General features: G+C 40.5%; 1 long non-coding RNA gene across 1 annotated transcript; it reads right to left on the minus strand.

Moving 5' to 3' along the window:
- Positions 1-135,631: 135,631 nt before the first annotated feature.
- LOC149127403 (uncharacterized) lies at positions 135,632-141,623 on the minus strand. Its single transcript, XR_016231190.1, has 3 exons — positions 141,549-141,623; positions 141,355-141,486; positions 135,632-135,776 (listed from the first exon to the last, which is right to left on the minus strand). It is a non-coding gene; the product is annotated as an uncharacterized LOC149127403 (long non-coding RNA).
- Positions 141,624-144,179: the final 2,556 nt, after the last annotated feature.

Genomic DNA, 144,179 nt, shown 5'->3' on the forward strand with positions numbered 1-144,179 from the left:
TATTTTTCAAATGGGCTTTGAAAAGTCTGGAGTCTTAGGAATGTTGTGCAGAAATGTAGGCAAACAGAAAGGCAAAGTAACATAAGGCAGTGTTTTGGGCAAATATATGGCAGCATAAGGAAAGCTTAAAAGTGAGCATTGGTGCTACCTGGCATTGCACATCCTGTGTTGCATTAAACCCCAAACATCTGAAAAACATTTTCTGGAATTCACTGCCTTTAACTCCCAGAAGAATCTGGCTTTCTCTAAGTGACAGACAACGTTATCCCTTTGCCTGTGGGATTGGCTATGAGCATTCAGCAACTAGAAAGAGGGGGATGAGATGGTGCCAGTAACGAGGAAATTTAAGCCATTTTGAAAAATAAGCAGAGATCAAGCAAGCTACTTTTACTGGCAAGAATTGAAGAATCTTTTTAAAAAATACAGTTCTGCATCGTAATAATCTTCAGGGGATCTACAATGTTTCAAAAGGAAAGAACACAAGTAAAATCTTATACAGATAACCTGTATGTACAACCATCCCTAGATATTCATTCATTTCTTCTTCTCCTCCTCCCCCTCCTTCTTTCTTGACACTAATTAACTATGGAGGCTACTTAGCACACTTTTATTGAATTGAATGGAAGCAAACACAATGGCCAGTTCTTTTCTGGGGAGGTCAGTTGTAGGAGTAACTAGACATGTGCCTTTGGTGAAGCCCAACTGTCAATGTTTAAAACAATCACCAGGAAGAATTATCTGTTGTTCTCCTAAAACTTGTGCTCTCTCGGCCGGCGCTGAGGCTCAATAGGCTAATCCTCTGCCTTGCAGCACCGGCATACCAGGTTCTAGTCCCGGTCAGGGCGCCGAATTCTGTCCTGGTCACTCCTCTTCCTGTCTAGCTGTCTGCTGTGGCCTGGGAAGGCAGTGGAGGATGGCCCAAGTCCTTGAGCCCTGCACCCCATGGGAGACCAGGAATAGCACCTGGCTCCTGCCTTCGGATCAGTGCGGTGCGCCGGCCTCAGCGGCCATTGGAGGGTGAACCAATGGAAAAGGAAGACCTTTCTCTCTGTTTCTCTCTCTCACTGTCCACTCTGCCTGTCAAAATAAATAAATAAATAAATAACCTGTGATCTCTCTGAGATTGGCAACAATCCATGGTCTAATTAACTGATATTTCTAGCTATTGCTCTTCTCAACCATTATAATCTCTCACTCAATATTCTAACACTGCTTAATGGACGACACACAAGAGCAAGAAAATAGAAAAACTCAAGTATCATGCCTCTCGTTCACATTTTTTATTAGTTGTGGTCAGGAGAACACTCTATTAGTCAGGCTCCTTCCAGGAAACAAAAGGAGGGCTCAGCCAGAACAAAGATGCCAAGTCCGGGCAGAGCTGGAGCCATGACAGAGAGACTGCTGGACAATGTGCAGGTCCTGCCAGATCCCTGGGGTGGGGAGGGCATAGGGCACCTAGATACCAGTTTCTCACCTTGCAGGTAACTCCTGTGGCAGTGCTGTGACACAGTAAATTCAATCAGCCCCCTTGAGCAGGGGCATTCAGAAAATGAATGAAAGGCAGCAAACCAAAACCAACCCGTGCAGCCATGCTCCAGGAAGGGCACATAATGACCATGCAGCAGAGAGTGTGTATGCTCATCTAAGAAAAACAACTTAGAACATATCAGATAGCTCATCCCTCCCTTCTGTATTACACCCTCAGAATGCATCTTCATTAACAATTCTGCTGAAGGGTGTTAAAACATGCAGGGTAGTCTTTTATTTATTTTATTTGCTTTACTTACACCATGTGTAAGTACAGCATGACACACATGAATATTTTTTCAGACTTCTCTTTCTTTATTTTTTGATGTAAGAACAACTCACAAGGACTGCAAGGTTGTGCATTCTGGCCTTTGCTAGATAATTAGTATGTTTTCCATAACCACAGTTAATGATGCTGTTAATATCTTGCAACAAAAACTTATTGGTCTCCTATGTTAGTATTTCAGAGTGGATCATAGTCTTGGACTTGTGTAGAAATAGGAACTAGGATTTCCTATTATTACTGGGTAGAAGAGGGCGGGTAGAAGAGGAATAAGAGATCACTAATCTGTTACACAAACATTTCTGAACCCTTACTCAATGCTGGATAGTTTTTAAGTCCAAGGAACACAAATACACAAAAGACATGGAAAGCAGACAAATCCTCCACTCACAAGGAATTGCACTTCACTGTGATGAGTGCTTTAATAGAGAAATGAATTGCACCCTGTGACCCCATGAAGTGGAGTGTCTGGGGGACCAACGGGTTCACAGAATAGAATTGGGAACAAGGGAACTGGGTCAGGAAGAGAGTAGGGCTTTGCTAAATGTAAGGCCTGGGTAAGTCATGTTCCAGGGAATTGTAGTTGTGAGTGGTTGGGGTGGGATGCTAGGAGAGAAGGTCAGACTAAACAGCTGGGACCAGTTGGAAAGGCCTTCTTTATTTGCCACATTTTGGGATTTAACATTTAATTAGTTATTTTTTAAAAATGTATTCATTTGAAAGGCAGAGTAAGATTGAGAGAGAGAGAAATCTTTCATACCCTGATTCAACCCCCACCCCCCATGCCCTGCAACAGCTAGGGTTAGACCCACTGGAATCTAGGAGCCAGGAACTCCATCCAGGTCTCCCACATGAGTGGCAGGAACCCTAGTACTTGGGCCATTGCCTGCTCCCTCCAGGTGCATGAGCTGGAAGCTGGCTCAGAAGCACCAAGTAGTTGAAACTCCAACTGTCACTCCTATATAGGATGGGGGCCTGCCAAGTGGCAACTTAACTCATGACACAATGTCTGTCCTTAACATTTTATTTAAACATGATACAATTTTGATGTTAATTTCCAGTCTCTCTTTATTCAGGAAATAAACATCTTCTTTGGTCATTCCAGTTCATCATTCTTCCCCATTCCCTTGCAGGTTTGCCCAAGAATTTAATATCATTGTGCGGAGAGTCAGTGACTGCTCAATGTTTAGACTTGGGTCTCAACTTGGATTTATTTAAGCCTCAGTGCATCAAATTTCCATTCCTCAAGCTATTGCTGTCATCAATATACTATGGCATGGATTCAGATACAGCTGGAACCTGGGCCGGTATTGTAGTGCAGTCAGTTAAGCTGTTGCCTTTGAGTCCAGCATCACATATAGGTGCAGATTCAAATCTCAGCTGCTCCACTTCTGATCCAGATCCCTGGTAATATGCCTGGAAAGCAGTGGAGGATGGCCCAAGTTCTTGGGCCCCTGCACCCACCTAGGAGACCCGGATGGAGTTCCAGGCTTCTGGCTTTGGCTTGGCCCAGCCCAGGCTGCTGTGGACATTTGAGGAGTTAACCAGCAGATGAAGTTAACTCTCTCTCTCTCACTCTCTCTCTCACTCTCTCTCTCTCTCTCTGTGTGTGTGTATGTGTGCATTTCTCTGTCTCTCCATCTTTGTATGACATTCTGCCTTCCAAATAAATGAATATACCTTTAAGGGGCCGGCGCTGTGGCACAGCGGATTGACGCCATGGCCTGAAGTGCCAGCATCCCATATGGGCGCCAGTTCTACTCCCAGCTGCTCCTCTTCCAATCCAGCTCTCTTCTATGGCCTGGGAAAGCAGTAGAGGATGACCCAAATCCTTGGGCCCCTGTACCCACATAGGAGACCTGGAGGAAGCTCCTGGCTCCTGGCTTTGGATTGGCGCAGCTCCGGCTGTTGTGGCCATCTGGAGAGTGAGCCAGCGGATGGAAGACCTCTCTTTCTCTCTCTGCCTCTCCTCTCTCTGTGTAACTCTGAGTTTCAAATAAATAAAAAATCTTTAATAAATAAATAAATACACCTTTTAAAAGTAATTTAAAGAAAATATTTTATTTAAACTGGATCCAACTTTTATGTCCTTGCAAGTACATACAAAAGGAGCTTAAATTAGCTATTTACTCATTGTCCTTAGTCCATTTTACTACAGTTCTAGGCTTGCCACTAACAGGGAGGAAAAACATTACTGGCTGTAGATGGGAAAGGTAGTCAGTCTTGTTGATCACATTTTTTCTGATGGATGGACAGGTTAAAAGCAGCCCATAAGTTATCACTAGTGGGAGTCAAGAAATGGAAATAATAGAGTATTTCAAAGCCAGAGTTAATTTTGTAAATAAAAAACAGTGTCTTTCCAGCAGAGTAAAATTGACAACTCCATTCTCTAAAGACTTTTTATTTTGATTTCAATTGAGCTAGCTTTTTAATGGAAATTTTCTGATAAAAAAACATTGTCTTATGTGGGCAGGAGTTTAGGCAACGCTCACCGTATGTTGAACATAGGCAACATGGGCAGAGCTCTTTCAACACAAGATCATTTCCAACAATGAAGTCATTGATAGGTAGCAGAAGAGCAGGATTAACCAGATCCTACAGCTTGTTCCAGTTGCCTCAGTTACTCATGTATATGAGACTGGGACAGAAACTTCCCAGAATATTACTGTTCTTTTTTCAATATATGTACAATTTTACTTTATTTAAAAATTTTTAAAGTAATCAAAGATTATTAAGACTACAGTAGTGTAACATTTTTTTTTTAACATTTATTTGTTTATTTGAAAGGCAGAGTTACAGAGAGGCATAGCCAAAGAGAGAGAGAGAGAGGGCTTTCATGTGCCAGTTCACTCCTCAAATGGCTTCAATGGCTGGAGCTGAGCCAGTCTGAACCCAAGAGCAAGGAGCTTCTTCCAGGTCTCCCACACAGGCGCGGGGGCCCAAAGACTTGGGCCATCTTCTACTTCTTTCTCTGGTCATAGCAGAGAGCTGGATCAGCAGAAGAGCAGCTAGGACATGAACCAGTGCCCATATGGGATGCTGGCACTGCAGGCAGAGACTTAGCCAACTGCACCACAGTGCTGGGCCCTATTTTTTTTTTTTTTAAAATTTAACTCTCACATGTAAGGGAGAACATGTGGTATTTGTCTTGTGGTCTGGCTTATTTCACTCAACATCATGTCGTCCAATTGTGTCCATTTTGCTGTAAATGGTACAATTGCATTATTTTTTAAGGTTGAATAATTATTCCATTCATCTGATGATGGACACCTTGAATGGTTCTGAATTTTGGCTATTGTGAAAATGCTGCTATAAACATGGTGGTGCAGAAATCTCTTTGTTTAATTGTGTTCAAGTCTTTTGGGAATATACCCAGGAGTGGGATTGCTGGATCATATAGCAAGTCTATTTCCAGTTTTTAAAGAAATCACCACGGGGGCTGGCGCTGTGGCGCAACAGGTTGAAGCCCTGGCCTAAAGTGCTGGCATCTCATGTGGTCACAGGTGCTAGTCCTGGCTATTCCTCTTCTGATCCAGCTCTCTTCTATGGCCTGGGAAGGCAGTGGAGGATGGCCCAAGTCCTTGGGCCCCTGCACCCACATGGGAGACCCGGAAGAAGCTCCTGACTCCTGGCTTTGGATCAGCGCAGCTCTGGCCATTGTGGCCATCTGGAGAGTGAGCCAGCGGATGGAAGACCTCTCTCTCTGTCTCTACCTCTCTCTGTAACTCTGTCTTTCAAATGAATAAAATAAATCTTTAAAAAAAAGGAAATCACCACACTGTTTACCACAGTGGCTGCACTAATTTACATTCCCACCAACAGTGTATAAATTCTGTCCTTTGTCCACATCCTTGCCAGCATTTGTTACTCTTTGGGTTTTGAATTTTAGCCATTCTGACAGGATGGAGATAATATCTTATTGTAGTTTTGATTTGTATTTCCCTAATGGCTAGAGATGTTGAGCATATTTTTAAAAATATATTTGTTGGCTATTTGTATTTCTTCTTTTGAGAATTGTCTATAGAAGTCCTTTGCTTATTCTCAACTGCATTGGTTAATTTTTTGTTATTGAGTTTTTTTAAGTTGCTGATATATTTAGGATATTTAATCCTTTGTCAGATAGGTGGTTTGCAAATACTTTTTCCCATTTTGTTGAATGTCTCTTACTCTATTGATAATTTCCTTTGCTATGCAAAAGCTACTGAGTTTCGTATCGTCTCATTTGTTTAGTTTTGCTTTTGTGTCTGTGCTTTGGGGGTCTTATCTCAGAAGTTATCCCCATACCAATGGTTTGGAGTATTTCCACTACATTTTTCTTCCAGCCACTTCATAGTCTCAGATCTTAACTTTAAGTCTTGATCCATCTTGAGTTGATTTTTGTATATGGTGAGAGGTATGGAGATACACACACACACACACACACACACTACTTTGCCAGCACCATTTGTTGAATATATTATTCTTTTTAAAAATTTCAATTTAATGAATGCATTTTTTCATAGATACAACTTTAGGAATACAGTTGTTCTTTCCCCCATGCCCCCTCCCCCCAGCTCCCATCCTACCTCCCATTCCCTCTCCCATGGTTCATTTGGTTCATAATAGTTCATTTTTAGTATGATTTTATACTTTATATACAGAGGACTAATTCTATGCTAATCATAGACTTCAATAATTTGCACCCACGCCCACACACAACATATAGAGTACAGTTTGGGGAAAGGATTTGCAGTTGATTCTCATATTACAATTCAGTAGGGACAGAGGTCCCACATGGGGAACAAGTGCACAGTGACTACTGTTGTTCCTTTAACAATTAAAACTCTTTTTTATGACATCAGTGATCATCTGAGGCTCTTGCCATGGGCTGCCAAGACTATGGAAGCCTTTTGTGACCACAGACTCCATTGGTATTTGGACACGGCCATAAGCAAAGTGGATGTTCTCTCTTCAGAGAAGAGTGTCTCCTTCTTTGATGACCCTTTCTTTCCTCTGAGGTCTCACAGAGATCCTCCATGTAGGATTTTTTTTTTGTCACAGAGTCTTGTCTTTCTATGCCTGAAATGCCCTCACAGGCCTTTCAGCCCGATGAAAAGATTATTCTTACTCCACTGTATTATCTGAGCACTTTTGTCAAAAATCAGTTGGCTGTATGTATGTGGATTAATTTCTAGGCTTTCTATTTTTTTCCTTTTCTTTCTTTTTTTTTTTTAGATTTAAAAGCAAGATTTATTAGAGTCAAAGACCTCCAGCCAGAGTGGCATGGAGGATGAGCTTTCTAATAGAAGAAAAAAACCAAAGTGCCTGGTGGTAGTTCCGTTTCTAAGCACAATTTTGAAAAAAAAAAAAAAAATGAACAAAAAACATGGCAATCAGATTGACATTCAGTTATAAGGTGGGGACAAAACCTATCAAAAGACCTGATTTGCAATACTTTTTCCTGTCTGGATAGCTCACAATAAAACAAGGGTGGGATACCCAATTTCACAATAAACTGGGAGCTCAGAAGGGTAGACTCACCACTTCCTTGCTTTTCTCATGATAGCTCCCAAGGAGTGGGCAGCAGGCACTTCTGACCTTGCTAAACAACCCATCGGGGGAAAGCAAGCACTCTACACCCCAAATTTCCTCTGGGATCACCTTTACTGCCTATGAACCCATCTGGCTCCTCACATTTCCCTCTCAAGAAGAATGGCCCCTAACTTCTGTTTCGGGATCTGGGCAATGATCACTCTTGCTGCTTCTTGCTGAAAAGGGACATTGTTGGTACTAGGCGTCAACACAGGGCTCCCGCAGGAGGTGGCTTCCCAGCAGGAGGTGGCTTCTCAAAGGGGACACAGTGCCAGCTTGCAGAAACTGCTTCCATCCAAGGTTTCATTGCATGACCAGCTAGAATTTTACTGTTTTAAGTCTGGAGAAAACAAGCAGTTTAAACTCACGGGATCTAAAATGAAGGATAGAGTCATTATTAGATGACCTAAGAAAGGTATTATCTAAAACATGAGCAAGTTTTCCCATTGAGAGGCAAATAGAAACTGGCAGAAGGGGCTTGATAATAATCAGATGGGCTTTGAAACCTTGCCAATTATGAGGACCTATCCGTCTCTTCACATGAGGTACATCATAAGGAAGGTGTGAATTTCCTTAGGGAAGGTACCTTATTGATGTCCATTACCTTGCTGGGGAGGAGTGCTGGCTTGAAGAGAAGGTAAGTGGCATCTCTAAAAGAAAAACACTTTCAGTTAATTTACAGTTCTGCCTGCAATGTTGCTGACCCTACTTGGCCATCCCCTCAACAGCAGTAGTTACTTTGGAAGCTGGGCCATGTGAAGGGCTTCACAGCTTAGAGACATCAAGGCTTGCGGCTCTGGCCTGGGAGCCCTTTGACTACAGAGCAGTTCCATTTTCAGTGACCCAACTCTTGGCTGGCAGAACTACCAGTTTCATAAGCTGATTTCTGCTGAAGCCCTGGCTTTCCACATTGAAAACCAATGCAGTGGACTGGACTATTGGGTCTCCTTGATGGCAAATCACTGTGTAAAGCAGCCATTAATTGGCCTGCCACCTATCTTTACATTTCTGCTGCCTAGCTCCCCCCTCCTCCTGGTTTTGTTAAAGCAGACCAAAGGAAACCTTTAAGAGGATTGGGCTCTCTATTCTGTACATTGATCTATGTATGAATTTTTATGCCAGTACCATACTGTTTTGATTACTACAATCTTGTAGTATGCTTTGAAGTCAGGTATTATGATGCCTCCAGATTGATTTTTTTCTTGTTCTTGATTGCTTTGGCTAGTCTGGGTCTTTTGTGATTCCATATGAATTACAGGATTGCTTTTTCTAATTCTTTAAAGCATGTCATTAGTATTTTCACAGAGATTGCATGGAATCTAAAGATTGCTTTAGGTAGTATAGACATTTTAATGATATTGATTCTTCCAATCCATGAGCAAGGTATGTCTTTCCCTATTTTTGTGTCCTTGATTTCTTTCATCAATGTTTGATCATTTTCATTAAGGATCGTTCACTTTTTGATTAAATTTATTCTTAAATATTGGATTTTTTTTGGCTATTGTGAGTGGGATTTCTTTCTTGATTTTTCTTTCTGTGAATTCATCATTAGCATATAAAAAGCTACCATTTTTTGTGTTTGTTTTATAACCTGTCATTTTACTGAATTGGTTGATCAATTCTAGTAGCTTTTTGGTAAAGTGTTTAGGTTTTTCCTTGTGCAACATCATGTCATCTGCAAACATGGATAATTTGATTTCCTTTTTTCCAATTTTGATATTCTTTATTTCTTTCTCCTTCCTAATTGCTCTTGCTAAAACTTCTAGTACTTTATTGAATAAGAGTAGTGAAAGTGAACATCCTTGTCTTGTTCTAGATCCGAGGGGATACACTTTCAGTTTTTCCCCATTCAATATGATATTATTGGCTGTTGGTGTGTGTTATATTGCCTTTATAATTTTTAGGATTGTTGGTTTTATACCTAATTTCTGTAGCATTCTATTCAGGAACAGTGTTGAATCTTATCAGATGCTTTCTCTGTGTCTATTGAAATGACCATTTGGTTTTTGTTCTTCATTCTGTTGATGTGATTTATGATGTTTATTGATTTGCAGATGTTGAACCACCCTTGCATTTGTGGGATAGATCCCACTTGATCATGATGTATGATTTTTTGATGTGGTTTTGGATTTGATTTGCTAGTATCTCGTTGAGAATCTTTGCAGCTGTGTTCATTGAGGATGTGTTCATGTTATGTCTTTGGTTTTGGTATGAAAGTAGTGCTGACCTCATAAAGAGTTCAACAGAATTCCAAACTGTTCAATATTTTGGAATAGTTTAAAGTGTTTTGGAGTTATTTCCTCTTTGAATGTTTTGTAGATTTCAATAGTAAAGCCATCAGATCCTGGACTTTTCCTTATTGGAAGAATTTTGATTACTACTTCAATCTCATTGCTTGTTATGGGTCTGTTTAGGTTGTCTATATCTTCTTGGTTTAATCTTGGTGGGTTATATGAATTTAGGAATTTATCTATTTCTTTTGAGTTTTTCCGATTATTAGCACATGGTTCTTCATAGTAATTTCTTATGATCCTTTGTATTCCAGTACTGTCTACTTTTTCATCTATAATTTTATTTATTTGAGTTTTTCTCTTTTTTTCTTTGTTAGTCCAGCTGATGGTTTATTTATTTTGTTTATCTTCTCAAAAAACCAACTTTTTGTTTTTATTGATTTTTTTGTATTTTTTTTTTAGTTTCTGTTTCATTTATTTCTGTTCTGATCCTTATTTCTAGCATCCTGCTGATTTGGGGTTTGGTTAGTTCTTATTTTTCTAAGTCTTCAAGATGCATCATTAGGTCTTTAATTTGACACAGTTCCCATTTTTAATTTAAGCACTTAATGCTATAAACTTTCCTCTGTATACTGCTTTTGCTGTATCCTACAAGTTTTCATATATTGTGTTTTCATTTATTTGAAGAAAGTTTTTGATTTCCTTTTTAATTTCTTAAATGATCCATTGATCATTTAGTAGCATGTTGCTTAATTTCCAAGTATTTATGAGTACTCTGTTGCTCCTCTTGTTGATTTCTCATTTTATTTATTTCTAGTTTTATTCCTTTATGGTGTGAGAAAATACATGACATGATTTCAGTCTTTTTAAATCTGCTAAGACTTGGTTTTTGACTGAAGATATTCATGTGCTGATGAGAAGAATGTGTATTCTGAATCTGTTTTGTGAAATGTTCTGTAAATGTCTGTTAGGCCCATTTGTTCCATAGCATTGCAACAATTGAAACAATTCCAATGTATCTTTATTGATTTTCTGTCTGGATGATCTGTCCATTGATGATGCATATATTATACTCCTATACTATTATTGTATAGGAGTTTATCTCTACTTTAATTCTGATTGTATTTGCTGTATATATCTGGATGGTCTTTGTTTTGTGTGTATATGTTTATGATTATTATGTATTCTTGTATTGTATTATGTATTGAACCTTTTATCAAAATATAATGTCCTTTTTTAACCTCTTTTTACAGTTTTTGATTTAAAGTCTGTTTTACCTGATATCAGGATAGCTACACCTGCTTGCTTTTTTGTTTCTATTTGCCAGGTATATTTTTTTACAACACTTCTTTGTTTGTGAAGTGAGTTTCTTGTAACATATAATGGAGTCATGGTTTTTTATCCATTCAGCAACCTGTCTTTTGTCTGGTGAATTTATTCCAATTACATTTCAGGTTAGTATCAATATATAAGAACTAAGACTTGTTATTTTGTTGATTTGATAATGATTCTACCTACTCTGTTAGTGAATTTGGTGGAGATATATGTTTCATGTTTGCTTCTAATACAGGACACCCTTAAGAATTTCTTGTAATGCTGGTCTGGTGGTGGTGAGTTCTTTCAGTTTTTGCTTTTGGAAAAATACTTCACTTCTCCTTCACTTTTTTTTTTATTAAGAGTTTATTAACAACCGTTATTTATTTATTTATTTGATAGATAGTGTTAGACAGTGAGAGAGATAGAGAGAAAGGTCTTCCTACTGTTGGTTCACCCCCTAAATGGCCGCTATGGCCAGAGCTACGCCAATCCACTAGAGTTTCTGCTTAAAAGTCTGATGTGAATCTAATTGGTTTTCCTTGTTATATAACTTGATGCTTTTCTCTTATATCTTTAGGATTCTTTCCTTTAACTTTTGAGAATTTAATGACAATATGCATTGGAGAAGACCTTTTTGTTTAATCTCCTGGGAGTTTTTTGAACTTCTTGTATCTTGATGTCCATGTTTCTTTCAAGATCTCGAAGATTTTCAGCTATTATTTCATTTAGCAAGTTCTCAACTCTTTTTCCTTCAGGAATACCTATAATACGAATATTTGGTTGTTTAATGGTATTGCATATTTTGTGAAGACTTCTTCCTTTCTTTTAAATTATTTTCTCTTTATTTCTGTCTGACTGACAAAAATTTCAAAATACTAGTCCTTGAGGTTAGAAATTCTTTCTTCCACTTGGTCTATTCTGCTGTTGAAGCTCTCTATTATATTTTTTTTATTTCACTGATTCAAGATTTAATCTATAAAATTTCTATTTTGTTCTTCTTAATGAGTTCTATCTCCTTAGTAATACTTTCATTCATGTCACTCATTGGTTTCCTCATTTCTTTAATTTGTGTATCTGTGTTCTCTTGCATCTCAGAGTTTCCTAATAACCATTATTTTTTTCTTTTCAACTTTTACTAAATAAATATAAATGTCCAAAGTACAATTTTTGAATTATAGCAGCTTTTCCTCCCATAACCTCCCTCCCACCCACAACCATCCCATTTCCCACTCCCTCTCCCATTCCATTGTTCATCATGATTCATTTTCAATTATCTTTATATAAAGAAGATCAACTTAGTATATACTAAGTAAAGATTTCAACAGACTGCACATACAAAAACACACAAGTAGTAGTAGTAGTTAGAGTAGTAGTTTTACCATTAGTTCTCATAGTACAACACATTAAGGGCAGAGGTCCTACATGGGGAGCAGGTGCACAGTGACTCCCATTGTTGATTTAGCAATTGACACTCTTATTTATGACGTCAGTAATCACCCGAGTCTCTTGTCATGAGCTGCCAAGGCTATGGAAGCCTCTTGAGTTCACCAATTCTGATCTTATTTAGACAAGGCCCTAGTCAAAGTGGAAGTTCTCTCCTCCCTTCAGAGAAAGGTACTGCCTTCTTTGATGGCCTGTTCTTTCTGCAGGGATCTCACAGAGATCTTTCGTTTAAGTCATTTTTTTTTTGCTACAGTGTCTTGGATTTCCATGCCTGTGAAACTCTCATGGGATTTTAGCCAGATCCAAATGCCTTAAGGGCTGATTATGAGGCCAGAGTGCTATTTAGGACATCTGCCATTCTATGAGGCTGCTGTGTATCCCGCTTCCCATGTAATATCATTCTCTCCCTTTTAATTCTATCAATTTTTTGCAGACACTGGTCTTATTTATGCAATCCCTTTGACACTTAATCCTATCATTATGATCAATTATGAACTTAAACTGATCACTTTGATTTGTAAGATGGCATTGGTACATGCCACCTTGATGAGATTGAATTGGAATCCCCTGATGTGTTTCTAGCTCTACCATTAGGGATAAGTCCAAATGAGCATGTGCTGAACTGTATATCTCCTCCCTCTCTTATTCCCACTCTTATATTTAACAGGGATCACCTTTCAGTTAAATTTAAACACCTAAGAATAATTGTGTGTTAATTACAGAGTTCAATATATGGTGTTAAGTAGAACAAAAAAAAAACACTAAAAGGAATAAAATAGTAAGTTGTTCTTTGAGAGTCATGACAAGGGCTGATCAAGTCATTGTTTCTCATAGTGTCCATTTCACTTCAACAGATTTCCTTTCAGGTGCTCAGTTAGTTGTCACCAATCAAGGAGAACATATGATAGTTGTCCCTTTAGGACTGACTTATTTCACTCAGCATGATGTTTTCCAGATTCCCCCATTTTGTTGCAAATGACCAGATTTCATTTTTTTTTACTGCTGTATAGTAGTCTATAGAGTACATATCCCATAATTTCTTTATCCAGTCTACTGTTGATGGGCGTTTAGGTTGATTCCAGGTCATAGCTATTGTGAATTAAGCTGTAATAAACACTAAGGTGCAGACAGCTCTTTTATTTGCCTATTTAATTTCCTTTGGGTAAATTCCAAGGAGCGGTATGGCTGGGTGGTATGATAGGGCTTTATTCAGGTTTCTGAGGAATCTCCAAGCTGTCTTCCATAGTGGCTTAACCAGTTTGCATTCCCACCAACAGTGGGTTAGTGTCCCTTTTTCCTCACATCCTCTCCAGCATCTATTGTTGGTAGATTTCTGAATGTGAGCCATTCTAACTGGGGTGAGGTGAAACCTCATTGTGGTTTTGATTTGCATTTCCCTGATGGCTAGTGATCCTGCACATTTTTTCATGTGTCTGTTGGCCATTTGGATTTCCTCTTTTGAAAAATGTCTATTGAGGTCCTTGGCCCATCTCTTAAGTGGGTTTTATAACCATTATTTTGAATTTTATAGATTTATAGATTAGTTCAGGAGCTAATTCTGGTGGATTACTGTGTTCTTTTGGAGGTGTCATGCTACCATGCTTCTTGTCTCCTGTGTCTCTACATTGACATCTGCCTATCTGGTGTACTCTTCCCTTCTTCTTTATGCAGTAGGTTTTATTGGGAAGAGTTTTTGGTTTAGCTGTAATGAAGGCTATTACTTGGCTTATTTCTTTGGCTTCAGTTCTAGGTGAACACAGGAGTGTAGTCTCTGAGTGATTTCTTCTATCTTGATCAGTGTCAGCTGTGTCTATACGTGATACAATGGTCTCATCTGCTGCAGTTTCTAGGGATAGAAGTGTGGCTTTGAGATGAATAAGGATTTCCTTGGATGTTTATCTTTGATCCACAGAGAGTTTTGGTGTCAATATCCCTGGTGAATGTAATAGCCATGGCCTGTTCTTTCTTTCTTTCTTTTTTGTAAAGATTTGTTTATTTATTTGAAAGTCAGAGTTACACAAAGAGAGAAGGAGAGGCAGAGAGAGACAGAGAGAGGTCTTCCATCTGCTGATCCACTCCCCAACTGGTCACAACAGCCAGGAGCCAGGAGCCAGGAGCTTCTTCTGGATCTCCCACACAGGCGCAGGGGTCCAAGGACTTGGGCCGTCTTCTGCTTTCTCAGGCCATAGCAGAGAGCTAGATTGGAAGTGGAGCAGCTGGGACCCGAACTGGCACCCATATGGGATGCTGGCACTGCAGGAGGCGGCTTTACCCACTACGCCACAGCACTGGCCACTGGCTTTGTTCTTGATGATGAGGTTGAAAAGAAGGGCTGCCAACTTGTCCTACTGGCAAGCCTGAGTGATGCCAGGGCTTATAGCACCAACTGCTGTGTCTCTTGGACTGCATGATACAGATGGACCTTTCCTCAGGTACTGCTAGCAGAGTCCAACTGGTGCTGTGGCTTATAACACCAACAGCCCTAGTCCTTGGTGTAGGGCATGTGAACTCAACCCTGTTCCAGTCTTACATGGTGACTACAAGGTATATGAAAGATTTTACTTTGGAATGTTTGGATGGATCCAGAAAGGTGAGATGTATGTAGGTTCTTCCCTATATCCACAGGGTATATTCCAGTGTCACCAAGAAATTTAGACTGAATTGTTACAGTTCTGGTGTTGCAGGGTACAGTGGGGTCACTACCCAGATCTCCCAGGGTGGGAGCAGATTTGTTTATGGGCTGCTTCTGGTTTTAGCTCCCAGAAGCTAAGGCAAATCCTCCAATCTCAGGTATAGTGACCGAGCATAGTTCTGGGGCTAATGTCTAAAACTCCCACAGTTTCAGGATTCAAGAGGATCAGCCCTTTGCCCCACATATTTCCCTGACACTGACTATGATACTGGTAGGAGCAGAATGGAGGGGTGATTTTCACTGCCAAATATGGTGCTCTGTGTATGTGGGTAAGGTGAGGGAAGCAATGTGGCTTCCCTGCTCCAAGCCTAGCAGTTGCTCAGTCCCTACTTATCTCTCCAGCCTGAAGTACAAGTCAATGGTTGACTGTGGAATTCCCTCGCAGCTGAAACTGAGCAGCAGAGTGTGTGGGTTTTTTTCCTACCTTGATGTAGTAAGATGGCGACTCATAGCTGATAGTTGGCTGCACTGTGTGGCTGGCTGCCGTGATGTCTGACTTCTCTCCTCTTGTCCCATAGAGTTTTCATTGTTTTTCTTTTTATTTCTTCACTGGAAGTTTGTCAGTCTGACCCCCATTTCCAGTGTTCAAAGGTGGGCAGTGTTCTTGTCATGGTATGATGGCAGCTCACAGCCTGCAACTGACAGCACCACGTGGCTGGCTGCAGTGGTGTGTCTATCTCCTCTCCTCTTGTCCAATGGAGTCTTTGTTGTTTTTTCACTTCTTGGCTAACAACTTCTATCAAGTTAGGCCCCTGGAAATATGGTCCTTCCTTTGTTCTTTTTGTATACCAGAGCAGCCATATCCTATTCCCCCATCTTGGATTGCCCAGGATATTACTGTTTCTAAGAATAAGTCTCAATAATGCATCTTTAGGGAAGTGGTGGATGTGAATATTTAATAATTTGCATTTCTTTACCATGTTAGAATTTTATTACTTATTTGTAGCCTTTAAAAATTATCAGCCATCACCAAGGTCAACCATTGACTGCATTTCTATTATAAATGGGTTTGACAAGATTTGATTATTATGACATTTAAACATTTAAGAATATACTCTATGTAATACATTGTTGTATTTCATTTTAATAATTAAATGATTACATGAATAATTCAGGACATTTACTTTAATCCACATTTTATAGATAGGAGAAATAAATCCCATAGGGCCTAGGGGCTTGGCCACGGCTGTACAAATGAGTGATACAATAGGAACTTGAACTCTGTTCTTTTGGCTCCAAAGCCCTTATGTCGGCCCCCACACCCTATATTCTTTTGAATAAAGATAACATTCTTGATCCAACAGAGAAAGGGCATGAATGCTTAGCTGTTTGTCCAGAAGACATGTGTTTGTTGGGATGCAGTCAGACATTCTTCCTGGGTGTTCTGGTGACCAGTGACTTACAATGGTAAGGGGACTAAGTCAATCCCATTGTGGTCTGTAGTAAAGAAGCAGAAAGACCAGTGCTCAAACAATGAATCATGTTGTAGGTAGTTGAGATCCAGTTTAACAATTCAACATTTCATGAGCATGTGATGTGTGCCAGCACTACTGCCAGGAGCTATTACTAGAAATGAAAGGTACAATTTCTGCTCTAGAAAATCAATTTGTAGGGGGACATAATTAGAAGACAGTGTGACAAATGAAGTATGAAAAGGGTGCCACAGTTAGAAGTCCATACCCCAGCCAGAATGAGCGAGTGAGACGGGGGGAGGCAACAAGGAAATGCCTTCCAGTCAGGGTAGATCTGGCAGAATCTTGTAGAAGTAGGAGGTAATCTAGCAAAGAAGTAAATGAAGAGAAAGGATAGTTCGTGTACAAAGATGTAGGAGTAAATGAAAGCATGGGAATTTCAAGCAATCACCAGTGCATTCCTGGAGGATTTGGGGTAGGTAAAGAGACAGTCAGAGAGTGAAAAGTGAGTATCAGATTAAGTAAAAGTTTGTGCTTTGCAGACCATGGAGAGCTACTTCAAATCTTTTTTCGATTGAGGTAAAATCCACATACCATAAAACCAACCATTTTAGAGTACATGCAATTCAGTGCCATTTAGTTCATTCACAACATTGTGCAACCTTTACCTCTATCTAGTTCCAAAACATTTCATCACCTGAAACAAACTACATTAGTCAGCTCTTCACTATTTCCCTTTCTCTCAGCTCCTGTCAACTACTAATATACTGTCCCTAAGAATTTACTCATTCTAGATATTTCATATAAATGGAGTCATATAACATATGACCTTCTAAGTCTGACTTTTTTTTCACTTAGCATGAAGTTTTTGAGGTTCATCCACCTTATAGTATTTATCAGTACTTTCTCCCTCTTCATGACTGAATAATAGCTCATTGTATGCATAGGTCACATTTTATTTATCCATTCAACAGTTCATGGACACTGGAGTTGTTTCCACCTTTTGGATGTTGTGAGTGGTATGTCCATGTGCACTGTATACAAGGTTTTGTTTGAATATCTGCTTTCAATTCTCTGAGTATATAATTAGGAACAGAATTTCTATGGTAATTCAATGCTTAACTGAGGAGCTGACAAACTATCTTCCACAATTACATACCCATTGGCAATGTGGGACAGTTCAACAGCCCCCCCCCCAATACTTTTTTCCCATTAAAATCAATAGCTATCCTATTGGGTATGAGGTATCTCATTTTTTTTAAAATATTTATTTATTTATTTGAAATGCAGAGTTACAAAGGCAGAGGGAGAGGCAGTGGCAGAGAGATATCTTCCATCTGCTGGTTCACTCCCCAAATGGCTGCAATGGCTAGAGCTGGGCCGATCTGAGGCCAGGAGCTTCTTCCAGTTTTCTCACAAGACTGCAGGGACCCAAGAACTTGGGCTATCTTCCAGTGCTTTCCCAATCCTTAGCAGAGAGCGGAAGTGGAGCAGCTGGGTCTAACTGGTGCCCACATGGGATGCTGGCACTGTGGGTGGCGGCTTTCTATGCTAGGCCACAGCTCTGTCCCCTCATTGTGGTTTTGATTTGCATTTCCCAAATGATTACTGAATGTATTTATTGGCCATTTGTATATCTTCGTTGGAGGAATGTCTACTCAAGTCCTTTACCATTAGTTGAATTATTTTTTTTTTATTGAGTTGTAGGAGTTTTATATATTCTGGATGCTAGACTCTTATTAACTATATGATATGCAAATATTTTCTTGCATTTTTTGGTTTATCTTTTTCACTCTCTTGCTATTTTCCTTTATTCTGACAAATCCAATCTATCTATTTTTTGTTGCCTGTGTTTTTGATGTCATAATAAGGTGTTGCCATATGCAATGTTTAATGCCTATGTTTTCTTCTAAGAATTTTATAGCTTTAGCTCTTTTATTTAGGTCTTTGACCCATTTTGAGTTAATTTTTGTATATGGTGTGAGGTAAGGATCCAACATCATTGTTGAATATGTGGACATTCAGTTAGTTATCCAGTTTCATTTGTTCTTTCCTCATTGAATGGTCCTGATGCCTCTGTTGGGGGTATCAGTTGACCATATAATATATAGGGGTTCATTTTTTATCTTATTTATTTGTACTTGTTTATATGTTTATACTTATGCCAAAATCATGCTTTTTTATTTACTGAACATTTGTAGCGGTTTTGAAATTGGGAAGCATGAGTTTTCCAATTTTGGTTTCCTTTTTAAATATTATTTGGGCTATTATAAATTCACATGACTTTGAGGATCAACTCTTTCATGTCTTCCCATAAAGCTGTTGAAATTTGATAGGTATTGCATTGAATATGCAGAACACTTTGGTGAGACATTCCTTTACCTGGTTTCTTTTAGTTCTTTGTCAGTGTTGTCTTTTATTTCTTTTAAATAAATCTTTTTTTAAAATTTTTTTTATTTTTGACAGGCAGAGTGGACAGTGAGAGAGACAGACAGAGAGAAAGGTCTTCCTTTGCCGTTGGTTCACCCTCCAATGGCCGCCGCGGCTGGCACACTGTGCTGATCCGAAGCCAGGAGCCAGGTGCTTCTCCTGGTCTCCCATGGGGTGCAGGGCCCAAGCACTTGGCCATCCTCCACTGCACTCCTGGGCCATAGCAGAGAGCTGGCCTGGAAGAGGGGCAATCTGGACAGAATCCGGCACCGGGACCGGGACTAGAGCCTGGTGTGCCAGCGCCGCGAGGCAGAGGATTAGCCTATTGAGCCATGGCCCGGCCTCTTTTATCTCTTTTAACACATTTACGACACTTGATTTATAGTCTTTGTCTACTAAACCCTATCAACCAACACCAATGCTTCCTCAGGGAATGTCTGTACTAATCTCTTTTTGTGTTGTTGCAATTAGGTAATATTTTCTTGTTGAAAACACACATTGTGAACATTATAGTGTGACAGCTCTGGAAATCAGATTCTTTAGGGAAAGAATTTTGTTGTTGCTGCCTGTTTTGAGTTGTTTGCTTCTTTCATGACTTTTGTGTTTTTATAAAATATGACTAGTTTTATAAAATCTGTGTTCTTTGTCATTTTTGGCTGCTGATATCTGTGTTCTGTTCTCTTAGTGGTGAGCTAGTGTTTTGACAGAGTTTCTGTAACTGCCTGGGGCAAACAAAACAAAACAAAACTCTCCCAGTTTTGTAAATTGGTTCTGTGTGGGGATACAACTTCAGTGCTTAGCTGGGCCATTTTTCAACTCTGCCTTAGCCTTCAGTTCCTGATTGTTCAGAGCCTGAAGATCAGCCAGAGGAGAAAATTAGGGTCCTCTAAAGACTTTCCTGACCATTCATCATGCTCTGGACATGTGTGTAGTCTAATGATTCCTTGGTGTACATAGCAGCTTTTGAACACCCTTATCTTTCCACATATCTCTTTCCCCTAAAGCTTCTTCTTCCTCCTTCTTAGGCTTTTTAGCCTGTCTGTTTTCCTGACTACTATCTTGCTGCAGGCTTCACTGGTTAATATTTTGTTTTTACATTTTTTTTTTTTTGTAAACACTATCCAGGTAGTTACCTCAGCCCTGAGAATGTCCTGAGTTGAGCAAAACAGGGGCAATCTCTAGAGCTTTCAAAAACTATGAAAGAAAATAGACAACTACAGTTCTTTAAGAATAATGCTCATATTACTCCCTCTAACACTAGCATCCTACATCAGCAATCTTGCTGACCACTGCTGATCTGGGGAGTAGGGGATGGTAGAAGAGCAACCCCAAATACCACAGTATTTTTACTCAAGTGCAGCACCTTCTCTCACCCAGTTTGTCCTGGATATGTCCTTGCACATATTTTTTTCTGGATTCCAGAGTTCTATGAAAGTTAATACTGACATTTTATTTTCTTGCCAGCTTATTAGTTGTTTATTTTTTTAAAAAACTATTTTATCTTTAAAAATTTTTATTCTGGGAGCAGGTGTTGTGGCACAGTGGGTTAAGCCTCCCACTGGAAAGCCCACATCCCATATCAGAGTATCACTTTGGGTCCAGACTACTCCGCTTCTGATCCAGCTTCCTGCTAATGTGCTTGGAAAGTCCACAGATGATAACCCAAGTACTTGGATCCTTGCCACCCATGTGGGAGACCCAGATAGAGTTCTGGGCTCCTAGCTTGGCTTTGCCCAGTCACAGGCATTTGGGGTATGAACAGTGGATAGAAGATCTATCTCCCTTCCTTTTCTCTATCTCTGTCTCTGTCTATCTGTCTCTGTCTCTTTCTCTCTTTTTCTGTCTTTCAAATTAACTAATATTTTAAAAAGTTTATTGTGACATAATATATACAAGATAAAATTTACCATTTTAAAGTGTACGGTTCATTGGCATTAATTATACATACATTTTTGTGTAATCACCTCTATCAGTTGCTTTTATGAAGGGATGGTAAACTGGAATTCCTTGCTCTACTGTTTCTTTTTTCCAACTGCACTTCATTTTTTAATTGTTTTTTAATTTTAATTGCTTTTAATTTGTTTAAGTTTTTGTTTAATGAATGCATTTTTTCTTGGGTACAACTTTAGGAATATAGTGGACAACTGCACTTCTATCAGTCTATCTATCTATTTATCTATATATTTGTATTTGAAACAGAGAAAAAGCAAGAGCAAGAGAGAGAGATTTTCCATACACTGGATCATTCTCCGAATCCTTGTAACAGCTAGGGTTGGGTCAAGCTGCAGCCAAGAGCTTGGAACCCAATTCATGTCTCCCAGGAGATGGCAGCGACCCAAGTACTTGACTTGAATTCAGGTACTCTGATATGGAATGCAGACATCCCAAGTGGCATCTTAGCTCCTGGGCCAAACACTTACCCCATACTCTGGCCATGTTTGGTGAAGTTACTTTTTTACTTCAGGTCTTTCAGGAGTGCATGGAAAATTCATGTCATGAAAAAATTATGCATGGATTTCAAAACAGTGTTTCAGTGATATAAATTTCTTTTAATTTTATTTTTCCAAGAAATTTTGAATTACCCTTATATTCAGATATCTGAAGGGGAAAATCCTAGAATAAATAGTATACATAGTTTTCTTTTTTTAAAAGATTTATTTTATTTATTTGAAAGACAGAGTTACAGAGAGGGGTACATCCAGAAAGAGAGAGGTCTTCCATCTGCTGGTTCACTCTCCAAATGACCACAATGGCCAGAGCTAAGTTGATCCAAAGCAAGGAGCCAGGAGCTTTTTCTTGGTCTCCCACGCAGGTTTAGAGACCCAAGTACTTGGGCCATTTTCTACTGCTTTCCCAGACCATAGCAGAGAGCTGGATCAGAAGTAGAGCAGCTGGGACTTGAACTGGCACCCATATGGGATGCAAACGCTGCAGGCTGGGGCTTTAACCTGCTGTGCAATAGTGCCAGCCCCTTCATAGTTTTCAAAGAAATTCTGGGGTCCTGTGTGCTGTGGTATAAAAGACTAGTTAGAGGATAATCATGCTGAATGCTGAATAAGTAAAACATTTGGCTTGACTAGAAGAAAAAAGGTTGAGTTGGAATGAGTGTTAAAAGAAGCTGTCACAGTACTGATTTGATTATACTTTCACTTTTCAACCAGATTTGACATCATGTAAATGAAATATACCCCAACACACACACATACATACTCACTTAGCAAGAACCAAAAAAGAAGGAGCTAGGGTTTAAAAATAAGTAAATAAGTATAGGCTAAAGGAAAGGGGTCAAAGATACTCTAGGTATTGTAGGTGAAGAAAAAAACCCATTTTTTCTCTGTCTTCTTAAGTTTGATCACTAGAACAGCGTAAATTAGACTGGAAAGAGAAAAATTAGCAAGAGAAATATATGCAAATTTGAGGAATGTGGGGAGGAGGCAAGATGGCGGAATAGGAAGGGAGCACACTGATAGTCCGGGGAGAGACAGTGTAATAACAGTGGAGATACTGCAGGTTCAAAGAAGAGTAGGGGAGGAAACAGCAGAAGAAACTCTTCCAGAACGCGTGATTCACAGTGGACCTGCGTGGAGAGAGTGGGAGCCCACAGTTAGGGACACCAGCGGCAGACTCAACACACCAGCGCTGGAACGCCATGGCCGGCATGCTGTGCCGATCTGAAGCCAGGAGCCAGGTGATTCCTCCTGGTCTCCCAGGCGGCTGCAGGGCCACAGCACTTGGGCCATCCTCTACTGCCTTCCCGGGCCACAGCAGAGAGCTGGACTGGAAGAGGAGCAAATGGGACAGAATCTGGTGCCCCAATGGGGACTAGAACCCGGGTTGCCAGCGCCATAGTCAGAGAATTAGCCATGTGAGCTGCGACACCAGCTGCTCATATACCATTTTAACATAGAGATCTAAATTTGGTGGAGCAGTGACAAGACAAAGTAAAAGTTTTAGGCTTCTGGGTTCAGTAAATTTGAGAAGGTAAATATGTGGGGGGAACTAATAGAGTATAAAGGTTACTTTAGTAAGGGTTGTTTATGCAAATTCACTGATGCTATCTCTAACAATGAGTTATTTCCTCTTCCTGAAGTGTGAGTAGAGGTGAATTTATACTTTGCTTTTAGGCAGAAAGGAGATTTTCTTGCATCTACTATTTCCAAATTGCCTTCAATTCAAAATAATTTGCATGCTGAAGTGACATTTTAGTTGGTATATTGTTCTGTGAGAAATTATTTTACCTTGCTTTATTTGAAAGGCAGAGACACAGAGAGTTACAGAAGCATAGGGATTCCCCCATCCTCTGGCTCACTCCCCAGTGCCTGCAACATCCAAGGCCGGGACAGGGTGAAGTCAGAAGTCAGGAACTCCACCTAGGTCTTCTGCGTGCGTGGCAGAGATCCAATTACTTGAGCCATCACCTCTGCCTTGCAGGGTGTTTGCATTAGCAGAAACCTGGAGCTGTGAGTGGATATAGGACTCAAACCCTGGCACTCCAATATGAAATACAGGTGTCCCAAGTGGCATTGTAACTGCTGTACCAAATACCCACTCCTAGGGTGACATATTCTAAAGAAAATTGGATTAATAAACAGAGGTAGATGCTCATAAAAACCATTGGAAAAACAGAAGAGCAGGCTCTAGCAGGAGATCAGCAATGATATCCAGAACACCAAAGATATAACCCACCAAATCACTGGAATCTCTACCACAAGATATAACAGGGGAGTTATTAAGGCCAGGCTAGGTGCCGGTGTTGTGGCATAAATGTCACTTGAGATGCTGGCGTCTCATATGGCCACCTGTTTGAGTCCTGGCTGTTCCATTTCCCATCCAGCTCACTGCTAGTGGCCTGGGAAAGCAACAGAAGATTGACCAGGTGCTTGGTCTCCTGACACCCATGTGGGAGACCCAGAAGAAGCTCTTGGTTCCTGGCTTCATCCTGGCCCAGCCCTGAACACTGGGGTCACCTGGGGAGTGAAGCAGAATATAGGAGACTCTCCTCTCCACTGCCCCCACTCCCCATTCTCTTTCTGTAACTCTGACTTTCAAATAAATAAATAAATATTTTTTAAAGCCAGGCCTAGGAAGCTACTGTTATTACAGATGCCTCTTGACAACCCCCAGTAGGATATAGCAATTGGGCCAGGAACACAAGAGTCTGGCATCTACCACCTTGATTGCTGCCTTCTGTTGTCTGAAGCTAGAGGCTGAACCCTGACATTGTTTCCCAAGAGCAACTGAAAAAATGAAAGACACTAAGGTAATTCCTGCTCCACTTCCACCTTCAGAATTTCATGCAAGTGCATCTGATTGTTGGAAGTTCACTTGTATCCAGGAACCTACTTGGAAGAAATTGAGGAATATAATTGAAACTTTTGCAACCTCTGCAGAACAGAAATGCACTTCAGCTACATTTGAGAGGTTCCCTCAGCTTTTATTTGTTCCTGTGATTGGAAGTTCATTCCACCAAGGTTAAAATGAGGGAAACAAAGGAAAAATAATCCAGAGATAATTTCCTGGTGACCCTATAATTTTACAGATGAGGTCACTGAGACTCAGAATATTCAAATGAGTTGTTCCAAATCCTGCTACTAATAGCAATTTTAACTTCTGGTCAAGGACCTTTTCTAGACATTTAATTTACTTATTTATACCCTCCTTTTTTTCAAAGAGGATTTAAAGTAGCTTACCAGTATAAATACTATATTGCAGAATAAAATAAGGAAATTAAGTATGAGGGGTGAGCATTTGGCATGGTGATTAAGATGCTGCTTAGGATGTCTGCAACCTTTATTGGAGTCCCTGGACTAGAGTCCTGGCTCTGCTTATCATTCCAGATTCATGCTAATGCACAGACTGCAAGTGATGGCTCAAGTAGATGGGTTCATGCCACCTATGTGGGAGAACCTGGCTCTCACCTTCAGTCTGGCCCAGCCCCAGCTGTTGCAGATATTTGGGAAGTGAACCAATGGCTGAGAGATCTCTCTATCTCTCTGCCTTTCAAATAAATAAAACATTAAAAATAAGTATGAAATATGACCCAAACAGGAAGTGAGGGAGCATCAATCCAGGAGGCAGGATTCTAGCCAGTATCCGTAGATAATATAGACCCTTGAAGAGTAAAGATTCAGTCCATGACACCCTAATTTTAAGGTGTTTGGTTAATGAATTTGACTTTGATTTGGGTATGTTAATAAGTTTCCTTATATTTTACCACAATAATTTAAAAGAATTCTTTAGTAAAAAAAAAGCCTTAATAGAGGGCTTTCTTTCTTTCTTTCTTTGGATTTATTTATTTATTTATTTATTTGAAAAGCAGAGTTACAGAGAGGCAGAGAGAGACAGAGGTCTTCATCCGATATTTCACTCCCCAAATGGCTGCCACTGCTGGAGCTGAGCCCATCCAAAGCCAGGAGCCAGGAGCTTCTTCCAAGTCTCCCATGCAGGTGCAGGGCCCAAGAACTTGGGCCATCTTCTACTGCTTTCCCAGGCCACAGCAGAGAGCTGGATTGGAAGTGTAGCAGCCAGGACTTGAACTAGTGCCCAGATGGGATGCTGGCACTGCAGGCAGTGGTTTTACCCACTGTACCACAGCACCGGCCCCAAGAATAGTGATTTCTTAAAAGCTATTTTTTCGAGGTTGGTACTGTAGCACAGCAGGTTAAGCTGCTCTCTGCAGTGCCAGCATCCCACATGGGTGCCTGTTCGAGTCCTGGCTGCTCCACTTCTGATCCAGCTCCCTACCAATGCCCCTGGGAAAGCAGCAGAGAATGGCCCAAATACTTGGTCCTCTGCACTCACATGGGAGACCTGGAAGAAGCTCTGGTTTTTGGCTTCAAACCGGCCCAGCTCTGGGCATTGCAGCATTTGGGGAGTGATTATTGGAAGGGACATCTCTCTCTCTGTCCCTCCTCTCCCTCTTTCTCTCTCTGTAACTTGACTTTCAAATAAATAAATAAATCTTTTTTTTAAAGCTATTTCTTCAAAGCCCAGATTTCCCAAAAGGCTTGGAGTTTGAGGTGTTGTGATTGGTTGTCCAGAAGAGCAGATGCCAATGTCTGGAATCCAGGTAGGTCAGCATTTCATAACTTAGAAGTCTGGCATATCAACTCTGTCAGCTGGAGGCTGCTAGAATGACTTGGGGAGGGAGTGGACATGCCAACCAGCAGTTTGATTTTGTGATTAATTTAAAAAGGGATAAATAATATTGACTGTCAAGAGCCAAATAGCAGAAATAGAAGGAATGCCAAATATCAATAATTAGCTTTGTGTTTCTGTAAAATGTATTTTGGAAATTAATAACTTTTTTCTTTTTACCACCTAGTTCTCTTCCTCCACATTAATTTTTATTCCTAGGATGCAATTTGATGTTCTTGCCAACCTCTTCCTCTAATTGCAATTAAACCCCAGGGAAGTTATCTTTTCAAATGCCAGAAAATAAGTTAGTGCCCAAGGGGATGGCAAAGCTGGAGACATGCTGTGAGTAATCACCAGATCAGCCTTTTCTCCTCCAGAACAAAAGAAGGGCGGGTAAGCAGGGATCTCTCACAGATCTCACACGGGAAGCCCAGGCGCTCACTTCCCCAAGGAAATAATTGCTCGGCATTCTCTATATCATCTGACTATCTGCTTTACAGTATATTGATTTGCTGTCACACTGGAAAAGTAATAAATCAATACTAGCTGTGTTTAGAAAGCCGGGAAAAGCAGTGTTAGCTTGAGGAACCACATAAGACTTTACAAAGGCTTAAGCTCTTGATAGAAAAGCGTAATGAATTTGGTAGGACCTTTAAAGTATCCTAAGTGAAGGTCACATAATAGGAAATGGAAAGAAACTTACATATGGTTGGTTAATCCCAGGTAAGTCTCATTTTGCATGGGTTGGTATTGCAGGCAAGATTCCAGGAGTCCGCACCTATGCTAGATCCTGGAATGAGCCATGGGTACCAGGGTGGGAACTTCAAATTCACAAAAACATCATGACTTAAAGGAAAAGTTGCTCTGGCGATGTTTGAAGTTTGAATCCTAGGTCTAGCACACAGTAGCTGAGCTTGCCTGAGCAAATCACTGAAACACCATGAGTCTCAGTTTTTTCATCTGTAAAAAAGCAGAATTTTTCCCCTATTGTGTTCACAAGACGGCATAATATCTCAAAAGTGACTGGTACCTCATTTATAAATAATAGATGTTATTATTATTAACCAGAAAATTTTTGAACACCAGGAAGCTGGCTTAAATTTGTTTAAATTGGTACAGCACTTTTCAAATCACAGAGAAACCCATCAATTAAGAAGAGTGCATATTAAGTTGCTAGGATGTTAGAGGGAATTTCATGCTAAGCCATTGAAGGGAAGTCAATGATTTATTTAAAGAAAACAGTGTCCAGTTTATCAGTAGAAAGCTATTTGACATTTGTGGGAAATGGAAGAAAAGTCAGGTCAAAATATAAAAATGCGGAAACCATTAACTGAATGAAATGGAATGCTTGGTGGAATGTGGGGAAGGGGATGGTGTGAAATAAGTGGTCTTGATGTAACTGGAGAATGATGGGTAACAAATGGTATAGCTAGTCAAGAGTTCAGGGACTTATGTTACTTTCTGTGAAAGAAAGTATAATTAGAAATTATATCAAAGATCTTTTTGAGCAAATATTCTTCTGAAATCTCTGCCAACACATTCCATAATTATAAAACATTAAAAATAATAAAAATAGCAGAAAGTTTCTAACCAGGATATTGACAATCAGTTTTCCAATGAAACTAGGGAAGCTGAAAAGTTAGTTTAGGTCAGGTAAGAAATTAAAAGCTTCCATTATCTATATGTCAGTTGTCAGGCTACTTAATTCAGGATGAAGTATAGAGATGAGGTTTTAGGATGGGTCAAATGACTAATTTTAACAAAGTAGAATAACCTCAAATGGCATAGAATGTTTGCATCATGAATAAGTCAAGCATTCATGAGTGGTATTTAGGGAACTACAGCACAATTAAGTTCAGCATTTTAGCAGGTAGGATAAAGTAAAAAATACTGCTCAAAATAAATTTAAACCATCATCACAAAAACTTAGCTTTAATAGATGTAAAATAAAATAACTTTTTAAAAATCTGAAGGCTGACTAAAGACATTAATGTGGCACATGAGCATTGTTTGCCAAATATAAATCAAAATGTCCGAGAATTAAAGTGAAATAGAAATTTAATGACTAAATAAATAATTTTAGGACATTGCAAAGTTTTCTGAAATCAGTAATGACCAGATTATCTTAAATGAATCAAATCAATAAGCTGTATTGATATGAAAAATGAATATGTGTGGATATAAAGAAATAATGTAAATCCACTGAACTCATTTACTTTTTTCTTCCCTAAATGGATGTAAAAAGAAAAAAAAAAACACTTACTTCAGAAAAGACAGATCTCTTTTTGCTGTCCAACTCTCTATTACCTCAAAAAAATAAAAAAAAAAAATACTGACAATTTGAATGAACCCATTGTTAAGGAGAATTACTTGAAAAAAGTTTTGTAGCCCTTTGTTAATTTAATTCAAAGGAAGATGTTGAGGACATATGTCCAGACTGAATCACATTTCCAAATTTATATTGGAAAAGCAGTGAGCTTAGTGGTTAAGATGCCTGTGCCCCACGGTGGATTACCTGGCTCCAGCTCCTGCCTCTAGCTTCATTCCAGGAGACCCTGGGAGGCAACAGGTAAATGGTTCAAGTAGTTGTATCCCTGCCACCTTACACTGGAGACCTGGATTGTATTCCTGGCTCCCAGTTTTGGCTACAGTCCAGCCCTGGCTGTTGTGGGCATTTAGGGAATGAAATAAGCAGATGGGAGCTCTCTCTTGCTTCTAAAAAAAAAAAAGTTAAATAAAAAAATAACAATGGGGACCAGTGTTGTAGCATAGAAGGTGAAGCCACTACCTGCGATGCTGGTATTCCATATCACATTTTTAATGTGATTATCGTTCTGCATAGTAGTTTATGCAACTATAATCTCCTTACCTTTTAATATATGGATTATATTCTTACATAACTTAAATAAATAAAACCAGCTTAATATTTGGTTTTCAATATGTTCTTTGTGTGTAGCAACTATGCACATTTCTGGATCATATTATTCTCTGAGAACATAACATTGTGCTCTATGCGACATCTAGCACGTGGAAGAATGATAGTATATGTTTAGCCATTCACAGGATGGGATTTTAGAGCCCTGGCACTGATATTTCACTACTAAAAACAATGCTAAGCCAAACATCCCCACTTATTTCTTAGGATAAATCTTTAGAAGTTAATTTACCAGGCCGGCGCCCCGGCTTACTAGGCTAATCCTCCGCCTTGCGGCGCCGGCACACCGGGTTCTAGTCCCGGTCGGGGCGCCGGATTCTGTCCCGGTTGCCCCTCTTCCAGGCCAGCTCTCTGCTGTGGCCCAGGAGTGCAGTGGAGGATGGCCCAAGTGCTTGGGCCCTGCACCCCATGGGAGACCAGGATAAGTACCTGGCTCCTGCCATTGGATCAGCGCGGTGTGCCAGCCGCAGCGCGCTGGCCACAGCGGCCATTGGAGGGTGAACCAACGGCAAAGGAAGACCTTTCTCTCTGTCTCTTTCTCTCACTGAGACCAGGATAAGTACCTGGCTCCTGCCATCGGATCAGCGCGGTGTGCCAGCCGCAGCGCGCCGGCCACAGCGGCCATTGGAGGGTGAACCAAAGGCAAAGGAAGACCTTTCTCTCTGTCTCTCTCACTGTCCACTCTGCCTGTCAAAAAATAAAAAAATAAAAATAAAAATAAAAAAAGAAGTTAATTTACCAGGCCAATGGAGATGCACATTTTTAAAACTTTTATTACATTCTGCCACACTGGCCTCTTGAACAGTAAAAGAGTTATGGTTGTGCTCCATTTCAGCACACACTCAACAAACTGTTTATGATTCTTTTATTTAATCTTGACAAAGCTGATAGGTGAAAAAAAGACATCTCTCTTTTTTCTTAATAAAAAAGATTTTATGTATTTGGAATTCACAAAATCAGAGTCACAAAAAGAGAGGGGGAAAGAGAGAGAGAGAGAGAGAGAGAGAGAGAGAGAGAGGGAGAGAGAATCTTCCAAGTGCTGGTTTACTTTCCAAAAGGCTGCAATGGCTGGGGCTGTGCCTGGCTCCAGAAGCCAGGAGCTTCTTCTGGGTCTCCCATGCAGTGCAGGGGCCCAAGCACTTGGGCCATCCTCCACTGCTTTCCCAAGGGCATTAACAGGGAGCTGGATCAGAGCTCTGGGACACAATGAATTGAACTGGCCCCCATGTAGGACAGTGGTGCTGCATGTGGTGGTTTTACCTGCCATGCCACAATGCCAGTACCTGCCTCCCCCCAACCCCCGCTGACATCTTATTTTTTTTTTTTAACTTTTATTTAATGAATATAAATTTCCAAAGTACAGCTTATGGATTACAATGGCTTACCACCCATAATGTCCCTCCCACCCACAACCCTCCCCTCTCCCACTCCCTCTCCCCTTCCATTCACATCAAGATTCATTTTCGATTCTCTTTATATACAGAAGATCAGTTTAGCATACATTAAGTAAAGATTTCAACAGTTTGCTCCCACACAGAAACATAAAGTGAAAAATACTGTTTGAGTACGAGTTATAGCATTAAATCACAATGTACAGCACACTAAGGACAGAGATCCTACGTGAGGAGTAAGTGCACAGTGACTGCTGTTGTAGACTTAACAAATTGACACTCTTGTTTATGGCATCAGTAGTCACCCTAGGCTCTCGTCATGAGCTGCCAAGGCTATGGAAGCCCCCTGAGTTCACTGACTCTGATCATTTTTAGACAAGGCCATGGTCAAAGTGGAAGTTCTCTCCTCCCTTCAGAGAAAGGTACCTCGTTCTTTGATGACCCGTTCTTTCCACTGGGATCTCACTCGCGGAGATCTTGCATTTAGGTGTTTTTTTTTTTTTCCCCCAGAGTGTCTTGGCTTTCCATGCCTGAAATACTCTCATGGGCATTTCAGCTGGATCCACATGCCTTAAGGGCTGATTCTGGGGCCAGAGTGCTGTTTGGGACATCTGCCATTCTATGGGTCTGCTGTATATCTCACTTCCCATGTTGGATCGTTCTCTCCCTTTTTGATTCTATCAGCTAGTATTTGCAGACACTATTCTTGTTTCTGTGATCCCTTTGGTTCTTAGTCCTATCATTATGATCAATTGTGAACAGAAATTGATCACTGTGACTAGTGAGATGGCATTGGTACATGCCACCTTGATGGGACTGAATTGGAATCCCCTGGTATGTTTCTAACTTTACCGTTTGGGGCAAGTCAGCTTGAGCATGTCCCGAATTGCACATCTCTTCCCTCTCTTATTCCCACTCATATTTAACAGCAATACTTTGGCCGGCGCCGCGGCTCACTAGGCTAATCCTCCGCCTAGCGGCGCCGGCACACCGGGTTCTAGTCCCGGTCGGGGCGCCGGATTCTGTCCCGGTTGCCCCTCTTCCAGGCCAGCCCTCTGCTGCGGCCAGGGAGTGCAGTGGAGGATGGCCCAGGTGCTTGGGCCCTGCACCCCATGGGAGACCAGGAAAAGCACCTGGCTCCTGGCTCCTGCCATCGGATCAGCGCGGTGCGCCGGCCGCAGCGCGCCGGCCGCGGCGGCCATTGGAGGGTGAACCAACGGCAAAAGGAAGACCTTTCTCTCTGTCTCTCTCTCTCACTGTCCACTCTGCCTGACAAAAAATAAAAAAAAAAAATAAAAAAAAAATAAAAAATAACAGCAATACTTTTCAGTTAAGTTTCTTATCACAATTACTTATCTATTTGGTTTCATTCCCTCATTCCCTGTCTCATTTCTTTCCTTCCTTCCATCCTCTCTCTTTCTTTCATTTCAAGGATTCATTAGTACACGGTTTTATGACATTTCTGGGGATGCCAAATGGGAGACTCAATTGACTTAGTTTGTTTTCATAATATTAAGTTTCTTAGAGGGTAGGACCTTGTCAGTGGTGAGTTGGTCTCCTGGACTTATTGCTGATGTGTGCTGAGGACTGGACCTTAACTTGCAGGGAAAGGCATGTTTGCCCTCTTATAAATACTCAGAAAAGGAAAAGGTAGTGTGTGTCTAAAAGGATAAGCTGTTGGCCCTGGAGTACAGGAATATATCTCCCGCTATGTGAACAAGACACAGTGGCAGCTAGACCTAAAATTTCTGTGATGAAATATTATAGTGTAGCTCAGAAACATTTACTTTTTTTTTCCTCAGGCAGAGTTAGTGAGAGAAAGAGAGAGAGAGAGAGAGAGAGAGAGAGAGAGAGAGAGAGAGAAAGAGAGAGAAAGGTCTTCCTTCTGTTGGATCACCCCCAAATGGCTGCTACGGCCGGCGTGTGCTGTGCTGATCCGAAGCCAAGAGCCAGGTGCTTCCTCCTGGTCTCCCATGCAGGTGCAGGGCCCAAACACTTGGGTCATCCTCCACTGCCTTCCCGGGCCACAGCAGAGAGCTGGACTGGAAGAGGTACAACCGGGACAGAACTGGCGCCCCAACCGGGACTAGAACCCAGGGTGCCAGCGCCGCAGGCAGAGGATTAGTCAAATGAGACGCTGCACTGGCCAGAAACATTTACTTTTAACAGTCAGGCTTCCAGAAAATTTTCACTCTATTTAAGATTTTAAAAATGAACTGTTCAGGCTGCCACCGCGGCTCAATAGGCTAATCCTCCACCTAGCGGCGCCGGCATACTGGGTTCTAGTCCCAGTCGGGGCACCGGATTCTGTCCCGGTTGCCCCTCTTCCAGGCCAGCTCTCTGCTGTGGCCCGGGAAGGCAGTGGAGGATGGCTCAAGTGCTTGGGCCCTGCACCCCATGGGAGACCAGGATAAGCACCTGGCTCCTGGATTCGGATCAGCACGGAGGGTTGGCCGCAGCGCGCCAGCCATGGCGGCCATTGGAGGGTGAACCAACGGCAAAGGAAGACTTTCTCTCTGTCTCTCTCTCTCTCTCTCTCACTATCCACTCTGCCTGTCCAAAAAAAAAAAAAAAAAAAGAAAATGAACTGTTCAATGTTTGTCAGATAAAGAATTTTTAAAATTGAATTAACATACAATTGATTTTGGGGGGTGTATAATTCTATATATATATTTTAAAAACAATCTAAAATCTTTCTTTTTTTTAAAGTTATTTTGATAGAGAGAAAGTGAGAGTGCAACAGGTAGAGAGAGAGGAAGAGAGAGGAGAGACTGATCTCCCATCTGCTGGTTCACTCTTCAAATACCTACAGCAACCAGCGCTAGGTCAAGCTGAAGCCAGTCTCTCATGCCAAGTACCTGGGCATCACCTGCTTCAGGAAGCTGGGATTAGGAGTAAAACTGGGACTCAATTCAGGCACTCTGACATGGGTTGTAGACATCCCAAGTGGAGTCTTTTTGTTTAAATATTTATTTCATTTATTTGAAAAACAGAGTTACAGAGAGAGGTAGAAAGAGAGAGAAGAGAGAGAGGAGAGAGAGAGGTCTTCCATTTGCTGGTTCACTCCCCAGATGGCTGCAACACCCAGAGCTGAGCTCTTCTGAAGCCAGGAGCCTCTTCCAGGTCTCCCATGGAGATGCAGGGGCCCAGGGATCTGCACCAGACCATAAGCAGGGAGCTGGATTGGAAGAGAAGCAGCAGGACTCCTACTGGCACTTATATGGGATGCCAGCACTGCAGGCCAGGGCCTCAACCTGCTGGGCCACAGCACCAGTCCCCCAAGTGGAGTCTTAACCACTGAGCTAAACACCCTCAATTCTATAAATCTTACCACATTTGTTTTTGTTTTTAAATACATCCATTTGTATTCTGCTCTCACAGCACAACAATCACGCAAGAGACTTCTATGATCCCAAGATGTGTGAGGATTTCTCCTCACCAGCAAGCCAGCAGTCAGTTCTGCAGTGGACACCAGGTGGGTGCCCTCTAACTCAGTTCACTATCTGGAGATAGCATCAGATCCTACAGGATAGAGGCTCAGTCCCTAAAATGGCCCCTTGCCTTCCAATGCCAATTGCAAACCCAAGGTAGATTTTACCTATGCTTCTGCCAGACAGGCTATAATTTGAGGTTCCAACAACCACCTCCTCAAGTTCAACTGATGTGCTTGGGCAGCTCACAGGAGTCAAGCAAATACTTCCTTGGATTTACTGGAATATTATACAGGCACTACAAAGGTGACAATGGAGTGAGGATAGGGAGAGGTATGGGGGAAGGGGTGCAGAGCTCCCATGTCCTCTCTCTTTGAGTGCTGCTCTCCAGGAACCTCCTGGTGTTTGGCTAACCAGAAGCTGTCGGAGCCCTGTCCTCTGATGATCTTTATGGAGCTTTATTACATATGTATGATTGATTAAGTCTTTGGCCATTGGTGATTAACTTAACCTTCAGTCTCTCTCATCTCTCCAGAGGTTAGTTTCAGTCCCAACCCTCTAACCTTGTCTAGTGTGACTGGCCCCCCCCAGACAACTCACTAACATACAAAAAGACACTTATTTTAGAGATTCCAAGAATTATAGGAATTGTATCTCAGAAAATGGAGTCAGAGAACAAATATATATATATGTCTATGTCTATGTCTATGTATATATATATATATTTTATGGTATCACATTTGTATAATCACTACCATAATCAAGCTGTGAAAAGTTATGTCTCCCCCAGAATTCCCTTTGTACATATACCCTCCCTCCTGGCAACCCCTTGTCTGCTTTCTGAAACTTTAGTTTTGAGGTTTGTCTTTTCAAAAGTGTTATATAATTTTATATTCCTATGAGTGATCCAATTTCTCTACAACCTCATCAGTCAGCAGTTGTGTAATGGCAATATTTTAATTTTAGCCATTGCCATAGGTATTTCATCATGGTTTTAATCTGACTTTCCCTACTAGCTAATGATATTGAACATCTTTTATTTGCCATCCACGTCTGCTCCCTGGCTAAGTATCTGTACATATCTTTTGCCCATTTTCAGACTTGGATGTTTTCTTATGTGGAGTTTTGAGAATTCTTTCCATATTCTCAGTACAAGTCCTTTATTGGTAGGTATTTGCAAATATTTTCATCCAGTCTTTTCATTCTGTTGACAGCGCATCTCATAGAGTAGTCTCAGGATCAGTCTTGAATATGCTGTAAGTCTGCCTGCCAGTTGATTACTTAATCTTCCAATCCCCTGCTCATCTCATCCACATATATTTGGTTTCCACATCCAATTCACAGGACTCTCTCTGCACCTCACCTATTCACAAAAGTCAGTTATCACTGTTAATTATACAATTAAATAAATTATTGATTTGCTTTTAAAATCATTTCAACATGTGACATGTTCATTATACCCTTCAACTCCTAGGCATCTCAGGTTCTACACCCTGGGAAAGTGAATGCTTTGTCTTTTTTTGTTCCTCTGAGCGGGCAGCTTGCTTATCAGAGGATGGTAGAGAATCACCACTGGAAGGAGTGTGGAGCCCTAGTAGTAAACCCGTGGTTTGCAGTCAGCAGTGTCAGCATTACTAGTGAGCATTCAGGAAATTCATTCTCACAGAGATACCCCAGGCCTATGAGTTAGGATTTGCATTTTAATGAAATCCCCAGGTGCACATTAAAGTCTCTGAAACAGAGCTGTACAGCCCATCTGATTCTTACTCTTATTTTTTGAGATCCAGAAAGAGCAAGAATGACCTCCAGGCTAGGAGTAGCTGGTGTTACAGACAGAACGAGAACATGGCCCTCTGAGATGACAATGACAGCATAAACTTCTCTCCATCTGGGCCAAGTGAGGAGCAGCATTTGTCTTGATGTGGTCTTTCTCCAAAAAGACTCCTCCACTCCTTATTTCCAATATCCCATAGGGATATTCAACTTCCAACGTGAAGACTTTCAAATTTTCATAATGAAATGAACTAAACCCTCTTTGGGGGAATGAAGTGACATCCCCCCTTGCATTTGTTTACTTTTCGGTAAGCTCCTGAGATGGCTAACACACTAGTTGTTAATCACACCATCTGTTCCAACAGCACTATGAAATCATTCGATTCATACTTTTCTTTTTAAGGAATTTTTTTTCTGGAACAATATGTTTGTGTCTGTGTTACTCCCATCATTTGGCAATGCAGTTGGAGCTATTTAAACTTTCCTATTTATTGTAAATGGCTTTTCAATCAGCAAATATTTTTTTAAAATGTGCATACACCACAAAAAAACTGTGTCTGCTGACTTTTCAAACATTGGAAACAGTAGAAAAATCTGTTCCAGGCTGTCTGCTGTCGAATTTTTAACCATCTGATTATATTTAAATGAAGTGTTGGGAAGATGGTTTATCTGACTGACCCTGAGAAATTTTCCCGATTGGCCCTGAAGATGGCAGTGCGGTGCAATTTTGTACAGTCTTTCACTTTTTTTTTTTTTTTTTTTCTCTCTCTCCTAAAAGGAATTTCTGGAATGGCAGAAAGTGGGGGAGGATTCACTAAAGCTGAACCTTCTAACACTTAGCATAAACCTCTTCTGAACTCTGGGACAATTTAGTTTATCTTTTGGTCCCTTTGTTTTTGTTTAAAGTTGTACCCTATGCGCTTCCTGTTTCCAGTGGAGATCAGAAATGGAAATAGTTTAAAGGTTATTCTCATATCGTGGGTAACCAGGAAGCACCTATATAGCTTACTGAGAAGCTGGTTTTCACAAGACTGCTTGGCCTTTTTCCTTTTTTTTTTCTTTTTTAATCCTAACAAAGACTGGAGCCAAGATAAGCAGGAGCCAAGAGTGCTGGAGGTTTTGAATGCCTACTGGGACTGCTTCCCTGGGTGTCCCTTCTCCTTGTTTCCTCTCTCACAGCAGAGGCCTGAAGCCTGACATTCTTTAAATTTCATTAGCAAGGCCTGGAAGAGTGAGGTTAGAGGGACAAATGCTCAGGCCTCAGGTAGCTTGAACCAGAGGGGCAGTTTCTTGGTCTTGTCATTGTTCAGGTATGGGCATGTGCCCAACTGACTTTCAGTACTGTCAAAATCTGGTGACAATTCAACTAGCCAGAAAACATTTATTGAAAATAATGATGTGAAAAGTTTGATATTAAGTGCTGTCATGAATAATATTAACCAGCAATGTTTATGTGCCATGAACGATGTCCTTTGACAAATGCTTCACCAACATCTCATTTAATCTTCACCACAACTGTAAGAGGCAGGTGCTGCACACTCATTTTTTTTGTAACATAAAGAAACTAAGGGTCAGAGGTTAGAAATATAGCTAAGTTCACACAACATATAAATAAAATTGTTGAAGTTCAAAGTCAGGACTTCTAAGTCCAAAGCCTACTCAAGCAATTGTTGCCTTATATTTTGATTCAGAGATGAAATAACTTAGACATCAAGGCTTCACATTGTAATTAGACCTACTTGGTACCTATTTAAGAAAACCAGAGAAGGGGAAATCTAGTCCCAATATTTTTCTAAGTGCTGTGCAGTTGTAAAGAAACCAGGCTCCCAGTGAAAACAAGTCATTTTTGAATGGGATGTTCCACATAGAACAACACGCCACAGTGACCTTATATATCTTTTCCAGTGTGATCTATTAAGAGACTTTTTGGGGCTATTCAACCTAGGGAGACCAAGGAGTTGAGAGTGTGGTTTTGGATAGTGAGGGATAAATCACAACCAAGTTTTCAAACTTTTTTTTCCCAGTGGATTCAGCAGTGGTTGTATCACTGGCCAAGCACAGAGTACATTTCACACTGGTTCTGCTTAGTTCAAATGTAGGGATTTTTCTCATCTGATATCACTAAAACATAGCTGTGTAGCATCCTATTTCTTCTATTTGTGCTTATGAATGTTCTAGGACATTGGTTAGAGCAGCCATTCTCAAAATATGCTTCATAGATGTGCAGCATCAACATGATTTAGGAACTTGTTACAAATGCAAATTCTCAGGCCCAGTCCACAGACCTGCTATGTCAGGAACTGTGGATACAGACTTGGCCCATCTGTGCTTAACAAGCCCTCCAGGTTATTCTGGTGTATGTTAATGTTTGGAAAAAAAAAAAAAAACCACTGGACTATGCAGAGTTTCCTAAATGTAATGTGGAAGAAAGGGATGAGGCACACATGAGTCAATGCTCAAGGTGCTGAAATCTGTGGCAGGGAAGTTCTCACTAGTTGCTGATAGGACGGAAAAGTAGCACAGTCCCTGATGTACATACTTGATGTACACAGTCCCTGATGTATGCTTAGGTGCAGGCTGTTTGTTTGTTTAAGATTTATTTATTCATTTATTTGAAAGAGAGAGAGAGAATCTCTCATCCACTTGTTTACTCCCCAGATGGCTGCAACAGACAGCTGAGCCAGGCCAAAGTCAGGAGCCAGGAGTTTCATCCAGGTCTCTCACGTGGGTGCAGGGGCCTAAACACTTGGGCCGTCAGCTGTTTAGCCCAGGTCATTAGCAGTAAGCTGGATGGGATGTGGAGCAGCCAGGACGCAAACCAGCACCCAAAATGGATGCTGGCGTCATAGGCTGCAACTTTACCTACTACACTGCAACACCACCCCCTGGGCTGGTTTTGAACTTGGTTCTGCTTTTGTTCTGAGGTTTCACTGAAACCAATGCCTTCTTTCAGGAGCTTCTTTTCACTTCCAATCCATCTATTCTCCCACCCCTTTCCCAAGTCTGGGGAACTCTTTTCTAGCTTAAAGAGGATGGAGGAGTGGGCATGGAGGTATGGATAAATATAACCTCCTAGGAGTCATCTCACTTTCTTCTAACTGTTTCCTTTAGGCTTTTTAAAGTCAAATACCAGGAAAAGACTCCTTTCTTTTGTACTTTCTGTGATCATATTCTGTCTCTCAGGGAATGAGCATAGAACAGTTGGGATGGAGGTAAAGAGCAGTAAAAGTAGGAAGAAAGATATATTGGTTAGTGTTTCAAAATTGTTATTGCAATACACTGGAAGGCAAACTACTAGGATTTCCATATTTCTCTCCACAATACCTTGAGTAGAAATCTCATACTGAAATTAGAGATAGCTCTAATTAGAGGTTGCTGAAAGTGATTCCAGCAGCTCCGCTTACATCCTCTTTGCAGGAAAATATCTCCTCTGCTACGATCTAATGTAACTTAAGTTTCTTCTTAGCAGTTTGTTCATCAGAATATAGTTTAGATCTATTTGGGTTTTTATTCATTAGAAATATTCTTCCTGGAGAGTGTACCTGAGCTTGCCAAATGATTGCTGTGACTACCCTTTACTTTCTTTCCACCTAAATTTTTCCTTCAGGCTAAACTTGAAGCCTACACTACTGTTTGAAATATTCACTGACCACTCCAGCCAACATTGCTCCCTCCACTTTCTTAGAGCCCACAGTACATACACTTTCAGTAATTTGTTCTCTTTCAGTTTAGAAGCCTTTCATTATATGTTTTATACTTGTTTTGTTTGCCGTTTCATGTCTTGTTTCCTCTAAAGCATTATGATCTTTACAGGGCATTCGGACTACCTTAGTTTCTTCTCTATGACTTCACTGTTATGTGCATGCTGAAATCACTACTTTATATTAAGATGGTGTCACACTATGAACCAGTATTTGGGATAGGTCATATGTTTACCAGGGAACCAAGTTCAGCTGAAAAGTAAGGTTAGTCTATTGTCTGTCACTAGCAGAAGGAACATATGTACATATTAGAGCATCACTGCCAAGGTGGGAGGGAGAAGTGGAGATCTGTCCTGGACTTGACTTTGAAGGAAGGGTTGACATGTCTGAGGTGGGGTGGGGGGTAGGGTAGTCATGGGCAGGAGATGTGTTGACACTGTTATCTATCACCTGGAGACCTGGAGGTCTCTACTTAAGATTTTTTTTTTTTAATCTTTTATTTAATGAATATAAATTTCCAAAGTACGACTCATGTGTTACAATGGCTTCCCCCCCCATACCGTCCCTCCCACCCACAACCCTCCCCTTTCCCACTCCCTCTCCCCTTCCATTCACATCAAGATTCATTTTCGATTCTCTTTATATACAGAAGATCAGCTTAGTATACCTTAAGTAAGTATTTCAACAGTTTGCTCCCACACAAAAACATAAAGTGAAAAATAATAGATGATTTTTTTTAAATGATGATGAAATCAGATCAGACCTATTGTCATGTTTAATCCCAGTGAGAGTCAAGTTGGGAATTGATAATTTCTTTCTTTTTTTTTTTTTTTTTTTTTTTTTTTTTTTTTTACAGAAGATCAGTTTAGTGTACATTAAGTAAAGATTTCAGTCGTTTGCACCCCCATAGAAACACAAAGTGAAATATACTGTTTGAGTACTCGTTATAGCATTAAGCCTCAGTGTACAGCACGTTAAGGACAGAGATCCTACATGAGGAGTAAGTGCACAGTGACTCCTGTTGTTGACTTTACCAATTGACACTCCTGTTTATGGCATCAGTAATCTCCCTATGCACCAGTTATGAGTTTCCAAGGCTATGGAAGCCCCTTGAGTTCTCCGACTCTTATCTTGTTTAGACACAGTCATAGTCAAAGTGGAGGTTCTCTCCTCCCTTCAGAGAAAGGCACCTCCCTCTTTGAAGACCTGTTCTTTCCACTGGGATCTCACTCACAGAGATCTTTTTGCCAGAGTGTCTTGGCTTTCCATGCCTGAAATACTCTCATGGGCTTTTCAGCCAGATCCGAGTGCCTTTAGGGCTGATTCTGAGGCCAGAGTGCTATTTAGGACATCCGCCATTCTATGAGTCTGCTGAGTATCTCACTTCCCATGTTGGATCACTCTCCCCTTTATTTATTCTATCGGTTGGTGTTAGCAGATACTAGACTTGTTTATGTGCTCCCTTTGACTCTTAGTCTTTTCATTATGATCAATTGTGAACTGAAATTGATCACTTGGAGTAGTGAGATGGCATTGGCACATGCCACCTTGATGGGATTGAATTGGAATCCCCTGGTATGTTTCCAACTCTACCAATTGGGGCAAGTCAGCCCGAGCATGCCCCAAATTATACAACTCTTCCCTCTCTTATTCCCACTCTTGTATTTAACAGGGATCACATTTCAGTTAATTTTCAACACTTAAGAAAAACTGTGTGATAATTACAGAATTAAACCAGTCATATTAAGTAGAACAGACAAAAAAAAAAAATACTATGAGGGATAATGTATTAAGTTGTCCATTAGCAGTCAGGGCTATGCTGATCAAGTCACCATTTCTCATAGTGTCCATTTCACTTCAGGAGGTTTCCTTTTTGGTGTTCAGTCAGTTGTCACCGATCAGGGAGAACATATGGTATTTGTCCCTTTGGGACTGGCTTACTTCACTCAGCATGATGTGTTCCAGATTCCTCCATTTTGTTGCAAATGACTGGATTTCGTTGTTTCTTACTGCGGTATAGTATTCTAAAGAATACATATCCCATAATTTCTTTATCCAGTCTACCGTTGATGGGCATTTAGGTTGGTTCCAGGTCTTGGCTATTGTGAATTGTGCTGCAATAAACATTAGGGTGCAGACCGCTTTTTTGTTTATCAATTTAAACTCCTTTGGGTAAATTCCAAGGAGTGGGATGGCTGGGTCGAACGGTAGGGTTATATTCAGGTTTCTGAGGAATCTCCAGACTGATTTCCATAGTGGCTTGACCAGTTTGCATTCCCACCAACAGTGGGTTAGTGTCCCTTTTTCCCCACATCCTCGCCAGCATCTATTGTTGGTAGATTTCTGTATGTGAGCCATTCTAACCGGGGTGAGGTGAAACCTCATTGTGGTTTTGATTTGCATTTCCCTGATTGCTAGTGACCTTGAACATTTTTTCATGTGCCTGTTGGCCATTTGGATTTCCTCTTTTGAAAAATGTCTATTGAAGTCCTTGGCCCATCTCTTAAGTGGGTTGTTGGTTTTGTTTTTGTGGAGTTTCTTGATCTCTTTGTAGATTCTGGTTATGAATCCTTTATCTGTTGCATAGTTTGCAAATATTTTTTCCCATTCTGTCGGTTGTCTCTTCACTCTCCTGACTGTTTCTTTTGCAGTACAGAAACTTCTCAATTTGATGCAATCCCAATAGTTGATTTTGGCTTTGACTGTCTGTGCCTCCTGGGTCTTTTCCAGAAATTCTTTGCCTGTGCCAATATCTTGAAGGGTTTCTCCAATGTTCTCTAATAACTTAATGGTGTCAGGACGTAGATTTAGGTCTTTAATCCACGTTGAGTGGATTTTTGTGTAAGGTGTAAGGTAGGGGTCTTGCTTCATGCTTCTGCACGTGGAAATCCAGTTTTCCCAGCACCATTTATTGAATAGACTGTCCTTGCTCCAGGAATTAGTTTTAGATCCTTGATCAAATATAAGTTGGCTGTAGATGTTTGGGTTGATTTCTGGTGTTTCAATTCTGTTCCATTGGTCTATCCATCTGTTTCTGTATCAGTACCATGCTGTTTTGATTACAACTGCCCTGTAGTATGTCCTGAAGTCTGGTATTGTGATGCCTCTGGCTTTGTTTTTGTTGTACAAGATTGCTTTAGCTATTCGAGGTCTCTTGTGCCTCCATATGAATTTCAGCATCATTTTTTCTAGATCTGCGAAGAATGTCTTTGGTATCTTGATTGGGATTGCATTGAATCTATAAATTGCTTTTGGGAGAATGGACATTTTGATGATGTTGATTCTTCCAATCCATGAGCATGGAAGATTTTTCCATTTTTTGGTATCCTCTTCTATTTCTTTCTTTAAGGTTTTGTAGTTTTCATCGTAGAGATCTTTAACGTCCTTGGTTAAGTTTATTCCAAGGTATCTGATTGTTTTTGTAGCTATTGTGAATGGGATTGATCTTAGCAGCTCTTTCTCAGTCATGGCATTGCTTGTGTATACAAAGGCTGTTGATTTTTGTGCATTGATTTTATATCCTGCCACTTTGCCAAACTCCTCTATGAGTTCCAATAGTCTCTTAGTAGAGTTTTTTGGATCCTCTAAGTACAGAATCATATCGTCTGCAAAGAGGGATAGTTTGACTTCTTCCTTCTTGATTTGTATTCCTTTGATTTCTTTTTCTTGTCTGATGGCTCTGGCTAAAACTTCCAGAACTATGTTAAATAGCAGTGGTGAGAGTGGGCATCCCTGCCTGGTGCCAGATTTCAGTGGAAATGCTTCCAACTTTTCCCCATTCAATAGGATGCTGGCTGTGGGTTTTTTATAAATTGCTTTGATTATATTGAGAAATGTTCCTTCTATACCCAATTTGCTTAGAGTTTTCATCATGAAAGGGTGTTGAATTTTATCAAATGCTTTCTCTGCATCAATTGAGATAACCATATGGTTTTTCTTCTGCAGTCTGTTAATGTGGTGAATCACATTGATTGATTTGCGAATGTTGAACCATCCCTGCATACCAGGGATGAATCCCACTTGGTCTGGGTGGATGATTTTCCTGATGTGTTGTTGTATTCTATTGGCCAGAATTTTATTGAGGATTTTTGCGTCTATGTTCATCAGGGATATTGGTCTGTAATTCTCTTTCAGTGCTGCATCTTTCTCTGGCTTAGGGATTAAGGTGATGCTGGCTTCATAGAAAGAATTTGGGAGGATTCCCTCTTTTTCGATTGTTCTGAATAGTTTGAGAAGAAATGGGATTAGTTCTTCTTTAAATGTCTGGTAGAATTCAGCAGTGAATCCATCTGGTCCTGGGCTTTTCTTTGTTGGGAGGGCCTTTATTACTGTTTCAATTTCTGTTTCAGTTATGGGTCTATTTAGGTTTTCGATGTCTTCATGGTTCAATTTTGGTAGATTGCATGTGTCCAGGAATCTATCCATTTCTGATAGGTTTTCCTGTTTGCTGGCATACAGGTCCTTGTAGTAATTTCTGATGATTCTTTTTATTTCTGTGGTGTCTGTTGTTACGTTTCCTTTTTCATCTCTGATTTTATTGATTTGGGTCTTTTCTCTTCTTTTTTTAGTTAGTTGGGCCAATGGGGTGTCAATTTTGTTTATTTTTTCAAAAAACCAGCTCCTCGTTTGGCTGATTTTTTGTAATTTTTTTTGGATTCAATCCTGTTAATTTCTTCTCTGGTTTTAATTATTTCTCTTCTCCTACTAGATTTGGGTTTGGTTTGCTGCAGTTTTTCTAGGTCCTTGAGGTGCGCTGAAAGCTCATTTATTTGGTACCTTTCCAATTTCTTGGTATAGGCACCTATTGCTATAAATTTGCCTCTCAATACTGCTTTTGCTGTATCCCATAAGTTTTGATATGTTGTGTTGTTGTCTTCATTTACTTCCAGAAAGTTTTTGATTTCTCTTTTGATTTCTTGAATGACCCAGTGTTCATTCAGGAGCATGTTGTTCAGTCTCCATGTGTTTGCATACTTTATGGGGTTTCCTGAGTTGCTAATTTCCAACTTCATCCCGCTGTGGTCTGAGAAGCTGCATGGTATGATTCTAATTCTTTTAAATTTGCTGAGACTTGCTTTATGGCCTAGTATGTGATCAATCCTAGAGAAGGTTCCATGCGCTGCTGAGAAGAATGTGAAGTCTGTAGATGTAGGGTTGAAAGTTCTGTAGATATCTGTTAGATCCATTTGGGCAATAGTGTCAATTAAATCTGCTGTTTCCTTGTTGATCTTCTGTCCGGATGATCTGTCTATTTCTGAGAGTGGAGTATTGAAGTCCCCCAGTACTATTGTATTGGAATCTAAATCTCCCTTTAAGTCCCTTAACATATCTTTTAAATAGACCGGTGCCCTGTAATTAGGTGCATATACATTTATAATAGTTACATCTTCCTGTTGAATTGAACCCTTAATCATTATATAGTGTCCCTCTTTGTCTCTCTTAACAGTTTTTGTATTAAAGTTTATTTTGTCTGATATTAATATGGCTACACCTGCTTTTTTTTGGTTTCTGTTGGCATGGAATATCTTTTTCCAACCTTTCACTTTCAGTCTGCATGCCTCTTTGTTAGAGAGATGTGTTTCTTGTAGGCAACAAATAGTTGGGTTGTGTTCTGTGAGCCAGTCAGCTAAACGGTGTCTTTTAACTGAAGAATTCAGACCATTAATGTTCAATGTGACTATTGATACGTAGTGACTTTGCCCTGCCATTTTCCCGGAAATATTTTCTAGTATATGCTTTGAGCTTCCCATGCTCTTTTACTGGTAGGTGTTCTTCCTTTCCCTTCTTTCATATTGATGGCCGTGTTTCTGTGTTTCTGAGTGTAGCACATCTTTAAGTATCTTTTGCAGGGCCGGACGAGTGGCCACAAAGTCTTTCAATTTCTGTTTGCTATGAAAGGTCTTTATTTCACCTTCATTCACAAATGAGAGCTTGGCAGGATATAATATTCTGGGCTGGCAATTTTTCTCTCTTAGCACCTGTGCTATGTCTCGCCATTCCCTCCTAGCTTGTAGGGTTTCTGATGAGAAGTCAGCTGTGTGTCTGATTGGAGATCCTCTGAGAGTAATCTGACGTTTCTCTCTTGCACATTTTAGGATCTTTTCTTTATGTTTCACTGTGGTAAGTTTAATTACCACGTGTCGTGGTGAGGATCTCTTTTGGTCATGTTTATTGGGGGTTCTATGAGCTTCCTGTACTAGGATATCTCTGTCCTTCTCCAAACCTGGAAAGTTCTCTGCTAGTATCTCACTAAAAAGGCCTTCCAATCCTTTCTCTCTCTCCATGCCTTCAGGAACTCCTAGAACTCGAATGTTGGTTTTTTTAATAGTATCCTGTAGATTCCCAACAATATTTTTTAGGTTTCTAATTTCCTCTTCTTTTCTTTGGTTTGACTGTATGTTTTCCTGTGCTCTATCTTCTAAGTCCGATATTCTCTCTTCTGCTTCACCCATTCTGTTTTTAAGGCTTTCTAATGTGTTTGTCATTTGATCTATTGAGCTCTTCATTTCATTTTGATTTCTCTTCACTATAACACTTTCCTGTTCTACTAGTTTCTGAGTTTCATTTTGACTCTTCCTTAAAATTTCGTTTTCACGAGAGAGATTTTCAATCTTGTCCATTAAGGATTTCTGTAGTTCAAGGATTTGCTTTTGAAAACTTCTAAATGTTCTTATCATAAATTTTTTGAAATCCGTATCTTGCATTTCTTCTATCTCATCATCTTCATACTCTTGGCTTGGGGTGTTTTGCTTATTTGGAGGCATCATAGTGTCATCGTTGATCTTGCTCCCTCTATTTCTGTGTTTGTTACTCGGCATAGTTAATTCTTCTTGCGTCACTGTGCGTTTTTTTTTTTTTTTTTTTTTTTTTTTTTATACTGTGTCCGTGTTAAGTGGACTGCCTGCTGTTGGAGGAGCCTTGGAGGCTTGAGATGGGTGCGGCCTGAGAGCTCTGCCTGGTTCTTCCAGGTTAAGGGTGTGCAAAGGTGACACCCTCAGGTTATGCGTGGTAAATCTCTCTCTTTTTATTTATTTATTTATTTTATTTATTCAGGGGGTAAGTAACACCGCAGGGCACGGCTGTGCAGAATTGATGGTATTTAGCTTCCAGTCTTTGGCTCCTCTGGACTCCCACTGGGTTGCCTAGGCTACTGAATTGTAGTGACTCAGTTCCTTAGCTCTCCCCCATTGATATGTAAAACCAGAGAGCAGGCCTGCTCTTTGTCTCTTGGGAATTCTTCTAGCCTCACAGCCTTGTAACCTTTGCAAGGTTAGGGAAGAAAAACCCCCCGAAGCTTTTTTTTCCTTCTTTCAGGTAGTGAGTTTGCTGCACTTTCTGGCCCCCCTCTAGATTCTGACCCCCGTTTCCCCACCAATGTCTCGGGTTATTGAGCTCACCTCCCCTTCCAGCGCCGATGTGTGGACTCGGAGCCCTGAGCGTCCCAAGTCTCCCCGCTGTTGTCTGTGTGGCATGCACTCCCCTTGGAGCACTGGGGCTTCTGCGGCTGGGTCCTGCGACTTGGCTTCCGCGCGGTGGGCGACCTTGTTCTCCCAGTAGGTCCTCCGATTCACGATTCCCGTGCAATTTTTTCCTGGTTCTTTTTTCTGCGGCTACCGTAACTCCCCTTTTATTAAACTAAATTTTCCCGGACTATCAGTGCGCGCCCTCACTATTCCGCCATCTTGGCTCCGCCTAACGTAAGATTTTCTAGGCTCCGTATCTTTTAGCAATTGCTTGAGGGAATAGCAAACTGTAACCTGTGGAAGCCAGTGCGATGGAGCGGTATGAAAGGTTGTCCTCTACTTAAGATTAAAGTCAAATAATGCTCAGAGATTCCTTAAACTTCCATAGGGGGCCTCAGCGGGGATCTTCTTTGGGTATATGTATATAAGTGGGAAAGTAGAACCAGGAGAAGCTTCCTTTCTCTGTGCCTCCTTGTGCAGCTCCAGGATTTTCTGTTTTGTGTGTTAGGAATTATATGAAGACTCTATTTGAAATTAAGATTTTCCTTCTGAGAGGCGGGTGTTTGGCGCAGCAGCTTAAATTGTTGCTTGCTACACCTACATCCTATATTGGACTGCCTTTGCAAAGGCAGCTACTTTGCTTCCAATCCAGTTACCTACTAATGTACATTCTGGATGGCAGCAGATGTGGCTCAAATGCTTGAGTCCTTGCCACCACCCCAAAATGAGAGAACAGTATTGAGTTCTGGGCTCCTAACTTTGTCTTTACCCAGCCCTGGCTGCTGTGGGCATTTGGGGAATGAACCAGAGGATAGAAAATCTCTCTCTCTCTCCCTGTCACTCTGCCTTTCAAGTAATAAAAAATAAAAATTAAAGGAAAAAGCTATCCTGCTGAGAAAATATTGGGGAGGACAATTTTCTTTGTAGTCTGAATGCATTCTCAGTGTTTATTTCTTTTATTAATTCTTAGAACTTTGAAAACCTTGCTTGAAAGGATCTCTGCTGGGATATGGGGAAAGTTCTTGCCCATATTGAGGTCACTCCTGGAGGTGACTATGGGGATGAAGAAGGAAACCAGAGGAAAAGGCCTCCAGTTACTGCAATGCCTGGCAAGAGGTGACAGAATTTAGATCATACAGCTCTTCCTCCTGCCACTCTCCCGACCCTGATTTTGTAATCCAGTGTTAACGAGAGTTTATTATGAAGATTATATATATATATATAAAAAATATACATTCTCTAAATATCAATATTTATAGAATAGAATTAAATTAAGAACTCTGGGACTATTAAAGCTAAGAAATGCTAAAAGTGGGATAGAATGCAGGAAAGGAAAGATCATTGCAAGGGAAATATGAAGGTCTGAAGTGGAAATCTACATCCAACCTCTCTCTTCCCCTTCCTTTCAACATCCTTAGATGTGACATTTGTCCATCTTATTACAGGTAAAACTTTGAAGATTCATAGCACAAATCTGACGGGTGTCTCAACAACCCCCTGAATCCCACCTGTAATGCCAGAATTCTGAGTTTTGGATGATTTTCAGGAAGTCAGTGGGTGTAGGTGGTTTCATTTTAGACTCCTTTATGCTCTCAGACTGCTCCAAAAAGCAGCCTTGGGCTGTAACTTTATTTTATTAATGCTTTAAGAAAATCTCTGGCTTTTCCCAGTTAAGAAATACGAGATGGAAAGGTCTTTCCTGAAGCAGCAGCAGCAGCAGCAGCAGCAGCAGCAGCAGCAGCAGCAGCAATGTGGCAGAGCAGTTCCCACAGCCCAGCTGCCACTCGGCTTCGTCAGACCATCCCAAATGGGCCAAGCACATTTAGCAGAATGATCAATTCACTGCTGCCATATCACTTCTATTTATAACCTTGGCAGAGCTACAAATTTCAAGGGTTTTTTGAAGACAGAGGAAGTCTGCTACATGAAGTGGTTTTAGCTCTCATCTCTTTGGAGTTTGAATTCAAGGGAGTGTGATTTTTCCAGCTTCTGAAGGAATTGATGCTCTCGTACAACAAACCAGCTTCCTGCTTACAGGTGATGATTTTTAATACAGGCGAAGAACAGGCTCAGAGAGGCCTGTGTTCTAAGGAATCTCGTTATGTTTACAAGGAGTTTAGAAGATAGAGATATATGTCATGTTTTTTTTCAAATGTTCACCCACCAATAATATCCTTAAATCACCTAAAGGTTTATTCACATATTGCTCTCTGCCTCACCTCAAATTATTCATTTCCAATACTAGCCTCTCTGTTAATTAATTGGTATGTCTATGGGGGCATTTCCACTTGAATGATAATTAATGTGTTTTTTCCCAATCCAGCTGCCCATGAACTCTGGCAGATAAATTGTTTTGTGTATAGCATGTATTCAAGCCTGGGCTTAGATAATGATTTCCTGCTTAACTGAAAAAAAAAATAGTGAACAACATCCAAAGCACCATACATCTTTTGTTTACCTTTTTACAATTTGGAAAATGTAAGGAAAGGAAGAAAATACTTCCCAATTCATAAATAGGAGTGCCCTAAAACCACTATAGTGGAAACTACAATGACCTTTCAGGTGATTTTCATAATCACTGATATCCATGCTTATGTCCCCTGGTGGTTTACAAGGCATATGGTTTCTGAGACAGGAATAAATTAGGATTAGATTATCTAAACATTTTTGGTTCTAGAGAGATGCTGAAATGTGATGAATTTACTTTTTAATGCGCAAAACATTTCTTAAAATTAACTTTTTTTTTTCCTGAGAGGCAGAATATGTCTTAGTGTTTAAAGGCTTAGGTTCTGAGATGCAATCTGCATTGAAACCCCAACTTTTCCACCTGGCAACTGTGAGAAATTGAGTTTTTTTTTCTTTAGATGAGTTTTTAACCTCTTTGTGCCTGACTTTTCATAACTATAAAGTGGAAATAATAACAATTAATATCCCCCTCATACAGCTATTGTGAGGATTGCTAGTGTTATTTGTGTAAAATAAGTAGAATAGTGTCTGGCACACACTAATCAGTAGTAGATTTTTAACATGAAAGCAGAATCACTGGAGAATTGCAAAAGCTTGTACAGTTTTATGCCATATTCTTGGTTAATTGACAAAACTTGTGGACATGCAATAATTTCAGAGTTTATGGGTATGACATGTACAATTTTTTTAACTTTTATTTAATGAATATAAATTTCCAAAGTACAGCTTATGGATTACAATGGCTCCCCCCCATGACTTCCCTCCCACTTGCAACCCTCCCCTTTCCCGCTTCCTCTCCCCTTCCATTCACATCAAGATTCATTTTCAATTATCTTTATATACAGAAGATCAGTTTAGCATACATTAAGTAAAGATTTCAACAGTTTGCAGCCACATTGAAACACAAAGTGAAAAATGCTGTTTCAGTACTAGTTATAGCATTAAATCACAATGTACAGCATATTAAGGACAGAGATCCTACATGAGGAGTAAGTGCACAGTGACTGCTGTTGTAGACTTAACAAATTGACACTCTTGTTTATGGCATCAGTAATCGCCCTAGGCTCTAGTCATGAGTTTCCAAGGCTATGGAAGCCTTTTGAGTTCACCAGCTCTGATTATATTTAGACAAGGTTGTCGTTAAAGTGGAAGTTCTCTCCTCCCTTCAGAGAAAGGTACCTCCTTCTTTGATGACCTGTTCTTTCCACTGGGATCTCACATGCAGAGATCTTTCATTTAGGTCATTTTTGTTCCCCCAGAGTGTCTTGGCTTTCCATGCCTGAAATACTCTCATGGGCTCTTCAGCCAGATCTGAATGCCTTAAGGGCTGATTCTGAAGCCAGAGTGCTGTTTAGGACATCTGCTATTCTATGAGTCTGCTGTGTATCCCACTTCCCATGTTGGATCATTCTCTCTCTTTTTTATTCTATTGGTAGTATTTTCAGACACTAGTCTTGTTTGTGTGATCCCTTTGACTCTTAGACCTATCATTATGATCAATTGTGAACAGAAATTGATCACTGTGACTAGTGAGATGGCATTGGTACATGCCACCTTGATGGGATTGAATTGGAATCCCCTGGTATGTTTCTAACTCTACCGTTTGGGGCAAGTCAGCTTGAGCATATCCCAAATTGGACATTTACAATTTTAATGAATATGACCCTCAAAGAAAGTAGCTATAAATGGCATAATAATATGGGTGAATTACCAACCACAGCAAGTAAATGTCTAAAGGTGAGCTTCATCCTCACAGTAAAGGGGAAAAGGAGGGGAAAATGCCCAGCGCTCACAAATCCTATTCCATTTTCCCAGTTCAGAATCAGTCTCACCTTGTCCCAAGAAATACTGTATAAAAAGTCATTTAGTCAGGAAAAACAAAATTAAAACACTTTGGTCTTACCTTTTCTACTCATGATACAGAATGAAACATCAGGGAAAATGACATTGAAACTGGGTTACTGCACTAGCTAATGCCACGTATGTTTAGAGAGCCTCAACCTATCTTGATTGTTTATAATGAGATGTACTGAGGGGGGTTTCCAAACCAAAACCTTAGCATGGTTGTATAACAAGTATCTAGAGAGAAATATGTAATAAATATCTAGAAAGGATGTGAAGGTCATCACAGCTAGGAAAGTCTTTCTGATGAAAGTTGTAGAAAGAAGTAGGTCAACTGGAATTTCTTTTGGAAGAAACTGTCTTCAGAACTTTAGAAATGATATCAGATGGTCACTTTTTAATGCTCCCAAATTTTCCTGAAGTAATTATTAACCCACAGATGGTCTAGCTTCTGAGTGCTGGGTACAGTGTTATGCATTTTATATGTTTTATGTTTTGTGTAGTCCTCTTTGCAACTCTACCATTTCCCATTAAAATACTGATTTGTTTATCTAATTACTTCATGTTACTTGAAATGTTGAGATGGACGGTTTGAGAGAGAGAGAGAGAGAGAGAGAAGAAAGAGAATACACATTAGACAAAGCTGGGCCAGGTTTAAGCCAGGAGCTTGGAGTTCAGTCTGGGTCTCCCTTGTGGGTGGCAGAGACTAAGTACTTGAGCCATCAAATGCAGCCTCTCAGGTGCATTAGCAGGGAGGTGGATCAGAAGCAGAGCAGCAGGGACTTGAATCAGGTACTCCCATGTGTAGTGTGGATGTCCTATTGTGCCAAATGCCTGCCCCTGATTTTCCAATTTTAAAGCTGAGGTTTAGACACATAGATGGTATTCAGTGAACCAGGGATTCAAACCCAGGTAGTCTGACTTAAGTCTATATGCTGGCAATTGGAAACATTACATTATCTTGTATGATTTCACATAAAATGTTAAAGTTGTAAGAATTTATAGATATCTGTAAAAAGTCATAATGTCAATTTTAAGACCTAAAAAGAAAACAATTATCCTGTGAGATTTCCGTAGTTATTAGCTTCAATGCTGACCCTTAGACTAAACTGTCAAGCAGCAAATTTTGCAGTGTTGGGGAATCGCAGTCTCTTTCCACAAATCCAGGAATCACTTTTCATCTATTGAAGAAATGAACAAATCACACAGATAAAATGAGCCACAAATGGAAGTGTTTCGTTAATAGCAAGGCTCAACTGGAGTACCTGCAGTATTGCTAAACCACTGCCAATGCCGGGCTCGGCACTGACCTGATATTTGAAACAGTAAGCCTCACAATCTGCCTAATAATTAAAGCAATTTATCTTCTGTTAAGTCTAGGCCATTTTGTTATTTCAACATAAAATTCTTGAGGAATAGAGATGCCTGTGGAGAATCTGTTGAGTAGACACTAGTATAAAAAGTAAGTGGTGGCTCTTTGAGGTGCCATTGACTATGTGGCCATCAGGACTTCGTTAAATTGATGCCACTACCCCTTACTCAGAAAAGACTTAGTCAGAAATTGACAGTAAGGGGCTGGCATTGTGGTGCAGTGGGTTAAACTGCTGCTTGCAATGCTAGCACCCCATATCACAGTGCATTCGAGTTCTGGCTACTCCACTTCCAATCTAGCTCACTTTAATGCAATTGGGAAGGCAATGGAAAATGGCCCCTGCCATGTGGGAAAACAGGATGGAGTTTCAGCCTGGTCCAGCCCTGGCTCTTGTGGGCATTTCAGAGTGAACCAATGGATGGAAGATCTCTCTCTGTCTCTTACTCTGACTTTAAATAAATAAATAAATATTTTAAATTGAAAGCACATAACTAAGTGAATATTTCCTACTCCCTTGCAGGGCCTAGAACGCTGATGGAACAGTAATGGGTGTACTGTCACATTGTTGCACTGTATACTGTCCCCTGTCTCAAAGGCCAAATTAACAAACAAAGGTATTGGAAAAATGACTGCAAAGGCCAAATAATTCTGAACTTATACGACATGCCATTTGAGCACAGATTTGTTCTGTCCAGTTTGATAAACACCAGCCAGTAACATGCGGCCACTGAGCAATTGAACTGTACTGAGTCTGAATTGAGATGTGCTGCAAATATAAACCAGATTTAAAGACTTAGCATGGTAAAAGAATGTATACAATCCAATACTTTTTAATATTATGTGTTGAAATGATAATATTTTTGATATATTAGCTTAAATAAAATTACTAAAATTATTTTCATCAGTTTCTTGTTACCTTTTTACTCTGACTACTCTAAACTTTAAATTGCATATGCAGTTAGCATTGTAGTTCCACAGGGCACTTTTGGTTGGTAGTGTATGCTAGCAGCAGACGAGGAGTGAATTCAGCTTTGTCCTTCATCACAGAGAGTGATGAAATAGAACCAGATGTAATATTTGGTGGCCTCATCCTCTCTATTGATTATAATATGTTTTAATTTTATTAATTTTGCCTATTATTCTTATTGCATCCTTTCTTATGGTTTCTTTGTATCTATTCTTTTCTCCATCAATATTCAGTGAAGTCCTTAGCTTGTTTGATTTCCAAGATCTCTCATTAAGTAAATTCATTTAATGCTAAAGTGTTGTTTTAGAAATATTACCAAATTTTGACATATAGCATTTTGCTGTTGTATAGTTTCCATACTTTAATGTTTATTTTTATTTATTTTCATGTACCTGAGAGGCAGAGTGATGGAAATACACACATACACATACACACACATATCCATCCAGAGAGAGAGAGAGAGAGAGAGAAAGCTTTCATCCATTGCTTCACTCCCCAAATGCCCAGAAAGCCAGGGCTGGGCCAGGCCAAATGGAGGAACCAGGAACTCCATTTGGGTCTCTCATGTGCTTGGCAAGGGCCCACGCACTTATGTCCCCATCTACTGCCTCCCAACTTACATTTACAGGAAGCTGGATCAGAAGCAGAGTAACTGAGGCTCATATTGGCACTCTGATATGGGGCAGGCTTTGACAGAGGTGGCTTAACTTGCTGTACCACAATATCTACGCCAGTTTTAGATTTTTAAAATAAAAATAATTTCCTCATTATGATTTCCTCTCTGAATTTGAGATTTTTTTTTATGATACAGATACTAGAAGTAGATTCTTTGACAAACCTTTACATATACTTTATGGTGCGGTATATGGTCTTTTTTTTTAAGTTCCATATGTGCTACAAAAGAATATGTATTTTTATTTTTAATTCATTATATACAGGCTTATACATATGGTATATCTTTTAGATTAGCTCTTTAATTATGTTGTACAAGTATTTTATAATCCCTAATGCTTCTTTTGTTTGCCTGGGAAGGTATATGAAAATCTCCTACTGATTGCAGATTTCTCAATTCCTTCTTATAATTCTGTCTTTTTTCCTTTAAGTATTTTGAGACTGTGTTAAGTAAATACAAGTCTATGATAATTTTATTTTCCTGTTCAGTTGTTCTATCTTATATATCTGTGTTATTATCAATGCCTCTTGGTTTAAAACTATGATCTGAATTTTGCAATAGTAGCTATTGTTTGATCAATATTTACCTAATTTATATTTGTTTAGCCCTTGGTATATCATTATGTTTTGAGTGTGTCTCTTAAAATAAAAAATAGCTTGATGATATCTCTTTTTTTTAAAAAAAGGAAATTAAGTGATTTCAACATTTATTTTATTATGGCTACTAATATGTTAATGCTTATATATATATTTTTAAAAAGATATATTTTTAAAAAGATATATTTTTAAAAAGAGGGGAGAGGCAGAGAGAGAGAGAGAAAGAGAGAGGTCTTCCATCCGATGATTCACTCCCCAGTTGGCCGCAACGGCCGGAGCTGCGCCAATCTGAAGCCAGAAGCCAGGAGCTTCTTCCAGGTCTCCCACGTGAGTGCAGGGTCCCAAGGACTTGGGCCATGTTCTACTGCTTTCCCAGGCCATAGAAGAGAGCTGGATCGGAAGAAGAGCAGCCGGGACTAGAACCGGTGCCCATATAGGATGCTGGTGCTTCACGCCAGGGCGTTAACCCGCTGCACCACAGTGCCAGCTCCCATATGTATTTCTGAATTTATGTTTTCTCTGTTTTTTAATTGAGTTAACCATATCTTATTCTGTTTCCTCCTGAAGAATTTGTACCTATACCTTTGCATGTTGTTCCTTATAGTAGTTATTGTTTATGTTTCTAACATGTGTATCTAACTTAACAAAATGTGCAAAGTTAACCAAATCCTTCATCTTCCCCTTAGACAATATCAGGATTTATAATAATTATTCATTTCTAAATCAAAATTATCATCTAATATTTTATTTCTCTTGAATTGAATCCCCCAGATTAGTGAATATTATCATTGCTTTACATGCAATATTTATTTAGCTATGCCAATGTGTTTACCAACTTCTTTTTCTCATCATTCTTTTCTGCATCTACTCCTTTCTTCTAGTTTTCTCATTCTTGTTGAACAACGTTACTTAATTTTTTTCTTCACTAAGTTTCTGTGACTAGCTAACTCTTTCAGTCTTTGAACTTAACTTACTTTCTCTTGAAATAGTTTAACTAGTGGATAGTTCTTTCCATTTACCATTTTGAAAATATGATTCCATTATATCCTGGGTTCTGTGGTTGCCCATGGAACATTTTATATCAGTCTGTGTGGTTCCTCTGCATATACCGAGTAACATTTTGAACTCTTGTTTTTGTGATGGTCCTCAAACCTCTGCCCTTGTAAGTTCTACGTTTATAAAGGGCATAAACCATAAGCTTCTTTGGCTTAAGCTGCATCACTTCTTTGACTTTGGTTGCTTTTTCCACACTCAAGGATTTCACACTCTGGATTTGAAACTTTGGCTTTCTATCCAAATTTTGTCATCATCAGAGTTTATTAATTTTTCCATAAAGGAGAGTCCTCCGCCAGTTCACTCTGCCATACTGACTTGACATTCTCAGTGATCTCATTACTGGTACAGTCCATAACCTCTGGTAGTGAGGTACTCCAGAGCCTAAAGGCTAGCAGTTACCAATCTGCCACGAAGCTCCCTGCTCTAATATCTGCAAGTCAGAGTCATGGGAATTAGAAGTGCCCTTATTTCCCAACTGCATCCCTCTCTGTGCCACCATGGACTTCCTGAAGTTTGCCTGGTGAGCCTACTTCCATTCAGTCAAGCATTCCAATTGCAGGAGACACATCTCTGAGAGGTCCCGTTGAGAATCCCAGGAGAGAAATGACAGCAAACCCTGCCAGTGGCCATGAGGAGGGATGAGGGGCCTCACAGCTCAGCCTATGCCCAAGAAAACATTTTTTTCCTCACAAAATTCTTTTTCCCTGTGCTCTACCCTTTCATAATCATCTGAGAGGTCAGTAACATTTTCACGTGATGTCATCACCCTATTCTGTTTGCTTCTCACCTCTCTGTACTCTTACTAAACAGTGCTCTGGTATTTCATATCTGGTCTTTGATATCTGTCATTTTTGGTGGCTTTTTCCTAGTAAGAGTAACTAATGAATTATTAAGGATTTCTAAAATTTGCTATCATTTGAATGAGATTCTCCTTCCATATTTATTGTTATAGAATATTTTTCTTTTCTTAAAAATGCATATATATGTGATTTGGAGCCACCTTATGGGATAAAAAATTTCAGTGGAACTTTTTTTTTCTTCATTTTCGATTCTCTTTATATACAGAAGATCAGTTTAGCATACATTAAGTAAAGATTTCAACAGTTTGCTCCCACACAGAAACGTAAAGTGAAAAATAATAGATGATTTTTTAAATGATGATGAAATCAGATCAGACCTATTGTCATGTTTAATCCCAGTGAGAGTCAAGTTGGGAATTGATAATTTCTTCTTTTTTTTTTTTTAACAGAAGATCAGTTTAGTATACATTAAGTAAAGATTTCAACAGTTTGCACCCCCATAGAAACACAAAGTGAAATATACTGTTTGAGTACTCGTTATAGCATTAAGCCTCAATGTACAACACATTAAGGACAGAGATCCTACATGAGGAGTAAGTGCACAGTGACTCCTGTTGTTGACTTTACCAATTGACACTCCTGTTTATGGCATCAGTAATCTCCCTATGCACCAGTCATGAGTTTCCAAGGTTATGGAAGCCCCTTGAGTTCTGCGACTCTTATCTTGTTTAGACAAGGTCATAGTCAAAGTGGAGGTTCTTTCCTCCCTTCAGAGAAAGGTACCTCCTTCTTTGAAGACCTGTTCTTTCCACTGGGATCTCACTCGAGGAGATCTTTCATTTAGGTGTTTTTTTTTTTTTTTTTTTTCCAGAGTGTCTTGGCTTTCCATGCCTGAAATACTCTCATGGGCTTTTCAGCCAGATCCGAATGCCTTTAGGGCTGATTCTGAGGCCAGAGTGCTGTTTAGGACATCTGCCATTCTATGAGTCTGCTGAGTATCTCGCTTCCCATGTTGGATCACTCTCCCCTTTATTTATTCTATCAGTTAGTATTAGCAGGTACTAGACTTGTTTATGTGCTCCCTTTGACTCTTAGTCCTTTCATTATGATCAATTGTGAACTGAAATTGATCACTTGGAGTAGTGAGATGGCATTGGCACATGCCACCTTGATGGGATTAAATTGGAGGACCCTGGTATGTTTCTAACTCTACCATTTGGGGCAAGTCAGCTTGAGCATGTCCCAAATTGTACATCTCTTCCTTCACTTATCCCCACTCTTATGTTTAACAGGGATCACATTTCAGTTAAATTTCAACACTTAAGAATAACTGTGTGATAATTACAGAATTAAACCAGTCATATTAAGTAGAACAGACAAAAAAAACTACTAAGAGGGATAATGTATTAAGTTGTTCATTAACAGTCAGGGCTATGCTGATCAAGTCACCGTTTCTCATAGTGTCAATTTCACTTCAACAGGTTTCCTTTTTGGTGTTCAGTCAGTTGTCACCGATCAGGGCGAATATATGGTATTTGTCCCTTTGGGACTGGCTTATTTCACTCAGCATAATGTGTTCCAGATTCCTCCATTTTGTTGCAAATGACTGGATTTCGTTGTTTCTTACTGCGGTATAGTATTCTAAAGAGTACATATCCCATAATTTCTTTATCCAGTCTACCGTTGATGGGCATTTAGGTTGGTTCCAGGTCTTGGCTATTGTGAATTGTGCTGCAATAAACATTAGGGTGCAGACCGCCTTTTTGTTTGCCAATTTCATTTCCTTTGGGTAAATTCCAAGGAGTGGGATGGCTGGGTCGAACGTTAGGGTTATCTTCAGGTTTCTGAGGAATCTCCAGACTGACTTCCATAGTTGCTTCACCAGTTTGCATTCCCACCAACAGTGGGTTAGTGTCCCTTTTTCCCCACATCCTCGCCAGCATCTATTGTTGGTAGATTTCTGAATGTGAGCCATTCTAACTGGTGTGAGGTGAAACCTCATTGTGGTTTTGATTTGCATTTCCCTGATTGCTAATGACCTTGAACATTTTTTCATGTGTCTGTTGGCCATTTGGATTTCCTCTTTTGAAATATGTCTATTGAGGTCCTTGGCCCATCTCTTTAGTGGGTTGTTTGTTTTGTTTTTGTGGAGTTTCTTGGTCTCTTTGTAGATTCTGGTTATGAATCCTTTATCTGTTGCATAGTTTGCAAATATTTTTTCCCATTCTGTCAGTTGTCTCTTCACTCTCCTGACTGTTTCTTTTGCAGTACAGAAACTTCTCAATTTGATGCAATCCCAATAGTTGATTTTGGCTTTGACTGCCTGTGCCTCCCGGGTCTTTTCCAGAAATTCTTTGCCTGTGCCAATATCTTGAAGGGTTTCTCCAATGTTCTCTAATAACTTGATGGTGTCAGGTCGTAGATTTAGGTCTTTAATCCACATTGAGTGGATTTTTGTGTAAGGTGTAAGGTAGGGGTCTTGCTTCATGCTTCTGCATGTGGAAATCCAATTTTCCCAGCACCATTTATTGAATAGACTGTCCTTGCTCCAGGATTTGGTTTTAGATCCTTGATCAAATATAAGTTGGCTGTAGATGTTTGGGTTGATTTCTGGTGTTTCAATTCTGTTCCATTGGTCTATCCGTCTGTTTCTGTATCAGTACCATGCTGTTTTGATTACAACTGCCCTGTAGTATGTCCTGAAATCTGGTATTGTGATGCCTCTGGCTTTGTTTTTGTTGTACAAGATTGCTTTAGCTATTCGAGGTCTCTTGTGCCTCCATTTAAATTTCAGCACCATTTTTTCCAGATCTGAGAAGAAGGTCTTCGGTATCTTGATTGGTATTGCATTGAATCTATAAATTGCTTTTGGGAGAATGGACATTTTGATGATGTTGATTCTTCCAATCCATGAGCATGGAAGATTTTTCCATTTCTTGGTATCCTCTTCTATTTCTTTCTTTAAGATTTTGTAATTCTCATCGTAGAGATCTTTAACGTCCTTGGTTAAGTTTATTCCAAGGTATTTGATTGTTTTTGTAGCTATTGTGAATGGGATTGATCTTAGAAGTTCTTCCTCAGCCATGGCATTGTCTGTGTATACAAAGGCTGTTGATTTTTGTGCATTGATTTTATACCGTGCTACTTTGCCAAACTCTTCTATGAGTTCCAATAGTCTCTTAGTAGAGTTTTTTGGGTCCCCTAAATAAAGAATCAGAGCCGGCGCCGTGGCTCAATAGGCTAATCCTCCACCTTGCGGCGCCGGCACACCGGGTTCTAGTCCCGGTCGGGGCGCCGGATTCTGTCCCGGTTGCCTCTCTTCCAGGCCAGCTCTCTGCTGTGGCCAGGGAGTGCAGAGGAGGACGGCCCAGGTGCTTGGGCCCTGCACCCCATGGGAGACCAGGAAAAGCACCTGGATCCTGGCTCCTGCCATCAGATCAGCGCGGTGCGCCGGCTGCAGCGGTGGCCATTGGAGGGTGAACCAACGGCAAAGGAAGACCTTTCTCTCTCTGTCTCTCTCTCTCACTGTCCACTCTGCCTATCAAAAATAAAAAAAAAAAAAAAAAAAAAAAAAAAGAATCATATCATCTGCAAAGAGGGATAGTTTGAGTTCTTCCTTCCCAATTTGTATCCCTTTAATTTCTTTTTCTTGCCTAATAGCTGTGGCTAGAACCTCCAGAACTATATTGAATAGCAGTGGTGAGAGTGGGCATCCCTGTCTGGTACCAGATCTCAGTGGAAATGCTTCCAACTATTCTCCATTCAATAGGATGTTGGCTGTGGGTTTTTCATAGATTGTTTTGATTGTATTGAGGAATGTTCCTTCCAAACCCAGTTTGCTTAGAGTTTTCATCATGAACGGGTGTTGTATTTTATCAAATGCTTTCTCTGCATCTATTGAGATAATCATATGGTTTTTCTTCTGCAGTCTGTTAATGAGCTGTATCACATTGATTGTTTTGGGCCAATTGAACCATCCCTGCATACCAGGGATAAATCCCACTTGGTCTGGGTGGATGATCTTTCTGATGTGTTGTTGCATTCTATTGGCGAGAATTTTATTGAGGATTTTTGCATGTATGTTCATCAGGGGTATTGGTCTGTAATTCTCTTTCAGTGCTGCATCTTTTTCTGGCTTAGGAATTAAGGTGATGCTGGCTTCATAGAAAGAATTTGGGAGGACTCCCTCTTTTTTGATTGTTCTGAATAGTTTGAGAAGAATTGGAGTCAGTTCTTCTTTAAATGTCTGGTAGAATTCAGCAGTGAATCCATCTGGTCCTGGGCTTTTCTTTGTTGGGAGGGCTTTTATTACTGTTTCAATTTCTGTCTCAGTTATGGGTCTGTTTAGGTTTTCTGTGTCTTCCTGGTTCAATTTAGGTAGGTTGCATGTGTCCAGGAATCTATCCATTTCTGATAGGTTTCCCTGTTTGCTGGCATACAAGTCCTTGTAGTAATTTCTGATGATTCTTTTTATTTCTGTGGTGTCTGTTGTTACATTTCCTTTTTCATCTCTGATGTTATTGATTTGGGTCTTTTCTCTTCTTTTTTTAGTTAGTTGGGCCAATGGGGTGTCAATTTTGTTTATTTTTTCAAAAAACCAGCTCCTCGTTTGGCTGATTTTTTGTAATTTTTTTTTTGGATTCAATCCTGTTAATTTCTTCTCTGATTTTAATTATTTCTCTTCTCCTACTAGATTTGGGTCTGGCTTGCTGTAGGTTTTCTAGATCCTTGAGGTGAATTGAAAGCTCATCTATTTGGTGCCTTTCCCATTTCTTGATGTAGGCACCTATTGATATAAACTTTCCTCTTAACACTGCTTTTGCTGCATCCCATAAGTTTTGGTATGTTGTGCTGTTATCCTCATTTACTTCCAGAAAGTTTTTGATTTCTCTTTTGATTTCTTCTATGACCCATTGTTCATTCAGGAGCATGTTGTTCAATCTCCATGTGTTTGCGTATGCTCTAGGGATTCCTGAGTTGCTAATTTCCAACTTCATCCCTTTATGGTCTGAGAAGCTGCATGGTATGATTCTAATTCTTTTGAATTTGCTGAGACTTGCTTTATGGCCTAGTATGTGGTCAATCCTAGAGAAGGTTCCATGTACTGCTGAGAAGAATGTAAATGCTTTCTGTGTAGGATGAAAAGTTCTGTATATATCTGTTAGATCCATTTGGGCTATAGTGTCATTTAAATCTACTGTATCCTTGTTGATCTTCTGTCCTGTTGATCTGTCTTAGAGTGGAGTATTGAAGTCCCCCAGTACTATTGTATTGGGGTCTAAGTCTTCCTTTAAGTCTGTTAACAAATATTTTAGATATACCGGTGCCTTGTAGTTAGGAGCATATACATTGATAATTGTTATATCTTCTTGTTGAATTGATCCCTTAATCATTATATAGTGTCCCTCTTTGTGTCTCTTAACAGTTTTTGTGGTAAAGTTTATGTTGTCCGATATTAAGAAGGTTATGCCCGCTCTTTTTTCATTTCTGTTGGCATGGTATATCTTTTTCCAGCCTTTCACTTTCAGTCTGTATGGATCTTTGCTGGAAAGATGCGTTTCTTGTAAGCATTAATAGATGGGTTTTGTTCCTTAACCCAAACAGCGAATCGGTGTCTTTTAACTGGACAGTTCAGGCCGTTAACGTTCAATGTGACTAATGATAAGTGGTAACTTTGCCCTGCCATTTGCCAAAGATAAGTTCTAATATATGCTTTGAATTCCCTGTGATCTTTTGTTGTGAGGTTTCCTTCCTTTACCTTCTTTCATATTGATGACCATGTTTCTGCGTTTCTGTGTGTAACACATCTTTAAGCATCTTTTGCAGGGCTGCACGACTGGCGACAAATTCTTTCAATTTCTGTTTGCTATGAAAAGTCTTTATTTCACCTTCATTCACAAATGATAGCTTTGCAGGATATAATATTCTGGGCTGGCAGTTGTTCTCTCTTAGTACCTGGGCTATATCTCGCCATTCCCTCCTAGCTTGTAGGGTTTCTGATGAGAAGTCAGCTGTGAGTCTGTTTAGAGATCCTCTGAGAGTAATTTGACGTTTCTCTCTTGCACATTTTAGGATCTTTTCTTTATGTTTCACTGTGGAGAGTTTAATTACAACGTGTCGTGGTGAGAATCTCTTTTGGTCATGTTTATTAGGGGTTCTGTGAGCTTCCTGTACTAGGATGTCTCTGTCCTTCTCCAAACCTGGGAAATTTTCTGCTAATATCTCACTAAAAAGGCCTTCTAATCATTTCTCCCTCTCCATGCCTTCAGGAACTCCTAGAACCCGAATGTTGGGTTTTTTAATAGTATCATGAAGATTCCTGACAATATGTTTTAGATTTCTAATTTCCTCGTCTTTTCTTTGGTTTGACTGTATCCTTTCCTGTTCTCTGTCTTCTAAGTCCGATATTCTCTCTTCTGCTTCACCCATTCTGTTTGTAAGGCTCTCTATTGTGTTTTTCATTTGATTTATTGAATTCTTCACTTCATTATGATTTCTCGTCACTATCACAGTTTCCTGTTGTACTAGTTGTTTTGTTTCATTTTGATTCCTCCTTAAGATTTCATTTTCACGAGAGAGATTTTCTACCTTGTCCATTAAGGATTTCTGTAGTTCAAGAATTTGTTTTTGAGAACTTCTTAATGTTCTTATCAATTTTTTGAGATCTGCTTCTTGCATTTCTTCTATGTCATCATCTTCATAATCTTGAATTGGGGTGTCTTTTTCATTTGGGGGTGTCATGGTGACTTCCTTGTTTCTATTATCTCAGTTTTTGCGTTTGTTATTTGGCATATTGGAGATATTTGGTTTCTTCACTGTGGTGCTTTTTCTTGTTATACTATGACTCTAGATTAAGTGGACTGTCTGTTTTTGATGGAGCCTTAGAGGCTTGAGATGGGTGTGGCCTGAGAGGTCTGTTTGGTGTGCCAAAGGTGACACTCCCAGGTTAGGCGTGATAGATCTCTCTCTCTCTCTTTGTTTCTTTTTTTGATTTAAAAGGGAAGTAATTCCGCACAGCTGAACGAAGTTGGAGGTAGTTAGCAGGCAAATGATATACCCACAGGAGCCAGAGATCGGAAGCTCCTTCCCAAGGACCACACAGGGAATCTGTTTGGCCCTCAGAGTGGGCTCAAATTCTCCTTCAGTCTCCCACTGGGTTGCCAAAGTTACGGAATTGTAGCGTCTCTGGAGAGTACTCACGTGAATTCTGTGAGTTCTCTCCCCCACTGTCTCTTTTTTCACAGTCTCAGTTCAGTAGCACCACAAATTTACTAGGTCCTAATCTCCTGTTAATTCGCCCTGCCCAGAGTCAGGTTTTTCTGCTAGGCTCAGGGCCAGTGCAGACCTGAGGTCGCTCTGCTTATGACGTATGTCCAAGATGGCGCCTGCTCTTTGTCTTGCTCGCCCTTGAGAGGTGAGCGGAGAGAGAGAAACCCGTGTCCGTACCAGTCACCTTTTTTTTCTCTCTCTCTCTGCCTGGTGAACTCCCCCCCGCCCCGGGGGTCGTTCCCTCTAGTCTCCTCTCTCCGCTTGCCTGCTGGTGTCTCGGGCTATTGAGGTTCGGCTCACCTCGCGTTCCAGTGCTGGTGTGTTGAGTCTGCCGCTGGTGTCCCGAACTGTGGGCTCCCACGCTCTCCACGCAGGTCCACTGTGAATCACACGTTCCGGAAGAGTTTCTTCTGCTGTTTCCTCCCCTACTCTTCCTTGAACCTGCAGTATCTCCACTGTTATTAAACTGTCTTTCCCCGGACTATCAGTGTGCTCCCTTCCTATTCTGCCATCTTGCCTCCTCCCCCTCTGGAACTTTTTAGTACAGAACTTACTTTTTTTTTTAACCTTTATGTATTTATTTATTTTAAACTTTTATTTAATGAATATAAATTTCCAAAGTACAGCTTATGGATTACAATGGCTTCCACCCCATAATGTCCCTCCCACCCGCAACCTTCCCCTTTCCCACTCCCTCTCCCCTTCCATTCACATCAAGATTCATTTTCGCTTCTCTTTATATACAGAAGATCAGTTTAGCATACATTAAGTAAAGATTTCAACGGTTTGCTCCCACACAGAAACACAAAGTGAAAAATACTGTTTGAGTCCTAGTTATAGCATTAAATCACAATGTACAGCACATTAAGGACAGAGATCCTACATGAGGAGTAAGTGCACAGTGACTGCTGTTGTAGACTTAACAAATTGCCACTCTTGTTTGTGGCATCAGTAATCACCCTAGGCTCTTGTCATGAGCTGCCAAGGCTATGTATGGAAGCCCCCTGAGTTCACTGACTCTGATCATATTTAGACAAGGTCATATTCAAAGTGGAAGTTCTCTCCTCCCTTCAGAGAAAGGTACCTCCTTCTTTGATGACCCGCAGAACTTACTTTTGTAGTGGTCGTAAGTGTTTATCTGAATGTTGGTAGATTATTTTTCATGTGATAGCCATCACATACTTGTTGTTGAATAAGCAAAAAAAAAAAAAAAAAAAAAAAAAAAAAAGTAAGAAGGAGCAACCCAAAGTCTGTAACACCTGTCCTTGAGTTACAGAAATCCTGGAGAAAATTGGAGGAATTGCTACATCTCAAATGTCCAAGACAAATGAGACCTATTCAGTGTGCTTTTTCTGAATTATAAGCACATTCTCATTGGTGTGCTTAAACCATTTTGGTTTTAGTTGCCAGGATGGTTTGCTTTCCTTCATGTTTCCTGATTCAGTGATATTGTCTTAGTTTAGAATGCTTCTTAAGGCTGCTTGAGGATTACTTCAGTGTGGTAAGACTGGGTGGAATAAAAGGACTCTTCTGGTGTTTTTTCTTCTTTCCAGTTTCTGGTGTCCTGTATTCTCAGCACACTAATGATTCAGCGAAGTGAGATGGTTACGTAGGACAGAGTTTGGTAGTCTGTAGAGTGGTGAGTTTCCTAAATGTATTTACTGGCAGTGTACGCTGCCATATGGCTAAGTGTAGAATGCAGGTGTCACAGATGAAATCTTCCAGAAGCTTTCCTGGCCTCACAAAGCCAAACAACTTGCTTTGGAAACACTACACACTTTATAAGGAAAGTTAGGTTTTGGTCCACTTGTGTCTTAAGGAATATGAGTTATTTCAGTTGAAGTAGGATATAACTACACAGAGGAACATTTTGTTTCTTCTTAGCATTATGCTCTGTGATATATTGAACACAGTATCAAATGTAGGCTTTTGCATTTACAACTTATTTTCCATGAATAACTGTTGACTCAAGTTTCCCAATTGTCTCAATGTGGGAAAAAAAAACCCAAACGTATGACAGTATCTTAGCCTACTTTGTGCTGCTTTAACAGATTACTTGATACTGGATAACTTATGATGTAACAAAGTTTATTTGGCTCATAGTTCTGGTGACTAGAGTGTCCAAACAGCATGGCGCTGGGGCCACTGCTGCCTCCCAACATAGTGGAGAAGCAGAAAAGGAATCAACTAGGTCCAGAAAGGGCACACATGTAAGCAAGGAAGCAAGAATTGGGTAGGGGCCAAGCTCATTATTTTTAAAGCAGCCCACTTTCACAGGAACTGATCCACAACTGCCAGACATGATCCGCTCCACCAGAAACAGCACTAATCCATTCATGAGGGTAGAGTCCCGTGACCTAATTACTTTCTAGTGGGCTCCATCACTTAAAGAATCTACCACCTCAATACTGCTGCTGCATGGACCAAGCTTATAACACATGAAGCTTTAGAGGATAAACCACATCCAAACTACAGAAGACCATAATAGGACTTTCTATTTGTCCTCTTATCAATAACTGTTGAGCAACATGCTTGAGTTCTTGGGGACTCACCATTTCTACAATGAGGAGGAGCCTTTCTGTACCACAAATCTCTAAGTATTATTCTGCAATAAAATGAGTTCCAGGAAGACTTGGAGAATAGGGGCACTAACAGGTATTATTTTCTCTCTTAGCTTCTATATGTATTTTAATTCCTGTAATTGAATTCAGTAAAAAGGAAACAGGAACATGCACACCCACATTCTAAATGAATGAAAAAAAAGTTGATAAACAAGATCACATTTAGCTAAGCATTTAAATTTGTTGAAGAAACTGAAGGAGGAAAAGAAAAAGAGCAGCAATTATGCTGAACTGAATTATAGTGAACTGTTTATTAGCCCACATATTGTCCTTCAGTTAATATAGGGGTAATCATTTATATCCTATAGCAGAACTGTCATCTATGTTTATATTTATAAAAACATTCCAAAAATATTATTCTGAATTCCTCAAAGCAATAATGCATCTGATATCATCAATGTCAGATGATTGAAGGCACTAACTTGACCATATCTATACTGTGTATGCATGTACACACAAATATGTTTACATATGCATAAATATGTATGATAGTGACACCACTAAGACATTTTCACTTCCAAGAATAAACGGTGAGTTGTATCTATGTGTACATTCTTGCATAGCTAATAAATATAAGATGAATCAAAAAGAAAACTATTAAAAATGAAATCTCCTGGAATGAATTATGTTGTGTAGGCCAGTAGAGGCAATTGGGTATAGACTGTGGCTTCTGAGAATCAGACAACAGAAAAATTATAAGGAAATCTTAGCAGGAGCATTCTAGTGACCCATGGAAAGGTTCACCATAGACAGCTCTGCCAAGGAACCTCTTACAGTTGTGATTCATATTTTCAGAAGAAAGAGCCAACTAACTAGTCAAGAAAAGGGTGGCAATAATTGCACCGTCTGTCAGTGGCAAAGCAGGAAAATGAACAGGATAACTGAAGTAAGAAAGACAGAGCTCACATTGCAAATTCTCATGTCTCCCAGTCTGAAGTTAAAACTAAATATCACGTTTCCTTTGGAAGCAACAAACAAGGCTTTTTCTTCATAATTCAGTATTATTTCCTGTAAAGAAAAATGAAGCAATGCTGCTTGCATGTTTAATGCTTAAAAAATAACGACTGGCAGTCACCAGAATGATTGGACAGTGAATAAAGAAGAGACTCAAGGAGTTCCTTTCCCCTCTAACACTACGTGCTGCAAGTTTCCCCAGAGGCGAGAATGCAGATGCAGAGCAGAGCTGGGAGGCTGGGGCTTGGAAAGCCTTCTCCCTGCACTCTCAATGCTTGGATTCTGGGAGGATGAATGGCAGCCCCTCTCTGGCTTTCTGGCTACACTTCTGGAACACATCCAGAAACTGGCAGGACCAGAAAACCTCTGTAAGCCATACGCTTTGCCTGCCAAAGATCTTGACAAGAAATCTTGCCTGGGCCTGGAGGCGGGAGTGGAAGCCAGGAATGAGTTTTCTGAAGGAGTGTTAGCATTTCTGCCCAGTGCCCTCTCCTGAGAAAAGCTGTGCTTGGAATCCCAGTTGCATTTCCAAGCCAAGCCCCAGTGATTCACCTGTCCCATCGCTGTGGTGTCTCCTCACAGCTCTGCCTAATCATTCCAAGAAGAGCCACTTGTCTGCCTGGTTCAGCCAACCTCCCCTACAAATGTGCACATCCCCTCTGCTTTGGAAAGGCATTCTCAGCAGATGGCAGACAAGAACATCACTGTGGTTAGCACTGTTTCACGTGAGGCTAAGATCTTCAATAGCCAACCACAGTTCCTTGCCCCATTGATCATCAAATGCTTTGTTGAAAATAAAATCATGTTAAATGGTTTAAAACTGCAATCAAGTTTGTTGTTTAAATATTAATGATGTTACTTCATCTTTATCAAAATAGAATGATTGTAATTGGGGTATTATTAGCTGTCCTCATGAATGTAGGGTTTCAGTGAGAAAGGGGACTGGAGTTTCATTCCCCAGGAGGGAGACAGAGATGCAGAGTGGGGTAATATAAACAACCACAGCTGTAGAGGCTCACTGGATTGGCTTTGAGGACTGACCTGGCCACACCCAGGCTGCTTGGCTTTGGCCAACTTACTCTCTGAGGAAACATCCTGAACTCCTATTCTTTCCTCTATAAAATGAGACTAATCATACCTACGTCATAGGGTTATTGTGAAGTTTAAATAAATACATCACTTAGGACAGGGCCTGATACTTAGTAACTGGCCAAGAAATGGTGATGACATTTATATTAAGATGGAAGAGATAAAAGCATTAAAAATATGAGGATTTAAATGTAACCAGGAATTATCAGGGCTACGAAATTATGAGGTTACTTATTTATTTATTTTTTTACAATTTTTTCATTTAGTAAATATAAATTTCCAAAGTACAGTTAATGGATTACAATGGCTTCCCGCCCCCATAATTTCCCTCCCACTCGCACCCCTCCCATCTCCCGCTTCCTCTCCCATCCCATTCACATCGAGATTCATTTTCAATTCTCTTTATATACAGAAGATCGATTCAGTATATATTAAGTAAAGATTTCATCAGTTTGCACCCACACAGAAACACAAAGTGTAAAATACTGTTTCAGTACTAGTTATAGCATTACTTCACATTGGACAATCATTAAGGACAGATCCCACATGAGAAGTAAGTACACAGAAACTCCTGTTGTTGACTTAATAATTTGACACTCTTGTTTATGGCGTCAGTATCTCCCTAGGCTGTAGTCAGGAGTTGCCTAGGCTATGGAAGCCTTTTGAGTTTGCTGACTTCAATCTTATTCCGACAGGGTCATAGTCAAAGTGGAAGTTCTCTCTTCCCTTTAGAGAAAGGTATCTCCTTCTTTGATGGCCCCATTCATTCCACTGGGATCTGACACGCAGAGATCTTTCATTTAGGTCTTTTTTTTTTTCCCCAGAGTGTCTTGGCTTTCCATGCCTAAAATACTCTCATGGGCTCTTCAGCCAGATCTGAATGCCTTAAGGGCTGATTCTGAGGCCAGAGTGCTATTTAGGACATCTGCCATTCTATGAGTCTGCTGTGTATCCCGCTTCCCATGATGGATCGTCCTCTCCCTTTTTGATTCTATCAGTTAGTATTTTCAGACACTAGTCTTGTTTGTGTGATCCCTTTGACTCTTAAACCTATCAGTGTGATCAATTGTGAACTGAAATTGATCACTTGGACTAGTTTGATGGTATTGGTACATGCCACCTTGATGGGATTGTATTGGAATCCCCTGGCCCGTTTCTAACTGCACCATTTGGGGCAAGTCCAGTTGAGCATGTCCCAAATTGTACATCTCCTGCCTCTCTTATTCCCACTCTTATATTTAACAGCAATCACTTTTCAGTTAAAATTTAAACACCTAAGAATAATTGTGTGTTAATCACAGAGTTCAACCAATAGTACTAGAACAAAAAAAATACTAAAATGGATAAAGTATTACATTGTACATCAACAGTCAGGACAAGAGCTGATCAAGTCACTGTTTCTCATAGTGTCCATTTCACTTCAACAGGTTTCCCCCTTGGTGCTCAGTTAGTTGTCGCCGATCAGGGAGAACATATGGTATTTGTCCCTTTGGGACTGGCTTAATTCACTTAGCATGATGTTTTCCAGATTCCTCCATCTTGTTGCAAATGACTGAATTTCATTGTTTTTTACTGCTGTATAGTATTCTATAGAGTATATGTCCCATAATTTCTTTATCTACTCTACTGTTGATGGGCATTTGGGTTGATTCCAGGTCTTAGCTATTGTGAATTGAGCTGCGATAAACATTAATGTGCAGACAGCTTGTTTGTTTGCAATTTAATTTCCTTTGGGTAAATTCCAAGGAGTGGGATGGCTGGGTTGTATGGTAGGGTTATATTCGGGTTTCTGAGGAATCTCCAGACTGACTTCCATAGTGGCTTAACCAGTTTGCATTCCCACCAACAGTGGGTTAGTGTCCCTTTTCCCCCACATCCTCTCCAGCATCTATATGAGGTCACTTTTTTTTCTTTATTCTTCTCTATGAAAACTACACTTGTGATACTTTCCATATATCATGTATCTGTGTATTTATCCATCTCTTCTGTCTAGGATTGAGTGCATGCATTAATTTGGGTTTACATGAGTGCTTGTTCTGGAGGCCTAACTGAGGCACAGAATGACACTCCAGTGCAGGCAGAAGACACAGGTACAGGTCTTAGGAGAACTTGAGACTGGTTGGTGGTATTCCCCCTACATGAGCTGGAGAACTTTTGGCTTAGTGCTGTTTTTTTCTTCATGAAATGCTGTGACCTGAGAGGACAATTATGAAAGTCTTTTGTGCTTTCTAGTACTGGGATTCTCTGCTGATCCCAAAGACAGCAAACAACCACTTCCAAATCATACTGGGGAGGCCCTAGTGCAAGGGGGGATGGATACTTTGAATTGGTCTTCAAGTGGAGAAAATTACTCCCTGTGAATTTCCTGTTCCCAGCTGAATGGGAGGGGAAGATCGCAGTGTTCTCTGAGGTTTCTGATTTTCAGGGCCGTTCATAATCACACAGCTGTAACTGTAGGCGTTTGGTCAATGAATCTTCACATCAGACTCTACCTGGCTAAGGTTGGTTCTGTGTGCTTTGTCAAGTGGGTGCCTGCTCTTTTGTTTCACTGAACTAATAAATCATGAATACTTTCCTTGGCCATTTAAAAGTCATTTCCTCTCATTTTCCCTGAGCACCAGAGGCAATCTTATACATAAGTCTGGTGTGTGTGTGTGTGTGCGTGTGTGTGTTTTGATTGCTGCCTACAAAAATAGCATATGATAGCAAACAACTGCTTAGAGATTTTCAAGCCAAAATTTATCAATGATCTAAACTGTAGCACTGCTTTAATCAAAAAGCAAAGATGTATACCTTGTATTACTTAACCTTTCCAAGCCACCTGCTTTTTATTATATTTTTTATATTCAATTTCTTATTTGAAATTCAAACATCTTATTATAATCATGTGTATGCTTTCTGAACTAAAGCAGGACATTCTAAGATGTGGTATTTTGTTATAAAAATGGCTTTTAGGATAATTCATTTATTCAACAAATACTGAGTACCAAGTGTAACCCAGTTCTCTAGATATTAGGGAAATGTCAGTGAGCAAAGAAGAGGATAACGGCTGCCTTCAGGGAGCTTAGAATTCTAGTGTGTTTGGGGGCAGGGAGGGAAAGAGAATATATATAGTTAATATTGTATATCAGACTATGATGAGCACCATGGAGAAAATGGAAGGCAAAAATGTGAAAAGTTTCAGGAGTATGTCGTGGGGAAGGGTAAAGTTCAAATTTATTTATTTATTTTAAAAATTTTATTTATTTATTTGAGAGATAGAGTTACAGACAGTGAGAGGGAGAAACAGAGAGAAAGGTCTTCTGTCTGATGTTTCATTCCCCAAACAGCCGCAATAGCTTGAGCTGGGCCGATCCAAAGCCAGGAGGCAGGTGCTTTTTTCTGGTCTCCCACACAGGTTCGGGGGCCCAAGCACTTGGGCCATCTTCTACTGCTTTCCCAAACCACAGCGGAGAGCTGGATTGGAAGAAGAACAGCTGTGACTAGAACCGGAGGATTAACCTACTGTGCCACCGCACTGGCACCAAGTTCAAATTTCAGTAGGATTAGCGGGAAAGATTACAATGAAAGGGTGACTGCGGAGCAAAGGCCTGAAGAGGTAAAGAAGTGAGACATGGGGTAACTTGTGAAAGAGCTTCAGCAGAGAAGGGACAGCCCATGTGAAGGCCTTGCGGCCAGAGCCACCTGGCTTAGTGAAGAACAGCAAAGAGGTGGCTGTGTCTAGAATGGGGAGTGAACCAGCAGATGGGAGACCTCTCTCTGTCTCCTCTCTCTGCCTCTCCTTCTCTCTCTGTGTAACTCCGACTTTCAAATAAATAAATAAATCTTAAAAAAAAAGTTCCATCTGGGAAGGGGAGCAGATGCTGTGGAATGTGGTTGAGCTGCCACTTGGGACGCTTGCATTTCATGTTGCTGTGCTTGGTTCAAGCCCCAGCTAATCTGCTTCTGATACAGCTTCCTTCTAATGTGCACCCTGGGAGGCAACAGGTGATGAGTCAAGTACTTCGGTCCCTGACACCCATTTGGGAGACCTGGACTGAGTTCTGGGATTCTGGCTTGTGGGCATTTGGGAAGTAAATTAATGGATGGAATTTCTCTTCTCTCTGCCTTTGAAATAATAAATATATATATATATATATACACACATATATATATTCTTGAAAAATAAATAATATGAAAAAAGTAAAAATTGTGTGCCAAAATAAACTTATCTTTTATTTCCATTCTTCCACTAACTTTTTGAAGTACCTTTGTAAAATATTCTGGAAGTGATAGGTGCCATGGAAAAGAAGTGGATACAGGATGCTGGGGTAGGGTGTAGAGGTGCTTAGTTCTCTGCTACCTAGGACAAACTCAAAATGTAAGCCTCTCGAGACTAAATTTGAACCCTGGATTCTTTATTGAATTATGCAGTTGTTACCATGTCATGAGTAGCTAATACTAGATAATGACTAATTAACCTATTAAGTAATAATCATTCAATAAATATGCTTGATTTTGTTCTGTGTACCAGGAATGTAATGTGTGAACAAAGAAAGGTGCAGTCCTACCTGATTTACTGCTTGGTGGTAGAGGTAACATTGATCAAAGAATCACAGAAATAAATGTAAAATTTCAGCATAGATAGAGTCATAAATGAGAGGTATTTTTTTAAATTTTTTTTATTTTTTGACAGGCAGAGTGGACAGTGAGAGAGAGAGACAGAGAGAAAGGTCTTCCTTTGCCGTTGGTTCACCCTCCAATGGCCGCCGCGGCCGGTGCGCTGCGGCCGGTGCACCGCGCTGATCCGATGGCAGGAGCCAGGAGCTTTTCCTGGTCTCCCATGGGGTGCAGGGCCCAAGCACCTGGGCCATCCTCCACTGCACTCCCTGGCCACAACAGAGAGCTGGCCTGGAAGAGGGGCAACCGGGACAGAATCCGGCGCCCCAACCGGGACTAGAACCCGGTGTGCCGGCGCCGCTAGGCGGAGGATTAGCCTAGTGAGCCGCGGCGCCGGCAAATGAGAGGTATTTGATAGTAGGAAAATGCACCATATAGACAGGAATAATGCTATATTACTTTGCCTTCAGTATTTCAGTAGTAATATTGGCTTTCCCAAGCAACATGGCTTTTTGCAGGGATGATGAAATAGGAGCAAGAAATAGTGGAAATGTTTCTCATCCTGTTTACAAACACATTGTAAGGCACTCTTTGGAGTAGCTTCAGATTGTATTGTTTAGCAGAATTTGCTTAACTGAAAACTGTCCAAACATTAATAGCCTCTTGCATGTGTAGTCTAACCACATGCAAGACATGCAGTTCAGGGCTGACGCTGTGGCATAGTAGGTTAAACCTCCACCTGTGGCACTGGCATCCCATATGGGCGCAGGTTGCTGTCCCAGCTGCTCTTCTTCTGATCCAGCTCTGCCTTGGAAAGCAGTGGAAGATGGCCAAAGTACTGGGCCCCTGCACCCATGTGGGAGACATGGAGGAATTTCCTGGCTCCTGGTTTCAGATTGGCCCAGCTCTGGCTGTTGCAGCCATTTGGGAATGAACCAGCAGATGGAAGACCACGCCCCCCCCCCCCCCCCCCCCGCTGCCGACTGTAACTCTGGCTCTCAAATAAATAAATATATCTTTTTTTTTTTTTTTAAAGATACGAAGTTCTAGTATAAAGTTAGGTAAACTTGACATACCGTATGGAAGAGGCCACAGTAACTAGAATGTTCTTAGGGCAAAACCTTTAATAGAATCTATGACAGAAGTAAAATACTTAGTGTTCTATTCCTTATGCCAGGCCAGTAAGTCTGACTCCAACTCAATAACTCAACTTTAGATAAACCCATTTTCAGCTTTATTTGGAGGATGTAATTCTTGGTGATTCTTTACTGCCTGTTACTCTAGATGACTGGTGATACGGTCCAACAATTGAACCAGAAATATATTTGTTCGCTAGCAGCAATGACGTATTTTTCTGCATTATGCTTGTCCTTGGCAAAGGATGCTTCAGCTGCTCCCTTTGCTGTCTTGCTGTCAGTATGATAAACGGACAGGCCTCCTTCCCAGCAGGGCTGGTGGGGCTCCAGGTTGCAGCACTGCCCACTGCAGCAGTCTGCAAACCATTGTTCTGCCTCCTGCAAGCTTCCAGAGCCTGTTCAGTGTGCACAGGGGCATTCCAGAAGACGCGCAGGCTGACAGCCTCATACCAGCACAAGCACAAAATAAGTTCCCCTCTGTTCTATTCTGTTAAATGTCTCTGCCAGCCTTGACAGAGACGTACTGCCAGGAGAATAAAAGAAAGTTAATTTTGTCCATTGGGGAGAGCTATTTTGAAAATTTACTGCCAGGACCTTGCAGTGGAAATCTTTGTATATTTTAGCCTTTCCTTCAAGCAGTTTTTCTATTTACTCATGTGTGGGATTTCCAGAAGCTAGGAAAGAGTTACAGAGTGTATTAATGAGCATGTTTTTTAATGGTAAAATAAGATGTGGCAGATCAAGGAAACTAAAGCCAATATAGCCATAGAAACCTAGTCCCATCCAGTCTTTCTTGCAGAACTGCTAGCATTAGCTTATGGAAACAGAGTAAGGATTGACAGTGGAACAGAATCTTCTCTTGGGTGTAAGCTCTCTTGTAGGGGGAAACTGAGGTTTAAGAAGGCCTCGTCTGGGGAGGGTATTTGGTGCAGCGGTTGTGATGTCACTTGGGTTAGATCATTTATGGCCCAAGTCCTTGGGCCCCTGTGCCCATGTAGGAGACCTGGAGGAAGCTCCTGGCTTCGGATCGGCGCAGTTCTGACTGTTGCGGCCAATTAGGGAGTGAACCACCAGACAGAATATCTTTCTCTCTATCTCTCCCTCTCACTGTCTGTAACTCTACCTCTCAAATGAATAAATAAAATCCTTAAAAAAAAGATGTTACTTGGGACACTTGCATCTCATATTGAAGTGCCGGAGTTCATATCCTGTATTCTGGATACAAGCTTCCCATTATGAACACCCTGGAAGGCAGAAGCTTGAGTAGTTGAGTGCCTGTTACCCCTGGAAAATCTGGATTGAGTTCTGCAGCTCCTACCCTCAGCCAATCTCAGCTGTTATAGATATTTGGATAGTGAACTAGTAAATGAAAGATAACTATCTGTCAGAACAAAATGAAAGGAAGGGGCTGGTGCTGTGGCATACCAGGTAAAGCTGCTGCCTGCAGTGCCAGCATCTCATGTGCATGCTGGTTTGAGTACCAGCTGTTCCACTTCCAATCCAGCTCCCCGCTAATGTGCCTAGAAAAGCAATGGAAGATGGCCCAAGTTCTTGGGCCCCTGCACCCACGTGGGAGAACCAGAAGAAGCTCCTGGCTTCAGCCTGGACCAGTCTTGGTTGTTGGGGCCATTTGGGGAGTGAACCAGCAGATGGAAAATCTCTCTCTCTGTCTCTGTCTCTCTTTCTCTCTCTGTAACTCTACCTTTCAAGTAAGTAAATAAATCTTAAAAAAACAAAAGGAAGCAAAACAAGATATAGTCCTGAGTCAGAAGTTCATACAACTACCAGGAGAAACAGATTTGTTTCAGTGTCTTGCTATTTAAAGAAGAAAGTAAACAAAAAATAGGAAGTTGAGAGGTTTTTCATTATAAAAAAAAATGCTTCTTTAGGAAAATTGAGTACATTTTAAAAGTGGGCAGAAGTATCTTAAGCCATGTGGAGGATGCACAGATTTTTTTTCCCTGTCATGTTTTTGTTTTTGTGGTTTTTTTTTTTTTTTTTTTGCATATACTCTTTTGTATGTATAGGGCTGTGTGATGAAACAAGAAATTGCTAGGGAAAGGGAACTGATTAGTTTTAATGCCTACTATTTTCCTGGCACTGTGGTAGGCACATTAACTATGTAACATAATTTTTAAAAAATATTAGATCTCTTCTAGCTTAAGAATCTTTATTAACCATTGTAAGAATTAATGACACATCATTATAGCCCATCTGGTCCATCAGTTTGAGAGGCTCTAAATGGCAAAACAGTAGTTATAGCTTTAAATTCAGTGCAACTCTTTTTGCCTTTCTGTGTTCTCTGGTGGAAGCCTTCTCCTTCTCCCACTTCACATCCTTGCTCCTGGTGGCAGGATCCAGGGCTTCTAATCCTTCAGAACCACAGAAAATATTGATGGGATGAGTCATTAGGAGTGATGATGAGAAAGACCAATCCTACCACCTTGGTTTTTGGACCAATGTATTCTAGAAAACTCCACCTTATATTTGGTATTGGTTCAGTACGTATACAGTATCGTGGAGGATAGCACCAAGCGTTTCTTGGTATAGCCCCAAGAATACTTCTTGTCTGGGCTTTTAATAGATGATTCTGTCATTTTTCTAGGTTGGATTACTCAGGGTCATGTGGTATCTGGTGGGATATATAGATTTGTAGTCCATGAATTCATTGTGTCACCTTCCTCACTCTAAGATGTGTCCCCTGTCTGAGACAGTTTTATTGGGATCCTATGATGATAAATCTCACTCTCTTAAATCCTCAGATGATGCTAGTGGAAACACCCTGGTTAGGAAAGTCCAAACTCATCATCAAGCAGGTATAAATTCTGGTGAGAACATTTTGCTGCATTCTAGGAGGGAAGGTGTCCAGTGTAATCAACCTGTCATCAAGTGATTGATTGGCCTTCCTGCGAGATGTTTCCATGTCGAGGCACCATACTGAGTCTCTACTGATGGCAGCTTGGTGATTTTAGCCGTGACAGAAGCTAGGCCAGCCTTGATGAGAGAGCCTACGTTGTTGGGGTGCGAATAGGTACCATCCCTGACACCAAGACGGCATCATTCATGAGACTACTGTGAAAACACAGGGGGCCTGAGGGCAGAAGCTGACATCTACTGGACAAGCCATCATATCCCCCTGTTTGTCCTTTCTGAATGCTCTAGAATGCTATCTAGTGGACGTTTAACGTAAGACACAAATTCCAACAAAAACCTAGGTTTTTATTTATTTATTTATTTATTTTGAGAGGCAGAGTGGCAAAGAGGGAAGAAGACACAGAGAGAAATAGATAATCCATTTGCTGGTTCATTCTCCAAAAGGTTGCACCAGTCAGGGCTGGGCTAGGCTGAAGCCAGGAGCCCAGAACTCCATCCTGGTCTCTCACTGGGTGACAGGGCATTTTCCATTGCTTTTATAGGCAGAGGTGTGGATCAGAAGTGGGGCGGCTAGGACTTGAACCAGTGCTCTGGTATGGGATGCTGGCATTGCAAGCAGAGGCTTTACCTGCTGTACCACAACCTCTTTTTCAAACTTCTTTGTCTTCAAGCCCCTATATGCTGCTTTCAGGATCCTTGCCAATTCATAAAACCATTTGTCAGCCCCGAAGTCTGTGTGTATCTGGTCTTTAGGCCATTTTTATCTGGCGTATGACCAAGTGTGTTGTTCAGAGTTTTGCCCACTGGGAAAACTTTCCTTTCCCACTACCCTGCAGGACCCTCTTTGAGTGGGGCTGTGTATCCATTTTCAGTTATTACAAATATGTTGAGTTAATTTGTCTGGGAACCAGGATCTAGTTGTTCCTCCTCCTGTGAACTGGTTATAGGAAAGCTCCCATGACAGCATGGGTGTGAGTTGAAGGAGAGGCATTCATGCCACCAAAGAAAGTCACCTGGAAGTCAAGGCCCCATACTTAGACAATTTGCTTGTGCTCCCTGGACCTGCTTTGGTGTCAATACTTCATGAATCATTTCTGTCTGTCTTATTCTGCTTGTGTTGCTATAACAATGTACCGAAGACTGGGTAATTTATAAAGAACAGAATTTATTTCTCATAATACTGGAGGCTGGGACATCGAAATTTAAGGTGCTGGCAGGTTCAGCTTTCTGGTAAGGACTGCTTTCTGCTTTCAAGGTAGTGCCATATTGCTGTATCCTCCAGAGTGAAGGAAAGAGGTATTTTCACATGGAAGAAGGGTTGGAAGGATGGAAAAAGGGGACTACATTCCATTGTCAAACACTTTTATAAGGGCACTAATCCCATCAATCACCTCCCATTAGTTTTCCATTGGGGATTAAATTTGGATAGGAATTTTGGAGAGGATAGAAACATAGATACATTATAAGATGGATTGCTGCTATTTCTACAATAACTTATGTCTTTGTGTATCTCCTAGTCCCAGCTCATTATAGTCAGCTCCAGTTGCCTAGTCACACTTCATGCCCTAGACTCCCCTGGGGCTCAAGAGCCTGCTGGAAGCTGTTTTTGAAATGGCAATTAGTTCTCTACTCTTTTTTTTTTTTTAAAGATTTTATTTATTTATTTGAAAGTCAGAGCTACACAGATAGAGGAGAGGCAGAGAGGTCTTCCATCAGCTGGTTCACTCCCCAGCTGGCTGCAACGGCCAGAGCTGTGCCAATCCAAAGCCAGGAGCCAGAGCTTCCTCCGGGTCCCCCACATGGGTGCAGGGACCATCCTCCACTGGTTTCCCAGGCCATCGCAGAGAGCTGGATGGGAAGTAGAGCAGCCGGGTCTTGAACGGCGCCCATATGGGATGCCAGCGCTTCAGGCCAGGGCGTTAACCTGCTGTGCCACAGCACCAGCCCCTCGTTCTCTACTTTTATTTTCCCCAAGATTTATTTATTTATTTCAAAGGCAGAGTTACAGAGAGAGAGAGAGGCAGAGACAGGAAGAGAGAAATTTTCCACCTGCTAGTTCATTCCACAAATGGCTGCAATGGCCAGGAGCTTCTTCCAGGCCTTCCATATGGGTGCAGAGGCCCAAGCACTTGCACCGTCTTCCATTGCTTTCCAAGGTGCTCTAGTAGGGAGCTGGATCAGAAGTGGAGAAGCTGGGACTCGAACCGGTGTCCAGATGGTGTTGTGGGTGGTTGCTTAACCTTCTATGCTACAGCACTGGCCCCAGTTCTCTACTTTTGAAAGTTTGATCCAGAAATTTTTGCTGCAACCCTCATACTGGGGTTTAACAAAGACTCTACAAGTCATCTTAACCTATTAAGGATCCCGGTAGCCTCATCCATCGCCTCCGCCATACTGCCTGAGTGTCACTGCAGCTTGTACTGCAGTCTAGGCCTGTTACAGGATCCTTTATTGTTCTGGGCAGTGAATACCACACCTGAAAATGGCAGCTTTCTGAGTCACTCAGTAAATGGCTCACAGCATATTGCCATGTGTGGTCTATGCCGACTCCAGTCTCTAGCTAAGGCTGCTAAATGCAGTGCTTGATTCTTATAGTGGTAGGAAATGTGGTTGCAACAATTGGTCATTTATATTAAAGGGGATTTCCCTTCATTTTCTAGTTCATTGCCTCTTTAAAAATATCACCCATATGGTAAGACCTTGACACTTTGAAGTTTTTATCATCCACTCTCTGGCATGTATGTGTCTTCCCTGAGTACTTGCTTTTCCTCTGGAGGCAGAATTACCTAGGGTCTTCAGTGTAGTTAACCAGCAATTGTGGTTGTACCATCATGACAATGAGGGTCTGTGTAGACTGCATTGTGACATAAAGCAGGAGAGTTAATCTGGTCCTGGGGTTAACAGTATACTACTGTCTTTTCTACATGACACCAAACTGTTTTTGATTTTTATTATTTATGGAAATTGAGAAAAATGTATTTGCTAGATCAAAAAACCACATATTAAGTGCCAGAAAGTGTGATAATATAGTCCAGCAAAATACCACATCTGGTATTGCAGTTTTGGTTGTGGTTGCCACTTAGTTGTATTTACTTTGGGTCACTGTTACAGTGATCCTGCTTGTTTTGCAGGGGACAAATTAGTGAATTGAACACATGTACAAGGTTAAACTGGTTGTATCAGACAATCAGCCTTTCCTTTTCCTTATCTTTTCTTTGTTTTTGAGCCTGCCAGCTTCTCTCTTCCAGTTCTTTTTTTTATACTCTATTTTTAATACTTTAAAGTGCATATGATTTATATTTTTTTCCCAAAAAGAAATGGGCAAAGGAATTGAACAGGCATTTTTCAAGAGAGGAAATTCAAGTGGCCAACACACCCATGGAAAAAATGCCCACAATCATTAGCTATCAGGGAAATGTGAATCAAAACCACATTAAGGTTTCACCTTACCACAGTTAGAATGCCTCTCATACAGAAACCGCGAACAACAAATGGTGAGGATGAACAAACAACAAACAAAGATGGCTGGCAAGGATGTGGGGGAAAAAGTACCCTCATCCACTGTTGGTGGAAATGTAAAGTGGTCCAGCCACTGTGGAAGACAGTATGGAGATACCTCAGAAATCTGAATATAGACCTACTATATGACCCAGCCATCTCACTCCTGGGAATTTGCCCAAATGTAAAAAAATCATCATGTAAAGGAGTTGTTTGTACCCCCATTCACAATAGCTAGGATTTGGAATCAACCCAGAGGTCCATCAACTGAAGACTGGATAAAGAAATTATTCTGGGGCCAACCCTGTGGTGAAGTAGGTTAATCCTCCGCCTATGGCACCGGCATCCCAAATGGGCATTGGTTCTAGTGCTGGCTGCTTCTCTTTTGATCCAGCTCTCTGCTATGGCCTGGGAAAGCAGTAGAAGTTGACCTGAGTGCTTGGGCCCCTGCACCCACGTGGGAGACGTGGAGGATGCTCCTGGCTCCTGGCTTCGGGTAGGCTCAGCTCCGGCCATTGCGGCTGTTTGGGAAGTGAACCAGTGAATGGGACACCTTTCTCTCTGTCTCTCTCTCTTCCTGTCTATAACTTGATCTCTCAAATAAATAAATAAAATCTGTAAAAAAAAAAAGAAAAAGAAATTATGGTAGTATGTACACTATGAGATACTACTCAGCCATAGGAAAGAATGAAATCCCATCTTTTGCAGCAAAATGGATGCAAATGGAAACCATTATTCTTAGTGAAATAAGCTAGTCCCAAAAAGACAAATACCCTGTGTTTTCCCTGATTCATGGTAACTAATAGAGTACCAAAAATGTCATGTATAGAAGTCAAATTGACATTTTGAGCTTCAATGATGCTTATGATTGGTTAAAGCCCTTTTCTTCACTGTTGAGGAACAGTGTTCTTTTTTTCTTCAAACTATTGGTTGATCTCATTATTTACTGTAGGGTTAATTTTCAGTAAACTGAAGTAAATCATTATAAAAATTAAGAGAGGGAATGGGAGAGGGAGGAGGAAGAATGGTGGGAATGTGAACAGGAGGGAGTGGAAGGTGTGAATTATCAATATGTTACTAAATTTATATACATGAAATGCATGACATTTGTATACTTTAAATAAAGTTAAAAAAACTAAAGACACAAAAGAAAAATTAGACAAATAATCCTTTGATGGGTTCAGTCTAGGTTCAGTAAGAAATGGGAACAGAACATGGGAGTAGGTGTCTTCCTCAGATGGAGATTGTGTGGAGTCATTAGCTTAGGGTTTCTCAACTGGGGGCATCACTGATATTTGGGATGGATAAATTATTGTTGTGGGAGGCTTTTGTATGCATTGTAGGAAATTGCCAGCATCCTACAATGGCCTTTATTAGATGACAATAGCCAACAGCCTCCTTCTTTTGTGCTAACCAACACTTCTCCATGAGCACTACTGCTTAAGTGAGAAGAGGTTGGTCTCCTGCAACTAGACTCCTACAGATGTCCCTTGGGTGATGGCAGAATTCCACAGGGTACAGAGCAGGTGGGGTATCTTCAGACTATTCTTTTGTGTATTTAGTAGCTACAGCATGGCTAGAGCACAAAATTACACTAAAAAGCTGTGAGCCAAGGCATCAAATGTGCCTGACACAAGGGTGAATAATGTGCTGTACACTTCACAGATGAGGACACTGAGGCTCAGGAACATTAAACAACTTGAAGTTTGATGTGCTGGGTGTAAAGATGTGTGACACAATATCCTCCCTCAAGAAATTCTCAGTCCAGCAAGCTATCAAATATTATATAATAAATAATTACATGTAAGTGTAGACACAATCAAACAACAAGCAATGACAAAGCTAAAAATAGAATGAATGGGGTTTATTTGACTTCCAAATCTATATTCATTTTAGTATATAGTATGCCTCATTATTTCATTATGTTTACTGCATGCTAGGATTTTTGCTCAATCATGTGTATACCTGATATTGTTGAACACTCACAGTGTTCTAAAGAATTGGGTATTCTCACCCTCTATTTTTAAAAAAATGGAGTGGCCTGTTTCTTGGACACCTTCATATGTGCTAGACACACTGTGCTTAAAGAGATTTTGCTTTATAGAGGAGGATGACCTCAAAATGATAACATCAATGTGGACAAGCACTCAGATGCAGGCACAAAATTTATGCAGAGTTGCTAAATTCCAGTGATTGATTCCATTAACTCCATCTTTATCCTTCAACAGTGTGACTAATTAAAATATAGGCTGCTGGCCAGTAGCTCAACTCCTTTTAAGAGGGGTTTGTGATACTGTGGAAACTACCTAAAAATATATTACTAATGTGAGAGAAATAATGTTGTTACAAGGGAATTGATAACCAAGGATAATGGGAAAGGGAAGAAATAGCAAGTTGGAGCTAATTACCAGGGAAAGCCCCCTGACACTGAGAATGGTGAGCCAGGATAATGGTCTCCTGAGGGGAGTGGCAGAATCACCATCAGTTAGTACATTTAAAAATAGGCAACAGAGAGCTAGAAACAGGGCTACAGGGAATAATCTCACATTAGGCAGGAAAGGAGGTAATTGACTAAGTGACCTAATATTAACAGCTTTCTTTCTCATGAATAACTGAAATTCTAAAATAATAGAACCTTATAGGTGGTATACAGAAATGTAGGTATGTAATGACTGGAAATACCTAAATATAGCCTCAAATTATTCATAAATGCAAAATGAAAGCAGCCGTGCCCCAGATGGAGCATAGTACGAGGGTCAGAGGAAATAGAAGAGATGGATGGGGAAAGTTGGGGGCCTACTAGGAGTCAGATTTCTCTGATGCAGTAAGATTGGTTTGTGCCCAAATGCATTTGAGCTGGAAGGAGGTTGTATCAGTTAATTACCCAGATCTCTTTTCCTTTCCTCTCCAGGCCTACTCTACCATGATGCAAGACAGAGTTTACAAAATCTGCCACTTGTGGACTTTTAAACCAACCGTGTTTTCCAAGTCAGCATTCTTCTTTCCTTAGAATTGGTGTGGAGTGTGCTCTCAAAGTTCTGTTTCCCAATACAAAATTCAAAGGTTTGACTGTAAGCCAGGGGGAGGCTCATTAACATGTAGATTTCAGGATCTCACTGCAGACCCATGGAAACTGTATGTCTGGATTGCAGCCCATGAGCCTGTATTTTTATAAAGTTCCCTATATTCATCATTAAGTTGGAGAAATCCCACCTGGGGTAGGATATACTGGCTAAACCAAACGAAACTGCAGGAGAAGGAAATGTAACCCAAAATTCCTTCCTTCTTTCCTAATTTACTTTTCCTGATTTTCCTTTGCTCCTAGCCAAAGATCTTCCTTAATCTCCATACTACTTTTGCACTTCTAAAGATGTTTACACATATATCTGTAATTTATATTTTGCCTACTTGCAAAAGGCTTTAATATAATTCCCACATATGTCTAATTAGCTAGTTATTTTTTCTCTGATTTGTATTTGTGGTGTTTTAGAACCCCTCTGAGGACAGCGATTATATCTCAATCATCTTTCTATCCTTCATAATTTTGTGTTTAAAACATAACATTGTTATTGAATGCAACTAAGTCAAATCTGTACAAAAATAATGAAACATGGCATGCTGTAGAAACACAGGGCACATCATATTTGCCATGTAAGAAGGAACAGTCTGGAAACTGGTCACTTAGCTTGGAGTCAAGACCCAGCTTTTGCTTCCAGCTCTACCACAAGAAAACTTCAGCAACGCGTGTGGCCTCTCAGTTTCCCTTCTGTAAGCAGGGATAACAATCATTCTCATACTTCTCTCACAGAGTAATTGAGAGAGTAAGCATGATAATATCACTGTTTAATATCACTTTTCACTTAGGAAAGCTAAAAATGACATCGACATTATCAACATCATCATTTCACAATCTTCAAATCATCAGACAGGAGTTCATTCTAGACTCCCCAGAGATCATTATTTTCTCTCACACCAGGACATACATGAAAAGATAAAACAGGAAAAACAAAGGTTCCAGGAATTGCATTTAGTTGAAATGTATATCAATAATCATCCTTCTAATGCAATTCCCCAGATAATGCTAGATATCAGGACAAGGAAAATAATTGGCATTGTTTAATTTTTGACATGCTACCTAATGAACAGCTAAACCATTTTCATCGAAGGCAAAATTACAGTGCTGCAGCTGGTATTCAGCTACTGTATCTAAAGTTAATTGGATTTTCTATTATGATGAGGCTTGTTTTTCAGAATTTAATCTCTTAGTTCTCTTTCAGTTGCTCTGAGTTGATGGGGAGACAGAAGATATACAGAGCATGTAAAGTGAATCACAGGTTCAGGCGGAACCTCATTAGGTCAAAGAATCCTTCAATATATTAAGGCCTCACAGTATGTAGGGAGGTACTAGGATTTGTGTAGGGTATATCTTATCTACATGGAGTTATTCAGGAAGGAACGCTGACTATTGTTTTTGTTTTCTCTCTCTCTCTCTTCCTCCCATTCTCCCTACCTCCCCCTCCCCTCAGGAATATGTTTTATTTCCATTAGGATGTTGCATGTTATGCATGCAGATTGGAACAAGATAGCAATACGCTTTTGTAGTTCAAGGGATAGCTCTAGAGATGACCTATTTAGGATCCATTTGTCCACTGCAGTGTTTTCAAACATGAAAAGAGATTTCAAAGTAAGAATACCAATTTGGGAAAATCTCCAGAAGCTGTAAAGGGATAAGAGGCAGTGGAGCTTTCCTAGGTATGAAATACCAACTCAAACTGTCACTTTGAAAACATTGATGACCAAGGGTTCAATGGCATAAGTGCAGCTTCAGTGACGCAGGTAGTGAGCCCCTGGGAAAGGTTGGTGGACATTCAGTGCACTAAGGGTCCATATGGGGCTGGGAAGGCCTTGCCTTCCAAACAGGAAGGACCTTCAGTGTAGAGTTTTGACATTATCTACGATAAAAAGCCTGTTCATTAAGTCAACACATCTATTCATGTGTGTTAAGTCCTTAACACATTAATTCCTTAAGTGCAGACATTTAAAATATGCTATAATTTTGTTAATCCTATCATGGCATTTCTTCATCTTTTATTTTGTCAAGAGTCTAAAAGTAAATAGGCCATGGCTCTGCCAATGTCTAGCAGCCCCGGGAGTCTGCTGGAGGACTACTGTTAATGAGGAATGTGGCTATGTAGGTTCCTTGAGGACATGGGAAGCTGGGAGAAGGAAACTAGGAGACAGTAAGTACCATGGACTTAGACAGATACCAAACTCTCAAAGGCATTTCCCTAAATGTCTGCCTTTTAATGTCCACAAACCAAAAACCTGAGAGGACTTAAAGATTATTGAAGAGAAAATGGAATTAAAAGTTAAGATTTTGGGGGGTTGATGTTTGGCACATTGTAAGATATTACTTGGGCTACCTGTATTCCCTATCAGAGTGCCTGGGTTCATGTCAATTCCACTCCTCTGATTCCAGATTCCTGCTGATGCACACCCTGAGAGGCAGCAGATGATGGCTCAAGTACTTGGGTCCCTGCCAACCACATGGGAGACCTGGATTGAATTCCTGGTTCCTGGCTTCAGCCTGGCCTATCCCCAGCTTTTGGCAGGCATTTGGGAGTGAGCTAGCAGATGGAAGGTCTTTCTATCTATATCTCTGCCTTTTAAATAAAAATGAAAAAAAATGCATTAGGATACATTAGGAGCAAAATATTAAAATTCATGCATAGTTTTTCATAATATGCATTTTCATGAACTTTTTGAAGGCCTCTTTTATAGGCTATATGCCAACTTTGACATTAAGCTCACTCAAATATTTGCTTTACTGTTATATTGAAAAATAAGTAAAAGAATACTGCCTAGCACTAGGTTAAATTAAAACAATTAAATAGCAAGTTGATGAATCTTAATTGAAAATTGGTTCCAGAAACTGTTAATTACACTTCACAATTTTCATTTGATTACAAAGCAGATTTTAAACATGCAACAGAAATAAAGCTTATATTTAGGTAACAATTTATGGTTTAGAAGGCATGCTCATATATATTATCTCAAGTTCTCCCAATAAAAGAACATCATATAACACCTACAGTGATTGATACATTTGAAATTTGTTTCAAGCGTCAAAATTACATTAGTAGTATCTTTGGAGGCTGATAATTTCATACCACAGATGAAAATCTAAAGGTTGAGATCAGAACTGCAAATTCTGAGGAATCTAGAAAATACCAGATTAACTGATAGATGTCAAAGTGTACTTTGAAACCATATTTTCACATGGATGTCTAATTCCAGTGAATTCATCCAACAAACTCTGAAGGGCTAACTACATTGTCATTGCAACCTAGAAGTCAAACTTCAGTAGAGAAGGTATGTAAGGTTCTATTCTCCTACTCATCTCCTGAGTGGTTAGGGTAATTACGTGCCCTACTACTTCAGGGCCCCTCCCCACCACAATTGTAAACCCCTACTCTCAGATTTTAGAGACCAAATAGCTTAAAATGCTCTCTGTAGAGAACACATTACCAGAAAAGTTGTCTGCTATTCTGTTGCAATCTAGTAAATTGAAATATATGCCCTGATCCTTTAGCGTTCCCTTTTTGGGAAGTTTCTCACTTCAGGTTTGGAAAATGATAAGAAAATATCAATAGTCTTCAAAAATCTCCAAAATCAGTTCTTTCAGTATCAACATTTCTTAAGACTCTGCTTGTTCTCTACATCCAGCAACCAAGAAATAACAACTGTGTTATAACACTATTCCTTTTGTTCTCTAACAGGAAATTAAAGATATTCCTTCCACATGCTCAGATTTCTGAAGAGTAACTTCAGTACGGCAGCTTTCCTCTCACAGGTATCCAGATGTTGAACTTAGGCTGTATTAAGTGCTTCCTGTACACACCTGCCCCTCGAATTTTTCTTGCTGCTCTCTTGCTCTGTGACCCCACTGCTATCTCACCCTGTTCACAGACCCTCTCTGGTCCTCGATAGATTTTCTCAAATCTCATTCTGCTTCCAGGTAAACAGCTTCTCTCTCAAATCTCATTAAAATGGCAATTGATTACCACTCCTGGAGAGTCTTCCTTTTTTTTTCCTTCTTTTATTTATTTATTTATTTATTTTTTATTTAATGAGCATAAATTTCCAAAGTACAGCTTATGGATTACAATAGCTTCCTCCCCCCCGTAACTTCCCTCCCACCCACAACGCTCCCCTCTCCCACTCCCTCTACCCTTCCCCTTCACATCACGATTAATTTTCAGTTATCTTTATATACAGAAGATCAATTTAGCGTATGTTAAGTAAAGATTTCTACATTTTGCTCCCACACAGGAGCACAAAGTGTAAAATACTATTTGAGTACTAGTTATAGCATTAATTAAACACCTAAGAGTAATTGTGTATTAATTACAGAGTTCAACCAATAGTTTTAAGTAGAATATAAAATGCAACTTTTGTATTTTTGTGCCCCCCCGCCAACCTCCCTCCCTCCCGTGGCCCTCCCCTCACCCACTCCCTCTCCCATCCCGCCCTTCATCACGTTTCATTTTCAATTACCTTCATATACTGAAGATCAACTTAGTATATACTAAGCAGGGATTTCAACAGGTTGCACTCACACAACCGAACCAGGTATAGGGTATTGTTCGACTAGTAGTGTTATTTTTGAGTTTCATAGTTAAACATATTAAGCACAGAGATCCTGCGTGGGGAGCATGAACCCAGTGACTCCCATTGTTGATTTAACAATTGGCACTCTTATTTATGATGTCAGCAATCACCCGAGATTCTTGCTATGAGCTGTCTAGGCTATGGAAGCCCCTTGAGTTCACCAACTCTGAATTTGTTTAGTCAAGGCCATATCACAGTGGAGGTTCCTTCCTCCCTTCAGAGAAAGGCGCCTCTCTCCTTAATGGCCTGATCCTTCTGCTGGGGTCTTGTTCACCAGGATCCTTCATTTAGATTGTTTTTTGCCACTGTGTCATGGCTTTCCATGCCTGTGAGACTCTCGTGGACCTTTTAGTCAGATCCGAATGTCCCAAGGGTTGATTCTGAGGCAGGAGTGCTGTTTTGGGCATTTGCCATTCTATGAGTCTGCTGTGTGTCCTGCTTCCCCCGCAGGATCATTCTCTCCCTTTTGATTCTATCTTTCCTTATTTGCATACACTGGTCTTATTTGTGTAATCTTTTCGACACTTACCCTATCTTTTTGATCAGTTGTGTATTTATACTTATCACTTTACCAAGTGTGCTGGCATTGGTACCTGCCTCCTTGGTAAGGCTGAGTTGAAATCCCCTGGCACATTTCTTGTTCCACCATTGGAGGTAGGTCTGAGTGAGTATGTGCCGTCCTATATATCTCCTCCCTCTCTTATTCCCACTCCTATGTTTCACAGAGATCAATTTTCTGTTAATTTTGAAACGCTTAAGAATGGTTGTGCATTGATTGCAGAGTTCAACCAGTGGTCTTGTGTAGAGCAAACCAAGCAACAACAACAACAACAACAAAAATACTAAAGGAACAAAATAGTAAGTTTTTCCTCAACAGTCTAGACAAGGGCTGCACATGTCATTGTCTCTCATAGTGTCCATTTCACTTCAATGGGTATCATTTTAGGTGCTCGTTTAGTTGCCATCGATAAGGGAGAACATGTGATATTTGTCCCTTTGGACTGGCTTATTTCACTCAGCATGATGTTTTCCAGCTTCCTCCATTTTGTTGTAAATGCCCGGATTTCATTGTTTTTTACTGCTGTATAGTGTTCCATAGAGTACATATCCCATAGTTTCTTTATCCAGTCATCCGTTGATGAACATTTAGGTTGATTCCATGTCTTAGCTATTGTGAATTGAGCTGCAACAAATATTGAGGTGCGAATGGCTCTTTTTTTCTCCCCTTTAATTCCATTTTGGTAAATTCCAAGGAGTGGTATGGCTGGGTCCTGTGGTAGTGCTATATTCAGGTTTCTGAGGATTCTCCAGACTGTCTTCCATAGTGGCTTTACCAGTTTGCATTCCCACCAACAGTGGATTAGTGTCCCCTTTTCTCCACATCCTCACCAGCATCTGTTGTTGGTTGATTTCTGTATGTAAGCCAATCTAACCGGAGTGAGGTGAAACCTCATTGTGGTTTTAATCTGCATTTCCCTGATGGCTAGGGATCCTGAGCATTTTTTCACGTGTCTGTTGGCCATTTGGATTTCCTCTTTTGAAAAATGTCTGTTAAGGTCCTTGGCCCAGTTTTTTATTGGGTTGTTTGCTTTGATTTTGTGGTGTTTTTTTGATCATTGTGTAGATTCTAGTTGTTAATCCTTTATCTGTTGTGTGGTTTGTGAATAACGTCTCCCATTCTGTTGGTTGCCTCTTCGCTTTCCTGACTGTTTCCTTTGCTGTAAAGAAACTCTTCAATTTGAGGTAATCCCATTTGTTTATTTTATCTTTGATTACCCGTGCCTGTGGGGTCTTTTCCAGGAATTCTTCACCTATTCCAATATCTTGAAGGGTTTCCCCTATGCTCTCAATTAGTTTCATGGTGTCGTGGCGCATCTCTAGTTCTTTCATGCATGTTGAGTGGATTTTTGTATAAGGTGTAAGGTAGGGGTCTTGCTTCATACTGCAACATGTGGACATCTAGTTTTCCCAGCACCATTTGTTGAAGAGGCTGTTCTTGTTCCAGGGGTTGGTTTTAGGTCCTTTGTCGAATATGAGTTGGTTATAGATGTTTGGATTGATCTCCGGTGTTTCTATTCTGTTCCATTAGTCTATCCATCTGTTTTTGTACCAGTACCAGGCTGTTTTGATTATAACTGCCCTGTAGTATGCCTTGAAGTCTGGAATTGTGATGCCTCCGGCCTTGTTTTTATTGTTAAGGATTGCTTTAGCTATTATGGGTCTCTTGTTTCTCCATATGAATTTCAGCATCGTTTTTTCTAGGTCTTTGAAGAATGACTTTGGTATTTTGATTGGTATTGCATTGAACTTGTAAATTGCTTTTGGGAGAATGGACATTTTGATGATATTGATTCCTCCAATCCATGAGCATGGCAGGTTTTTCCATTTTTTTGTGTCGTCTTCTATTTCTTTCTTTAGTGTTTTGTAATTTTCATCATAGAGGTCTTTGACCTCCTTGGTTAAATTTATTCCAAGGTACTTTATTGTTTTTGTGGCTGTCGTGAATGGGATTGATCTTAGTAGTTTTGCTCGGCCTTGGCATTGTCTGTGTATACAAAGGATGTTGATTTCTGAGCGTTGACTTTGTATCCTGCTACTTTACCAAACTCTTCTATGAGTTCCAGTAGTTTCTTATAGGAGATTATCGGGTCCCCTATATATAGTATCATGTCATCTGCAAATAGGGATAGTTTAACTTCCTCCTTTCCCATTTGTATCCCTTTAATTTCTTTTTCTTGCCTGATGGCCCTGGCTAACACTTCTAGGACTATATTGAATAGCAATGGTGAGAGTGGGCATCCCTGTCTGGTGCCAGTTTTCAATGGAAATGCCTCCAACTTTTCCCCATTCAATATGATGCTGGCTTTTGGTTTATCATAGACTGCCTTAATTGTGTGGAGGAATGTTCCTTCTAACCCCAATTTGCTTAGGGTTTTCATCATGAAAGGGTGTTGTATATTGTCAAATGCTTTCTCTGCATCTATTGAGATAACCATATGATTTTTGTTTCTCAATTTATTAATGTGATGTATTACATTGATTGACTTTCGAATATTGAACCATCTCTGCATACCAGGGATAAATCCCACTTGGTTCGGGTGAATGATCTTTCTGATGTGTAGTTGGATTCGGTTTGCCAGAATTTTGTTGAGTATTTTTGCAGCTATGTTCATCAGCGAGATAGGTCTGTAGTTTTCTTTCTCTGTTGTGTCTTTTCTGGGCTTAAGAATTAAGGTGATATTGGCTTTGTAGAAGGAATTTGGAAGGATTCCCTCTCTTTCAATCGTTTTGAATAATTTCAGAAGAATTGGGGTTAGTTGTTCTCTAAATGTCTGGTAAAATTCGGCAGTGAAGCCTTCCGGTCCTGTGCTCTTCTTTTTCGGTAGTGCGTTTATTACTGATTCAATTTCTTCCATGGTTATGGGTCTGTTTAGATTTTCTATATCTTCACAGCTCAGTTTCGGAAGGTTGTATTTGTCCAGGAATCTATCCATTTTTTCCAGGTTCCCCAATTTGTTAGTATACATCTCTTTGTAGTGGTTTCTGATGATTCTTTTTATTTCTGTTGTGTCTGTTGTTACATTTCCATTACTATCTTTGATTTTACAGATTTGGGTCTTCTCTCTCCTTTTTTTGGTTAGTTGGGCCAATGGTGTGTCGATTTTGTTTATTTTTTCAAAGAACCAGCTCCTGGTTTTGTTGATCTTTTGTATTGTTTTTTTGGTTTCAATTCTGTTTATTTCTTCTCTGATCTTTAGTATTTCTTTTCTCCTTTTGGATTTGGGCTTGATTTGCTGCTGTTTTTCTAAATCCTTGAGGTGCATGGAGAGTTCATTTGTTTGGTTCCTTTCCAGCTTCTTGATGTAGACACCAATTGCTATAAACTTTCCTCTTAGCACTGCTTTTGCTATGTCCCACAGGTTTTGATAGGTTGTGTTATCATTTTCATTTGTTTCTAGAAATCTTTTGATTTCTCTTTTAATTTCTTCGATGACCCACTGTTCATTTAGGATCATGTTGTCCATTCTCCATATATTTGCATATGTTATTAGAGATTCTTGGGTTGTTGATTTCAAGTTTCACTGTGCTATGGTCTGAGAAGCTGCATGGTATGGTTTCAATTTTTTTGAATTTGTTGAGGCTCCCTTTATGGCCTAGTATATGGTCAATCCTAGAGAATGTTACATGTACTGGGGAGAAATACGTGAACTCTGTGTCTGTGGGGTGGAAGGTTCTGAAGATATCTATTAGGTCTATTTGGTCTATGGCGTCAATTAGCTCAGTTGTTTCCTTGTTGAATTTCTGTCTGGTTGATATGTCCATTGGTGAGAGTGGGGTGTTGAAGTCCCCTGTTACTATTGTATTTGAGTCTATATCTCCCTTTAAATCCTTTAGTAATTCTTTCAGGTAGCCAGGCGCCCTGTAATTAGGTGCGTATACATTTATAATAGTAATGTCTTCCTGTTGGATAGATCCTTTAATCACTATATAGTGCCCTTCTCTGTCTCTTTTAATAGTTTTTATGTTAAAATCTATTTTGTCTGATATTAGGATGGCCACACCAGTTCTTTTTTGATTTCCGTTAGCTTGGAGTATCTTTTTCCATCCTTTCACTTTCAGTCCGTGTGCATCTTTGCTCATATGGTGTGTCTCCTGAAGGCAGCATATAGATGGATTCTCTTTCTTGATCCAATCAGCTAGTCTATGTCTCTTTGTCATGGAATTAAGACCATTCACATTCAGTGTGATTACTGTTAAGTACTGTCTTTTCCCCTTCATGTTTCCTGAAATGAGCTGTTTATGTAATTTGAGCTTTGTTTGTGGGTTACTCTACATTCGCTTTTTTTTGTAGTGAAGTTCTTGTTTTTGTATTTCTGTGTGCAGCACGTCTTTGAGCAAGTGTTGTAGGGTTGGACGCGTGGATACAACTTCTTTCAGTTTCTGTTTCTCGTGGAAGATCTTTATTTCCCCTTCATTCATAAATGATAGCTTTGCAAGGTACAGTATTCTAGGTTGGCATTGTTTGTCTTTTAAAACTTGAAATATATCATGCCATTGTCTCCTTGCCTATAGTGTTTGCAATGAGAAGTCTGGGGTGAGTCTGATTAACTTAACCCTGAATGTGATTTGTCGCTTTTCTCTGGCACATTTTTGGATTTGTTCTTTGTGTGTCACTGAACTGAGTGTTGCCACAATGTGTCATGGTGAATTTCTCTTCTGGTCTACTCTGTTTGGAGTCCTGGCTATCTGTTGTATTTGTGTGTTGTTATCCAGCTGCCTTTGAAGTTTTCTGATGTTATTTCGTTGAAGACACTTTCTAATCCATTCTCTCTTTCCACCCCCTCAGGGACTCCTATTATCCGAACATTACACCGTTTGATTGAATCTTGTAGGTCTCTGACCGTATTTTTTAATTTTTTAATTTCTTCTTCCTGCGTTTGAACTGACTGTATTATTTCTGGAAGTTTGTCTTCGAATTCTGATACTCGGTCTTCTATTTCATCTGTTTGATTTCCGAGGGATTCCACATTGTTTTTTATATGGTCAATTGACTTTTTCAGTTCTAGTATCTCATTCTGGCTTCTCTTTAGGATCTCTAATCCTTGGGCTTGTTTTTCATTCAGCTCTTGACACTGTTTCTCATTATTTCTAAGTATTCTGATTATTAATTTTCTGAATTCTTTTTTGGCATGTTTTCAACTTCTTCTTCTTCAGCCTCTGTTATGGTTGGTTTAGCCTGCTCCATTGGCAAGTTTATATATTCTTCTATATTCTTATTGTGGGTTTTTTTTTTTTTTTGGCATACCGTCAGGGTGGTTTTTCAGGTTGATTTCCCTCTGCTATAGGCTGCTGTGAGTCTGTACCAATATCCAGTGTAAGCAGGCTGCTCTATATAGCCCGCTCTCTGCTCACTGCAGCTCTGGATCCTGCCCTCGCCCCCCTCCCCCCCGTAGGCGCTATTCAGTTTTTTTTCTTGTAACTTGAGTAGACGGGTGTCAGGGCTTTGAGCTGCCCTCCCTCCAGTAAGAAGTGTTCTGTTGCTCCGCTCCACCTTTGGGCTCCACCTCCGAAGGTTAGTGTGGAGGCAAAGACAGTCTCCTTTAAGCCCAAATGTGAACAGACAAAATGGCTGCTTCCCACCCACTGCAGCTCCGAGGAGGCGCCAAGAGATACTGGCTTACTCAGTCTCTCAATTAGTACCCCTGAATCATGCACTCTCTCCGCAGTCGCCACTCACTCTGTTCCGTTTTCTATTTCCTCCCCCACTCAGTCGTGTGTGTCTCAGTGTCTGTCCCAGGGTGGGTTGGGTGAGGGGCGGTGGCAGCTGTGCTGCGGTGCTGGGCTAGCACCCCGTCTCCTCGGCTTCCAGCGCTGGTGCGTACACACTCCTGCTGGTGTCCTGCGCCTCAGGCGTCTGCATCCTCCTCGTGTGTCCACCCTATCTACCCAGTTTCAGGAAGGGCTTCTCATTCCTTAAAAACGACAAATTCTCACCCCTCTTTGAACCTTCCATTAGTGGACCTTCGGTGTGCTCTCTCCCTATTCTGCCATCTTCCGCGCCCTAATCGATAGTCTTTCAATTAGTCAAAGGAGAGAGGGTTCTGTTCAAACCACGCTCTTTTGAAAATATGCACCCACCATTGTTTTACCTCATTCCAATATAATGTATATATTTACACATGGGCCTACTTTATTTGTTCATTAATGTAGCTTCCAAAAAATTACCACTGTTTATCCACTTTAAATTTTTCTATATAGAATTCCAAATCTTTTAAGTTTTCTTAATGTAGATCTTCTTGATTACATTTGCAACTTCTTATTCAAACCTCTAAATGATTACCATATTGATGATGGATATCATGTAATGATTCATCATCAGCATGTTCCAGATGTAATTATTAGTATGTATTTATTAGCAATCACCTGCCTTGTATATGCTTCATCTCACAATCTTGTCCACATCTATACTGATCTTATTTAAAGTAAGGCACAGTAACCAAAAGCAAGCTCCCTATGAAAGGTCTTCTCAAGAGCTTCTCCTTTGTACAACTTATCTGAGAAGAACAATTATGGGAGATGATACCAAAATGATTCTGTAGCAAAAGCTCAAATGAACAGCCAGAAAATAGGTTGGTGGAGGGATGAGTTTCACAAAAATACTTGGGATAAACCCTAATTGATGTAGTGTCTATATTTTATCAGCTAAAATGTGTTGAGCATCTTAGGGATAAAGGAAAAAATGTCATAGTTCCTACCCCCAGTGGTATTACATTTTAGTGGAAAAATTGACACTGGAAACAGATATCAGCATGTTCTTCCTATTTTTCATGGGAGGAAACCAACTATATCTTAGAGTAAAGGACTGTGCCAGCAAGTTGGCCAGAAAGGATGAAAGGGATGCAGTTTTAAAGGTGCTTAAAAAGAACGAATTAGTCAGATTTCCCTTTAGCTATGGGCGTACCTCACAAGTTTTCAGTAACGTTTCTAGTATGTAAAGTTGCATTTTAGTTAGAAAGTTGGAACATAGTAATTTCCTCTTGACCAATTGAAAGAGTTTTGTCTCTGAAAAAAATAATACAAAAGGAATTTAACACAGCCCTTTATTAATAAGGAAATGAACAAACAGTAGTAAATGCTAGGTGTGATGATGGTGGTGATGACGTGTGCAAACGTGCGTGTTTGAGATCAACCAGCCTTCCATTTATTCTGAATATAACGTCATCTTGTTACAATGTCACATGCCACACAAACTGAGACTGTTGTTCAAAACAAGCCATGTACAAGTTAGCTAAACATAAAGACCTCTGTAACAGATCCAACAAGAAAAGCAGCATTTTATTTTATTTTTTTCTGAGCACACCTTGCTACTCCCTGGAGCAATTCGTAGTCCCCAGGTGAGGTTATTCCTGGGAGATTTCCCTTAACTGCAGTCTTGTTTTATGAATAAATAATATCTTAGTGTGTGTTCTAGAATTAGGAGTTTATCTACAGGATAGCTTTATGTTCAGTGGATGAACCTCAATAATTTATAAATTTAGAATGGTACTTCTCTGACTTTCTTTTTCCATTCAGCCCCTAGAGCACAGTTAGCATTCACTTAAAGTATTTATCAGTGTGTGGCAAAGAGTTCAATGTGATATTATCAAGCAAGAGCCACACTTCATGCATACATCATGCACATTTCTGAAGTCCTATCTTGACAAGGATATATATTTGGAGAAAATTAACAACGTTGTATTCAGCATGTATTGCCAATCATTCATTGACATGTTTGCTCATTCAAAAGTATCAAGTTCCTTCCGTGTTGCTGATACTCTTTTACCTACCAACAACTTTACCCTTTCCAAGTGGCACACCTCAAATTTAGTTCCAACATGTTCACATGCCCCACATAGTTCAACTAAAATCCAGATGATTGAAGCCAACTTTGATCTCATTCTCCCTGAAAAGGACTGATTTCATGGTAGGGTATGAATCCCAGCACTGGGATTTATTAAATTAAATTAAAATTGAGAGAAGTCTGTTGGAGGGCTATTAGGAAAGGTTTCTTGCTCTTAAAGAGTTGTTTGAAGAAGAAACTGGAATTGTCAGTTTTATGTTGTTAACTTGGTTTACTTGTTTTACTTGGATAATCTATAATCTCCAGTTATTCAATTTAACATGAATATGGGTGTCGCTCCCCCTCTTCATGGAGGAACGACACAGGACCCTGCGCTGTTCTTTCGTCTGCTCGGCCCTCCCCGGGTTTGCTGCTGGTTCTTCCCGGGTTGGCTACCGACCCTTCCACCTCTGTGGAAGGGCGGTTCCCCCTGCCACTTTCCCCACTTCCGCGGGGTAGTGGCACACCACCAGCCAGCTCTCTCGGGGGCTGCTCAGGTGTTCCTTCAGATAGATGTTCCTCATGCATGTTGTCTCTCTCCTCCTTTATAGTCCTCTTCCACCAATCCCAACTCTGCTACCCACACGCCGAGTACGCTGCTCTCCTCCAATCAGGAGCAGGTCCTACAGTTTATTGGTTGAACTGGAGGCAGCTGTATAGAAGCTGTTTCCTCCTCTCCCAGCGCCATATTGTGGGAGAGCAGATGCATAGAATAAGTCTTAATTCCAGTAACTTAGTCTAGTCCGAGTTGCTCCCCACATATAGGTACTCTTGTGAAGGTATTTTATGCAAGGCTACTTGAAAAAGTTTACGGAAAATGGAATTAAAAGACAAGTTCAGGGGTAGGTGTTTAATAAAACTGTTGATGTTTGTGATGTTGGCATCCCATATCAGTGGATAGGTTGAAGTCCCAGGTCCACTTCTGATTCCAGCTTCTTGCTAATGTGCATCCTGGGAGGTTTGAGTCCCTGCCATCCAGCAGGGAGACCTGGATTGAGTTTTAGGTTCCTGGATTTAGCTTGGATCATCCCTGGCTGTTGTGGTCGTTTGGAAAGTGGACCAACAGATGATCTGTCTGTCTCTCAGCCTTAAAACAAAATTTTACTTTAGTGCAAAAAAATTTGAAACCACCCCCCCCATGCATATAAGGGGGAGTTTTCAAAAAGTTCATGGAATGTATTTATTATGAAAACTGTAGGCATGAATTTCACTTTAATTCTATTTTTAAATGTGTATTAGTTTGAGAGATAGAGTGCCGAAGAGAGACAGAGCGATCCTATCTATGGGTTTACTTCCCAAATGCCCACAGTGGCTGGGGCTGTGTGGTGTTGGGACAAGGAAGGAGCTGGTAATGAAATCCAGGCCTCCCATGTAGGTAGCAGGAACTCAATTACTTGAGCCATCACTGCCACCTTCAAGTGTCTTAATTGGCGAGAAGCTGGAGTCAGGAGTTGGAGCTAGAGCAAGGACTTGAACCCAGGTACTCTTATGTGGGACATGGGCTACATGCCCAATAGCCTCCACAGATTTGAAGTATCATTATAGATGTGATTACTATCAGTTGGCTTTAAGTGAACATTATCTTTGATAACTGAATGGGCCTTATCCAATCAGTTTAAAAGTGACTCCAGCAGAATTGAAGGTTTCCTGCAGGAAAAAATAAAAAAATAAAAAATTCTCCCTCCAGCCTGCAGCATCAGCTTCTGCTTGAAAGTTCCTAGCCAATCGGTTTACTCTGGATTTTTGGATTTGCCAGCCCCCACAACATATAAGCCAGTTACTTGAAAGTGTGCGTATGTGTGTATATATGTATGTCTGTATGTATATATGTGTGTATCTGGTTCTGTTTCTCAGAGGACCCTAACTGATGCACTCTCCCTTTTCAGTCTCCAGAAATCCAGATGAAAGAGTATCCTGAACATTTGATAGTCTAAGTAAATCAACCCTGGAGATTCCCTTATTTAGGACTCTTTATGATAAGAAAACAAATCTTTTCATTCTTTGAGCCACTTGAGCTAGGTTTCTGTCACTAGGAGCTGAAAGCGACCACACCAACAGAGAAACCATCAGAAAATACTTAATGCCACATGAGCATAAATAATCACAGTTAGCCAACTACAGAGTTTAAGATAATGACTTAATGATACTGGGTCAGAATCACATTCACTGGTTAGATTAAATGGGTGCATTTATGAGTTTAGATACAAATTATGCTCTTTATAGGATTAATATAAAGGTAGAGAAAGGGTACAATAAAGAGATCTTTTTCCATGGTGATAAGCTGTTTTATTTTATGGAAGAAAATCCTGAGACTAGTATTTATAATCAGAAAATGATAAAATTAAATTCAATGCTTTTGGAAATGTTGAATAACTATTTTGTTATTTTATGCTTTTGAAGTCTTACCAAGAAAGGGTCATCTGCATGATTCCTAATTTTAATGACTCCTATTTATTTTAGTTCTATCCCACAGTTGGGGTTACAGTTACAGTAAGATTACAAACAGCTGTGATGCCTGCCCTAAGAATATGTGTAGGTATGTGCAAAATGTTTAATGTCTTCTGCAGGAAGCAGGTGTCCCATGGACAGCTTGTACTGGAATGAAAATTCTTTTCCAGGCTGAAGCAATGTAATCTAGTAGCTAAGATTTGGTTTTGTGAGTTACAGATGCCTGAAAAGGGTACATGGCAGAAACACTGAAATGTTCTTGAAGTGGGAAGCCTACCTTTCACTGCTGCATTATCTTCACAAGTTAATCACTTTTTAAAAATTACAGTTAGTTTGAATAACAACGATGCAGAAGTGCAAAACAGCAGGTGGGAGCCTGAGCAGAGTGACAGACTGCACTTTGCGGAGTTCTCTTTCCCAGACTCACTCAGTTTGAGGAACAATGCCATTTGCGTACAGCTTTAAAAGCTTGCTTGAACTTTTGTTGGATTTAGTTTTCAGTGAAAGTTTAACTTCCTTATGTTTTGCTTTTCAGAAACACATAATAGGCTTTAGAACACACATTTAACCTAAACTCATTTTTCCTTTCTGCCCAGTAACAAAATAGTGGCCATTGACCTTGATAAAGTAAGTACCATGTACTCAGTGTGCTGCTATTCAGGATACAATTATAGAGAAAATGCAGCAATGTCCAGTGCAACAAAATATTGTAAAGACTGTAAAATCTTTTTGTTATGGAGTGAAATTCTTTATAATTTGTTTAAACATTGATATCAGTCAGCCGTATTAATAATTTTAAATATTAATAATTGTGTGGATTCTTGCCATCTATTCAGATAAGAATTCTGAATATCAGCTCAAAATAAACCAGGCAACACGGTAAGTTTTAACATTTTATTCAGTGAGAAAAATTCACAGAAAAGTTAGGGCTTTGATTAGGGGAGAAGGAAGTCTGGAAGCATAACCTGGGTCCATACTAGCCAGATAGCAGGCCAGGAGCCACGTGGAGAAAGCGTACAGGCAGGAAAGCAGAGGCTGAGAGGCGCCCAGAAGGCCCTGTACCTGAAAGTGCAGGGCAACAAGGCCACCCTGCTCCTGGCCTTTTATTTAGTTCCAAAGGGGAGTGGTTACCTAGTCTGATTGGCTGGTGGGCATACAGGTGAGGTCTGATGGGGTGTAAGATCCACAGGGGGTGTGGTCTTCCAGCTCACAAATCTAATTGATTTAATCCTGTCTGCTTGGCTATATCAAAATGAGCACAGAAATATTGCATTGTAGTCAAAGTCTCTTTTCTGGGCCGACTTGGGTACTATTATCCATAAGCTGGAGGTCTTAGAGCTCCTTTTGAACCATGTCAGATGAGGAGTCTTAACAAAGGCACACATTCCTGGGGTTTGCCCAAAAGGTCTTCAGGATATACGAGTTGTATGGAAAAAGGATGGAATGTTTTGTCCCTGACGCGTTAGGCTGGACTTAGTTTTAAGAGCCCCTCCCATGATAAGAGAAAAAAAAAGATGCAGCTGAATGTCATATAGGACACTGAACTACTTGAAATGGGTTGCTAACTTACCTAGAAATTAAGTGTAGCTTATAATGAAGGGCACTGACCATGTGTGTGAGACTCTTGGCTGGGAGGTGGGGGGCAGTGATGAGGAGATGCTCAGTAAAATAATGTATTATTGGTCTCCATATTGCCAAATCCACAGAATCAGAATTTCTGGGGTAGGATCTGGGACTATCATTTCTAACAAGCTCTCACAGGCAATTCTTATGTTCATTGAAGTAATGATTAGATAAGAACTGATACTGGGCCAAATGCCTTCTCCACCCAACTCACTCACCCCTGAGGCTGACCTAGATGGATGACATCAGCTACAATCTTTTGTTGTCTGGTTTCAGGTTGACACTGGCCAATGGGCTTTCTGGCAACTGATTGGAGGAATGGAGGTGCTTATTTCCTGGACTTCTTTTCTGCTGTGTTGCCTACAGAGAGCCTTCTACAATCCATAGGGCTTTCTCTTTCCCAGTTCCTACAATGACTCCTGTCTTGTCTCTTTGGGTTCAGATGTGGTAACACCTCTGATGTTGCTTGCCCTGGAGAACTGTACTATTCCATAACTCTCCCTCTACTGTATAAACAGTCCTGGCAAACAAGTTCTCCTCAATCTAATGTGGGTATACCACTTGCTTTCTGTAGAAACCTTGACTGAAACATTTAATTTGTAACATTTCATAACTATATAGTGTTATGTATTTCAAAGATTGCTTTTACATTGAAAAATTTTGCAACAAATGTGATAATGAATAAAGCATTTTTTAAAATCACCATTTGATGAATAAGAAAACTGACGCCAACTTGTAAAGTTCACCCAGTTGATCAGTAGAAGAACCTGAAAGGAGGTCTGGTTTGATGACTCAGTTGAGAGCTCTTTTCACTTCATCGAGCTGCCAATTCACCTCCTTCCCCTCCACTTATCATATAACCTGATGCCATTACCTGGTAAAAGTCTGATTTGAACTGAGTAACAGTGAAGAGCGAAGGAAATAATTCAATGTAATCCATATGTTCATTTCACTTGAGGTTCAGACCCAGGCATCTGAGAAGGGGAAGATGGAATTAGACTGTCTGGCTTTTGCACAGCCTGGTCTCAGTGGATCTTCCCTCCAACAGTGACTCAGCCACTTATTCCTTGGAGTCCCTTGGTTCAAGGGTATCTTGAACAGAGTTCAAGTTCATAGAAAAACAATTAAAAAGCTGAAATCCACACATATGTGGAGTCTTCAAAAACTTCATGGAAAATACATATTAAGAAGAAATTGCGTGGGTTTCAGTATTTTTTTTTGGCACCAAAATAAACTTACCTTTTAATTCCATTTTCCACCAACTAGCTGTGTCCAACACAGCATTTATTACAGAATTTCTAACACTTTGTCTATGTACCAAACTCTTTCCTTAGATTGGCAGCTCCTTTATGGCAAGAGTCTACATTTTCATTTGCTGCTGTTTCTCCAATTTTTAGCCAACTTCTGGGCATACAATAGATGCTTAATAAGTATGTGTTGACTGAATAAAGGAGCATCTATATGTCTAGGGACCCCCTGTAAGTGGTAACTGATATTATAAAATACCAGAGTCACTTTTTGATTCCTAGTATTTCTTACCATTTAATTCAGCCAGTTGTCAATTTTGTTGATTCTCCTTCAGGAATCTCTCTTACATATTTCTTCCTTCTCATTTCCACTGTCACTACCCTAATTCAGGTTCACAATGCTATTTTCCTTGGGGTTGGTTGTAATAGTTTCCTAAAATAACTTCTTATTTTTGCCATTACCAATATCATATTAATTTTTCTAGAGTCTGGCTCTCAGTGGTTTCAAAACAATCATTTAAGCACCTCATTTTATTTCTGTGCTCTGTTCCTTGCTGCATATTTATTTCCCAAAACATCCTTTCTCCTTTTATGTACTCTGCTTTGTAACCAACCTGAACTTCATTCTATCTCACTCTTGGAGTTTTCCTCTTCCATGCTTCTGCTGGTACTGTTTTTAACACCTGAAATACCTACCTTTGTGCCATCTATTTGTCTAAAGGATGTACTAAGAAGCCACTTACTCCCTGATCCTGCCCTTGCCCATATTTCTGGGAAGCAATTTTTCCTGATTTTGAACTCCCATATTATTTCATCAGCATTGGTTTAGTAGAATTTAATGTTTTCTGTGTATTAGGATAATTTCTGTTAATCCTTCACATCTTTAAACTCTCTGTAAGATACTGGGGTTCAGGATGTGTATTTAATTATCTTTGTGTTTTCCTTATTACATATGTGCTTCATACTTATGATACGCCAATAAATAGCTACTGAATAGATGTGTGTAATTACACAAGGAAAGAAAGGACAAGAAATGAGGCATCAGGATCAATGAAATATTAGTAGATGAGATGATCTTGAAGGCATGAAAAGAAGTTGGAACGATATGTCACTGTAGGAAAGTGAAGTGTCACTGTATACCCAGAAAACATTGCTTGCCTGAGTAAGAAGGGAGCTTAAGGGACATTGGGTATCTGGGGAGAACACCCTGAATCTAAAATGGATGAGTGACTTGGCCCAGAGAATGATGGGCAGGCATTGACTCTATTCTATATGACAAAATGATAGAAATCTTTCCATTAGGCAGAGGGACAGATTGAATTGAATGGAATGTTGAAGATAATTATTGCAAAGTACTATAATTGACTGAATATGATTGAACAAGGATGTGCCAACAAAGAAAATGGCTGGACTTGGGGAACAACAGTGAGTTGACATATATAGATATTGGTGGAATCTGGAAAGAGATGATTCACTGGCAGGCAGTTAGATCAAGGATGACACTGGTCTTGGGGAAAAGCCTTTGAGACTCAAGATGATTTTGGGCTGTTAAGATCAGAAATGCTCAGTAGCAGCATTGACTTTGCAGGTGGAGGTTGCCTTAGAACTGGAGAAGGAGACAGGGCAGTTGTTCAACTCCATGAAAGGAGTGAGAGCACTCACAAACTTCCCAGCAGCCTCTTCTTCCAGATGTGACATGCATTGACTAGCAATTTCAAAAAGGAAATACCAATACTCCCTGCAGCTTACCTGCCTTATATACATGAATCTATCTGGACCACAGCAATTATATGCTGAATTTCTGATTCTAAACTTAATAGTAATTCACCATGGAGTGAAAGGCATTGAGAACTCCTGGATTTTTTTTTCTAGGCTTTTAAATGCTTTACTGAACAAATCTAATTGCTCAATTTCTCTGCCAGAATCTCATCACTGGTTAAATGAATTCAGTAGTATTCATTTCAAAGTGTTATTGTGAAACTTAATTAATGAATGTCTTATTTATAAATCCTTACAAAGAATTGTTTTACCCCAAACCTTCAGGATGAAACCAAATTGAACTTGAGTCTTTCTGTGTCAATGACTTTTCAAAGAAACAGTCTCTTTTTCTCCCTATGGAGAAATCAGTGTAAACACAGTTGGGATTTATCTAAACAAAAGAATGGGGCATTTTCATCATTCCACAGTAAAATGGAATTTTTCTTGGAAAGGAGGTGCTTTTCTGTTCAGTGTTCAATTTCTACTTGATTTTACTTTCTCCCACTGCCTGTCAATTATCTAGGACTAGGGAACACTTAGATTTAAGTGGTGAGCAGAGTTTATCCAGGGAGACAGAATCAGGGCAAAGTTGCGTATTACATTCATCTTCAAATTTCTGTTCTCTTGACTGTCTGTGGCCTGTAACTATAGCTACATGGTCAAATATTGTTTTTTCATATCTACCTCTCTTGGGGTATGTGGGTAAATGCCAAAGGACAAAATAGCTGGAATAATAGTTTTGAGAACTCTCTCTTGGTTTAAAAAAAAAAAATCCCATTCATTGTATGGGAGAGATGACAAATCTCTGTAGAAATCTTGTTTGGGACCCATACAAAAATAACCCCACATTTCTCTGTGGTATTTGGCCATCTCCTGTTTTTTTGTTTGTTTGTTTGTTTGTTTTAGGGTGAAACAAGGTTAGATAAACCACAACCTCCGTTCTACTGAAGTCACGGTTATGGAAAAGAAAGAGTGAATGTCAAGGTCAGTTGTGGAAAACAGAAACAAAGGGTGGTGAGTTCTAAAAATGGGAGGTTGGCTTTTGCAAAATTGCTGAAGCTGGGGAAGAATGTCTGCAATATGCCTGCTCTTTTACTTCCTCATACAGCTCCACTTTCCTCCATCCACTGCTTGTTCTCCCATGGCTCTCTGGCCCTCTGTGCACTTAGATTTCAATGGGACCTCAAGGTCCATTCTGAAATCCTGATGATGCTTGAGAGATATGGGGGCTTCCTATGGCTTAGACCTATGTAGGGATGACTGAAGTCTTCCTTACATAGATAAAAAGGAAGGGAAGTGGTTTTAGTTAATGAGGATGGAGTTGGTACAGGTAGAAATCCTTTTGAGAGATGAGGGTGGAAACTTTAAGACTCAAATGGTAAAATTTTAGGCACTGCACAAGCCAATGCTTAAAGAGCTACATTTGAACACCTTTAAATCACAGGATGTACAGAGCTGCTGTCTTACTTTGGAGCAATCGATTTCTACAGCTGGAAAAAAGTATTACTTTGTTGGGACAACAAAAAGTCCTGTACTCTGCCCTCAAACACTACTGTAAAATATTTATCATTTATTTATTTTATTTATTTGAGAGGCAAAGAGAAAGAGAGCAGGAGAGACAGTGCTCCCATCCACTGGTTTGCTGTCCAAATGCAAATGTCTGCAACAGCCAGAGCTGGGCTAAGATGAAGACAGGATCCAACAACTCAACCTAGGTCTCCCACATGGTGGCAGGGTCTCAACTACCTGAGCTGTTACCTACTGCTTCCCAGGTGCACATTAGCAGGAAGCTGGAATCTAGAGCTGAACAAAGACACAAACCCGGTGCTTGAATATCACACATGATGTCAGGGCTGGCGCTGTGGCATAGTGGGTAAAAGCTGCCACCTGCAGTGCCAGCATCCCATATGGGAGTCGGTTCGAATCCTGGCTGCTCCACTTCTGATCCAGCTCTCTTCTATGGCCTGGGAAAGCAGTAGAAGATGGCCCAAGTCCTTGGGCCCCTGTACCTGCATGGCAGACCCAGAAGAAGCTCCTGGCTCCTGGCTTTGGATCAGCACAGCTCTGTTGCGACCATCTGGGGAGTGAACCAGCAGATGGAAGACCTCTCTCTCTCTCTCTCTTTCTCTGTATCTCTCTCTCTCTCTCTGCACCTCTGCATCTCTGTAACTCTGCCTTTAAAATAAAATAAACACATATTAAAAAAAAGTGATGTCTTTATTGCAAGGCCAAATGTCCACCCCTAAAACACTACAGTTGGTTTTCAGATTTAAACCAAATCATTTCAGAGGTTCAGAATAAAGTTTACATTTTTCATATCTAGTTTTCAGCTGAAACAAGATTCTACAGTGTGAGAATTATCATATGAAAAATATATTTTGCACATATCCAACTCAATTTTGTAGACTTGAGAGGTTTGGATGGCCATTATTCCTAGTCCTGATAAACTTTGTAAAAGTTTCCACAGGGTTGGCACTGTAGCATAGCAGGTTCAGCTGCTGTTTGCCATGGTGGCATCCTGTATGGGCTCTGGTTCAAGTCCCAGTTGCTCCACTTCTGATCCATCTCTCTGCTATGGCCTGGGAAAGCAGTAGGAGGTGACCCAAGTTCTTGGGCCCCTGCACCTGCATGGGAAACTCGAAAGAGGAAGCTCTTGGCTTCTGGCTTCAGATTGGCATAGCTCTGGCTGCTGCGGCCATCTGGGGAGTGAACCAGTGGAAGGAAGACCTTTCTTTCAGTCTCTCCCTCTCTCTGCAACTGTATCTCTCAAAATAAATAAAAATCTTTAGAAAAAAGAAAAAGTACCCACAATTTTAGCTTCTTGTCCTGATGTAAATATAATTCTTTTTTTTTTTTAACTCTAGAGCTGTGGGGAGCAATCCGGACTAGACTAAGTTACTCGAATTAGGACTTATTCTATGCATCTGCTCTCCCACAATATGGCGCTGGGAGAGAAGTAAACAGCTTCCGCACAGCTGCCTCCAGTTCAACCAATTAACTGTAGGACTTGCTCCTGATTGGAGAGCAGCGTACTCGGCGTGTGGGCAGCCGAGTTGGGATTGGCGGAGGAGGACTATAAAGGAGGAGAGAGACGGCATGCACCAGGAACATCTAAGGGGAACATCTGAAGGAACACCTGTGCAGCCCCCCAGAGAGCCGGCCGGCGGTGTGCCGCTCCCCTGCGGAAGTGGGGAATGCGGCCAGGGGGAACTGCCCTTCCACGGAGGTGGAAGGGATAGTAGCCAACCCGGGAAGAACCAGCAGCAAACCCGGGGAGGGCCGAGCAGACGAAAGAACAGCGCAGGGTCCTGTGTCGTTCCTCCACGAAGAGGGGGAGCGACATAGAGCTTTTAAAAAGAATAATAGAGTGGAAAATACTTTTAAATTATACTGTTTACATTCCATGAACTTGTTCTGTGTTAAACTTATTGGCCCATTTTATAAGGAAAAACAATTTTTTGGCAGAGGATATATATGGCTATCTCATCATCACACTGTGACGAATCATGGATTAAGAAAAGCTGAAAAGAAAAATAAGAAAACATAAATTTCACTTTTTATCTTACAGGGCAAATAAATATTGGATTTCTCACAGGAGGCCTATAAAGCATTTTATAAGCAATAAATTCTTAATCTTCTAGGGAGATAGCATGCATGTTGGAAGAAGAATCCCAAAGCAATTTTCCTCCAGCTCTGTAACATTGGGTAAGGATAGAAAGCACTCTTGTTGTCTACCTAAAAGCCATTTTCTCCAAGTTTCATCATTTCCTCCTTGTTAGTTAACTCTCCCAAAAGTTAACCAGTCTCTACCTCCAGAGAGGCTAGGTTGCTCCTAATCACCAGGGATGGAATCATGTTTGGCCCAAGCCTATCACAGGATTGGTGAGTCAATGAGTGTGTTAGTAATAATCATGTGCTCTGTTTTGTTCGATGAGAAGAGAGAGAAAGTCAGTTGATGTCTCTTGAAAAAATTTCATTGCAGTTTAAAAAAGATCCAGCTCAATATCACCAAAAATAGGGCAAAATAGATGTATGGCAATGTAGAGTACTTAATTGTTGGCTATAAAGTATTCTAGACAGAAATGTGGAACTTAAATATGTTCATAAGAAAGCAATCAAATTCGGATTGTGGCACATTATCTTAGACAGCTGGCATAGACTCACCAAAAATATCAGTTTCACAGAAGACAGTTCAAAAAAAGGTAGAGCAACTATTTTAGATTATAGAATATCAAATATGCTTGAACCTTGATTGAATACTGGATCAAAGGGGGAAAAACTATTCTGAAAGACGTTTTTGGAAAAGTGAGAAAATTTGGTCTATATTTAAATAAGGCTTTTTTTCTGAAAATAAAAATAGATGGAAAGTATGGCAGATATACCAGTATCCTGATTGTACAGAAAATGTTGTTTTTCTTGGAAGAGTAATGCTTAAGGATCTAGTGGTGAGTTATTGTGAGTTGAAACTTGTTTTAAATGATTAAAGATGAGGATGAAAGGGTAGAGAAATCAAATAGCAAAAGGTTAATCTAGTCCCACAGACCAGTAGCAAAATCACCTGGGAGCTTGTTGGAAATGCAGACTCTCAGGTCCCACCACAGAACTGCTGAATCATACTCAGAACTCTTAGAAAATTTCTAGGTGATTTCTATGCACTTTCAAGCTTCTGTAGGACATGTGGTGGGGCTGAACAACCATATTGATCTATGTTCACAGACAAGGCATGGATCTGGTTTGTGGATAGAATTAGTGAATTAGATGTGTAGATAGAAACAGAAGGGCAAAATCACAGAACTCTAGGCAAACAGAAGAGAATTCCATTTATTACTGCTGCATAGTGGTACAGAGCAACATCAGTGAATTACTGTTATTTCTCATATTTCTGGGCTTAGTGAGCCAGGTGGTTTTCTGCAAGGTCTTTCATGTGGTTGTGGTCAGACAGTCTCAGAGCCATCTCCATGCCTTCCAACTCACATGTCTGGTTACTGGGCTTAGAAGATTCAAGTAGCTAAAGGCTAGAATAGTTGGGGTTCCTTGGGTCTCTCTCTCTTTCTCTAGTTTTTTTTTTTTAAAGTTATTTGAAAGAGGTACACAGATAGAAGGAGAGACAGGGAGAGAGAGCTTCCTTCTACTGGTTCACTCCCCAGTTGGCTGCAATGGCTGGTGATGTGCCAGGCTGAAGCCAGGAACCAGGAGCTAGGAGCTTCTTCCAGGTCTCCCACTTGGATGGCAGGGGCCCAAGCCCTTGGGCCACCTCACCTTTTATGACCCAGCTTTGGGAGTCACCTAGCAATGTCCTCTAGGGTCCTCTGTTAATTGAGGGCCTAAGTCACAAAGGTTTGCATAGCACTTCAAGAGAAGGGGACACAGATTCCACCTCATGATGTGAGAATGGCAAAGTTCAAGAAAAGTATTGTGGGATGTCAAATATTGTGGTAGCCACTTTGAGAAAATACAGTATGTCACAGAGAATTACCTCAATTCAGTACCCCCAAGAGATGATGTCATGATGTCTAATTGTGTTTTGTCAGATACCTTGTATCTTTCCATTATGTGTTTGTGTGCTAGATAGACTGGGTTTGTATTACTTACAATCAAAACATCTTTTGCTAATTTTCAGTAATGATTTCAAACATCCTCCTCCACACTTGGCATCTGTGTACAAAATAAATCATTTCTATCCTTCCTTCTAATAGGTCGTGATTAGATTTTGGGAAGCACACACTATCCCCGAGTGATACCTAGAAACAAAAAATCAGTGCAACATGACTACCTGGTTGTTAGGGCTCTTGATCCAACAAGACAGTGGGTAAGGCAGCCAGGCTCAGTGTTGCCTATGCAGGAGCAAGCCCCATTACAGAATCTGCAGCTGACAAACTGCTGCTACAAGCCTCTTTACTCAGCCATGTTTTTCCAGGTGTGGTTCAGAAATTTCATGCCTCTGAGTGACGTGGGGGGAGATGATTAAGAAACAGATTCCTGAACTCTATCAGAATTTTTAGCATATGGTCCACTTTAAAAGCTTTCTTTGTGAAGTTCTTCCCTAAATCTGTTTCTCAAACTTTAATTTAAATCTAGGGTAAGGCATGAGGTTCTACATTTGTAATGCACTTCCCGGAGACTTTGATGCTCCTGATCAGCAAATCAAGCTTTTGTAAGCAAGACGTTAACATAAGACCTGAGGCTGGCATTGTAGTGTAGGGGATAAAGCATCCCATATGGGCACTGATTCAAGTCTAAGCTCCTCCACTTCTGATCCAGCTCACTAATGGCCTGAAAGGGCAACAGAGGATGGCCCAACTGCTGGGGTCCCTCCACCCATGTTGGGGAGCCCTGGGGCAAGCTCCTGTCTTCTGACTTTGATCTGGCCTGGCCTTGGCTGTTGTAGCCATTTGAGAAGTGAACCAGCAGATGGAAGGCTCTCTCTCTCTCTACTTTTGTAATTCTGCCTTTCAAATAAGTAAAATAAATATTAAAAAAAAAAAACCTAAAATTAAAGCAAGACCTCAAAATGTGGGCCCTGTACTAGCAGCATCAGCATCACCTGGGAACTTGGTAGAATGCAGTCTTAGATTCCACTCCATACCTATTGAATTGGAAACGTTGTTTTAACAATCTCTTCAGGTGATTCTGATGTTCCCTGAGTGTGAGAACCACCTCCTCAAGGAATGTCTGATTGGTGGAGACACAGTGGTTCCCAGAGATGGCTGATCATCAGAATCACCTGGAGTGATGAGCGGCCCATGGATTCCTAGATCTCTCAAGAGATTCTAATTCTGTAAGTCTGGGCTGGACCCTGTGATTCTGAATTTAGCCATAATAGGGAACCACTGGTTTACAGTCATTAGCTGGTAGTGACCCAGAGGATAGACTCATGCTGTCTGGGAGAGGAAGAAGAAGAGGGTTCAATAAGGGAAATTCACAGGTACTGAATGTGACAAGCCTTGGGCCGGGGGCCTTGTATAATGTCACTCAATTTTCAAAGCTGGAATGGCAAGTGTTAGTACCTCCATTTGGTAAATCAATGACTAAAGATTAAAAATAGTAAATGATTTGTCTCAATTCACGCAGCTTGAGTAGAACAGAAAATTAAAACCAGGTCTCTTTTACTTCAAATATATTTTCCATTTTACTCTGTAATCAAAAAAGGACTTTGTAATGTGGATACAAGGAAGTCTGGAGATCATGATGAAGGGTTGGAGGAGGCCATCATAGACAGCACAGCATTGAGTTAATGGCATGCACATCAGTTTCCCTACTTAGATTGTTTTCTGGAGAGACACATCCATGTTGTCTTTTTTTATTAACTCATTCACTCAACATTTATTGAAAATCTTTGATATCCTAGATGCTAACCTAGATTCTGGGGAGATACTAGTGAAAGACACTGGGGAAGTTATGGCCTTATTCATCTCTGTTCTCAGTACATTCTAAAGCACATGTCAAACAAAAGTTACTATATGATTATTGCCTTATGTGTTATCTGTAGATTCCACTCCATACCTATTGAATTGGAAACGCTGTTTTAACAATCTCTCCAGGTGATTCTGATGTTCCCTGAGTTAATTCCCTAGAATTAACTGTGGAATTAGCCACACCTGAGCTATTAAGCCACCGTGTTAGCCAGAGTCTAATTATGTAAGACTCTAATTTCTCGGGCCGGTGCCATGGCTCACTAGGCTAATCCTCCAACTGCAGCACCGGCCCCCGGATTCTAGTCCTGATCGGGGCACTGGATTCTGTCCCGGTTGCTCCTTTTCCAGTCCAGCTCTCTGCTGTGGCCCAGGAAGGCAATGGAGGATGGCCCACGTACTTGGGCCCTGCACCAGCATGGGAGACCAGGAGGAAGCACCTGGCTCCTGGCTTCGGATTGGCACAGCACGCTGGCCGTAGTGGCCATTTGGGGAGTGAACCAATGGAAGGAAGACCTTTCTCTCTGTCTCTCTCACTGTCTAACTCTGCCTGTCCAAAAAAAAAAAAAAAGACCCCAATTTCTCTTCCTACTCTGTTTTATTAGAGGGTGATGATATGTTGGTAGAATTAATAACACAACCAGTAGACCAAGAAAGGGAACATGTTATACTAAGCATCCATGAGTAAAATCTTCTTGGAAGAAAGTTGAAGTAAATTCAACTGAATTCCTATAAATGAATTTTGCAAATCAACTAAAATGTCGTTGATCTCAGTTTTCTTATTGACTTTCATTATGTGGGTGATAGAGAGATTGCTAAACATCTTTCATATGTTTACTTCAGGTATACTTTCCAAAAACACTCTTTTCAGCAAAACTTCAATTGCCTTTAAAGTAAAATTAGATGTAGTAAAGAACTTTGTAAATGAAGATATTATTAGAAGAGCCACAGCAAAATACATTTATTTAACATGTAATTAAAAATATTCTGTAAAAATTTTAATTTGCCTTATATAATATTATAAATAGGTTCATAAAGAATATTGCTGAAGCAAAAACTGACATTGTCAGTTAATACCTGTTGATATGATTGTAAGAGTATTAAGATTCTTCTCATTTTGGAAAGACGCTGATATACCATTGTTATTCCAGGTTGATGTTTTTCAGTTTCACTCCATTCCTTCCCCCTCTTTCCTTCTGGAAGGTCTTCAAAGAGAACTGGTATTTCTACTGCTTGGAGTTTAGAGAACTAAGAGGCAAACAGCCACCAAGAAGCCTTGTAGCATTTAGTTACATTTTCCCAGTTAAGTGGGTGATTACAAACACTTCAACATGCAGAGAACGCCGTCAAGGGGTGAGAGTAGATGAGTATGTGACTTTTGTGGTTACTAGACGTTGCATATATTATCCCAATCTTGTAGCTAAGGGATCCCTAGATATAAGCAGCATTCTCAAACTAGTAACTGTAGGCATAGGATTTCTTGACTGTTAAGCATGAAATCATTCCACAATATATGAAGGAAGAATTCTTCAGCAAGAGAATTTGTTACAATCAAAAGACATACAAAAGAAGATTGTTATAGTTCCTATTATTCACAAGTAGAATAGATTTTAATGTTAACTAGAGTAATCCTTATACTTGATGTTTCATTCTTGCCCTACTCCTGAAAATGAAGGAAATGATAAACTCAGATATTGGTATGGTGGTCTTTGATATTTGGGCCTACAGAATGCCATTTTCCCCCCAATTTTCTTTCTGTGCTCCCACTGTGTTTGTAATATTCTGAACTAAGAGCTGTCCATGTATAATTTTTCTCCTTTGCATTGTTCTAGGAAGGAGAGCAGAGACAGATGCCATGCTCTCAGCAACAGGAGCCAAATCCTGTAGATGTATTCTTTTTATCAAACTATAGCTTCCTGAGAATAGCGTGGACCTTTCTTTATCCCTAGCTTTTATGGGGGTTTAATCAATAGTTTGTTTCACAGCAATACTTTGACTATTACCTGGCTCAATGTTCTAGGGGCATGTTGACAATTTTTTTTTCAACAAAATTTATAAAGCGACTAATAGGTGCTAAGCAGCATCCTGTGTACCAAAGACAATATATTGTTGAAAAACATGAAAAGTGGCTGGTGCCACGGTTCTAGTCCCGGTTGGGGTGCCAGATTCTGTCCCGGTTGCTCCTTTTCCAGTCCAGCTCTCTGCTGTGGCCTGGGAAGGCAGTGGAGGATGGCCCAAGTGCTTGGGCCCTGCACCGGCATGGGAGACCAGGAGGAAGCACCTGGCTCCTGGCTTCGGATCAGTGCAGCACGCCAGCCATAGCGGCCATTTGGGGAGTGAACCAATGGAAGAAAGACCTTTCTCTCTGTCTCTTCACTGTCTAACTCTGCCTGTCAAAAAAAGAAAAAAAAGAAAAACCTGAGAAGCATCATTGATGGTTCCAGAATTGCTTAGTTGTAGAGTCCATCATCACTAATCACACACCATGGTCCACATGGACAGTGCATCCTTGAGTTGTCCCAGGCAACTTGCATGGCCACTAGTGTGGGCCTTGATGAGTCCTTTACTTCAAGTAGTCATAAATCATATGATTTTATGTGGCAAAATGCATAATGTGTTGCCTGTGCATGCAGCTTGAAGGATGAGCATGTGTTTGACAGATATTACCTGTCCCATCTTCAGATTCAGGACCATCTGACTTTATAAACCGCAGTGGAAAGTTTAGCAAAGCAGAGGAGAAGGACAGAAGGATGTGTTCTTTCAAAGAATCATATTCAACACACCCAACCAGAGCACTTCAGACAGGATAACTGTAAAATTCTGAACTTGCAGCTGTCCATGCAGTTTTGCTCCTTCACACTGTTCTAGAAGGGAGAGCAGGGACAGGTGCCATGTTCTCTACAATAGGAGCCAAACCCAGAGACCTGAGACCTTTTCTCTTGTATTTGCAGTTACTCCCAATAATCTTTCATAAAATGTCTTAAGCAACATCATAGGAGGTTTCTAATAGCTCCTTATACTGATGCTTTCAAAATAACATTTTATTTCCCTGACTCACAGACAGAGTGGGGGAAAAAAAACTCACACCAAAACAAGCCCCTACACATTGAAAATATTCCTCAAGGAAAGCCTGCATTGGAAATCATATTGCCGTATAATAACCCTGTTTACAATCTCTAGTACATCTCTTCTCATAGAAAAATGCAGATTTGGAAACAAAGCAGGAAAAAGATGCCAGAAAACCCTGGCAAGGCTCTGGCCGCTGCCTGCTTAGGAATGGCCATGGAGGGAGAGAAATGTGTTTGCAATTAGAATTGCCCAGAGCAGGTCCAATTACATCTGCATGTAGCCAAGCTGAAGAGATTTCCAGAGTGAACTTGTCGTGTGGGCCTCAGTGGATAAAAGGCAACTGAGGTTGGAACCATTACAACAAATAAATGTCCTTCCTTATGCTTCTGCTCTCGTGTTGCCCTTTTCTGGGCTTGCTCTTACCCCTTGAATGAAGACGAACAAAATCATCATCATTTCAGGTCCTCTTATGTTATAGTTTGCAAGGTTTTCATGCATTTTTCAGCAACAGACATTAAAAAAAGGAAAAGTAAAAGAGTGTTGTGGAGAGGTTTCCAAGCTGGTTGTAATTTACAGAATGACCAGTGGATATTTAAGAGATGCAGCAAGACCCTGAGAAAGCTAGGGTTTGTCTTCCCTGGAGCAGCAGCCACACCTTGCTTCTGGGCTCTACTAAAGGCCTTTGTGATTGACTCTTTTTGGTCTCAGGTTGATCTGGTAGAACAATTAGCTTAGCCCCCTCTCAAGGGCAAAGCAATCCAGTGTCTAAAAAGAATTAAAAAACTATTTAAGGTTTCTCTCCCTTGCCACAATTTTCTAACACAAAAATACTCCATCAAAACTGTGGCCACTTCCTCAATTAAAGAACAAAAACACAGAACAAAACATTGAGCTTCTCTTGGTGCCCTTTCTGTTGCCATTTGGTTTCTTTAGTGTGTTTGTGTGTGTGTGTGTGTGTGTGTGTTCAGCTTTTTTTTTTTTTAACTTTTATTTAGTAAATATAAATTTCCAAAGTACCTTTAATGGATTACAATGGCTTTTTTCCCCCCATAACTTCCCTCCTACCCGCACCCCTCCCATCTCCCACTACCTCTCCCATCCCATTCTTCATCATGGTTCATTTTCAATTATCTTTATATAAAGAAGATCAACTTAGTATATACTAAGCAAAGATTTCAACAGACTGCACCCACACAGAAACGCAAAGTACAAAATACTGTTTCAGTACTAGTTATAGCATTACTTCACATTGGACAACACATTAAGGACAGAGATCCTTCATGAAGAGTAAGTATACAGTGACTCCTGTTGTTGACTTAACAATTTGACACTCTTGTTTATGGCATCAGTAATCTCCCTAGGCTCTAGTCATGAGTTGCCAAGGCTATGGAAACCTTTTGAGTTTGCCAACTTCGATCTTATTCAGACAAGGTCATAGTCAAAGTGGAAGTTCTCTCCTCCCTTCAGAGAAAGGTACCTCCTTCTTTGATGACCCATTCTTTCCACTGGGATCTCACTCGTGGAGATCTTTCATTTAGGTTTTTTTTTTTCCCCAGAGTGTCTTGGCTTTCCATGCCTGAAATAGTCTCATGGGCTTTTCAGCCGGATCCGCATGCCTTAAGGGCTGATTCTGAGGCCAGAGTGCTGTTTAGGACATCTACCATTCTATGAGTCTGCTGTGTATCCCACTTCCCATGTTGGATCATTCTCTCCCTTTTTGATTCTATCAGTTAGTATTTTCAGACACTAGTCTTGTTTGTGTGATCCCTTTGACTCTTAGACCTATAAGTGTGATTGTGAACTGAAATTGATCACTTGGACTAGTGAGATGGCACTGGTACATGCCACCTTGATGGGATTGTATTGGAATCCCCTGGCCCGTTTCTAACGCCACGATTTGGGGCAAGTCCAATTAAGCATGTCCCAAATTCTACATCTCTTTCCTCTCTTTCTAGATCCTTGAGATGAATTGAAACCTCATCTATTTCCAATTTCTTGATGTAGGCACCCATTGCTATAAACTTTCCTGTCAACACTGCTTTTGCTGTATCCCATAAGTTTTGGTATGTTGTGCTGTTATCCTCATTTACTTCCAGAAAATTTTTGATTTCTCTTTTGATTTCTTCTATGACCCATTGTTCATTCAGGAGCATGTTGTTCAATCTCCATGTGTTTGCGTATGCTCTAGGGATTCCTGAGTTGCTAATTTCCAACTTCATTCCTTTATGGTCTGAGAAGCTGCATGGTATGATTCTAATTCTTTTGAATTTGCTGAGACTTGCTTTATGGCCTAGTATGTGGTCAATCCTAGAGAAGGTTCCATGTACTGCTGAGAAGAATGTAAATGCTTTATGTGTAGGATGAAAAGTTCTGTAGGTATCTGTTAGATCCATTTGGGCTATAGTGTCGTTTAAATCTGCTGTTTCCTTGTTGATCTTCTGTCCGGTTGATCTGTCTATTTCTGAGAGTGGAGTATTGAAGTCCCCCAGTACTATTGTCTTAGGGTCTAAGTCTCCCTTTAAGTCCCTTAACAAATCTTTTAAATAAACCGGTGCCCTGTAATTAGGTGCATATACATTGATAATCGTTATATCTTCCTGTTGAATTGATCCCTTAATCATTATATAGTGCCCCTCTTTGTCTCTCCTAACAGTTTTTGTGGTAAAGTTTATGTTGTCCGATATTAAGATGGCTACGCCTGCTCTTTTTTCATTTTGGTTGGCATGGTATATCTTTTTCCAGTCTTTCACTTTCAGTCTGTATGCATCTTTGTTGGAAAGAAGTGTTTCTTGTAAGCATTAATAGATGGGTTTTGTTCCTTAACCCTATCAGCGAATCGGTGTCTTTTAACTGGACAGTTCTGGCCGTTAACGTTCAATGTGACTAATGATAAGTAGTAACTTTGCTCTGCCATTTGCCAAAGATATTTTCTAATATATGTTTTGAACTTCCTGTGATCTTTTGTTGTAAGGTTTCCTTCCTTTACCTCGTTTCATATTGATGGCCATGTTTCTGTGTTTCTGTGTGTTACACATCTTCAAGCATCTTTTGCAGGGCTGGACGAGTGGCGACAAATTCTTTCAATTTTGTTTGCTGTGAAAGGTCTTTATTTCACCTTCATTCACAAATGAGAGCTTTGCAGGATATAATATTCTGGGCTGGCAATTGTTCTCTCTTAGTACCTCGGCTATGGCTCACCATTCCCTTCTAGCCTGTAGGGTTTCTGATGAGAAGTCTGCTGTGAGTCTAATTGGAGATCCTCTGAGAGTAATCTGAGGTTTCTCTCTTGCACATTTTAGGATCTTTTCTTTATGTTTCACTGTGGTGAGTTTGATTACAACTTGTCATGGTGAGGATTTCATTTGGTCAAATTTACTAGGGGTTCTATGTGCTTCCTCTACTAGGATGTCTCTGTCCTTCTTCATACCCTGGGTATTTCTCTGCTAGTATCTCACTAAAAAGGCCTTCTAATCTTTTCTCCCTCTCCATGCCTTCAGGAACTCCTAGAACCCAAATGTCGGTTTTTTTTTAATAGTATCCTGTAGATTCCCCACAATACTTTTTAGATTTCTAATTTCCTCTTCTTTTCTTTGGTTTGACTGTATACTTTCCTGTGCTCTGTCTTCTAAGTCTGATATTCTCTCTTCTGCTTCACTGACTCTGTTTTTAAGGCTCTCTAATGTGTTTGTCATTTGATCTGTTGAGTTCTTCATTTCATTTTGATTTCTCTTCACTATCACACTTTCCTGTTCTACTAGTTTCTGCATTTCATTTTGATTCCTCCTTCAGATTTCATTTTCAGGAGAGTGATTTTCTATCCTGTCCATTAAGGATTTCCGTAGCTCAAGCATTTGTTCTTTTTTTTTCCTTTTGACAGACAGAGTGGACAGTGAGAGAGAGAGAGACAGAGTGAAAGGTCTTCCTTTGCCGTTGGTTCACCCTCCAATGGCTGCTGCAGCCGGCGTGTGGCAGCCGGTGCACTGCGCTGATCCAAAGGCAAGAGCCAGGTACTTATCCTGGTCTCCCATGCGGGTGCAGGGCCCAAGGACTTGGGCCATCCTCCACTGCACTCCCGGGCCACAGCACAGAGCTGGCCTGGAAGAGGGGCAACCGGGACAGAATCTGGCACCCCGACTGGGACTAGAACCCAGTGTGCTGGCGCTGCAAGGCAGAGGATTAGCCTAGTGAGCCTCAAGCATTTGTTTTCGAAAACTTCTCAATGTTCTTATCATAAATTTTTTGAAATCTGTATCTTGCATTTCTTCCATCTCATCATGTTCATAATCTTGGCTTGGAGTGTCTTGTTCATTTGGGGGCGTCATAATGCCTTCCTTGTTCTTGTTTCCTCAGTTTCTGCGTTTGTTGGTTGGCATTGTGGAGATATTCTTTGGATTCTTCTTCCCTCGCTGTGGTGTTTTTTTCTTGTTATGCTATGACTGTATTAAGTGGACTGTCTGCTTTTGATGGAGCCTTAGAGGCTTGAGATGGGTGTGGCCAGAGAGCTCTGTTTGGTTCCTCAGGGTTAAGGGTGTGCCAAAGGTGACACTCCCTGGTTAGGCATAGTAAATCTTTCTTTCTTTTTCTTTTCTTTCTTTCTTTTTTTTTTTTTTTTGATTCAGAAGGGAAGTAATTCCACACAGCTGAGCAGAATTGAAGGTAATCAGCTTCCGATCTCTGGCTCCTGTGGGTATAACATTCACCTGCTCTTTCGCAAGGACCACACAGGGAATCTGTGATGCCCTCAGTGTGGGCTCAAATTCTCCTGCAGTCTCCCACTGGGTTGCCAAGGCTACCGAATTGTAGCATCTCTGGAGAGTAGTCATGTGAACTCTGTGAGTTCTCTCACCCACCGTCTCTTTTTTCACAGTCTCAGTTCATTAGCACCACACATTCTCTAGGTCCTAATCTCCTGTTATTTCACCCCCCAGAGTCAGGTTTTTCTGCTTGGCTGAGGGCGGGTGCAGCTCTGAGGTCACGCCGCTTTTACGTATTTCCAGGATGGCGCCTGCTCTTTGTCTTGCTCACCTTTGAGAGGTGAGCGGAGAGACAGAAACTCTTGTCCATACCGGTCACTTTTCACTTTTTTTTTTCCTCTCTCTTCCAGTTAGCCTGGTGAACTTTCCCCCATGAGGCTTCAAGCCTCATTCCCTCAAGCTCCTCCTTCCTCTTTCCCACTGGTGTCTCGGGCTATTGAGGTTCGGTTCATCTCACATTCCAGCACTGGTGCATTGATTCCGCTGCTGGTGTCCTGAGCCATGGGCTCCCACACCCTCCACGCAGGTCCACCGTGAATCACTAGTTCCGGAAGAGTTTCCTCTGCTGTTTCTTCCCCAACTCTTCCTTGAGCATGCAGTATTTCCACTTTTATTAAACTCTCTCTTCCTGGACTACCAGTGTGCTCCCTTCCTATTCTGCTATCTTGCCGCTGCCCTTGTTCAGCTTTTTATTCTTCATAAGACTGAAGAAATTATCTGACTACCATTCAGAAACTTACCTGACCATCCTTTTGTTCATGGACTTTTCAAATTAGTCTATATAATTGTTTTCTAAGGCTTTAAAATAAATGACAGCAAGTTTTAAGAATACTACTTGTATGGCATGTTTTCATTTTGAAGATGTACTTATTTATTTGAAAGGCAGAGCTAGAGAAAAGGAGAGAGAGAGAGAGAGAGAGAGAGAGAGCTTCTAATTACTGGTTCATTCCCCAAATGGCTGCAACTGCCTGGCTTGGGTCAGACTGAAACCATGATCCAGGAGCTTCATCTGGGTCTCCCTCTTGGGTGGCAAGGGCCCAAACACTAGGGCCATCTTAGACTCCTTTCTTAGGCACATTAGTGCCTAGGGGGTGTTGGATTAGAAATGGAGCAGCCGGGACTTGAACCAGCATCCATATGGGATGTTGGCATTACAGGTGGCAGCTTAATCTGTTGTACCACAATGCCAAACCCTTGTGTGACATCTTTACTTAAAGGTCCCTAAATGCCTTTTAAGTGGTATTTATCACACACACACACACACACACACATACACCACAATCTTCCATGCTACCACTAGCACCTACACAGAGGAAAGGGTCAACACTTATGTAATGCTCTTGTTGCCAATTTTTCAGAGTTAGCTCTTTCCTAAGTGCAACTTACTTTAGCCCTTTTCATTATTACTTTGAAAACTTCTTTTTACATTCCTTTTTCATGCAGAAGATCACTTTCATTAATGATATCTATGTTCATAGGTTGTCCAGACAATACAGAACTCAAACTGCACTATCTGAAATTATTCTGGGATAATAGCTATAGACCAACCCTGACCTTCTTAAATGACTTGTCTGAATTTATGGTTGTGTGGTCAACAGGGATTTCTGGCTTGCAAAACTATTTTTGCATAGCCATGCCCTCTCCTTGCATTACCCATCAGACATGGGTTGTCCAGGGCCCTTGCCCAAACCTGCAAGTTGGCTATGACAATGAGGGGTCTGGCCCCAGGAGATAGGACCTGAACCTCTTTATTTGGAAGACCCTCATGGTTTCCATGGTTGCCTGAACAAGGTATCCTTAACAGTCTAGAAAATATATTGAGAAGGTGATGTTAAGGGATCTTGTGTTTACACCAGGAAAGGGGACATTTATAATTAGAGGAATAACAAACACCCTATGCAAGCCACCTATAACCCCTTCCAGAGCCTCCTATGGAGTCTACTGTGGATGAGAAGATTGATGCTTCTCACACTGGATTAGGTTGCCTGGCTTTCCAGTTATTACTTGAGGCCCTTAGTTTCCAGTGACCTGTTCTTAGGAAGCCAGTCTTGAGGGCCAGCTGCTCTGGGGTCAGTTGGCTTAGAGGCCAAGGCCTTGCTTCTTCCTGGACAGTTACTCCCTCTCCTCATTTATGTTTGACTCATTACCAAGTCCTCCCCCAATAGAAACAAACAGGTACTAATTTCTCTCTCTAAATGTTTTTTAATATATAATTATCTTTGAGATTAGTTTCATTCTCATACAAATTCAGTTTCCCATCAATGTTGATTTTGCTGAAATTCAGGTTAAAAATTTTTTGACATTATAATCTAAATACCATAGATCTAAAAATTGTCATTTTGGACCTGTCTGTTTTCCTTCCTGGATCATAAATACCCTTTTGTTTCAAGATTCTAAACCCATCATTTATCCCTTTTTGTATGTGTGTGTTTTCTCAAATGAAATGATCTTCAAGACCTTCTATCTTGATTTTGGTGGACATGTTTTCCTGATAGAGTAAGAATTCTCAGTTGTCCAGCTGAAGGACAGGGGATTAGTGTGCCCTTCTATCTTTCCTGAGTGCTATTACAGCAATGCCAGTAATAAATGAAGAATACTGCCTCGAACTGCCTCTTGCTGACAATTTTTCACGGACTGATTAAATATTTGCATGAAATGGCTGTAGTCTTGAATAATGGCTGAGGGGTCAAAGAAGAGCAGCTCTGCCTTCTCCCTTCCTTTCTGTGGCTGATGAAAAGACATTCAGCATTAAGCTCAGTAACTCTGTAATACGAAGATACAGTATCTTCCCTCTAATGACTCATTACCTTCTATTTTAAAATGTAAGTACATTTATATAAAATGATAATGTCAGGGTATGCCTAGGCTTTTCCCATTATTGCTTCCTTTTCCCTTGCTATGTAACCATGCATTATTTCTAATGGAAATTCAAAAATAAAAATGTTATCAATTCAATTGTCAGGGGAAGCTCTGGATATTTGATTCTGCTCTCACAGTAATGGTAAAGAAGGCAGAACAAGGGATGCTTCTGGAATGCTAGCAAAAGTGTAATGAAATTTGGCAGCTCCAACTCTCTTTGATATTATGCATTATTGCTTCTTATGGAGACACATCATTTAGCCGACATTGCTGGAGAATGAAGTGTTCCACATAGACATGTTTTCCAGATAACTGGGGCTGACTCTTTCATACCAACACATTTTAAGCTAAGAGTGTGGATGAAAATCTAAAATATACAACAGTTTTTTCCTTCTCAAACACAGCAAATAAAGTATAAGGTTTATTTTTTTCTTGATCCATGGATTTATAATAGTACCGCCAATCCTAGAGTGGGAGGGTATATGCCTTAAGTTTATGTTGTTTATAATTTATATCCAAGTCCTCCTGAAATGACCTTGAGATATAATACACAATTGGCCAGATTAAGCTTTCTGCCCAGTGTGAAGCATGCAGATCTACTTTACATTGAAGCCAGATGCTTATACATTCAATATTAGGAGAAAAAGGAACATCTTGTTTTGAAGACCAAAGAAGTTGCTTTATCTATTCTCTCTCAGTAGGGGTTTTATCTTGCATCAACATGCAGGGGGCCTAAGAGGGAAATTTGTGAATGTAACTGTGAAAGCAACTATAGCTCATTCCGTTTGCAACATCAGTGCCATACAACCTCAACTTCCTCTTCAATATCAAGAGGCCACAGTCCCAGAATTCCTTGTTCCTTGTCACTGACTCTGCCTCTGGTCTGTCTCTTGATGCTCTGCCCTCTACATTCATCTTCCTCCCTGCTTTTTTAATTTTTTAAAAAGATTTATTTGCTTATTTGAGATGCACAGTTACAGAAAGGGAGAGGAAGAGACAGAGAGAAGGGTCTTCCATCCGCTGGTTCTCTTCCCAAATGGCCACAATGGCTGGAGCTGGGCCAATCTGAAGCGAGGAGCCAGGAGCTTCCTCTGGGTCTCCCATGTAGGTGCAGGGGCCTAAGCACCTGGATCATCCTCCACTGCGTTCCCAGGCCATAAGCAGAGAGCTGGATTTGAAGAAGAGCATCTGGGACACAAACCACTGTCCATGCATATGGGAGGCTGGTGCTGCAGGCAGAGGCTTAGCCCACTACGCTACAGTGCTGGCCCCTCTGCCTCTTACTTGATTCTCATCCTCTCCCAACTCCCATTGCCTCCTACACCTACTTTGTGCTGTTTCACTCTAGGTAAACACCTCGAGCTCCTCACACTTTTCTTCTATCCAGTAGTTGTGTAACTAAATTGATTCTTGTTTATAATAAATAAGAGACCTGGAGAAAAGTTATTTGTAAAACTTGATTTGGTTTAGTGGATTCGTGGATTAATTTAGTGAAATTAATCAAGTTAATGGGTCAGAATATATAGAAGAAAGTAAAGTATTAGTGTTGTTAACAGGTTTTAAGATTCATTTAACAGTCTCTTTTTGCAAGAGAAGAATTAATTGTTGATTACTACAATTATCTGAGATGACAAGCATCATAGATCTGCATAATAGTAAAAGCACTTGACCATGACCATCTGTTATCAGAAACTACCCCCCCCACACACACAAAAAAAAAACAGCATTCAAATGGAAGATGGAGATTCACCCGTGGATAGCTGGAAAAGGGGGGGGGGAATTCTTTATTCACAGTTGCTCAATTTTCTCTGGGTGTTATAATCTATGTTGCTTTGGTGTCCTTCATGTGGGCCACTGTCTTGTTTGTGCTACAGTGACTCTAAGATTGGGTTTTCTAGTTTTCTAGTTATATTATGGCTGCTTGAAACTTATTGTTAGGAACAGAAGCTTGACCAAATTGGCCCATACAAAAAGCCACATATTCTTATAGGAAATGTATTTAGCATGACTCACATTTTACATCAAGAAAAATTTTCAATTTGGTGTGTATAAATTCAGGAAATTCCACCAGCCCTGTGAAGATTTTCAGAGGTCCTTGTCATCTTCTCCTGGGGCTCCCTTTTATTTCTTTTATTTTTTAAAAATTTTTACTCTGTGTGTGTGTGTGTGTGTGTGTGTATGTGCGTACAAAAGCAGGAAATCAGCATCCTCCTCAATGTTTGGGACCTTAGTAATAAGAAAACACATTATGGAAATAATAAAATGTTCTTTTTCAGGAAAAGATTAGAAATTCCAGATGTATGAGATATTTACATACCTTACCCACTCTCCGCAATGGATAGCTGAAAACTAAGACATTCTATAAATTAGTATGGTGTGTATATAGGGAATTGGGTAGTGGTAGGAGTAGTAGGAGGGATTTTGTCATGTACTGACTACTTATACCACCTCAAGATTCACATATTGAAGTTCTTTTTTTAAAGATTTATTTATTTATTGGAAAGTCAGAGTTACACTGAGAGAGGAAGAGACAGGAGAGGGAGAGACAGAGAGATCCTCCATCTGTTGGTCCACTCCCCAAATGGCTGCAATGGCCATGGCAGGGCCAGGCTGAATTCAGGAGCCAGAAGCTTCTTCCTGGTCTTCCATGTGGGTTCAGGAGCCCAAGAACTTGGACCATCCTCTGCTACTTTCCCAGGCATATCAGCAGGGAGCTAGATCAGAAGTAGAACAGCTGGGTCTCAAACTGGCACTGACATGGGATGCTGACATCACAGATGGTGGCTTTACCTGTGGCATACCACAATGCTTGCCCCTATATATTGAAATTCTCACTTGTAACATGATTGTATTAGGAGATGGGACTTATGGAATGAGGTCATGAGGATGGTCTTCGTAGGTGAGATTAGCGCTTCTGTAACATGATCCCAGAGAGCTCTCTTTGTGCCACATGAAGATGTGTTAAGTTTGTACCTTGCACCACAGAGGAGGGCCCGACAAGAACTTGACTTTGCTGGTACCTGATCTTGGACTCCTAGCCTCCAAAATTATGAGAAATAATTTTGCTGTTTTTCAGCTATCCAGCCTGAGATATTTTGTTCTAGCATCCTGAGCTGACCAAGACAAAAGTTAATCTCCACGTTTTAGTATTTTCAATATTCATTAGATCTAGTTAGTCAAAAAAACCTGACTATGTGATGAATTTATATACCTGTTAATGCAGGTCCCAAAATTGCTTGAGTGAAGCTGTAAAAAGCCAGGTTATCATTTCATAATACTGTATTTTATTAGGTGCTAGTGCTATGATTAATTGACACATATATGCAGCATGAATTGGGTATTGTTACTCTTTGATAGTTCAAGACTTACAAAGATGAATAGTATGCCTGGGTCACAATTTTTTAAAAAAAATAAATTTATTCTTTCCACTGGGATCTCACTTGCAGAGATCTTTCGTTTAGTGTTGTTGTTGTTGTTTTTTTTTTTTTGCCAGAGTGTCTTGGCTTTCCATGCCTGAAATACTCTCATGGGCTTCTCAGCCAGATTGGAATGCCTTTAGGGCTGATTCTGAGGCCAGAGTGCTATTTAGGACATCCGCCATTCTATGAGTCTGCTGAGTATCTCGCTTCCCATGTTGGATCACTCTCCCCTTTATTTATTCTATCGGTTAGTATTAGCAGGTACTAGACTTGTTTATGTGCTCCCTTTGACTCTTAGTCCTTTCATTATGATCAATTGTGAACTGAAATTGATCACTTGGACTAGTGAGATGGCATTGGTACATGCCACCCCGATGGGATTAAATTGGAGTCCCCTGGTATGTTTCTAACTCCACCATTTGGGGCAAGTCAGCTTGAGCATGTCCCAAATTGCATATCTCCTCCCTCTTTTATTCCTACTCTTATGTTTAACAGGGATCACATTTCAGTTAAATTTCAACACTTAAGAATAACTGTGTATTAATTACAGAATTAAACCAGGTATATTTCACTTTGTGTTTCTATGGGGGTGCAAACTGTTGAAATCTTTACTTAATGTATACTAAACTGATCCTCTGTAAAAAAAAAAAAAAGAAGAAATTATCAATTCCCAACTTGACTCTCACTGCGATTAAACATGACAATAGGTCTGATCTGATTTCATCATCATTTAAAAAATCATCTATTATTTTTCACTTTATGTTTGTGTGGGAGCAAACTGTTGAAATCTTTACTTAATGTATGCTAAACTGATCTTCTGTATATAAAGAGAATCGAAAATGAATCCTCATGTGAATGGAAGGGGAGAGGGAGTGGGAAAGGGGAGGGATGCGGGTGGGAGGGACGTTATGGGGGGGAAGCCATTGTAATCCATAAGCCTCACTTTGGAAATTTATATTCATTAAATAAAAGTTAAAAAAAATTATTTATAAAAATAAATTTATCTTTTTTCCCACTTTCCATGACCTTTTTTAGGAAGTACCATGGTAGATCTTACTCTTGAGTTGCTTATAGTCTTGAAAGAAGAATATGAGCCAAACAAATATTAGCATAATAAGATAATTGCCATAAAAGGGAGTGGTGCTTGCAAGATCTCGAATAATTTATTTTTCTCTGAATTCTGAACTATTTTGGAAGAAGATAAAAGAAGGCAGATAGGAATCAAAAATGTTTTTTTTGCCAGCATGGATTGGACTATGTATTTTGGATCTAAGGCCAATGGCCTTTGCTTCCCCCTGAATTTACTTTGTTTGGTAATTAGCAGAGCAGTTATTGTCATTTGTTCATACAAGGCAGCAAAAAGCAAAAAGAGAACACGTGTTATTTGTAGGCAGCCAGGTGTAGACAGCATCAAAGAGGACAGATCTCTAGTGAGGAATATAGCTTTGTATCCCATTCACTCCAATCAGGTAACTCACTCCTCTTCTAGTGGGGCTAGGGAGAATGGATGGAAGCAGACCTCTTTTACTATTCTTTCATGCTTTAATTTTTTTCCTGTGAGCTGAAAGCTGAACTTTAAGACATTTTTCAACTTACTATTTTTTTTGAGAAAGAGCGAGCTGGAGAGTGAGCGCACTCTTCTCCACTGATTGACTCCCCAACAGCTGGGTCTGGACCTAGTCAAGAGCTAGGAACTCAATCTAGGGTCTCCCCTCATGCTTCTGCTAGTTAAGATGATTTCTTATCTTTAATGAGCTGCCTATGAATCTTGTTGGGAAGTCTTGGATCCATGAGATAATCTGCAGCAAATTCTTGTATGTTGTCTGCTCTTTAAAATAAAACATTTCTCTTAACTACACTTCTTTGTGGGCGCTTAGGTACTTCTCATTGGCAATAGGAGTCTGAATCTGTCCAAGGGGCCTCAGTCTTAGGGGAGCTTCATTCCACATGAGTGGCTGGGACCCAACAACTTGAGCCATCACCTGCTGCCTCCCAGGGTGCACATTAACAGGAAGCTGGAGTCTGAAGCAGAGCTGGAATTCAAACCCAGGCACTCTGATATGAGATGCAGGCATCCTAACCTGCATCTCAATCATTAGGCCAAACACCTGTCCCTGAAAGCTGATTTCTAGTGGGAAAGAAGGTCAAAGAAGCAGATGGGTGGAGAGTGAATGCAAATGGAGAGGAGCTCTGGCAATCATTTGCCTGCTGATGCTTGCATGACTGTGGGAGAGAAGTTGTAGGACGAAGTGGGTACTCAATAAATTTTCCCCAAACAGAAACATAGATAAATCCTAGGTTCCCAATTTTATGGCAAATAGGAAGCGACTATTTGTCTTTACCCTCAAGGGATATTGCTCTGTATCTATGCCCTCAAATAAAGAAAGCATGCGTGCTATTACCATATCAATGACAGCAGTAATTGATCATATGTTTTTGCATACACAATGAAAGGTCTAACTTGTTTGTGGGGAACCCATATGATCCTTTTATGATACCTGGGTAAGGAAGGGATTTTCTTCTAAAGACAAATCTCTTATATGTAGTTTTAGGTCAAAATGCAGCGATTTATCTGCAGAAGACTTTTCTTACGTGTTAGCTGCTGCTCCACAATAAGTAACAGATGTGTATGGCTCCGCTGAAACACAAATATGTATGAAACATTCTTTTTTTTTTATTTGACAGATAGAGTTACAGACAGTGAGAGAGAGACAGGGAGAAAGTCTTCCTTCAGTTGGTTCACCCCCTAAATGGCCGCTACTGCCGGCGCTGCGCTGATGCAAAGCCAGGAGCCAGGTGATTCCTCCTGGTCTCCCATGAAGGTGCAGGGCCCAAGCACTTGGGCCATCCTCCGCTGCCCTCCAGGGCCACAGCAGAGAGCTGGACTAGAAGAGGGGCAACCAGGACAGAATCCAGTGCCCTGGAGTACTGGCGCCGCAGACGGAGGATCAACCAAGTGAGCCACGGTGCCGGCCCCGAGGCATTCTTTAAATATGACAATTTGCTGTTGTAAGAGATGTGTCAGGAATTTAGTCTTTTATGTCTGTCTAGTTTTGTTTAGTTGTGAGCTCAATATAACAGAGAAACCCCAATGAACATCTCAGCTCGAGTTTGGAAGGCAGTGATCCAGAGTATCTTTTAGGAAAATGCCAAATGTGAATTCTGAAGCAAATGCAGGCTAGAAATGAATGATTATCACAAAATACTCAGTGAATTACTGGCCTAGATGCCCATGCCCCATTCTCTCTGCTCCTTAGCCATTAAAATTATTTAGCAATATTAGGAACTTGGGCTTCTTTAAGTGCCAAAGACCTCAATGCAGATTCACAACCTTAACTAACTAGTCAGTTGGCAAGAACAAATGTAACTAGGATTTGAGTCAATCCCCCGAAATATAAACTAACCTTAGAATTAGGATCATTAGGCATGTTTAGTACAAATCTGTTCAACTTCTTTGAAATAAGACTTTAGAACTCTTGGCCTTTATAAAATTAAGTTTCTTTAATTTGCCTCTTCCCAAATGATATAATGTTCAGGTGGATCCTCTTTTGAACACAAGCATATGTAAGGAATCAGAATATCTCATTATATTTTATTGGAACAACTGTCCAATTTACACAAATATGCTCTTGAATAAGGACATTTCAAAATAAATCAAGAAAGCAAAAATTTTTGGAAGGAGTCAGCAAAACTTCATTTGCTCAAAATACCTGTAACAGGCATTTTACTCCCTCATTAAAATGTTTCTCTCCTCAGACCTGTTTAGTGAAATGATCTGCTATATTACCTGCCCTGAAAGACTGAACAATAAACAAGTAAATTAGAATTTCTGCCTCGTTTATGTGAGAAGGAAACACCAGTGTCACCTCTACTAAAACTCACCCAGAAAAGTAAAGAGAACCTTGAGATCTTGCAGTTGCAAAATTAATTGTGCACAGTCTTTTCACTAAGCTTTCAGACAGTTCCAGCTTCCACTGTGGTTCAATTTGGCAGCAGTGCTACCCAGATGATAAGGATTAATTTTCGGTGACCTATTTTCTTTGACCTTTATATGACCTTAAAGCTCTTTTGGGGGGAGTGGAAGTATCTCTTTTCCCCTTGTTCTGCCTGACTTCCACCTGCACAGCCATGGGGAACTTCAAAGCAATTCTCTGTCTAATTCTAGGTTTTATTGTGTGGCTATTCATTCCACTACATAAAACACCATTTGCTTATAAACATTCTCCCCCCAAACAGGGGCAGGAGCCATTAAAATTTTCCCATGTTTTCTTTAGCAGGGAAATTCTGGAAAGAGAAAAAAATGTGATTCTTTACATGCAGTGGCATACTTTCTGTTGGCTATTTATAATTCACATTTCTCCCCATGCGCTTGAGAGAAAAGTCACTTTTAAAAATAGAGGCTATAGCTTTTAAAACTGAACTCGATCATCAGAAATCCCTGCAAATAAATTAGGACAGATAGCTCACTGCTTCTTTTTTATGCATTTTCTCTACCTGACTGATTTTATTTTATTTTACAAATGTTTATTTATTCATTTTAGTCTATTTGAAAGACAGAGAGAGAGAGAGAGATCTTCCATTCATTGATTCACTCCCTCAATGCCAGTAACAGCCAGGGCCGGGCCAGGACAAAGCCAGGAACTTGGAATTTCATCTGTTTCCCACGTGGATGGCAGGAGCCCGACCACTTGAGCTATCACCCTCTGTATCCCAGGATGCATTAGCAGTAATTTGGATTGGGAGCAGATCAGCCGGGACTCAGTTTAGCACCTTGATATGAGATGCACACATCCCAAACATCAGCTTAACCTGTTGTGCCAAACTGCCCAACCAAAATTTTATTTTTAATAACTGCTATAGGATGCTTTCATAAGTCTTTCTTCCTTTAATTTAAAAACTTACTGTTTTTAACCCTGCAAACACATTCATGTTAAACGTAATGACATACATATAAGCCCTAAGAACATTTTTAAATGTAACTTTAAATCAAATGCTTATATTATATATTTGCTAAGTTGTAGGTTAGTATGTTGAAAAACTGGAGCACTTATAAAAACTGAAAATTACACAAAGCCATAGCCAGACTGAGTTTTGGACATGGATAATCAGAACAGTCTGCAGCCCGTCTGTGGCTAATGGGATGTTTCTCCCAGCTTTGTCACCATGGCAAATACTTTATAATACACAAACATTTGTAGCGCTAAAAATCCACCCACTCTTGTTGAAAGATGGCCAGGTTTTGTAAAATTACATTCCAGCTGGTGCTACCCTGCTGATTTTACAGATAAGTTCTTTTTGTTTGCAATTCATGCGTTTAACAAGGTACCAAAGGGAAAATATATAGAGTTTGTAAACATACATTGCACATTCATAGTTCAAGTGCCTTGGAAAGAAATGTCTGCAAGTAGGTTTTTGTGGTGGCCAAATTTGGGGTGCAGAGAGTCTGTTTTGCAATGATGATGGTGAGTTCTATAACTCTCCCTTACAAACCCCATCATTTGCCACAAATAAACAATCAAAGTGAAAAAGCACATCTGCTGGACACACACAGTTTCAAGGTATGTCTCTTAGTCCTCTGGACAGAATGCCTCCCTTCAGCTTCTGTGGAGGGTTTTGGGTCGGTCTTTATAATTAATTCCACCAAGGCCAATGTTTAATGGAAGTGGTAGCCTTTTCTAACTTTCTATTTAGCCTCAGGAAACAGGACTAGGAGTGGCACATGCACAGGCAAAGAACATACAGAGTTCATTTCTGACTGTCCCCCTGTCTAGCCAAGATAGCAAAGTATAACACACACTACAACTCCTTCCTTTGCTTAAAAGGAGGGGGAAGAAAGCCTTGGTAACTAACACTCCATTGTAGAGCCAAGTGACTATGCCAAAAAACATCAGAATACATGTGACTGGGGAAAAATGTAGGCAAAACAGTCTTTCCCACAAGTGGGTGGAAGAGGACGAGTCACAGTTTTAAAAGCATAACTTAGGTGTGTAGTGCCAGGATTGGCCAGTCTAAATATTTACATGCAATAGTGATAGATGAGGAAAAACTTCACAGAATGCTTGGAGGGAGAGGAGGGAATGTGAATGTTATTGGAAGCTCTAAGGCACAACAACGGGTTTGTTGGCGACCTATTTGAGTTTGACAAGCCTGTTTACTCCACTACCCCAGCATCATCCTGCTACATCATATGGTCCTTCCAGAACCTCACCGTGTCACAGAGAGAGAGACAGGAGATGAGGGCACCTATAAATACATGAGCATATGAATGCCTCCTTGAAGAGAGGAGCCCTCATAACAATTGTTAATTTTACTGATTATTGACTTCTGATAAAACTGTGTCCATTTACTTCTACAGATTAGGCTTTGTAAAATGAAAGGGTGCCGGTAGATCTGGCAGTTCCAGGTAGAAATAATTGCTTTAGTTTTAATTTGGAAAGCACTGGGTGCTAATTCAGAATTTGTGTTAATTTTTTCAGTGTTACTGTTTAAGACAGTCAACCAGTCTTGCAATCAGATTTTCCTTGAATATAAAATATTGATCTCAAAATGATCTTGACTGGCAGCAGCAACTTTTTAACAAAAGAATAAAATTAAGAGTAGTTTAATTTCACACTTATGGATAACATTTTATACTAATAGTCATTAAAATAATGACTTCTTAGGAGAGAAGATTCAGAGTCCTATTGTTTTCCTTTAAAGAAAGATATAGTAAAACAGGAAGTGAGTCTTGGTCAATATTAGTAATTTTGCTGTGACTTTAAGTATTTATTTTATTGTCCCATGGAAAACATCTCTGTTCTTGATATTTCTGATAAATTAAATACCATATATATATTAAAACTAGATTCTATGCAAGCAATATCTGGTGATTTAAGTCACCCTTCTAAATATTAATTTTAGCAACTCTCAAACAGATAGAAATACTGCCTCCTATTTTGTTTAAAGTTCATTTCCTGTCTCTAGGATATTCACTGACCTTTCAATGTTGGCCATTTTGCTTTTTTAGTTTTTCCAGTGAGTCTTACTGCAGTTCTCATTGACTTCATTCCATTGCTGACCTCTTTTACCCTCAAGAAAATTAAATGCAGTCCAAAACATGTAGGACCCCAATTAGTTTTACAGCTCTGCTTACATCTCCTACTACTATATTCATTAGTTTGTTACAAGTCAGCTGGCCATACACATTCAGTTGTCACAAACACCTACATTCACGTACAAAACAAAATACCTAAAATAGGTAGATTTTTCTACAATTCTTTTCTACAAAATTTGAAATCCCTTTAAGCTTGTATCAGACATTTCTTGGTGACCCTTATTTATATCAGTCTTATTCAATAGCATTCAGTTTCTGGAAGCAATATTTGTTCCTATGTATATTTTTCTGTCTTTCATATTTTTTATTAAAACCCACAATAGACTCCGTTTTATCTTTTCTTTAGATAAGTGCATTAAAGAAGAATAATGTAAATAAAAGGAATATTTTATGGGACATATCCTGGGATCATACGTTGAATGACTATAAATAAGCCAGTTATGATCCTCTTTCACCTAAAGTGCTGAACAGGACAGAGCATTCTTATCTGTGCGATGAGATAATTTGTATCTTCTCTTTTTTTTCCTTAGGGCAACTAAGTGCATGTGTAAGCTTGTTTGTGCTTCTAGAAATGTCTTTAATATTTCCCTGAACTCCACCACAACATTTTCAGTGAAAAATGGCTCTGCAGTTTTTTTCATCATGCTAATTGAAATGAATTATTACACCATGCAGAAAAAGCTTTCTTCTCTTCCAAATTAGACTTTGCAGATAGCTCTGATATACCTGCAATTGGATTACAAGAGCAAAACAATGCTCCAGAATTATCTAGCTAGAAGAGAAATATGCATCTTAGCAAAAATGAAGTGAATGACAAAAAAAGAAGCCTTGAAAACATCATAAGTTCATTCTTTTATCTATCTATCTATTTATTTATTTATTTATTTTACAGGCAGAGTGGACAGTGAGAGAGAGAGAGAGACAGAGAGAAAGGTCTTCCTTTGCCGTTGGTTCACCCTCCAATGGCCGCTGCGGCCAGCGTGCTGCGGCTGGTGCACCACGCTGATCCGATGGCAGGGGCCAGGTACTTCTCCTGGTCTCCCATGGGGTGCAGGGCCCAAGCACTTGGGCCATCCTCCACTGCACTCCCTGGCCACAGCAGAGAGCTGGCCTGGAAGAGGGGCAACCCAACCGGGACTAGAACCCGGTGTGCCAGTGCCGCTAGGCAGAGGATTAGCCTATTGAGCCGCGGCGCCGGCCCCATAAGTTCATTCTTAAATTTAGACAAATCAATTAGGTGTTAATTTGAAACAATTGTGTGAATTATAAACACTTTGTGATATTACAGTTTTGGTTTGTTAATTAAGACACAGTCCATCACCCATTCTACATTCCACTTTTCCTTCTTCTATGTTTTTCCTGTAATTTGTATCACTTTGAGAAAAATGAGTCTGTACTGTTCTGTGGTTGGCATGGTTCTGTGACTCTATCACAATGCCTAAAATGTTAAATGCACAAAATTCCCTCCTGGATTCCTAATTCTGAGTTTAGGGCTAAAATTCACGGCCATTTCCAAGCCTTTTTTTCAGGCTCCCCTTTAATCATTTCCCACTCTTCTACTCCAAAGTACCTCCAGATTCCCTCTTTCCCCAATGTCTTCTTCAAGTCTTCTTGGACCCTGTAGACGGTATAATTAGACTCTGCACATACACACACCCACACACACACACAACTCTGGATGAACTACACAGGTTGCAAGTGTCAGAAAACAAATTATGACAGTTAGTGGACAATTGTGTTTCTTCTCCCCTTCTGTGTGGGTTGACGCTGATGTTCTGTGATACACTGTCTACACCTGTAATCACCCCTTGCCCAGTGCCCCAAACCTCCTCCCAGGCTCCTCCTTCTCTCTCCACATTCCACTCATACCAATCCCACTTTCACAGTCGGTTGAAGACTCACCTAGGCCTCACCTACTTAAAGCAGCTGCTCTGGTGAAACCAGCCCATCAAGGGTCATGGTATCCTGGAGGAGAGTTTTCCGTACTCTGTGCTTTGATGCATTCGTGGTCCTAAAACTAATTTTATAGGTCCCAGTCCAGTTACAGTTTTTAAAATTTTATTTTGAAATTATTAGAGATTCACTGGAAGTTGCAAAGGCATGAAAGGGAAGTTCCACATGCCTTTTACTCCATCGCCTCTCTAATGTTGACGATTTTCATAGCAATAGTACGATATCAACACCTGGAAATCAACATTGGCACAGTCTTCATAGCATACTCAGATTTTACCCAGGCATGCATGCACTCATTTGTGTGTGTATATGTGTGGCTGGCTGTATGCAACCTTATCACATAGTGTGAATTTGTGAAACCACCAATACAATCGAGATGACTATTAAATAAAATAGTCCAGAAAACATAGCAGGTAGTAAAGATAAGAGTTGTTCCATAAAACTGTCCAGTTTTACATTCATTTATATCCATATTCACATATATATTGTCCACATGGATATAAAACTATGTTTGCATTGATTTATATCCTTATGTATTCATATGTATATTACAAGATATATAAATATGAGTGTAATATAGAATACATGTCTTATTCTGAGTCATGGTTCACACATTTTGAAAGCCACTGTCCGGGACGGCGCCGCGGCTCACTAGGCTAATCCTCCGCCTAGCGGCGCCGGCACACCGGGTTCTAGTCCCGGCTGGGGCGCCGGATTCTGTCCCGGTTGCCCCTCTTCCAGGCCAGCTCTCTGCTGTGGCCAGGGAGTGCAGTGGAGGATGGCCCAGGTGCTTGGGCCCTGCACCCCATGGGAGACCAGGAAAAGCACCTGGCTCCTGGCTCCTGCCATCGGATCAGCGTGGTGCGCCGGCCGCAGCGCGCCGGCCGCGGTGGCCATTGGAGGGTGAACCAACAGCAAAGGAAGACCTTTCTCTCTGTCTCTCTCTCTCACTGTCCACTCTGCCTGTCAAAAAAAAAAAAAAAAAAAAAAAAAGAAAGCCACTGTCCTATACCCTTGCTACTTAGAGTATGGTCTGTGGACCAACAGCATTAGCCTCACTGGGAGCTTATTGAAGATGCAAAATTTCAGGTCACATCCCAAACCTACTGAGCCAGAATCTGGTTTTTCAAATAGAATTCACAGATGATTTGTATGCATGTGGGGTTCTTCAAAAATTTCATGGAACTATGTTTTATTTAAAAACTATGGATTTCAAAAGGTTTTTTTTTTTTTTTCACCAGAATTAACTTAATTCCATCTTCCCACAGACCTTTGGAAGTTCCTTCATGCAATTCAGTCTGAGAAGCACTTAGTGGACATCTTCACTGAATACAACATCAGCATTTTATTGAGAGTTGGGAATGAGAGCAGTGACCTTTTGGATAGTTACGTGGCATCTTAGGCGTTTCCTTTGCCTGCTTTAATAGGAGGCGGGCCAGAGTTGATAGGGCAGGCTGGTGTGGAAATGATGACAGACTTCATGTCAGCAGGTTCTTTATTCTTTCAGGCTTTTGCAATACTTTCCATGAGAAGCCAGGGTGCTAAAAAAAGGAAAAGGTTTGTTTGTTTGTTTGTTTGTTTGTTTTTGTTTTGCTGCTCCCTTTAGCTTCCATACAGTGGTGATTGATGTCTGGGCAGGGAGGTTAACCCACAGTATGTTCTGCTTCAGTAAAGGTGGTTGCAAGCTAACTGCCTGGTACTTGCTCAGTGCTGCTCACATACAGAATGCAATTTCTTCTTCCCCTTTTCCAAGTAGGTAAATGAAAGAATACATCTCTGGGAAAAACCAGAGAACAACGTGGCCTTTTTGATTAAGATTAGAATAATCACATCCATGATTACCGAGGTGCTCTTATCCGGTGAGCCTCATCATTCTTTATGAGATTAGTAAAATTATTGAGTATTATTTTGGTAGCCTCTATGCTTTCATCTCATATAACACACGGGATAGGAATTCCAAATGAGTAGGGCTTTCTGGGAACCTGAATTCTGGTCTGTTTGTAGTGTGAAAGCTGGGGAGGAAAGGGGAAAGTTAAAAGGGAAGGGAGGTTTTGCAATGACAGTGATCTAGCTCAGATTCATTCCATCAACTCCTAGAGCTGTTCTTGAAATAGGGATAATTAATATAATTAACACATTGCAGCAAAATAACCCACCCAAATATTAACAAAACGTCTTTCATAAGAAAAACACAAAATGTGGTTCTGTCATTTTATTTCTGTTTGGGAAGGCAATATTATGAAGGAATGTGAAATCCCTTAATTAGATACAATTTAAAAGCCAGACAGAAAATTGAGATGCTGAGAATTCTACCTAGAGAAGCAATATTCACACTCAAGAGCATCAGACAATGTACCACACACAGACAGATGTTCTACTGTAAATTAAGATTATCTCATCACACCAGAATATAACTCTGTTAAGACCACATTAAAATACATTTCAATCACAAGTTATAGCTTCATAATGAGATTAAAAGTCTACCCTGGCAGATGTCTTAAGCTAGATTTAAGGAAATTCTGATTCTGTTTGCATTCTAGGTGTTTTCTTGTATGGATATAACTTTCACAGCTAGGAAGGAAAGCAGGAGCTAAGGCAAGGCTTAATCTGAAACTAGATATGGTGAGTGTTCCACAAACACAGAATTGTGAATTGTTCATGTGTCCATATCTGTTCAGTGGGTTATTAGAAAGAACACTGGCCTAGGCATCACCAACATTAGTTTCTATGCCTGATTTTGCAGTACTTCTAGTGTAAAGAATACAGAATTTGGGGGTCGGCATTATGGCATAGTGTGTTAAGCCACCGCCTACAATGTAGGCATCTCATATGGGCGCCAGTTTGGGTCTCGGCTGCTCCACTTTCGATCCAGCTCCCTGCTGGTGCCCCTGGGGAAGTAGCAGAAGATGACCAAATGGCTTGGGCCCCTGAACCCTAGTAGGAGACAGAGGAAGCTCCAGACTTCTGGTTTCTACCTGGCACAGCTCCTGCCTTTGCGCCATTTAGGGAGTGAATCAGCAGATGGAAGATCCCTCTCTCTTTGTAACTCTGCCTTTCAAAAAAAATCTTAAAAAAATACAGTACAAAATTTTAGGATTTCAAAATAATCAAGGGCTCTAAACCGCTCAGCACCATCAAGGCCATGTGACCCTCTGATCTGACTTGAAGACATCCAGCACTCACACCCTGATTACTGGCCCAATAATGAACTTAAATCTCCTATCCTGCAAAGCTGTACCCCGCAGAGGCCTACATTTAATGCCTAGACCCCCAATTAGTGATTCAAAAGACTTCCTATAGCCTTGTTAATTATAAAATAAACGTCTTGGGTGTCTATCCCCTCCACTCCAGCCCCTTTCTCCCCAACCCCCCAGGCACACAGAGCTTAAACTACTTGGGAGGTATTTAAACCCTGGTCCTTTTTCCCATCCCTACTTTAAATAGATGTGTTAAATAAAATGGCTTGAAGGCTTTTAAGCCTCTAACTGCTGGAAGAATTAACTAGTTTCCAACTAGTCCCAATGAGAATTTAATGACCTTTTAAAAAGTAAACATGGGCTTTAATTCTATTCTCACCTGTGCTGATTGAGTTTTTCTTCTCTCAGTAGATTTTCTCATACTTTTCTCACCTACACCTTCCCTGCTGCCTGCTCTGCCCTCCCGCTCCCCCCGCCCCCGCCAATGTACAAACTCCACCTACAAATTGAGGTGAAATTTACAAGTTCTTACTTGACTTAAAAGTGGCATCATCACAAATTAATGGTATAATTATGATAACTCTTGGGACAGTCACTGTGGATGGACTTATCTGGAGAGAAAGATTTTTTAGGTTTCTGTCTTTTCCTGATAGATTGCAGCATGTGGGTAATTGTTTAAAAACTTTGAAGATTCATTAAGATCTTTTGCTCAAGACCCTGTGCTAAGCTGTATTGTACAATATTATTAGCTCAGGGTGTTCAACAAACAGCTGGTAACAATGAATATGATTGAATCCATGAAATACTTGGTGGCATCTCCAAACATCAAACTGTTTCATTATGTTGAAACTTTATGTCAGATTTGGGAACAGCCTTATACTATCATTTTGCAGCACATTTTAGAAACTATAGAAACTTCCCAAGATACTTCTGTGATAACCAAAAGAACTCACAAGAAAGCATAATACAATGAGGGTCAGTTGTCGTAGTCCAGAAAATAGGACTCCTAAAGGACCTTCCTTTAGTATGTAAGGACATTGACCTGAAGGACACTGCGGGGGGCCTCAGAAGCAAATCTCTCACCGGCCCTATCCTGCCCTTCTTTGTCTTGTTCCGTTTTTCTCCGTTAAGGCAGGCCACAGAAACTAGCATGCCTTTCTCTTAAGGGGGATCAAGAATCTATAACTCCTAACCTGCAAAGCCAGCCACAAAACCTAGAAATACTACTCTTACTTCCCCCTGCCTCTCTGTGTAGGAGCTGGCCATGACCTGCCTTGTCTGTTAGTTGATCATAAACCCCTCTTTCCAGAAGGGGTCCTGCCCTGTACCATGGAGGAGGGGATGCTGCACAGGGAGGCCAAGAGGAATCCCAACAGATCTTGTGTAATTCCCCTCACAGCGTATTACCATTATGTCATCCTGTTTTCTGTTCAGTCACATTTCTAAAATCTAATCATGAAATGGACAGTGTTCCCTGAGTCTTGGGATCTTTATTTTGAAGTTCAATCCATCATATAGGACTTTGATTAAATGTATTTGTTATGCTTTTCTTTTGTTAACCTGTCTTTTCTTATAGGAGTGTCAGCTCTATGAAGGATGAGGAAAGGTACCACAACTTCCACTCCTGCACAATGTACCTACTGTGTAATTTATGAACTGGCAAAAAAGTTGACAAAGCAAAATCTGATTTCTGCTCTAAAATTCAATGTTTCTGGTAGTACTTGAGGTTAGGGAAAAGTAAATACTGAAGTGTTTCCCATCTTCCTATACTAAACACACCTACACCACAGCTTTGGCCAGGAGAAGAAGATAGAGTATCAGGAAGGAATAAGACAAAGGAATAACAACAAAAGCAAGAAGGTAGAAGGCAAAAGGGGGAAAATCTTTGATCTTAAAGGGTAGAAGTTATAATACGTCTCCAAAGCGAGAAAGAATACAGCCTTTCTTCTCTGCTATTGCACCCTGATACCTTTCCCCAAACCAGAGTACAGTCTACTTGGGGAAGCCTGGGATATGTGGGGGAAAGATGGTCAGTCCAAGATAACTTTAGCTTAGAAACAACCATTCTGGCCTTTTTAAAAATATTTATTTATGTGCTTGAAACTCAGAGTTACAGATGGAGAGAGACACACACAGAGAGAGATATCTTCCATCTGCTGGCTCACTCCTCAAATGGCTGCAACATGGGCTGGGCCGGGCTGAAGCCAGGAGCTTCATTCAGGTCTCCCACATATGTGGCAGGGGCCCAAGCACTTGAGCCATCTGCTGCTTTTTCCAGGCCATAACATGGAGCTGGATGGGAAGTGTAACATCCAGGACATGAACTGGCACCCACATGGGATGACAGCATCTCAGGCAGCAGCTTTACCTGCTATGCCACAACACCAGCACCCTGGCTTGCTTTCCTTCTTTTTAAATTTATTTATATATTTGTTTGAAAGGCAGAGAATGAGATAGTGAACTCTCATCTGCTGGTTCATTCCCCAAATTCCTGCAACAGCTGGGACTGAGCCAGACTGAAATCAGAAGCAGGGACCGTAATCTAGGTCTTTCATGGGAGAGGCAGGGACCCAATCACTTGAGCCATCACCTGCTGCCTCCCAGGGTACACATAAGCAGGAAACTATAATTGGGAGCAGAGATGGGAATCAAACTCAGGCCCTGTAATATGGGATGAGGACCTCCCAAGAAGTATCTTGCTATGCCAAATGCTTGCCCAGAATTCTAGTTTCCTGATACATCCTTTTCACACACAGACACACACACACACACACACACACACAACTAGAGAAAGGAGGGGGGCACTAAAATTGGGAAGAATAGTTATTCTTTAGAAAAAGCTGTGATATTGATTATAATGGCAGTTCACTTTGTCTACTCACTAATAGTTTCCACTTAGAAATGTGATCAAAATGCATTTGGCTGTACACTAAAATATTTATAATTATAAAGCCTTTCAAACAGGCAAGCACAATGAAAAGTACAGAAAATAATATAATGGCACCAATATATCAACCTGTAAATCTAAAAGATTCTCCATATTTGCTTTGGATCACATTCTAATCCATTTTTAAAAGTCCACCCAATGTTCCACACTCCTCTCCCTTTTCCCCACAGCCCTAGATAAACATGATCCTGATATTGATATGTGTAATAGATACATTGATAGTTAAACCACCACTTCCAGTTGGCCATTCAGCAATGTAAGACTTGTTCTCCCACTTGCTGAGAAATCTGTGGAAGACTTCTCTCAGCTGATAGATGTAGGCAGATTATGTAAGGCCTTGCAGGTTGTGCTAAGATGTTTGCATTTCTCTTGGTGATTATGTTTATTATTTTATTGCTACATCAGCAATGAGAAAAAAACAAGAGAAGCTGCAAAAGCATGCAACTTCATGAAGATTATGAAGCAATGGAGATACTTAATGGAGGTTAAAATTGGCCCCTCCTATAGGGGGTGCAAAGACCACACACACAAAAGTCATCAGTGGTGTGATTATTCGCAGCATCTGCTATCAGGATTTATGCACCAATAGGAAGGTTAAAAATGAATTTAAGGGAATATTGGTTAACTCTGATCCGTTAGCCAAGGAGTGGAGGTGAGAAGACATCAGAAGATGCCTAAAATCTCTACAAATACAAAGGTTTACCAAACCGGTGCCTAAGACGAGGACTCTCAGGTGATACTGAAATTTGCTCTGGAGAGGAGGCATGGATTTTAAGATGGTTAAATGTTCTTTCTTCTGCCGGGTAGTTTCCTTCAAAGGAAAAGTCTGTTTTGCTTCAGCATTAGTTTTCTGCAATTTTGACCTGTCAGGCATGTCCAGCTCAGACAAGTCCTGCTTATCACTCATCTTGACTAAGAGACTGAAGATTTGAAGGCCCGTGAAAGGCTACAACAGGGGTGGAGACCGTGACTCACCCCAGCTCAGGTTAATGTTCCCATGGAGCCCTCCTGGGTGGTGTGCCTTCTGCTGTCCGCCATGGGGCTGACATCCACTGTCTTGTACTCTGAAACTGGGGCTTCAGATTCTCTTAACATGTCTTGCTGTTTCTGTGAAAGGGGTTGGTTTACATGTAGAGATCCCATATTCTAACTCAAACAATAGATCTCACCTTTCAGCTTGAAGTTTGGAGCCCCTTGTGAGTGACACCCTTAACCTTAGCTACCCCATTAGCTACCAGCTCTTCTTGGCCCCACACCTGCACATTCTAAGACTGGTCTGCTGATTGTCTCCAGCTGGTATCACTCCTCATCCTTGCATTACCGTGGTTAGGTGTTCCCTCCTCCTCCCTAATAGCACCCTCTCCCCCTGCAAGACCCAGCTGAGGACCCCATCTCCATGAAGCCCATCATACCCACTCAAGCTCTCAGTTTATTTCCCTCCTGTGTATCACCAGCCATATTTACTGGATGTCCTAATGGTCCTGAGTAATTGCTAGTCCTAGTCGAATGGGACAGGAATCAGTTTCTCCAAAAAAGGCACATGGAGTGACAGCCTGGACTACCATCCCCCTCTGGTAGATGACTTCCATTACTAGAGAAACTGTTGTCTTGAATGCTGGAAGAATGTAGTGGCTTGAGGTAGGCCAAGGTAAGGACAAGGTTCAGGCATGATTTTACACCTCCAGAATGCAAGAGCTGTAGTCATTGTCCCTCTTTTGAGATGATCTGTTAGGAGAGTATTAGATGTGGACAAAATTGAACACAAGATTCCAGTAGGAACCATCTTAGTTCAGGAATAACTGGGTGCTGGTGCTGGTGCTTTCCCTCCTCACATAGGATGTCTTGTCTGCAGCTTGCCGACATCTTGGCTGGAGACAGAAATCGCTTATGCTTCTGGAGCCATGCTGTTACAAACACCAAGCAAACAGGAAAAAAGACATCCCTTCTCCTGTGCTTCCATCCTTCCCAATTTTCCTCTGGTACAAGCAGCTCTCAGACCTGGGGCATGTTAGAATTCCCGGTAGGAGAGATAACGGCTGATATCTGGGCTCCTCTAGACCATTTGATAACAGATCTCTAGAAATGGACACATAGTTTACAAGTGGTCTCAGGAGGTTCTGATTTAGAGTAATGGTTGCAATCTACTGCTTTGCACTCCCTGCTTGTAGAACCAGGTGGCAAAGTTGTCTGCAGAAAGTAGTTTTCAGAATCCCAGTCCTGTCATCACAGAGGAATGAATTTGAATCTGAGAGATGCTAGTTTAATAAATGACACACCGTCTTCCCAGATGTGGATAAAGTTACATATTACAGCAAAGTCCTATTTCTAAGACATGATGCAGAAGGTCTGAAATTAGGATAAGTGGGCAGTACACTGAAGACAGAAGCCAGGTTCTGTGGGAGCAGTGAGAGTATCTGAGGATTCTGTTCTAGGGTATACTGATGAGGCAATTATAGAGCAAACTGGAGTCAGCACCATGCCTTTGAATATCAGCCTTATCCACTTACTATTCTGAGACCATGCACACACTGCTCTCTCTTTGTCCTCTACTTGGCCCATCTGTAAAGGGAATCACTAAGAGAAGCAGTTTCACTGGATCACTGTGAGACTCCAGTGAGGTATAAAATGTAAAGCACAGGCCGGCGCCGCGGCTCACTAGGCTAATCCTCCGTGTTGCGGCACCAGCACACCGGGTTCTAGTCCCGGTCAGGCCCTGGATTCTGTCCCAGTTGCTCATCTTCCAGTCCAGCTCTCTGCTATTGCCCAGGAGTGCAATGGAGGATGGCCCAAGTCCTTGGGCCCTGCACCCGCATGGGAGACCAGGAGAAGCACCTAGCTCCTGGCTTCGGATCAGCGCCGTGCGCCGGCCGCAGCGTGCTGGCTGCAGTGGCCATTAGGGGGTGAACCGACGGAAAAGGAAGACTTTCTCTCTCTCTCTGTGTCACTGTCCACTCTGTAAAAAAAAATGTAAAGCACATAACTTAGTCCATGGCACCCAAGAAGCCCTGGATAGATACCAGCTTCTTACTGTGTCTTTACAGAGGGCCAGAATCTGAGGAGAAAGCAACTGTCTGATGGGTACATTTCTGTGCTCCCCATGTTGGGGCAACTGCTTTACTTTTAGGCTGGAAATTCTGGGCTGAGAGTATGGGATGGGGATGATGGCTGTAACACATGGGAAAAAGCACCCAGGAAGCAGGTGGAGCATTACCTGAGCACCTTTTTTCACTTTCACTATGGAGAAATATTGTAAACTCTTTTTCCCACTAGAAAAAAAGTAGCTAAAGTTTTGCATATAAGATGAAAAATGGACCTTCCTCTTTTCTACTGGCAGACATGATTATATTTCTTTGTAATGCTATCACATGCCACCTGGTCCATGAGCACATTAGCATTTTAAGTATATTTTCTGTTGTAGAAGCATATTAAGTCTGATAAATGATTCAAGGATTTGTGTCTCAGTTATCTATAGCCCCTTTAGGTAGCCAATGATTTTGATCATGAAGAAGAAAAACTTTATATTTTAAAAGTCCCATAAAATTAGACTATCAAAAGGATGAAATCGCAAAGAATTTCTAGAAACTGTTGAAAGCTAAGTGACAAATTATTTCAATGAGAATATCAAGGAGAACAGTAATTTCATTACTTCCATTTAGGATAAGTGAATGAGGCAGTTTCTGCTTGAGGAGGATGAATATGGGCAATCTGATTTCAGAGAAACTGCATACCTCTTGAAAAAAGAAACTGGGAAAAATGATTGGAATAAGGAGTTATCTTTGTTTTTCCAAAAGAACAAACAT

Source organism: Oryctolagus cuniculus, chromosome 3 (genome assembly GCF_051225735.1).
Source record: "Oryctolagus cuniculus isolate XC-2025 breed Fujian yellow rabbit chromosome 3, ASM5122573v1, whole genome shotgun sequence".
NCBI classification, from domain to species: domain Eukaryota; kingdom Metazoa; phylum Chordata; class Mammalia; order Lagomorpha; family Leporidae; genus Oryctolagus; species Oryctolagus cuniculus.